Genomic DNA, 144,179 nt, shown 5'->3' with positions numbered 1-144,179 from the left:
ATCGCGTAGTCTCTGAATGAAATTACCCGAAACCTTTGACAACGTGTCTGGCGGAATGGCTTCACATGCAGATGAGATGTACTGCTTCAGCTGTTCAATTGTTTCTGGATTCTGGCGGTACTCCTGGTCTTTCAAGTGTCCCCACAGAAAGAAGTCACAGGGGTTCATGTCTGGCGAATAGGGAGGCCAATCCACGCCGCCTCCTGTATGTTTCAGATAGCCCAAAGCAATCACACGATCATCGAAATATTCATTCAGGAAATTAAAGACGTCGGCCGTGCGATGTGGCCGGGCACCATCTTGCATAAACCACGAGGTGTTCGCAGTGTCGTCTAAGGCAGTTTGTACCGCCACAAATTCACGAAGAATGTCCAGATAGCGTGATGCAGTAATCGTTTCGGATCTGAAAAATGGGCCAATGATTCCTTTGGAAGAAATGGCGGCCCAGACCAGTACTTTTTGAGGATGCAGGGACGATGGGACTGCAACATGGGGCTTTTCGGTTCCCCATATGCGCCAGTTCTGTTTATTGACGAAGCCGTCCAGGTAAAAATAAGCTTCGTCAGTAAACCAAATGCTGCCCACATGTATATCGCCGTCATCAATCCTGTGCACTATATCGTTAGCGAATGTCTCTCGTGCAGCAATGGTAGCGGCGCTGAGGGGTTGCCGCGTTTGAATTTTGTATGGATAGAGGTGTAAACTCTGGCGCATGAGACGATACGTGGACGCTAGCGTCATTTGGACCGCAGCTGCAACACGGCGAACGGAAACCCGAGGCCGCTGTTGGATCACCTGCTGCACTAGCTGCGCGTTGCCCTCTGTGGTTGCCGTACGCGGTAGCCCTACCTTTCCAGCACGTTCATCCGTCACGTTCCCAGTCCGTTGAAATTTCTCAAACAGATCCTTTATTGGATCGCTTTTCGGTCCTTTGGTTACATTAAACCTCCGTTGAAAACTTCGTCTTGTTGCAACAACACTGTGTTCTAGGCGGTTGAATTCCAACACCAGAAAAATCCTCTGTTCTAAGGAATAAACCATGTTGTCTACAGCACACTTACACGTTGTGAACAGCACACACTTACAGCAGAAAGACGGCGTACAGAATGGCGCACCCACAGACTGCGTTGTCTTCTATATCTTTCACATCACTTGCAGCGCCATCTGTTGTTAAAATTGTAACTACTGTAATTTCGAAAGTTTGTCCGCCTGAAAATGTACTGTTGTCCCAAGCATATTGCAACAAACGGTGTATTTCTACCGCTGCTCGTTTAGTTTTTATTGCCGTTTCAAATATACCGGTCATTTTTGAAACACCCTGTATATACCGATTCTTGCAAGGAAAGGGAGGCTTACGCACAAAGAGAAAAGAAAAAAAAATACACACGCTGTACTTTACAGTACTAACTTACGTCAAAAACTCAATTATCACAGATCCTACTCGAGATTAAGGAACAGTTAACAAATATGCTTAGCTTTGCCCAATATGAAGAGGCAACACCTTTATAGGCGAACATTTAGTTATGAAAAAAACTTAGAAAAAAAAACTGTTCCTAACGAAATGCGTAAAATTGTTCTCTTTTCTTTATAGCGATAAATTCAATAGCGGCAAATGAATTATATTTTTGAGCGTTTAGTCAGAAAATCCTCAACTGCTACAGAGTATTGGTGATTTAATTTGATACAGATTTTTTTAATACTAGTATGATGAGAAAAATTGGTCTCTCTTTCTTTATAATACGATGTAACTAAGATCGTATGGAAATATTTTCTTTTATTATCAAAATTTTTCTCCTTAATTCGGAATTCTGTGAATTTGTTAGCTGGACGCCAATGTATTGCAGCGATAATGCAACCTCTGATTATCTGCGATCACTTTCACTAACTACGGAAATGAATCACACGAACAGATGTTGGCTACTCAAAATTCATTTCCCAATTGAGAACGATTTCAATTCTTTTCCTTTAACTAATTTTCTTTTTACTCAGTCGTTAATTACGCAATTATCACTCCTTCCCCGCTTCAACTACGTTAACGGCAAATTATACGACCAAGTTAATTTTCACCAACCAAAGAAACGAATATTCTTAACTTTTCATTGACCAATCCCAGTTTATTACGTTCCCTGTAGATTTTCTTCGCCTTTAGAGAGATTAACTCATAAATAATGGTGACATTAACTTTCGTAGGAGAAAGATAAATTTCCAAAAACTTTTTCTTTCAGTAAAATTACGTTTATCTATGACGTAATATCAAAATATTTCAGTCAGTGACCAGAAGTGTTACTATCTACTAAAATGAACAATTGGCACAAATTTTAATTTACTCTTCTGCTACGTACGCTGCAGAAGAACTTTCTTTAATTGGTTTTTTGATATTTTGATATTTCAGTACAGTGTGCAAGTGCCAGCAGCAAAACAAGTAATTTCCCCGCAAACGGTAGGGAAGCACAAAAAAAGAAACAAAACTCCTAGTGCCATCGCCTCTTTGGTCCCTGAAAACTATATATATCAATAAACTTCTGTCTCTTCAGACGTTAGCCATTTGCTATCCACTACAGTTCCTTAAATAAAATTTGTCCACTCGCCTTTAATAGTCAGTCTAGTATGTCTCGCTACGTTCAATTTGTTCGATGGTTCCACTTTGGCGGATTTTACTTTAAACAATGGCCAGTGTAACGATCAACTCAAATGCTTGTGGGCAAAGTCAATATTAACAAGCCAAGCAAACCAGGGCGTAATTTGCTAGCACCTATACATTTATCAATACGCACTCGAGTCAGTACGTCACTCGAGGCACCACAAAACCACCCAGATCTCCACAAAATAAAACAGCCCAGTTACCTCTGGGAGTGCTTCTAGCCAACTAGCAGGACGATACGGACAAAATTCGGTTACACTAATAACTACCACCAAACAAGGGTTTGGCTACTACAGTTCCTTCCACGCAAACTGTTAATCATTACTTCCACCCACAAAATACTATTGATCAATAAACATCCATTGTCAGTATTAAACGCAGAGCGGAGTGGGCGCGCGGTTTGAGGCGCCATGCACAGCCTGCGCGACCGCTCCCGCCGCAGGTTCGAGTCCTCCCTCGGGCATGGGTGTGTGTGTGTTTTTCTTAACATAAGTTAGTTTAAACAGTGTGCAAGTCTAGGGACCGATGACATCAGCAGTTTGGTCTCTTAGGAATTCACTCACATTTGAACACACACACACACACACACACACACACACACTAAACAATTCGTAGGAGAAAAGTCTACTAGCGGAACTTATTCGAACAAAGTCGGTCATAAATCGGTCCTGGCAGAAAAAAATTTCGCAGCCACGACAGTCAGTCAATAAATACTCTTGCCATTTGTAATACTCTTGCCATTTTTTTCCTAAGAGCAAAGACTACCAGCGGAACCTACTCGAACAAAGTCGGCCATAAATCGGTCTTGCGAGAAAAAAATCTCTCCACCACGCCAGTAACGTTAATTTCTTCAAAAAATTTGACTTGCCGAAGCTGTAAGTCTGCTTATCAGAAGGTCTGGCCCCACCAGACCAAAAAATAGACCTCAACCATGAAGGATAACTTCTGACACAATCACTTACACCAATAACTACCACCATACGAAGACTTGGTTACTACAGTCCCTTCCACATGAACCATTATTCATTACTTCCACCCGTCTTTTGACGAACTGACTCCCGCGAAGCTCATACGTGGACTGTGAATCATTCTCAGATGCAAGTCATTTGGAACCATCATTACGAATAAATACGTAACGCCACCTCTACTTTTGCCGATGGTTTCATAACTACCGTCGGCCATCGGCGAGCTCGAGCGCTGGACACCTACTCAGCAGTGTCGTTACGTCTTGGTTTCTACAACGACTAATGGCGGCCTTGCTGTTACTTCGGGCATTAATCTCCTTTAGGCATCCAACGAATCATGAATATAGACATTATTACAACAAAAATACACGATGTACACTGAAGCGCCAAAGAAACTGGTATAGGCATGCCTATTCAACACAGAGATGTGTAAACAGGCAGAATACGGTGCTGCGGTAGGCAATGCCTATATAAGAAAACAAGTATCTGGCGCAGTTGTTAGATCCGTTACGGCTGCTACAACGGCAGGTTATCAAGATTTAAGAAGTTTCAACGTGGTGTTATAGTCGGCGCACGAGCGATGGGACACAGCATCTCAGAGACAGCGATAAAGTGGGGATATTCCCGTACGACCATTCCACGAGTGTACCGTGAATATGAGGAATCCGATAAAACATCGACCCTCCAATATCGCTGAGGCCGAAAAAAAAATCCTGCAAGAACGGGACCAACGGCGACTGAAGAGAATCGTTAGATGTGACAGAAGTGCAACCTATCCGCAAATTGCTGCAGATTTCAATGCTGGGCCGTCAACGAGTGTCAGCGTGCGGACCTTTCAACAAAACATCATCGATATGGGCTTTCGGAGCCCAAGGGCCACTAGTGTACCCTCTACGACTGCATGACACAAAGCTTTACTCCTCGCCTCGGGCCGTCAACACCGACACTGGACTGTTGATGACTGGAAACATGTTGCCTGGTCGGACGAGTCTCGTTTCAGATTCTGTCGAGCGGATGGACGTGTGCAGGTATGGAGAGAACCTCTTGAATCTATGGGTCCTGCATGTCAGCGAGGGACTGTTAAAGCTGGTGGAAGCTTTGTAATGCTGTGGGGCGTGTGCAGTTGGAGTGATAAGGGACCCCTGATACGTCTAGATACGACTCTGACAGGTGACATGTATGTAAGCATCCTGTCTGATCACCTGCATCCATTCACGTCCATTGTTCATTCCGACGGACTTGGGCAATGCCAGCAGGACAATGCGACACCCCACACGTCCAGAATTACTACACACTGGCTCCAGGAACACTCTTTTGAGGTTAAACACATCCGCCGCCCACAGAACTCCCCAGACATGAACATTATTGAGCCTATCCTGGATGCGTTGCAACATGCTGTTCAGAAAAGATCTCCAATCTCTCTTACTGATTTATGGACAGCCCTGCAGGATTCATGGTGTCAGTTCCCTCCAGCACTTCTTCAGACATTATTCGAGTCCATGCTACGCCGTATTGCGGCACTTCTGCGTGCTCGCGGAGGCCTTACACGATAATCGGCAGGTGTACCAGTTTCTTTGGCTCTTCAGTGTATATTTTTACATACACAAACCTTGTGTCCAGACTCATATGCACTAGTATACCGAACAAGATTGAAGGCCAACTTACCCTGTGCTCATGACACTGCACGGCATGAAGTCACTAACAGAAAAACGAATCGAATTGGCAAGTCTAGTTAATGCAACGGTGCAGCATTCCCTTGGGCTGTCTCTTGACTGGCATATACGCAGAGCGCGTGTCCGCCGGCAGCTGATTCTGCAGAAGCGAATATGGGGAGGCGGGTCTGGTTTCGCGTCGGCCTCGGCGCCGCAGTGTTTGTCTTTATTTGTCTGCGGCCGCCCTTTTTTCCGCACTCCCCTAGCGGACATGTCGCGACCCGTCGCTCCATCCAGACTAATGCGCGGGCGCCTGCAGCCGCCCGCTTTTTGCCGCGAACAGATCCGCTGTGCGACGACGCGAGGAGACGGCCCCAAAAGACACGTCGCGCGGCGCCTGGAGCGCGTCCAGAGCTCATGACGTGCCTCCGGTGCCCCGTACACCCCATTACTCGCCCCTTCCGCCGCCTACGCCACCCTCCCGTTACGTCCTTGTTGCGGTCTTCAGTCCACGAACTGGTTTGAAGCAGTTCTACTCGTCTTGTGTACAGCCTCTTCATCTCTGGATAACAACTGCAACTGATATCCATTTGAATCTCCTTAAGCCGTTGGCACACGGACCGTGCTGTCGAACGTTAACGTTGAGCGTGCCAAGTTCAACGTGCTGTTGAATGCACAGGAACGATGCGAGTTGTGCATACGGTACGTGGGCCCCAACGTGGTTTACGCGATCGCAACGCAGTCCAGCGGCAGTTGAGGGATGTTTCTAGTTCGTAAATCACACTGTTTACTGAACGGGCGCGCGTAAAATTCCCACGTTAGCTCTATTAAAACGCAAATTTCCTCCATCGTCCACGAAAAGGAAAGTACCATGTCCAATCAATAAGGACACAAACTTATAAAAGTTCCATTACAAACAGCGCGGTACAAATTTGGAATACTTCTCCGCATAAGATAAACATTATTTCATCATTCAAATGGTTCAAAAGGCTCTGAGCACTATGGGACTTAACTGCTGTGGTCATCAATCCCCTAGAACTTAGAACTAGTTAAACCTAACTAACCTAAGGACATCACACACATCCATGTCCGAGGCAGGAACCTGCGACCGTAGCGGTCGCGCATTTCAACATTCCCACATTTTAGTAAAACCCCAATGTCAGTCTTACTTGATCTCTGTTCCTACTCAGTAGCAGAATCTTTGCAACATGTGAATTACGAAGCGTAAAAGAAAAAGGAGCAAAATATCGTTATACAAGTAGCGCAAGCTGTCCTGCAGATTAGGCCAATAGAACAAAGTCACGCCTCAAAAAAAGGTGAACTTATATTTACATAACATCAAATATTATAGTATATACTTATATTAAACTAATAATGAAGTATCAGAACCTAATAAAAACGCGAATGCTTGAGAAAAAAATTTGGAAGTGTTAATACGCGAACCACTGCCCCAATAAACATTTCAAGTCCAGACAGTGAGGCTACCCATAACGCTTTTTTTCTGTTTAATCTCATTTTTGTTCGTTTTTGTTCGTTTTTGTTCGTTGCATCTGCTCGGGGCGGACGTCGTATGACATCCGTTTCAGTTCGTTGTTGATCGATTAACTCAGTTTTTTTATTACAGAGGGCAGCCAACCCTCTTTTTTCATTTATTTATTTATTTTTGCATTTTGTTCGTTATTGATCGTTGTGTTTGGTCGTTGCGGACGTCGCAAGACATCCTGTTCAAGTTCGGTGGGTGATCCTTCCACTCAGTTTTTTATTACAGAGGCCAACCGGCTCTCTGACCGAACACGCTGAGCTACCGTGCCGGCTATTACACTAAACCTACAAACACACGCTGTGACTCTAATCATATTGTCTTACTCCTTGCTGATATCCTTACTCGTAGATATGTTACTAATTGAAATTTAATTATAACAAATTGTACCAAGAACAATGCGTTTTGGGTGGATCTTCAGTGTGTCGCTGCCTTCAAATAGCCTACTCTCATAGTACGCAAGTTACAATAATTCTTTTGCCACGAATACGATGTTTCTCATTATTTTATTGGAACGAATCACACAGTTAACAACGGGTTTTCCAGTGATTCTCAATTTGCTGGTGCTCAGATACGGCATATATACATATAGGCTTGAAACGAATGCCAATATGGCGTCTCACAACTCTGTACTGAAGGGAGACGGCGTGCATGTGACGTAGGTGGCGTTGTGCCATCTCACTGGTCAACGCTCAGACGCACGCTTAGAATATCTGACGTGCCAGATATTACTCTGCACGTTCTTAAAGACTCCCAAAGGTGCTTTTCCACGCTATGGCGTCAGAAACTCGGCACGATCAACGCTCAACGTTCGGATGCACGGTCCGTGTGCCGACGGCTTTACTGTACTCATCCCTTGGCCGCCCTCTGCAAAATAGATTTTTCTTTCATGCCTCAGGATGTGTCCTTTCCACCAGTCCCTCCTTTCAGTCAATTTCTACCATAAATTTCTTTTTTCAGTAATTTTATTCAGCATCTCCCCATTAGTTACCTGATCCTCCAATCTAATTTCCAGCACTTCTGTGGAAACACATTTCATAAGCATCTATCCTCTCATCGTCTATGAAATTTTTATCATTTACATTTAACTTACGTAGAAAGATACACTCCTTACAAATAAGTTTAGTTTTTCTAAATTGGTGCTTCACCGTTGCTATACTCAGAGGTAACAGAAGTCACGCGATACTTCCTAATATCGTGTCGCACCTCCGTTTGGCTGGCATAGTGCAGCAGCTCGACATGACATGGACCTCAACAAGTCGGCGAAGATCCCTTTAGAAATACTGAACCGTACTGTCTCTATAGCCGTCTGTAATTGCAAAACTTTTGCCACGCAGGATTTTATGCACGAAATGACCTTTCGATTAGTCCGCAGCTCGTGGTCGTGCGGTAGCGTTCTCGCTTCTCACGCCCGGGTTCGATTCCCGGCGGGGTCAGGGATTTTCTCTGCCTCGTGATGACTGGGTGTTGTGTGATGTCCTTAGGTTAGTTAGGTTTAGATAGTTCTAAGTTCTAGGGGACTGACGACCATGGATGTTAAGTCCCATAGTGCTCAGAGCCACTTTTGACCTTTCGATTACATTCCATACATATTCTATGGGATTCAAGTCGGGCGATCTGGATGGACAAATCACTAGCTCGAACTGTTCATAATGTTCTGACGTGATACATTGTCATCCATAAAAATTCCATCGTTGCTGCTGGTAAACCTTTCGGGGTATAAGATCGTGGTCCACGAAACACTTCAGTTCCCAACGTTTCGTCAAGAACTGCGCTGGACATCCTCAGAGGCGTTGCTCTTCCGTTGAGCCTTGCCGACTGAAGAGCAACGCGTCTGTAGATGTCTACTGCAGTTCTGGACGAAACGTTAGGAGAGTTTCGTGGACCACGACCACCAGCAGCAATGTCGTCCGGTCATAAAAGCCTTCATTCTGTCAATTCTATCACTGTTTGGGAACGTAAACTCTATGAATGGCTACAAATTGTCACCAAGTAGTCCAGCATGACCATTTCCAGTTAATGAAAGGTCCGGTTGGACGAGGGGACCCAATGCGTTCCAGATGAACACAGCCCACATCATTATGGAGCCGCCACCAGCTTGCAAAGCGCCTTATTGGCAATTTGTGTCCATGGCTTCGTGGGGTCGGTGCCACACTCTAACTCTACCATCAGCTCTTACAAACTGAAGTCGGGACTCATCTGACCAGTCCACGGTTTTCCACTTGTCTGGTGTCCAGCCGATATGGTCACGAACCTAGCAGAGACGCTGCACCCAATGTCGCGCTGTCGGCAAAGACATTAACTTCGATTGTCTGCTGACATAGCCCATGAACTCCAAACGTCGGCGACTTTCCTAAAGGACAGGTTCATCGTGCGTTCCACGCTGATTTCTGCAGTTATTTCAAGCATCGTTGCTTGTCTTTTAGCACAGAAAACTCTACGACAACGCCGCTGCTCTCGGTCGTTGTCCGTGGTGAGAGGTAACGCCTGAAATCTGGTATCCTCGGCAAGCTGTTGTCACTGTGAATCTCGGAATACTAGATTCCCTAACGATTACCGGAGTGGGATGTCCCATGTGTCTAGCTCCAATTACCTTCCAGGGTGCAAAGTCTGTTAATTTCCGTCAGGGGCCATAATCACGTCGGAAGCCTTTGCATGTGAATCATATGAGAATACATGACAGCTCCACCGATGTTCTGCCCTTTTATACCTTGTGTACACATAATACCGCCATCTGTATATTTGCTTATCGCTATTCCACAACTTCTGTCACTTCATTGTATGTCTCATTGAAAGGCGAATCTATATCCACACCATCAGCTGCTGTCAAAAACCTTAGCAAGTTACTAGTAGTCGGCCGCTGTGACCAAGCAGTTCAGTTAGGTTTAAGTAGTTCTAAGTCTAGGGGACTCATGACCTCAGATGTTAAGTCCCATAGTGCTCAGAGCCATTTGAACCATTTGAAGATGCTAGTAATTATAGTCTATGTACGGACCATCTTCTACATAGCTAGGCACCAGAGTTGTTATTATGTGTTTCAACACGTTTTTGCTATATGAACACAAGTGTTCTTCCACTGCGACATTCTGCAGAAAACAAAATACCATAATTAATATTTGACCTCTACCAGAGGGTATCCATGTGTAAAACTAAATCAGTCACAGTTTAAGAAGGTTTTTGACATGATTAGATGTATTAGATATATACAATCATTTAGGTAAGATCGTGGTCAGGCTAGTCAGTAGAAAAATGTATTTGACAACAAACTAAAACGTATACACATATCACGTATTGTCAGAAGAAACTTGCCAATTGTTTAATTTATATTAGATGTTAACAAAAATACGTTTTTCAAAAAAGCTTTTCTTGCTATTGCCAGCATGTGATTTATATCCTCTTCACTTCGGCCATCGCCGCTTGTTTCGATGTCCAAACACTGAGACTTGCCTAATTCTCTCAGGACCGGCAGATTTAATTTCACAAGACTCCATTACCCTTGTTTTCTTTTGTTGATGTTCATCTTACAAAATCGTTTGAAGACACTATCCGTTCCTTTTAACTGCTCTTCCAAGTCCTTTGCCGTCTCTAGCAGGATTGCTGTCATTGACAAACCTTAAAGTTTTAATTTCTTCACCGTAAACTTCGATTCCCTTTCCTAATTTCTGCGTAATTTTGTTTTACTGCTTTCCTGTTCAGGCTGAATAAGCTCAAGGCTATGGTACAACCTCGTCTCGCTCCTTTCCCATCTACCTTTAACTTCATGTAGTTTTTCTCCATTACCTTCAGAATTTCGAAGAGTGTACTCCAGTCAACGTCGTCAGCAGCTCCTCCAAATCTATAAATGATACAAATGTTACAGGCTGCCTCTTTTCTAAGATTAATTTCTTTTAAGATTAATCATAGAGTCAGTATTGACATGAATGTTGCCACAGGTTTCTGGAATCCCCCCCACCCGCTCAGAGTTACCAAGACTGATAAAAAAAAAAATCATCTCTCAGCAAAAAAGAGAGCACAGTATTTTATGAAATTTAGAAAACACACCAGTAGCTGTAGTTTTTATCCTTGTAAGAAGGCAGTTGGTGGAACGTTGCCCAGTGGCTACGGGCAGTACATCACGTGACGCTCCGCAATTGCGTCATTCAGTCGCGTCTGTCTGTAGCATATGCTTCGGGGTGCGCGTAGAACATATACCGTCAATTTGCAAGTTGGTTTAGGTATGTTGAAGGTACTTACACGGAACCCTTTGAGTACGAGTTCGCAAAAGGCCAGTGATGTTTACGGCATTCGGCGCCCCACATATTGTGTACCATGCAACCATAATATTGGCTGCTAATAGCATCAGGGCTGGACTGGAGGTATCCAACGGCCCAATGGTGAGCACAGGAGGAGGCTACGTATTGTAATTGAACCGCTTAATCGACCAGTAATTCACAACAGTGCTACAGGGCTAGTGCCGTCTCCAGTGAAAAGAAGTGAAGGACAATCGTTCTCCTAGGAGCGGGCACTAGACATGATTACGTACATAGAAGATCATCCGCATTTCGAATAAGTTCGCAGCACTATGACCGTGTAGTGCATGAGAAAAACTACAGATATTCAAGGGAGGGCAAGGCGCACTTGTTACAAAAACTGGTGTTTGTTTCGAGGATGCTCGATACAATTTACAGAATGTGCATGACAGTGACGTAATACGGTATGCCCATCAAATTGCGCGCTATGTAGATTATGGTTGTTTCAAGGGAAGCAGTGGATGGTTGTATAACTTCAACCAATGCTTCGGAACTGGAAGACGTAAGATAACGAAATTTCAAACACAGTGTCAACTTGACGATGCACAGCAAACTTGGGAATCGGTCCGAACATTTGTGAATTAGATAAACAAAATTATTCCATCGTAAGGAATTTGTGTACAACACCGATCAATCGGGATTTGAGGAGGAAATGCGTATGAGAGGAATCCTGTAAATTAGAGATACCAAGAGAGTCGTATCAAGGTCAACTAACATCAATGCCTTAACGCATTCACATACAATTATGCCGACTGTACTCTGGATGGTACTTTGGCTGGATAGTTATTTATAGCGCTGCGAGAAGTTGGGCGTGCTCTGCCCCCTACGATTTTTTCTCGTGTGCGTGATCTTACACGGGCAGTGGAGAATATTTACGTCACGGCCAGCAAGAGCAGGAAAATAGGCATAAGAGAACTACAACTATGGCATGAGCACTGCTTTTGGCCGATAACTGATCAAAATAACTTGCTTTTATTTTATACTGGTCTGCATATAAAAATCATACTCCATTAGAGCAAACTACCATTCCTGAAAAGGGCGCAACATTGCAGTTCATACCACCTGGAAGCACTTGACAAATCCAGCCTCTGGATGTATGGTTTTTTCTGTGCCTATAAAACATGTTGTCACTCCATCTGCATTGTAATTGTGTCAGAGACAGCAAAGGACTTGGAAGAGCAGTTGAACGAAATGGGCAGTGTCTTGAAAGGAGGGGTAAAGACGAACATCAACAAAAGCAAAACGAGGATAATGGAACGTAGTCGAATTAAGTCGGGTGATGCTGGGGGAATTAGATTAGGAAATGAGACACTTAAAGTAGTAAAGGAGTTTTGCTATTCGAGGAGCAAAATAACTGATGATGGTCGAAGTAGAAAGGATATAAAATGTAGACTGGCGATGGCAAGGAAAGCGTTTCTGAAAAAGAAAAATTTGTTAACATCGAGTATAGATTTAAATGTCAGGAAGTCGTTTCTAAAAGTATTTGTATGGAGAGTAGCCATGTATGGATGTGAAACGTGGACGATAAATAGTTTAGACAAGAAGAGAATAGAAGCTTTCGAGATGTGGAGATACAGAAGAATGCTGAAGATTAGATGGGTAGATCACATAACTAATGAGGAGGTATTGAATAGAATTGGGGAGAAGAGGAGTTTGTGGTACAACTTGACTAGAAGAAGGAATCGGTTGGTAGGACATGTTCTGAGACATTGAGGGATCACCAATTTAGTATTGGAGGGCAGCGTGGAAGGTAAAAATCGTAGAGGGAGACCAAGAGATGAATACACTAAGCAGATTCAGAAGGATGTAGGCTGCAGTAGGTACTGGGAGACGAAGAGGCTTGCACAGGATAGAGTAGCATTGAGAACTGCATCAAACCAGTCTCAGGACTGAAGACCACAACAACAACAACATCTGCAGCTACGCCTTAAAGGATTTCCAGTTTTACGATAAGCTCCATGACTGTTTCGCATTCGGCTGCATGTCATCACATTTCATCAATTCTCATCACCCCGTTACGCCAATATGATTCTATATGCATTCTTTATGAGCGCGTACCTAACTAAAGGTCCAGCACGGTTTGTAACTCACAAGGAGGTCGCCTTCGTTCTCTATGGTGCAAAAATTTGTGGTCACTGTGGTGCGTCATTTTTCATTCGAAGTTCATGGTACAAATTAATGGTTTGTTTTGAACGTTTCTTGAATGTCGACGTTGTTCATTTTGTGAAGTGTAGTACATACATCTCATAGAAAGTTGATCTCCGCATCTCACGGACTTTCATTTTCTGTCGCCTCCTGCTGCACACGGTGAATCGTTAGCAGCTAACGTTTTTCTTGCCATAGTTGTTAACACAATACTTCTAAATGAGCCTTACTAGTGACTGAACTTGCTCGCCCGGCTAACTGCTTGGTCTAACGCGCTGCTTCCAGAGCGGGAAGGCGTGCCGGTCCCCAGCACGAATCCTCCCGGTGGATTAGCGTCGAGGTCCGGTGTGCCGGTTGGTTCCCCTTATTCCGCCTCAGTTACACTATGTCGGCGATTGTTGCGCAAACACTTATCTCCACGTACGCGTACACCATAATTACTCTACCACGCAAACATTGGGGTTACACGAATGAAAATTTTCACTCTACAGCTGAGTGTGCGCTGATATGAAACTTCCTGACAGATTAAAACTGTGTGCGGGACCGAGATTCGAACTCGGGACCTTTGCCTTTCACGGGCGAGTGCTCTACCGACTGAGCTGCCCAAGCACGACTCACGCCCCGTCCTCACAGGAGACGAGGTACTGGCGGAATTAAAGCCGATATGAAACTTCCTGGCAGATTAAAACTGTGTGCCGGACCGAGATTCGAACTCGGGACCTTTGCCTTTCGCGGGCAAGTGCTCTACCGACTGAGCTACCCAAGCACGACTCACGCCCCGTCCTCACAGGAGACGAGATACTGGCGGAATTAAAGTTGTGAGGACGGGGCGTGAGTCGTGCTTGGGTAGCTCAGTCGGTAGAGCACTTGCCCGCGAAAGGCAAAGGTCCCGAGTTCGAGTCTCGGTGCGGCACACAGTTTTAAGCTGCCAGGAAGTTTCATTGGGGTTACACTCGTCTGGTCTGAGACGTTCCAGAGAGGAGGGGGGGGGGGGGCACTGGGGGCCGAACTGCACAATAACCCTTTGCCCGGTGTGGGGCGGCGTGCGGTGGGCTGTGGCCTGTTATGGGGTTGTGAACCACTGAGGGCTACGTCGGAATGACGCCTCTCCGTCGTTTGTAGGTCCCCAGTTCAACATACAGACCGAAAACTGAACCTGATTCCTTGTTAACCACTGTAGTGTTGCAGGTGGCATGAAGTTTACACGTCAACCAACAGCAATAGTTTTGCGAGCATATGAATCGTTGTAGGGAGAGTCAGAAACAGAAACAAGTGGCTCAGTCTAGCGCTTACCCAGTGTTACTAGTTACCAGGTTAGACAACAGCTGGAACTTGGGGGGGGGGGGGGGCGCGGAGCAGAGGCCGGCAGCCCACTTGTTACGCTACAGAGTATGCTCCGCCCCTGTCTGCGCACAACTCATCGGGCACTCGCCTTATCATTTGCACATAACAGTGGCAAATGTATCTCTTTATCGTGCTGCCAGTCTCGAGCGACAAGTTCACCAGGCTACGAAACACCTTAGAGTCTTTATGTATAGTCTGTTATGGTTCGCGATGTTTTGGATTCGATCGAGCATGTATTATCGAGTAGTCAGTGGATCGATTGACTCTAGTGGAGAATTTTAAGGAACGATGTTAGGTGGAGGGTTAATGGATATAAAATATGAAATCATACGTAATCACGAGAAAGTTGTGAGTGCGAGTTTCAAGTGTCCCGACTGGTTAAAGTTAACAATGGTGTGTTAATAATGAGAAACAGTACTTGTCTTGTGTGTAGTTTCATCCAATGTTTCGAGATTTTTGTGGAGCAAATTTCAGAAAGACAAGAACCAGGCTCATAACAGTATTGTAAAAGTAATGGCAAGTGCCAGTGCACAGAATGAAGCTGTTTGGAGAAGGAATTATCTCTATACAGTGTAGTGTGCGTCGATATGGAACTTCGTAGTATATTAAAACTGTGTGCCGGACTGCGACCCTAAATTGGGAACTTTGCCCATCGCGGGTAAACAGTGACTACAATTTCAAATGTTCAAATGTGTGTGAAATCTTACGGGACTTAACTGCTAAGGTCCCTAAGCTTACACACTACTTAACCTAAATTATCCTACGGACAAACACACACACCCATGCCCGAGGGAGGACTCGAACCTCCGCCGGGACCAGCCGCCCAGCACTACAATACTACAATTTCATTGTATTCGTGAACTTCCAGCATGCTGGAATAATTGCAGGTCAACAACTTCTGTTAATCAGTACAACGAAAAACCAGCCAGATTTGCAAATTTCGCTATTTTCGGGTCGGGACCCATTTCCAAGTCATCGTCACAGATAGTCAAAATGGTATTTCCCTTATTATTAAAACCGTTATATACGTATCATGAAGTGCATATGAACAGTTACAGCCCATACAGATTCGTCTGAATTATTGAGGATAGACCATTTCCATTCTGTTACTTGTCCGGATTGAAATGAATAATAATCATACTTTATTTAAATCGGACGTGGGAATTTGATGGGTATTTAGCACACGGCCACAGTTCTTAACTTGTCCTTCTTTACTGGTATGGCAGTTTCTCCGCTCACCAGCTACTCCTCCCCCTCCGCCCTCGAAACACACATGCACACACACACAAGAAAAAAATCCGATTGCGACTGCTTATGTCCATTGAAATGCAGTATAGGACACGTAGAGAGTGGCAGATTTGCTTATAAATTTCATTGTTTCAAAAGTGATTTACGTACAAAATTATAGATGTATCATAATGTGGACGTCATAAAACAGCTTATCTCGAATAGTCAACAACTGCTCAAATAATTCTCTACTGTCGACAGTCGTCAGAAACTATCGAAGAACAATGTGTACATGTCGCCTGAGTAATTACTTGAAATGCCTTACGTTCATATCTAATTATCAGTTCCACAGTGATCAATCATTATTACCTTTACATCAAGTTGATGCCAGAACATGTAATGTGGATCACTGTGGCATTGATAGTGCAATTTAAACGTAGTAACCTCCAAATACGACGCAGGTGACATGTACACCTTATTGCTCGACAGTGACATTCCGTGACAATAGAGATATATTCGAGCAGGAGTTTCCTTTCCAAAATAAGCCGTTTGGTGACATCAGCCACACATATTCAACCTGGAATATTGTTCTCATCTTATATTCAAAACAGAGAAATTTAACAACACATTTGGCTTTACGTGTTTCTAACTTCAAACAGATGGCTCATTTTCGAGGTCACGATGGGCGATACACAGGCCCAACGAAAGCGTTGTAACCCCGGCGCCTGAACTCCTGTAAGAAGCGCTCATGAGATCCATCTGACTACATTTCTAAATAAAAAACATCTCATTTAGTAGCAGCAGAGTAGGCGATACAAAGATGAAGATATTGAATTCTTGCAGAATCTTCTGACCGAAATTCTACAAGAATGTAGCCGTACCAGTACCTAAGAACTATTAACGAAGACTCTCTGACTTCGACGTCTAAACAAAGTCCTTGAGTAAGAGCAGAGTTTTCCAGACGTCTGCGTTGCTCAGGCTACATTGGAAACAAAAAAGAATGTTCTACGATTCATAATGATGCAGAATGGATTATAAGACTTAGGAGGACCTGCCACGAAACATGCTGAACCTTAATAATATAAATGGCAGAGTCCAACAATGAAAAGTTGTTTATCACCTTAAATATCCCAATCTGACTGTCTCTCTCTCTTTCTCACTCTTACTCTCTCTCGGTGTTTTGTAGTTACTGTTTCATAGTTTACTTACAGGCCTTTAAAAAAGGATGTGCAAAGGCTCGGACGAAACCTGCTCCAGGGCCGACGCTGGATCTCAATGATCCTGGTTATATACACATATGGTGAGGTTACGTTTTGCAGCCTCAGCGTAATAAAAATATTCACATAACAACTGATGGTATTCCAGCACGATTTTTCATAAAATAGTTTAGAAATGTGGAGCAACGCGTATCAAAATCAACAGTATAATCTCGTAGTCTGCGAGCACACTATAATTCGTTGGTAAAGCAATGAGAGCGTCAAACATATTTCAAAATCAACAATGTAATCGCATAGTCTGCGAAAACATCAAAATCCTGTGGGCAGAGCATTGTGGGTTGCTAACCGCTTGTCAATTCGTTTGTTAATACCGAAATTTCACTGCCTCACATCGGCACAGTCATCAGGGGAAGCAAACAAAACCAAAATTACAGGTATTGAATGAGTCTAAGATGTAATGGCAAGAGGTCTTTTGAAAACAAACCATATTCCAATGGAATTATTCAAGTCTATGCAGCAACGTGTTCAAGTTTGTTGAAATGGCAGAAACGTCTATAGTGAGTTACAGAAGCTAATAAAGAGCATCAGTTCACACAACAAAAATAAGTTGTGGCATTTTAATGGCGAAGACTACAAAGAGACGACTCATCAGTGGGAAACTTTGGGTGCAATAGACTGTAGTGCATTGGGTAAACAGAGCAGTGTTTTCTGAAAATGAAAATTTACCATTTTTGACATATAAAACATCGTCTTTCATTACGAAAACAATTGAAATGTAGACCGTTTCTCATCGACGAATGGAGAGATGCTTACTAGGACTTGAAAGGAGTGACAGGACAAAAAACAAACTGATCAGAGAATTAACTGGAGGAAATGAAATAACGTAAGAGAGTCTGTCTGGGGCTGGTGCAGGGCTTCCTAATTGACGCCGTTTCGGCAACTTGCGCGTCAATGAAGGTTACATGAGATAAAATAATTACAACGTGAACACCCAGTACCCGAGCAAAGAAAATCTCTGACCCAGCCACGAACGCGGCACCCAATGATCTAGAGACAGCAACACTGACTACTAGACCACGAATTGCGGACAGAGCACGAGGGTAAGTGTATTTATGATTGGAATGAAAATAGAATGACAGTGAGCGGGACATGGGCGTCCTCATAAAACAGGTACGCCTCACGCCCGAGATTCAAGTAACAATGAACTAACTAAAAAAAGAACAGATAACAGTAACGTTAAAAACATGTAGTTACCTGTTTACAAGAGATGCAGGAAGTGGTGGCCACGGGCATCCAGGCGTAGCTGACTTCGTTTGAAGACGTTATCCGCAACACGCCGTAAGTCTTCAAGAGTGATGTTAATTTCTCTAGTAATCTTCTGTTGACAGAGGACCATCAGCACTCATTTTGCTTTTTAGCGTGCCCCACAAATAAAAATCATATCATTTTAAGTCCGGGGGCCAGAGGTCACTACTGACATGCCTGTCTTCAGGGAACACTTTGGTGATGTGGGGCATAGTTTGGCTGGATGTGTGAGCGGATGCTCCATCTTGTTGGAATACTGCATACAGCTTCTCTGCTTCTGTTAATTGTGCATGAAAGAGTCAAAGATCTCTAGGTATCTGGCATTGTTCAGCGTGTAATTGAAAAACATGGGGCCAATAACGTGCACACTGGCAATGCACCCCAACACCGATTATCTTTGAGTGGAGAGGTTTTCATGCAGAATATGTGGGTAATCCTGAGACCACAATCTACAATTCTGGGAGTTTACATAACCTGTGAAATGAAGCCAGGCCTCATCCGACATGAAGAAAAGCAAAGGGTCCAGATAACCGTTAGTAATTGATGTTAACAGACAGGTACAATAGTGGACTCTTTTCTCCTGATACGTTTCAACTCGTGCACCACACTTACACGATAGGCTTTTAATATCTTTTGGTATTCAATGACACGATATACGAGACACACCAACTAGCTACGATAACCTGCTTACCAGCTTGTGGGGACTTCTCATAACTTTCGTGCGAATTCTGTCTATTGTTACAGGGTCCTCATTGTTGGTCGCCTATTTCTCTGCTCATTCTAAACGGATCCTATAGCCGTCTATTTCTTGTACAGATATTGAATAGTGCTGGTTGTGGAGAGTTTCCTCCCAGCACACTTCGCAGTCCATTTCGTGTAAACACAGCCCACTCCATTATGGAGCCACCACCAATTTGCACAGTGCCTTCTTGACTACCTGGGTCCATGGCTTCATGCCACTCCAGAACCGTACCATCATCTCTTACCAACTGAAATCGGGACTAACCTGACCACACCATGGTTTATCAGTCGTCTAGGGTCCAACCGAAACCCTCATGGACCCAGGATAGTCGCTGCAGGCGATGTCGGGCTGTTAGCAAATACACTAGCGTCGGTCGCCTGCTGCCATAGCCCATGGACTCCAAATGTCGGCGACTTTCCAAAAAGGATAGGTTCGCCGTCGTCATACGTTCATTTCTGCAGTTATTTCACGCAGCGTTGCTTGTCTGTTAGCACCCACAACTCTACGCAAAAAATTCTGCTCTCGGTCGTTAAGCGGAGGCCGTCGGCCACTGCGTTGTCCGTGATAAGAGGTAATGCGTGAAATTTGATATTTTCGGCACAATCTTGACACTGTGGATGGCAGAATACCGAATTCCCTATTTCCGAAATTGAGTGTCCCGTCCATCTGGTTCCAACTACCATTCTGCGTGCAAAGTCTGTTAAGTCGTTGTGTGATGCCATAATCACGTCGGAAACCTTTTGACATGAATCACCTGATTACGAATGATGGTTTCACCTCCACACTGCCCTTTTACACCTTGTGCATGCGATACTACCAACATATGTATATGTGCTTATCGCTATTCCATCACTTTTGGCATCTCAGTGTAATTAGTACTTTACGGTACTTACCCATGAAAAATAATTTTTCCTACTTTGAACATTAGTATCAATAAGTAAGCGCCAATGCTTTTACTTGTAAATACGAGGGTGAGTCAAATGAAAACCTTAAATGTTTTTTAAATATTATTTATTGTGCAGAAGTGGTACAGAGCTGTGTCACTTTTCAACAGTCATCACGAGGCAGAGAAAATCACTGACCCCGCCGGGAATCGAACCCGGGAACCCGAGCGCGTGAAGCGAGAACGCTACCGCACGACCACGAGCTGCGGACCCCAAATAGCAAAACTCCTTTACTACTTTCAGTGTCTCGTTTCCTAATCTAATTCCCTCAGCATCACCCTTCTTAATTCGACTACATTCCATTATCCTCGTTTTGCTTTTGTTGATGTTCATCTTATACACTCCTTTCAAGACACTGTCCATTCCATTCAACTGCTCTTCCAAGTCCTTTGCTGTCTCTGACAGAATTACAATGTCATCGGCGAAACTCAAAGTTTTTATTTCTTCTCCATGGATTTTAATACCTACTCCAAACTTTTCTCTTGTTTCCTTTACTGCTTACTCAATATACAGATTGAATAGCATCGGGGAGAGGCTACAACCCTGTCTCACTCCCTTCCCAACCGCTGCTTCCCTTTCATGTCCCTCGACTCTTACAACTGCCATCTGGTTTCTGTACAAATTGTAAATAGCCTTTCGCTCCCTGTGTTTTACCCCTGTCACCTTCAGAATTTGAAAGAGAGTATTCCAGTACCCCATCGATAATTTTACTGCCGCTGTGTACGATGATCGTCAGTGGAGGAAGTCGTAATCCGTTGTTGTGGAGAGCGTGCAGTGAAGCCTTTTGGGAGGACCGCGCGACGCCCCCTTCACGGTCGTGGATGCCCACTGGTCGTGGGAAGCAGCGTCGCAGTGTCGTCTTATCTGGCGCCGCCGGCGCTGTGCTGGGCGTCTGTTCCTAATTTCGCGTCGCCAGCAGACTCGGCGCCAGTCGAGTTACGCGACTGTCGCCGCTAGACAGGGCGGCCACTGTGAACTGGGAGGTGCCGGGAGACACCAGTGCTAGCCTCAGGCAGGGGTTCTGTGGCGCCAGAGCAAGTCACGCAGATATCCGATAATTAGTCACGTTTCTAGCATTTGTAGACCTAGAGAAAGCTTTTGACAACGTTGACTGGAATATTCTCTTTCAAATTCTGAAGGTGACAGGGGTAACATGTAGGGAGCGAAATGCTATTTACAATTTGTATAGAAACCAAATGGCAGTTATAAGAGTTGAGGGGCATGAAAGGGAAGCAGTGGTTGGGAAGGAAGTGAGACAGGGTTGTAGCCTCTCCCCGATGTTATTCAGTCAGTATATTGAACAAGCAGTGAAGGAAACGAAAGAAAAATTCGGAGTAGGTATTAAAATCCATGGAGAAGAAATAAAAACTTTGAGGTTCGCCGATGACATCGTAATTCTGCCAGAGACAGCAAAGGACTTGGAAGAGCAGTTGAACGGAATGGATAGTGTCTTGAAAGGAGGATATAAGATGAACATTAACAAAAGCAAAACGAGGATAATGGAATGCAGCCAAATTAAGTCGGGTGATGCTGAGGGTATTAGATTAGGAAATGAGTCACTTAAAGTAGTAAAGGAGTTTTGCTATTTGGGGAGCAAAATAACTGATGATGGTCGAAGTAGAAAGGATGTAAAATGTAGACTGGCAATGGCAAGGAAAGCGTTTCTGAAGAAGAAAAATTTGTTAACATCGAGTATAGGTTTAAATGTCAGGAAGTCGTTTCTGAAAGTATTTGTATGGAGTGTAGCCATGTATGGAAGTGAAACATGGATGATAAATAGTTTAGACAAGAAGAGAATAGAAGCTTTCGAAATGTGGTGCTATAGAAGAATACTGAAGGTTAGATGGGTATATCACATAACTAATGAGGAGGTGCTGAATAGGATTGGGGAGAAGATAAGTTTGTGGCACAACTTGACTAGAAGAAGGGATCGGTTGGTAGGACATGTTCTGAGGCATCAAGGGATCACCAATTTAGTATTGGAGGGCAGCGTGGAGGGTAAAAATCGTAGAGGGAGACCAAGAGATGAATACACCAAGCAGATTCAGAAGCATGTAGGTTGCAGTAGCTACTGGGAGATGAAGAAGCTTGCACAGGATAGAGCAGCATGAAGAGCTGCATCAAACCAGTCTCAGGACTGAAGACCGCAACAACAACAGTCACAGTTCACCGGCCCTGGTTACCCTTGTTGGAATTGCCCTAGAAAAACGAGTAGTAAGAAATCATACTGCATCGTCTAGAGTGAAGTTTCCGTCGTAAGTACACTCTAAGACAAAAAAAGACGCACCAAGAAGGAGTTGTCCGAATGGTACGGAAGTCGATAGATGTGACGCACATGGACAGACAAACGAATGATTACAATTTTAGAAAAATTATATGACGTATCAAAGAAAAAATGGAAATGAGCGTTTGGCGTTATTGGCCGGTAGGCCCCTTACTGGGCAGGTCCAGCCATCTTGGTGCAGGTCTTATTACAGTCGACGCCACATTGAGCGACCTGCGCGCTGGATGGGGATAAACCGATGATAACACAATACCCAGTCCCTGAGCGGAGAAAATACCCAACCCAGCTGGGAATCGAACCCGGGCCCCTTAGGACAGCAGTCCGTCACGCTGACCATTCAGCTACCGGGGCGCACATTTATTCAGCAGAAAGGGCTTCACAGATTGGGCAAATCAATAACGTGTTTGACGTGTTGGTCCACGTCTGGACAGTATGCAAGCCGTTATTCGCTTGGCATTGGTTGACAGAGTTGTTCGATGTCCTCCTAAGGGATATCGTGCTTTGACTGATAGAATTGTTAGACGTCCTACTTGCGATATCGTGCCAAATTGTGTCCAACTGGCGCGTTAGACTGTCAGTACCCCGTGCTGTTTGGAGGACCCCGCCGATAATGCTCCAAGCATGCTCAGTTGGGAGAGATCGGCAATCTCGATGGCCAAAGTAAGTTGGTCATACGGGCTCAGTTCGTAGCGCTGTTCACCACTGAAGCTAATTCTATCCCAGTTAATGAGATTCCAGACCGAAGATGTGTGTGGAGACGCCGCGGACTGCACTGGTATGCAAACCTGACTGTCGCTAGCCATAAGGCCTGACAACCAGTAGTGCTGGTCCAGGGTACCATTTCAATTTATAGCAAGACCCCTTTGGCTGTCATTCGCGCCACCTTCACAATAAAGGGGTATGTCGACGATATTTTACGCCCATTTTGTTACAATTCATGGCAAGCCTACTTGGGCGTACATTTCAGCAAGAGAACGGCCATCCGCACATGGCGAGTGTTTGTACTGCTTGTCTTCGTGCTTACGAATTCTTGCCTTGGCCAGCAGGTTGCCTCGATCTGTTCCCAGTTGAGAACGTTTGTAGCATTATGGACAGGGCGCTCCTACCAGTCCGGAATTTTGACGATCTAACGCGCCATTTTATCATTCCATCCACTCTATCAATCAATACAAACCCAATAAAAGTTCGCGTAAGGCTAGAGGTGGACCAACGTGTCACTGACTCGCTCAATCTGTTTGTACATGTATATCACGCTATAGATACAGCAATAAGGAATAGCGCAGTAGCCAGTACAATTGAAGAGGAATGGACATCTCTAAAAAGGGCCATCACAGAAGTTGGGAAGGAATACATAAGTACAAAGAAGGTAGCTGCGAAGAAACCATGGGTAACAGAAGAAATACTTCAGTTGATTGATGAAAGGAGGAAGTAAAAACATGTTCCGGGAAAATCAGGAATACAGAAATACAAGTCGCTGAGGAATGAAATAAATGGGAAGTGCAGGGAAGCTAAGACGAAATGGCTGCAGGAAAAATGTGAAGACATCGAAAAAGATATGATTGTCGAAAGGACAGACTCAGCATACAGGAAAGTCAAAACAACCTTTGGTGACATTAAAAGCAACGGTGGTAACATTAAGAGTGCAACGGGAATTCCACTGTTAAATGCAGAGGAGAGAGCAGATAGGTGGAAAGAATACATTGAAAGCCTCTATGAGGGTGAAGATTTGTCTGATGTGATAGAAGAAGAAACAGGAGTCGATTTAGAAGAGATAGGGGATCCAGTATTAGAATCGGAATTTAAAAGAGCTTTGGAGGACTTACGGTCAAATAACGCAGAAGGGATAGATAACATTCCATCAGAATTTCTAAAATCATTGGGGGAAGTGGCAACAAAACGACTATTCACGTTGGTGTGTAGAATATATGAGTCTGGCGATATACCATCTGACTTTCGGAAAAGCATCATCCACACAATTCCGAAGACGGCAAGAGCTGACGAGTGCGAGAATTATCGCACAATCAGCTTAACTCTGACGTTACGGCTAATAATGAAAGCAAGGCTAAAGAAAAATCGAGACACTTTCATAGGATTTGTCGACCTGGAAAAAGCGTTCGACAATATAAAATGGTGCAAGCTGTTCGAGATTCTGAAAAAGTAGGGGTAAGCTATAGGGAGAGACGGGTCATATACAATATGTACAACAACCAAGAGGGAATAATAAGAGTGGACGACCAAGAACGAAGTGCTCGTATTAAGAAGGGTGTAAGACAAAGGCTGTAGCTTTCGCCCCAACTCTTCAATCTGTACATCGAGGAAGCAATGATGGAAATAAAAGAAAGGTTCAGGAGTGGAATTAAAATACAAGGTGAAAGGATATCAATGATACGATTCGCTGATGACATTGCTATCCTGAGTGAAAGTGAAGAAGAATTAAATGATCTGCTGAACGGAATGAACAGTGTAATGAGTACACAGTATGGTTTGAGAGTAAATCGGAGAAAGACGAAGGTAATGAGAAGTAGTAGAAATGAGAACAGCGAGAAACTTAACATCAGGATTGATGGTCACGAAGTCATTGAAGTTAGGGAATTCTGCTACCTAGGCAGTAAAATAACCAATGACGGACGGAGCAAGGAGGACATCAAAAGCAGACTCGCTATGGCAAAAAAGGCATTTCTGGCCAAGAGAAGTCTACTAATATCAAATACCGGCCTTAAGTTGAAGAAGAAATTTCTGAGGATGTACGTCTGGAGTACAGCATTGTATGGTAGTGAAACATGGACTGTGGGAAAACCGGAACAGAAGAGAATCGAAGCATTTGCGATGTGGTGCTATAGACGAATGTTGAAAATTAGGTGGACTGATAAGGTAAGGAATGAGGAGGTTCTACGCAGAATCGGAGAGGAAAGGAATATGTGGAAAACACTGATAAGGAGAAGGGACAGGATGATAGGACATCTGCTAAGACATGAGGGAATGACTTCCATGGTTCTAGAGGGGGCTGTAGAGGGCAAAAACTGTAGAGGAAGACAGAGATTGGAATACGTCAAGCAAATAATTGAGGACGTAGGTTGCAAGTGCTACTCTGAGATGAAGAGGTTAGCACAGGAAAGGAATTCGTGGCGCGCCGCATCAAACCAGTCAGTAGACTGATGACCAAAAAAAATCACATCTACCGATTTCTGTTCCGTTCGGATAATTCCTTCGTGGTGCGTCTTTTTTTCAGTGTTCCTCATATATTTTGTGTTGTTCTTAACTCTGAAAATCTATTATCGGTATGGAAATTAAAAAAATGTAGGCATTTCATGTCTGTAATAGTTTCCATGAGTGTGAAATCTAACCGAGTTCAAATGGCTCTGAGCACTATGGGACTTAACTGCTGAGCTCACCAGCCCCCTAGAACTTAGAACTAATTAAACCTAACTAACCTAAGGACATCACACACATCCATGCCAGAGGCAGGATTCGAACCTGCGACCGTAGCGGTGGCGCAGTTCCAGACTGTAGAGCCTCGAACCGCTCGGCCACACCGGCCGGCTCTAACCGTGTTCATTTGAAATGGAATCAATAGAGCATACACTAATAACGTAAATCCTCAGATCCGCAAGTCCCGTAATATGCTCATATTGCGGTCACTTGTTGTCCAGGGTTGCAAGTTCAGGGCTTCACCTTTCGATGTGAGTGCTTTCTAACTTTCTGAATAACAAAAAAAAAGTTTATATATTATTGTGCAGCATGAAATCAGTAATACGAGTGCGATGCACTAAATATCTCGCTGCATTAGTGTTGTCACGTTTGCACTAGGCAAAAACAATACAACATCACCTTGATAGCCTGTACATCTGTAGCTGTCGAAGACACTGCCTGCTGCACCCATTGACATAGTATCAATTCGAAATTAGAATTATACATTAATACCTTCAGCTGCTGACGGGCGTTGATATATATCAACGAGGACAGGTGAAAATTTGTGCCCCAACCGAGATTCGAAATCGGGATCTCCTGCTTACATGGCAAACGCTATATTCACGTGAGCTACGGAGGGCACAGAGGATAGCGCGACTGGAGGGACTATCTCGCTTACGCCTCCCGCGAGACCCACATTCTCACCTTATATGTCTACACACCTTTCCATACTTAAAATTTGTGCCAAATCTGAATGGTTGCCTGCCTCTACCTCGGATCTCAAGTGATATAAATAGGAACAAAACTCATTAGCTTATAATGTTCTAAGTATTTCTGCTCCCAGTCAATGCAGTGGCAGCTGGCGACAGCGCGTCTTTGAAAGGCGAGCTTTCCCAATGCGAGCTAGCTGAACATTCACATCGGTCGAGGAAACATACTCTGCCTCTCGCTAGTATAATGGAGAAGTGTCAACATTGTAGAATAGTTTGGCAACTACGTGATTGTCGATTTACTTCCTGGTTTCGTTCAGAATTACCTTGGTAAATTCACTCGATGTTTTCTTGTCATTTGATTAAATATTCTGGATTTTTCTCGCTTAAGGGATGACAAGGAGGCAGCAAATTCATGGTTTTGGGACCAGGAAGCTCGTTCCAACAGGAACTGCGGCTTACTTCGCCGTTTAAGCTGCGAATTCTCTGTTTTAGCCATCATTGGGGGGAGGAGAGAGGGCTGTTTGACAACGCTGTGTGCTAGCTTAGCGTTAGTTTTCGGTTATAATCTCCCTGGAGACAAGGTTTTTGCTTTTACTATGAAGGAGCCACTAACAGTCAGACCGACAATAAGTAGAGAAATCCTTTGACAACTTCTCCCCCATAAGTTTTGACGCTACCTTTGGTCTATACCCTGTAGATCTAAAGCTGAAAAAATTGCTGAACTACACATTTATTAGTGCCTGCTTTTTCTGCCTCTGTCAATCTTATTGTCATAATTGTGGCTCTGAATGGTTTGTTAAGTGGATTTTCTTCTGTATCTAACCCTGCTTCTATGTTCACATACTTTCGTGGTAGTCCTGTAATGATGCTTCAGTATGATTGTGGATTGCACATAGTGACAGACTACTTCTAAACCGACAGTGCGTATTATCCTTCTAATTCGTGACAGTGTGGGGTACTTTGTTTCATTAAAAGTCTCCACATTATCCAAAACAGTGTGGCAGTGTTCGAATAGTTTCTAGACTTAACGTCTGTAGACAATATGTCGATATCACTTCGCCTCGTTGCGTGCTGATTTAACAGACAGTAGAGCTGTGAAGTTTTGCGTAACAATGAGTAGAGGTGTCTCGCAAAATCCGTCACTGGCTGTACATTGCATTAACAAGTACTTACTTCTCGTTTTTCTAGTTAGAACTTCTCGAAACCTGCCCTTTCAGTCCTGAAGACGATTTTGGTGATAAAGAATCACCTTGGTAGTAGAATGAAATTCTCACTCTACAGCTGTGAGGACGGAGCGTGAGTCATGCTTGGGTATCTCAGTTGGTAGAGCACTTGCCCGCGAAAGACAAAGGTCCCGAGTTCGAGTCTCGGTTCGGCACACAGTTTTAATCTGCCAGGAAGTTTCGTATCAGCGCACACTCCGCCGTAGAGTGAAAATTTCATTCTAGAAACAACCCCCAGGCTGTGGCTAAGCCATGTCTCCGCAACATCCTTTCTTTCAGGAATGCCAGTTCTGCAAGGTTCGCAGGAGAGCTTCTGTAAAGTTTGGAAGGTAGGAGACGAGGTACTGGCGGAATTAAAGCTGTGAGGACGGGGCGTGAGTCGTGCTTGGGTAGCTCAGTTGGAAGAGCGCTTGCCCGCGAAATGCAAAGGTCCCGAGCTCGAGTCTCGGTCCGGCACACAGTTTTAATCTGCCAGGAAGTTTCGTATCAGCGCACACTCCGCTGTAGAGTGAAAATTTCATTCTAGAAACAACCCTCAGGCTGTGGCTAAGCCATGTCTCCGCAACATCCTTTCTTTCAGGAATGCCAGTTCTGCAAGGTTCGCAGGAGAGCTTCTGTAAAGTTTGGAAGGTAGGAGACGAGGTACTGGCGGAATTAAAGCTGTGAGGACGGGGCGTGAGTCGTGCTTGGGTAGCTCAGTTGGAAGAGCACTTGCCCGCGAAATGCAAAGGTCCTGAGTTCGAGTCTCGGTCCGGCACACAGTTTTAATCTGCCAGGAAGTTTCAAGAATAATCTTGTCTCACACCTCTTTCAATTTCCTATTCCTCACTAATCTCATGAAGTCTACTGGAAGGTATAATATTGGCAAGTACGAGTGTTAGACGCAAATAGGTAAACACCGTGAGAACTGCATGTTTGAACAAAAAGCAGATGCTAGCCAAGTCTGCAGACGGTGCTTTTACATTTGACCACGAACGGCACCTTCCGCAGCGACCTCAAATCCGATGCAAGTGCCAGATGCAGTCAGAACAGAGTTCTGCATAGTTGCGAGTGCATTATATCGCAGCTAAGTGAATTCGAACGTGGGTGCAAATTGTTGGTGCTTCCATAATTAAGGTAGCCACAGTGTTTCGGGTTACCTGAGGCATTGTACTGAAGATCTTTACCACATATAAGGAAAAAGGAAATACATCTTTGACTAAGACACAACACAGAAGAAAGAGTGCAGTGAGTTAGGATGACAGATGGTCATTGAAGAGGATAGTGATGAAAAATAAGAGGACGACAGCTTGAAAAGTCACTGCAGAACTGAATGTCGCATTTGAAAACCTTGTCAGCACTATAGAAGTGCAAATGGATTTCCATACATAGGGACTTGTACGGCGAGCTGGAATTCCAAAACCATTCACCAGTGATGCAAGTGCTATAAAAGGAAAACGTGGTGCCGAAGCAACAAAACCAGGACTATGGAATAATGTACCGACTTGTAAGGCAAGCTGTTGTAACACGACCTTGTTATCCTGGACGCTGGCACTGGGACGGAGTTAACATCCGAACTGGTTCCACACACGTTCTGTCGGAGAGTTCTGGGGATCTTGCTGGGCATGGAAATATCTCAACATCCTGCAGACAGATCACAGGCACTCGTGCCACGTGTAGAGAAGCACTGACCTGCTGAAAAATGACACCTACATACTGTCGCACGAAACACTTAAGATCGCAGGATGTCCAAGACATGCCGTTGTGCCGTTGTGCTCCCTCAACACATAAGAACAGTAGGACTTTTCCCCAGACAACAGCCATACTTGCAAAGAATGGTTACATGAAGTAGTGCAGAACTGCACTTCATCACTGAACACAATGCAGCTCCATTCATCAGCAGCCCTCTCTTCCCAGTCAAGTGGTCACTCCAAAAACTGCCATTTGTGTTGTAGTGTTAATAGCAGACTGCACCTGGTAATTCTCTAGTCAGGCTACTGATAGTCTCCAACCAATGGTGAGGTAATGTTGCAGGGAGTCCGTTGCTTGTTTCGGGATGGCATGTGCAGACGTAAAGGGGTTATGAAGTGGTTAGTTCAAAATATGGTGATCCTACCTTTTGGTAGTCAGATATGGTCAACTGGAACCTTGATGACGAATTCCTATTCAGTGAAATGTCTGGGTAGTCACAGCCAAATGCCTCCCAAATCTGCATACTACACAATTTGAGCACCTGGCCAAATGAGGAACTACAATAAGGCCCATTTCAAACTCTTTGCGGTGCTCATAATACTGTATCATATGAGTACAGGGCATGCGCGTCGTTCACAATAACTACTCAAAATCTAATTGTTTTCACGCCCCTTACATGTCATACCAGCCTAGTAACAAAACTAACGCACTCTAGAAGCCGTCACAGAGACCAACAATTTACATACCCACCACTGGTGTGTAGGTGTACAGAGTGACACTGATATTCAACCATGTTTTCTGGGTGCTGTTTTCAACAGGTAATGTAGTCGTCTGATAACATTTACTTTTCTGTGATTTGTCATGTAAGCAACATTTATGTTTCTAGAGTTCATGTGGAGGATCTCAGGCCCTGTTGTTCAGGGTCAATTGCCAGTTTACACCCCGCATCAGAATCTTGTTTGTGTAATTGTCTAATTTGTTTTGATCGACTGATGAGTTCACCACACCGATGAACGACATCATTATCTGCATGTGGGCTGCCCAGAGCGTCTCCTAAATCGTTTATATAGATTAACAATAGCAGACTGATTATAACACCTCCCTGGGTAATCACAGTGTCACAGACATTCAGTATGCAATTCTGAAGTTCAGTTTTTCACTTTACTCCAGCTTTAATTGTATCTAATGAAACCTATCATCCGAAAGTGCCTTTTCTTTCTTTGTACGTCTAATATCTTTACGCAACCCGGTCTTTACTTACAGTCATGACTTTATAAGGAATTAGTTATCTCTCGAGATTTCATATATTTACATTTTACTTTAAATTTGTGGCAACATGTCCTTGTCATCAGGTAATGTATCCCATCTGGCCATAATTGACATTATTACTATTTCTGATTCATCTCTTGATATGCGCAAACATTTACGACATCTAGAATATGGTGTGTATCGAACATGTTTTTGTCTTCTTCATATTATTCTCCCGATATTTTTGTGCTTAATTCTTATATCCTCTTGGAAAAAATATCTAAACAGTAGTTTTTTTAGTTTAGGATATTGTCACATTGCTAACATAAACTCTTTGAAACTCTAGTCTATTTTTAAGATACCTCCCACCATTTTCTATTTTTCAGCTCGTTTTGCTCTTGCAACATCTTCTGCAGTTTGTGGTAGCACCTCACTTCTTTCATTGGTATGTCTATACGACCTTCATTTTATAATATATTTAACTTGTTCGTTAATTTTTTATGCTACACTTCACTATTCTTAAATAAATTCTCATAAAGTGTACTTTACACTTACTGCTTGATTACTTTTATTTCCGTCCTAGCTTTCTATCTGTTTTTATTTGTACTGCACATAGTATATATTTTCTTATAGTTCTCACCACAGTTCAATATTTTACCACTTGAAACATAGCAAACTAAAAATTTCACAAAAACCACCCAGAAATGCAATTGGATGACTAAACTGATTTGCTTTCTTGATCAGTTCTGAATGAAGTCAAAATTGCTGAAGTAAAAATTACTTGAGCTCTTCCCATCTGCAGTTGTCATGTGATGTTCAGTTAAATACTTCATACAAAGAGCACCATGCTTAAAATAGTTTGAGATGGACTGAAAAAAAATTTACTTCCTGCTGACTGGTAAATACTATCCCAATTACTCTATGACATGGTGTGTTTTTACCAGCAATCTATGTTCAGTATTGCTCTATCAGTATCTAATTTACTTCCTTTGTTATACACCACAAACTCTATTTAGTGGGCACTAGCCGAGAAACCCAGCATTGCCCAGGTATTTATTTATTCCAGTCTTATATTAGTCCCTCTCCACCCCTTCCTCTCTCTGCCCATTTCCACTTGCCCACTCACCCTGCCCATCTCATCCTTTCCCCTGACTCTATCCACTTCCCCTCACCTTATCCAGCTCCTCCTCCCCTCTCTCTCTTTATCTACTTCTCCTCCCTCCTCTACCCATTCCCCTGCCCTGCCCACTAGCTCCACCCCTCCCTCTCTCTGTGCATCTCCACCACTCCCCCCCCCCACTCTGCATCCATCTTCTCCTGCCCCTCTCTGTCAATCTGCTCCTTCCCTCCATCTGTCTCCTCCTTCCACTCTAGTTCCAACTCTTCCTCCCTCTCTTTGTCAATCTCTTCTCCCCATTCACCTCCTTCTCTTCCCTCTCTCCGTCCATCTCCTCATACCTCCCACTATTATTTAGCGACCTTGTTGATTTTACATGTGGAATTTCGTGGGAAGCGATTTTTTTAAATTTATTTATGGCTAGTTTTGAGTTTAATTTCCTGTAATATGTGTTAACGACATACACTCAATCACTTGAAAATGGGATAAACGGCCGAAACCTGGGTCGTAATTTAATGAACAACAACACAGTCAAAAGGCTGTGTGTTCATTTAAAAATTATTGTATGACTGTTGCTTAACAACGTCAACAACTGTTACCTCCCTCTCCTTTCTCTCCCCACGTTATCCCTCTCACCCCAACAAGAGTATGGTTGTTCTTACCCCTAATGTATCTCTATCCAGACTTTAACTAATATGTATACCAAATTAGACTAAAATTATTTCAGGGGTTTCGGACAATCTTTGCATCCTTCGCTTTGCTTGGATAAGAACATTTCAGATATACGAGGTGATGAAAAAGTAACTAGAATTAAGTTCGCGGTCTTGATACATCTAATTATTAATTTTTTTGATCTTGTTGTCACACATATTCCTGATATATGTTTTGACATCAGGCGTTTTGAGCATGTAGGTTACTGTTGACAGTCGAAAAAGTTATACTTTTTTCGAGTGGTGGGTTAATTTTAACTTTCGAGAAAGATGGATCAAAGAATTAGTATTAAACATTACTTGAAAATGGAATGAAGTGCAGCACCGCAATCGTAATGTTGCCTGTCTCTTTTGGCCAATATACTACGAGTAAGACAAGAGCTTAAGAGTAGTATAAACGTTTCAAAGAGGGTCGAGAAGATGTTGAAGGCGACGATCGCCCTAGCACATCAGTTAATGACGACAGTGTGGAAGAAATAAACAAAATGGTGCTGGAAATTCGCCGAATCACCATCAGAGATGTTGGTGATCATGTCGAAATATCCTTTGGCTCATGCCAAGCAATTTTTTCACTTGTTTTTGGCATGAAACGTATGGCAGCAACGTTTGTTCAGAAATTGTTGGATTTCGACCGAAAACGACGTCGGTTAGACATTGCTCAGGAATTACTGAATGAAGTCAACAACGATCCACAGCTTTTAAAAATAGCCCCCTGCCAACGGTTTCTATTCCCGAAGCTGGAGAGAACCATCAATGGAGGTGGTTTTGTCAGAGATACAAACAGGTTCGCTAGAAGGAGGTCGACTCCTTAACGAAAATTGACTTCCAGTAGTGCATCCAAGATCGGAAAAAGTGCAGACATAGGTGTATTATATCTGAAGGGAATGCAGATGTTTATGAATAAAAATTCTTTAACAAAAACAACAATTCCCGTTATTTTTTTTATCACACCTCGTACTTCACACATATTAAAAATATTTCACGAGTATTTGTACACATACTTCACCTATGTGTCTAGCGAATTTCGCCCTGCAGTTTAAATTTCACGCAGCTTCATGTTGTGCATTCAGCGGCATATCTATAGATATATACCGTCTGCAAAATGGTTGCTAGTAATGAAACAATAAATTAAAACGTCAAGCATGATGCGGCAGTTACGCACGAATTCAGTGTTTATGTCATCACACCTCTTGAACTGTGTGTCATAAAATGATACACTACTGGCCATTAAAATTGCTGCACCACGAAGATGATGTGCTACAGACGCGAAATTTAACCGACAGGAAGAAGATGCAGTGATATGCAAATGATTAGCTTTTCAGAGCATTCACACAAGGTTGGCGCCAATGGCGACACCTACAACGTGCTAACATGAGGAAAGTTTCCAACCGATTTCTCATAGACAAACAGCAGTTGACCGGCGTTGCCTGGTGAAAAGTTGCTGTGATGCCTCCTGTAAGGAGGAGAAATGTGTACCATCACGTTTCCGACTTTGATAAAGGTTGGATTGTAGCCTATCGCCATTGCGGTTTATCGTATCGCGACATTGATGCTCGCGTGGGTCGAGATCCAATGACTGATAGCAGAATATAGAATCGGTGGGTTCAGGAGGGTAATACGGAACGCCGTGCTGGATCCCAACGGCCTCGTATCACTAGCAGTCGAGATGACAGGCATCTTATCCGCATGGCTGTAACGGATCGTGCAGCCACGTCTCGATCACTGAGTCAACAGATGGGGACGTTTGCAAGACAACAACCATCTGCACGAACAGTTCAACGACGTTTGCAGCAGCATGGACTATCAGCTCAGAGATCATGGCTGCGGTTATCCTTGACGCTGCATCACAGACAGGAGCGCCTGCGATGGTGTATTCAACGACGAACCTGGGTGCACGAATGGAAAAACGTCATTTTTTCGGATGAATCCAGGTTCTGTTTACAGCATCCGTGTTTGGCGACATCGCGGTGAACGCACATTGTAAGCGTGTATTGCCGGCCGAAGTGGCCGCGCGGTTCTGGCGCTGCAGTCGGGAACCGCGAGACCGCTACGGTCGCAGGTTCGAATCCTGCCTCGGGCATGGATGTGTGTGATGTCCTTAGGTTAGTTAGGTTTAACTAGTTCTAAGTTCTAGGGGACTAATGACCTCAGCAGTTGAGTCCCATAGTGCTCAGAGCCATTTGAACCATTTTTTTAAGCGTGTATTCGTCATCGCCATACTGGCGTATCACCCGGCGTGAGGGTATGGGGTGCCGTTGGTTATACGTCTTTTGTCACCTCTTGTCCGCTTGACAGCACTTTGGACAGTGGATGTGTTACGATCTATGGCTCTAACTTTCATTCGATCCCTGCGAAACCCTACATTTCAGCAGGATAATGCACGACCGCATGTTGCAGGTCCTGTTCGGGCCTTTCTAGATACAGAAAATGTTCGACTGCTGCCCTGGCCAGCACATTCTCCAGATATCTCACCAATTGAAAACGTCTGGTCAATGGCGGCCGAGCAACTGTATCGTCACAATACGCCAGTCACTACTCTTGATGAACTATGGTATCGTGTTGAAGCTGGATGGGCAGCAGTACACGCCATCCAAGCTCTGTTTGACCCAATGCCCAGGCGTATCAAGGCCGTTATTACGGCCAGAAGTGGTTGTTCTGGGTACTGATTTCTCAGGATCTATGCACCCAAATTGCGTGAAAATGTAATCACATGTCAGTTCTACTATAATATATTTGTCCAATGAATACCCATTTATCATCATCATTTCTTCTTGGTGTAGTAATTTTAATGGCCATTAGTGTTTATTTTTCTTGGTACATTCAGCAGCATATGTAGAAGCTGTTCGCGCAGTGTACTAGAAGTAGTTAGTAGCAAAGAGCTAAAAATTAAAATGTCATGTATGATGTGGTAGTTCTTCACGCATTCAGTATTTATGGCGTCATATTTCCTGAACTGAGTGTTGTCGACTTCGTAACTTTTCTGGTATATTTCATTGTACATATGAATATTCCACATGCTGGTAACTTGTTTTATGTGAATACCGTCTACAAAATACGTCACGAATACATTTAGTATCAAAGAAGAAATAAATTAAAACGTAATGCTTCGTGTAGCAGTTTTACCGAGTGAAAAGCGAAAATGTAGTAAGTAATAAAATTTTTCATCATTTTTTTGGAGGTGGTCAGCGAGAAGAAGTTTCGTAGGGGTTTGAAGTTATGTGTGAAGTTTGTTTAAAAGTCTCTCAATTACTGAATAAGTATGGGTACTTTCGCATCATGGGCTACACTGTTTTTTCATCCCCACACCTTTGACACATGGGTGAGTTGTTACCTCACAGAGATTCTTTGCAGACAGGAAGTGACGTGCGTACCAAATTTAGTTGAAATCGGTCCAGTGGCTTAGGCCTAACCTATCGATTATAAAAATATCAGATATAAGTGAAAGTGTGTTATATTGTGTAACAATTACAATGTTAAAATAAGATCCCACGTTCAAACCAGTTAAAATAATCTCTTCTGTGATGATCTTTGTGTGATTCCTAAAACCAGACAAATTCATTTAATTAACACTTGTTTCCCTTGGATGCATCTGAAAATCTCGATCTGATAGAAAATGTAATTCTTGTCGTGAATGCATGTTTACTGCCACCTTAGTTGTTCTGGAAAATATTTATGAGACATCTATGCTGAAAGGCCAGCGCAAATTCCATGCACCATGTATCCTGCTGTTTTGGTCAGGAACAACAATACTTCCAGAATGAGATTTTCACTCTGCAGCGGAGTGCGCGCTGATATGAAACTTTCTGGCAGATTAAAACTGTGTGCCAGACCGAGACTAGAACTCGGGACCTTTGCCTTTCGCGGGCAAGTGCTCTACCAACTGAGCTACCCAACCACTACTCACGCTCCGTCCTCACAACTTTACTTCTGCCAGTACCTCGTCTCCTACCTTCCAAACTGTACAGAAGCTCTCCTGTGAACCCTGCAGAACTAGCACTCCTGAAAGAAGGGATATTGCGGAGACATGGCTTAGCCACAGCCTGGGGGATGTTTCCAGAATGAGATTTTCACTCTGCAGCGGAGTGTGCGCTGATATGAAACTTCCTGGCAGATTAAAACTGCACTGCACTTGCCCACGAAAGGCAAAGGTCCCGAGTTCGAGTCTCGGTCCGGCACACAGTTTTAATCTGCCAGGAAGTTTCATATCAGCACAAACTCTGCTGCAGAGTGAAAATCTCATTCTGGAAACATCTCCCAGGCTGTGGCTAAGCCATGTATCCGCAATATCCTTTCTTTCAGGAGTGCTAGTTCTGCAGGGTTCGCAGGAGAGCTTCTGTAAAATTTGGAAGGTAGGAGACGAGGTACTGGCAGAAGTAAAGTTGTGAGGACGGGACGTGAGTCGTGCTTGGGTAGTTCAGTTGGTAGAGCAGTTGCCCGCGAAAGGCAAAGGTCCCGAGTTCTAGTCTAGGTCCGGCACAATTTTAATCTGCCAGGAAGTTTCAACAATACTTGGATTTCATTGTAAGATCAATTAAAAAGACTGAAAACAATACTGTATACAATAATGATTCCCTTATTCTAGTACCCTTACATTAACTATTTGAGTGTAAAATTTTCAAAACTTCAATAAATCTTTTACATAAACAGCCTTTTTTATTAGTAACAATTTCTTCAATTGTTAGTTTACGTTAACCATTTGTTTCTTAGACAAGTTAGAATGTAATATCAATGCACATCAGCTTACAAATTGTTTATGTTTCAAGTTGCATCTGTGTTAATACGAAAGTGAAAATGTTATGCAGTATATGGAATTAGTGGTGTGTTATCTCCAACAGACTACATATCTTACACTACGAACGCTCTTACCGTCTACTCAGCTATTTTGTATCAGCGATTTTCTGATGCCTTTTTTTGCCTTCATGAAGTAGTACTTCAGGATACTAGCAATATTTACAACAAACTTGCGTTATTTTGTATAATTTCGGAAGTGAATTTAATAACAGAAACAGATAGTACCTTGCTGAGACGACGACTACTACTACAATATTTCCCAGCAGTCAGTAATTGTCCATTAAATGCGAGGATTGACTGAAAAGAATGCCTCCACCTTCGTAAGTCTCCAACAGTTGGCAGCATTCGTAGGCGGCAGGTACTGGCTTGTTCCGTAGCCTCTGCTTTACAGCTCCAGTTGGCGGGAAGCCTTAGCATTGAATGGTTGTGCTGTTACAGTGTAAAGCAGTGAACCCTGCGCAGACGGTCGGTCAGTGCGATTTAAGCAACGTGCTGTCATTGAATTCTTGACAGCAGAAGGCATCAGCTCAAAGGAGATTCATCAGAGAATGAAAGCAGTTTAAGGTGATTGTGTTGATGTGACTCGCCCAGAAAAAGAAATCCAAGATGCAGCCCTCAGCTGGAAAAATCATGGCCACAGTGTTCTGGGACGCAGATGGTGTCATCCATGTTGATTTTCTTGATCATGGAACAACAATAGTTCAGAGTTATAACAATGTACGCTTCCGCGGCCGGTGCCATAGTGATTAAAATTCTTCTGGGTATTATGCCACGTCATAGCTAAAAACTAACAATAACAAACTAAAACCGACGTTTCGGCCGAATTGCAACGGCCTTCCTCAATAATTCAGTGTTAATTCACAATGCTGCTAACTCTGAAACGACGGCTAACAAGGGTCTGAAAGGAAAAGGGAAATGTTTTCTCGCAGTATGACAATGCCAAACCACACACTTCATTTGCCATCACAGCAGAACTTCAGAGACATACGGCATCCTCCATACAGTCCAGATTTAGCACCCTCTGACTTCCATCTGATCCCGATAATGAAAGGCGATCTGCGGGGACATCATTATGCTTCGGATGAAAACGTTAAGAGAGCTGTGAGACTGTGTTTGCGGAAACAATGTCGACTTCTCCCGTGACGGCTTCAGAAAATTTGTTCATCGTCGATAGAAATTTATCCAATTGGCTGGTGATTATGTGCAAAAGTGAATATTGGCAATTAAAGATCACATTCTAAGCATTATTTCTGCGTTTGATTTATTGAAGTATTCCCATCCAGACCCAATTAACGAAGGTGGAGGCATTACTTTTCATTCAACCCTCGTATACTACTTTCTTCGTAGTGTCAATTTTTTCCTGGGATGTCTTCTGCATCTACTGTCACTTTCCTGTTTGTATCAATGTGGTAAGTCTGGTTAAATGTAGGAATATATGCACAGAGTCTCCCAACACATTACTGTCAAAGATAATACGCGGAGTATACGATGTGTTTAACTGTCCCCCTGTGATAAGGAACCAGTGGTTGGAAATAAATAGTTCAGGTAGCACATCTAGATTGAGCAATATACCTGAGGCATATGTTTATAAACTTTAATATTTTGTAACTGCCTACAGAACTCAAACTGTTGGTGCTACCTAGGAAAATAATATGTACTTGGCTGAAATATGCCCACAGTGAAGTTTATCAGTGTTGACGACTTACCAGAGGTGAAGCATTTCTCCTCATAAGAAGCCATAGACATACATTTAATGTGTAGTGCAGGCAGGTATATAGGTAAATACTTTACTACAGGCATCATCCTATATGGATTTATCACCACGGATAGACACATACAAGTCAATCACGACACAAAGAACTGGCAAAGTTCTAAACAATGCATTTATTTTCCTGAGATAGAATGAATGGTGTTGGATCATTTGGGAATGTAGTAGATACTCATTAACTTGCCCATGAAAGACAAAGTGGAGCAGATACACATTTGTCATTAACAAGACAAGAAATGGGGACAAATACCTTGAAACCAAAGTGCAAGTCTTTCACTAGATTTTCCAGTGCCATAGTGTAGTACCAAGACTTCTACCAACTGTATTGATAAAATGTGACCACTTCTAACCGTGGTAGTGTTTCAAATTTCTGTAATGGCTATGGTAGTAATGAAGGAAAATCAATATGCTATATTCTAAGATCATCAGCAATCACTATTACCTTGCCAGCTAAGTTGTACTGTATCAATTAATAGGACCTTATTTGAAGCCACTTCATTACCATGTTACACCACTCCACTTTCGATATTAATCTCCATGGCATATATACTTCTGAATACAGAATTAAAAGTGGAGATTATTCAAACTTGGCGAGCGAAGTCACTGGATCTCACTCATGCCATGTATATACGGCTTTAGGAAGTAGTGTGTGTTTGAAATCCCAATAGAAACCAAAGAGGAACTGATTGACACCAGATAGGCTGCCTCTTGCTGCCCAACAGGTGTGCATATTTGATGAGCACAGAAAATAAACTGTGTTGTATTGTAATGCATATATTGTGACTAGGAGTGATGACTGAAGCTAGCTCGTCTCAAAGTGTAAATTGCTAATTTTGACTGAGCTTAATTTCCATATCCAACAACTAGACTGAAATCCCAACATAGTTTACACTTTTCTCTGATGAGTACAATTTTGGCCTTAAAAAGAGACTGCATTTAATGGAAATTTTATGTATCACAGAAATGCTACACAATGCCATATAAGTGTGGAATGCAAGTCTGAGAAGTAACATACATTTAGCCTCACCAAGAGCACTGAATTTTACTCATTCTACAGTACCTCCGTACAACTCAAAATCTTATCAAAAAGCAGTGATAACTAAGGAGAGCATCAGTCACTGAAGACAAGTAATTGTGTTATTGAATGTTGTATTACCTTGCCTTTCTCCAGGCTGTTACACATCTTGCTCATATTATATTGTAATGGTCATAAAAATATCAATCGCAGAACAGAAATTTAGGAAACTGTTCGCAGACACTCTGGCTTAGCCAAACATTTTATTCTACTTATTGATGCGCCTCTTGTTTTAATTTTGTGTTCTTTTTTCCCTGATAATAAGAAACAATTATAACTGCTTAAAACTGGTTCAGAATTCATCAGTCAATTACTTTCGCACATCCTTTTTTTCCTATCATGTGGATTCTGCATGTGATATGCAGCATTTTGATAGTATTGTCTATGCCATTTTTCTCATGGAATATTAGTGAATTGTTATTTTAATATCATCCCACTTGTGTGAAAAAATATGATAAGAGCAGCATAAAGCATCCTTGTTTTTCCTTTTCTACAAGTAATTACGAAATTAACGTAACTTCAAGCTGCATATACCTGAAGCACTCTATGATGATACAACCAACAGTAGATATTTCTGTAAACTATTTTGCCCATTGTGTTCATTTTTTTTTCTATAATTTATGTTTGGTCGACATAGCTATTAGCTCATTAGGCTATTTAATACAGTCTGTCCTACACTTCCTTTCATAACTGGGAAGTGAAAATATTTGTTTGAAATTGTGTACCTACACAGTTACAGTTACTTTAATTTCTCTCTCTTGACATCTGGTGCTACCTTCATTGACCCCAGAACGTGGTCTGTGCAGAACAACTCAACTATTTCAAGTAATATATGGTACTTGAGGTTTCGGTTGGTAATAAAAAGAAGATTTTATAAATGGGATGGTGTGTGTACCATATATTTTTATAAACAATCTACCATACAAAATGTACATGTTATTTCAACTAATATGTATATATGAAGTATGATACATGGGCTGTTTTACAAAAATGCTGTAAGGTAAACTTTTTACACTATTTTATTATATATATGCAAAAATATTGCTAATTTTCTTTTCATAAATTATCTTTCTATGCATAATATATTTCAGTGAGGTTGTACAAAATATTCACATAACAAAAAGCACAGAAGGATCATTTAACAAAGCACTCAAATCATATAAATCAAAATAAACAAACAAACTTGTAATAAATATTTTAATTGTACAAAAAATGACAAAAGCTGTCTTAAATTGTATACAGAACATATATAACTGACTTAGAATTACGAATTGAGGTTCAAGAACCTAAGTTTTACAGCTCGAAAGCCTTAACAGAAAAAGAGTCAATGGAAAAGCAACAGTGCAAGACTGGCATACATCAGGTCAGCAGTAAAATAACTTAACGGTACTTTTGTGCATATCCGCAACTTCTGCCTTTAGTAGATGACCTCACCAAAAACATAAATGGTTTATATATATATATATATTTATAAATCACATAACAATAATATAAAAACATAGGATTATAATGTACAAAAGGTGAGCAAAATACTGGGTATGACCCACTTTACAAAGGCTGCGAACTCAAACACAGAAACGTCATCTCATATTACTAATAACGCATTTTCTTCTCTTTCCTTTAAACAATTGTGACAACGTTTGCAGGTCAATGCCTAATTGCTCTGCTATCACAAGTAATTCAGCTCATGTTAAGAAACAATTTTCTCCTCTCTTCTTTTGGCAAACTCAACATGACAATGAAGCTTTTACTTTTCTACTGACAAGCCAGTTCACTGGACTTGTTTTCTATATGCACACATTTAAAAATGTGTTGAGAGGAACACGCGGTAATATGCAGGCTATATACTCCATCAAGAATTTTTTCATATACAACTAGAGAATTGGAAAGATGTTCCATTTAAAAAGAAATAGCACACATATTAAGATAACAGGTCAACAGGTATATACACCACATATCGTGTGTCATCATTATTAAAATACTTGTTCCACACAAAGATGAGAAAGTTCCATCAATTAAACTTTGTGCTTTTATATCTGCCTAGCTGTCTATCATACAAGTGACTATAGTTATATGTTAAAAACATGATACATAAGCATATAAGAGATTTCCCACATATGTATACCTATGATGGGGAGTTACAAAAATCATATTTGAAAACACAGGAACATTTTTACAACTTCAAAAAAATCAAGTACACAGATAACCGAAAGTCCCACCTATTTATTATTCAGATACATAACCGTACTACATACATTCTTCTCTAATTATAGGTTGTTATTTGAAAGAAGAAAATATCAAAACCATGTTAACTTAAACAGTAAATCAAATATATATATATATAGAGTCAAGGTGGCTAGTGTATCAGGAACTATCCACCACAAAGCTCTTATATACTATGCAATCTTCCAATATTGAATACACACATTCATACAAGAAAAACTCCTGACTGTGCTTTCTCAATTTTGTACACCCTCTTTTTACCTAGTTAAGTACCAATATTTTCATTTACTGTTCTGCCAATTTCAAGCGCAACATGAACACAAACAGTCCATGTATGATAACGATGCTAGACTGATGAACTTATTAACGATAATGACTTATAATGACGTATCATGATATGTGAGTATAGTTCCTGTGAACACTGAAGGTGTTCATCCGTACGGTGCACTTCCAGTTAGGCCTTATTCTTATCATACATGAGGACAAATTTCCACAAATCACCTTTTCTTTCTAGCATCTGCTTAACCTCTTTCAATTTTCACCAGTCTGAACAACAAGAAGAAAACAGATTGGTCACCCGAGACAGGTTATCACAGCCAGATAGTAGTTTTCCTCAGAGCACGTGTATTTGAGTATGGCCTTAATATTGCCTGTGGAGCAGGTCTGCAGGCTCTAACAAGGAGTAAAGACAGCAGCCAGTACCGGAACTAGACTCGATCGACATGATACACGCTTTCATAGAGATCAATGTGGACTAAGTGAAACGTACACCGAAGGGTGCAGCCAAACACATACATCAAGGTTTAAGCTTTTGTAGACGTACGTACATTACAGACAGACGCCGACACGGCGGCTACGAGGAACTCTCGACACTCGAATGCGACATACGAAGCTTTACCCTTGAGCAATGTGTTACCGTTTACAGTCATAGTGCATAAAGACATTAAATTTACAACAAATGGGCTAGTTTAGTTCTTCCATTACAACAGTGGAAATAACAAACAAATCCCACCATCCAGGGTATCCATACGTACGGAGTTCGCGCAGCAAGCTCACGGAGTTCAGCGTATTGTAAGCTCAAGCACAAATGTTGTAAACAGAAAAAACTGATCTATTAGATTACACTTTGTACATTAAGAATGAATACACTCTGTCGTCCAATATTAGAATTCGTATATAAAAGTAATGTTCCTAAACTAAAAAATTAGAGATGTGCCATAACATATGCACAAAGCAGTCTACTAAGAGAAAATAATATCGGTAAAAAAGCTTAAAACCTGACGTACGTGCAGAGCTTCGCGTTACACGAATACCGTACACGTACGGTACGTAATAAACCGGCGCACAAAATGTAGGCTCGACGTCGACCGGAGAACGAAATAGAAACGACAAATGCGGGCCGGCAAAAGGACGTCCCGCGCCCGCGCAACAGGGAGGGTCGGTCGCGCCTACATTTTACGCATTACAGAAAGGTCGAGTGAAGGTGAGGACGAGCGTCGGTGGCGTGCCTCTGCATCGTCTAAGTAGTGGCCCACACTCCGGGAGGGCAGTGGCGACGACGGCGGCAGCGAAGGCCGACAGCTCAGCAGTAGCTGTTGTCGACCCACTCGGTGACGCCAAAGTCGGACAGCATGTCCGTCATGTCGGGCGTGCACGAGAACTCGAGGTGCGAGCCCGAGCTGGAGCTGGTCGTGTCGAAGGAATCCAGGTCGTTGGTGAAAACGTTACTAAAAGTGTCCAGGTCGACCCTGAAGTCGGGCGAGATCTGTAAGAGGTCCGTGAGCGAGTCCAGATCGGCGAGGCTCGGGTTCTCGACGGCGCTGTGCTGCTGCAGTTGCTGCTGCTGCTGTTGCTGCTGGTGGTGGTAGTGGTGACTGTGAGACGAGGGCGCGACGTCGGCCACGTCGGGCACGGCCGGGTCACAGGACACGTCAATGGGCTCCTCCTTGATGGTTATCTCCTCGTACTCCATGGGCTCCATTTTGACGGGAGCCAGCAGGGACTTTATGTCTGGCACGACGGCCGGGGACGGCGCCGCGAGGACCAGAGAGGGCAGGCGTGCCACCGCCACGGGCGTCACAAACTTCGTGTCCAGGACGGCGACGGATGTCGTCGACGACGCCTCGTCGTACAGCGACGCGCTCTCTGGCGAGTCGGGGGTGTCGCAGGAGGGACTGGACGGCACTTTGGCGGCAGCGTTGGGCGGCTGCGGGGCGTACTGCAGCAGTGGTGGTGACGGCGGCTGCTGCTGCTGTTGCTGCTGCTGCTGCTGTTGTTGCCGGGCGGCGCGCACCTCTTTGGCCTTGCGGTCGATGGCCAGCTTCACCTTGAGTGCGCTACTGCCGCTGCTGCGACTCAGAGGCGGCAGGATCCTCACTCCGCCCCTGGATGCCGCTCCCGATAGGCCCTCCAGACCGTTGTTGTTGGAATCGTTCCTCTGGGTGGGCACCGACGTCGCAGTCGACGTCACCCCAGCGGCAGCCGCGGCTGCTCCCGTCACCGCCACAGACGTCGCGGCGCACACTGCGGCAGCGCTCTTCTTGCTTTTCTTGGAGGGCGACGCGCTCTTGGGAGGCGGCTTCACGGCCTTCTTGCGCGGCCGGTACTTGTAGTCCGGGTATTCCTTCATGTGCAGCTGGCGCAGCCGTTCTGCCTCGTCGATGAAGGGTTGCCGCTCCTCCTCTGAGAGCATCTTCCAGCGGCGGCCCAGCCGCTTCGAAATCTCCGCGTTGTGCATGTCTGGCTGCTGCTCGCAGATCTTGCGCCGCTCGATCTGTGACCACACCATGAAGGCATTCATGGGTCGCTTGATGTGGTTCGGGTTGTTCTTTTTGGTCTGCAACAATAAAAATAAGGAACACATAAATAAATGCTCCCAACAAGAGGGGCTTGTTTTATTATTTAAATACATTTCTGCTATTAACACCATGACTAATAATATACACATATATTATATACCGGGTGATCAAAAAGTCGGTATAAATTTGAAATCTGAATAAACCACGGAATAATGTAGATAGAGACATACAAATTGACACAAATGCGTGGAATGACATGGGGTTTTATTACAACCAAAAAATTACAGAAGTTCAAAAAATGTCCGACAGATGGCGCTTCATGTGCTCAGAATAGCAATAATTAGCATAACAAAGTAAGACAAAGCAAAGATGACGTCCTTTACAGAAAATGCTCAATATGTCCACCATCATTCCTCAACAATAGCTGTAGTCAAGGAATAATGTTGTGAACAGCACTGTAAAGCATGTCCGGAGTTATGGTGAGACATTGGCGCCGGATGTTGTCTTCCAGCATCCCTAGAGATGTCGGTTGACCACGATGCACTTGCGACTTCAGGTAACCCCAAAGCCAATAATCTCACGGACTGAGGTCTGGGGACCTGTGAGGCTAAGCATGACGAAAGTGGCCGCTGAGCACACGATCATCACTAACGACGCGCGCAAGAGATCTTTCACGCGTCTAGGAATATGGGGTGGAGCGCCATCCCGCATTTTGGTTCTAATAAAAGCCCATGTCATTCCAAGCATGTGTGTCAATTTCTACCTCTCTATCTACATTATTCCGTGGTTTATTAAGTTTTCAAATTTATACTGACTTTTTCATCACCCGGTATATATATGTAAAAATCATTCGTGAAATGTGTGCTGTGTGACAGAACTTTGAAGTGCTTTAAATGTTCTACGATCCAACGTGACAATGGTTCCAAGGATAATTTTTTTTAAGCGACAGTCAACACCAGACATGTATCATAGAAAAAGTATTACACAGTGCTATATTGTAAATTCGTACTTACATATTATAAATTCGTAATTATTCCGACCGTTTTCGGTCTTGACCATCATCCATAAGCTATATGAACGCGGTATGAAGAAAACAAATGTAAAAATGTACTAAGTCACTAAACCAATCTTTAATTGGTCATAGCGAAAGAAAAGTTTCACTGTTTATCTTTCGTAAGTACCAAATTACGTCTACTTTATTGCATGTGCTTTTGAATTCGTACGTTGTTTACATTTTGTTTTCTTCGTTTCACGTTGGTATAGTTCCAAAAGAACGGTCGACGACTGAAAACCGTCGTAATAAAAATCAATTTACAATAGAGCACTGTGTCGAACGGTACTACCACTTACAGTAGTCCTAGCGCGCAAATGTTTTTTATGTGTGTGTGTGTATGTGTGTGTGTGTGTGTGTGTGTGTGTGTGTGTCCTGATCTGCTACCAATTTCGATTATAAACAAACATCCTGGGGCACGTGGACGATCTCCTTATCCCGTGTGAGAGAATCGTCAGTACTGGACAATCTGTTTTAAACTAGTTACCTATGAGGTCAATAATCTGCTTCAAAGAAACTTAGTTCTCGGTATTAACATTTGTTATGAAACCAATGTAAATTATGCTTTGCATCCAATTGAAGGACATTCATTTAACGTTTGTTGCTTTAGCAAATAATTCGAAACAGAACGGTATCATTGTTATCTAAGAGGGAAGTGATTCGCTTAACAGCTGTCAAAAATATTTATAACTGCTACAGAGCACCGTTTGTTACTAAACGATCATCGAATGAAAAATTGTTATATTTAGTAGAGTTAAATTTAATTACTTGCTCCACCATATGCGCAATGAATGTCTGCGCACGTCTTGCGGGATTATTACGAAGTTTTCAGGTAAAGAAAATAGTGGTGAATGTTAAACGAGGCAAAGATTAAAAAACATGCACTCCCGTTGCTTTCCCTGTATTGTCTTAGGGAAAAAAATGCATGAACGACAATCACCAGGGAACACCAGTGCAGAAAAACACTAATCTTTGCCTGACAAGCAATTTGAGGAAAAATTCTCTTATTACCAATGGGACTGCGCAACACCCAGTTCACTTCCTTATTCATTACAGACATCCGCTTAAGAGCTGCGGCTACACCAGTGCAAATGGAGCACACGCTCAATATGCATGCGGTGGCGAAACGACGCGGCCTTCAGAAGTTCCAGAGTGACTCCCTCGCCGCCTGAGTATTCAAATGTGCGTACCGCGACCTGTGCTCTTGCTTCATTAGCATCCCATTGCGTAAGACAAAACATGACCTAATTCCATGACCCAATTATTCACAGGCTTATGAAAATGTAATGAGTAGTGTATGCACGTCCTATCCCATCCCAGCAAGTAATGCGTCTCGCGTACCAGACGTGCCCGATCCCCCCCCCCCCCCCCCCCAGCCCGATTGCTATACGACTTACGTAACGAGGTATGGCAGAGTACAGGACAGGCGTAGTAGCAGCTTGTCACACTTGAGCAGCCGATGTGGCTTCGCGGGATGGGCAGTAAATAAAAAAAAAATTAAAAAAAAAAAGTTGCCAGGCGAAAATCATAACATTCCCATCTAGCTGACAAGTGTGAGCCATGCCGTAGGAAAGATGTTGCCTTTCATTGATATCCTCGATACGCTATCAACTGGTGTTCCATTTCCTGTTCTATTCCTAAGGATCGTAGAACGCAACCACGCTCGCAACACATGCGTGTACTGGCAGGAACAACTGCTCCAGGCGGAAACGCGAAATTTTGCTACCTGCGATCAACACGTACTGTAGTGTCGTAATATAACGGAGGTTAAATACGATCAACAGATCGTATGTCAACAACAAAACCACAGCCAATCAACGCATCCACACAGTATAGTAACAATAGCCCCGTAATATATGTAATATTCCGCCTTTTGCGACTATAAAAGTGTTATTTACGGTCATGCGTGTTTCGCTTTATTTCAAACTATCTTCAGTGCTCAGATTTTTTGCTTCCTACTGCATTGCTGACAATGTTCCACACGCTCTATTTTTAGAACACTATATATATATATATATATATATATATATATATATATATATATATTCTTCCTAAATGTCTCCTGTCTTGGGGTTAATACTGGAGAACTTCACAAGGAAAGCTCTTCTCTAGAATCCTAGTAACACGTTCTCAACTATTTTGATACCCAAACGTCTCCCTGTGGTTTGAGACCATCTACTCAAAATGTTCACCTTATGCAATTCACTGCCAGCCTGAGGATGGCAAATCAGAAATTACTTCTGTGACCTTGTAAAATGACCGGCAACGTGTTTTCCTTCTGTTGTTCAATGTTTCAGCTTATTTACTACAATTGAACAAGCAGCCTGTGGTCGAATGGTCGACTTGAGGCCGCAAGTGGCGGAGCACGTTTCGACAGCGCTCATAGCGCATTTCGCTGACCGCGAACTTGTTTTGCTCTCCCAGATTTATTGCGAGGCGTGTGTCAGTCGCTGAAACCTCGCCGCAGCGCTTAGTCAAGCGCAGGCTAAGGTCGCTCACCAAGCGAACGCCGATCGCCGGATAGCTATCGCAATTCCGAAAGGCCCAGGCGGGGAGATAATGCGAGATACAGACACGCAGACCAAAGTGTCAATTTCCGATAGTTTTTCCCCACGGAAAATAAACGCACCAATGACTCGCTGCCCGCGTGATCACGCAATTTCAGCTCTCGCAGCAGATTTGTGTGTAAACTGATTGCAGCACGTCACGTCGGCTGACACGTCAAACGTCACGCTATAAATGTTTTCTCCTCGTATGAGCGATACCCCTGTTTCGTCAGACTACTACAGACGTGACAGTGATTAAAAATCAAATAACTAAATGTTAGGGTCACAGGTGCTTCTGCAACAGCCTAGCTTAGTTTCAATACACACACACACACACACACACACACACACACACACACACACACACGATTCTTGAACGACACAGTGACTAAGTAAACACTGCTCGTGACAGTCAAGAGAAGACGCAAGTTCATAGTCACTAACCATCTACGAAAAGCCTTGATTATGTATACTAATGTGCTGCATCTTTTAATACTGTCTCTTCATAGGGGAATAAAAGTAGTACTGCACAACTCTGCAGCATGTGATGACGGAAATTAACACACAGCTAAGGGTGATAGAAAATCATGATTCTTGCTCGTAAACCGCCAAAGGAACTAATGGCACAACTTGACCAAAAGAAGTTATCAGTTAATAGGGCTCATCCTGAGGTATCAAGTAATTATCAGTTTGGCAATGGAGGGAAGTGTGAGCGTGAGTGTGTGTGTGTGTGGGGGGGGGGGAGGTTTATTAAGATAAGAAGAGCTCTGGGCAGGGTAGACCAGCGTGGGGAGCTGTATTAAATCAGTCTTCGGAATGAAGACCCCAACACCACCACAAAACAGCTACCGTACAGGAAATGCAGTGGAAGGGAAAGGTTTTCCCTGCAAGACTCCAGTTGAGGTATCATTTTCGATAATTATTTCTCGTCACTAATGCAACTACCTTCCAGATTGATCTTTGCACTCTAGATAGGAGCGTGTGCTATGTTCAAACTACCCGTAAGTTTAAAAGTACCTATCGGTCGGGAGTGGAATTCAGAACCTTACATTACATACGCACTGCTCGTAATAACTCAGCTATTCAAGTACGATCGTATTTTGCCAACTTTACAGACGCCTTCGTTTACATGTTTCTGGATGGTAGTCCAAGAAATACGCAGGGAGCATGGTTTCGAAAGTGGATAAGAGGAACTGGCAGAGCTGCGATGGCGAGTCGAGACTGAATAAGTCAGTCGGTAATGGCACTGCTTGGGAAAGACCCGGTTCAAGGTTTGAGGTTTGAGTCCTGGTCATGCACGACTGTCTTTCTCTTTTGCGCATTTCTAAAATTACATCGCTTTTTTTATAGGCCTGACAGTATGGAGGCCAACAGAATATAATCTTCACTCCAATGCTCTATTCTAAGAGGAAATGAAGGTAAGGGTTTTAATTCCGTCGACAAGGTGGCCACTGGTGATGTGGCGCGGGCTCTGATTTGGTAACATCCAGGCGTTCTCCTTCAGCGATTCTGCGAAATCATGGAAAAACCTACATTTGGATGGCTTGACGGTGGCTTTGAACCGCTATCCTATTTAAGGGCACACAGTAATTTTGCATCGTAGAGAAGTCACTCGTTACAGACTGAGTACGAGTCTTACTGTGCTAGCCTGGGAAAACAACGGGTCTCTTGTAATAGATTTGAGCTCGAGAAGCGTCAAGAACATCGCTCGTCTTCGCTCGTCTGTGTCGAACACAACCGATGCTTCTCGCTGAAGTGCATACATAGTCCAGGTCGATAAGAGGACACCACCCCAGAATTGATCGAGCAGAACCATGTTGCTACTATTTTGTCCTGTATCTGCTGTGTTGCAACGTGACGCTGAAGGGTACTCGACGCCTCTGCCTTCGGCCTTGCCGAGGCGGCAAACTGCCAGTGGGTTCGCCGAAAAAACCTCCCGCGCGCCAGCATTTTCTAATTTACCCTCAGTCCGCCGGCCGAGCTCCATCTAAACTGCGATGTGGTGTCAGCTCACAAGGCCAAGCACATTCTGCCTGACAGCCGGCAGTGGCGCCTCGGGATAAACTCCTCTCCAGAGACCCAGCCCCAAAATGGTGGGACGCTTTATTTTCGGCGTATTTTAAATAAACGCGATAGCGTTAACAGCTGGCGTGACGCTGCGGGCTTTCATAAATCTGCGGAGTGGTTAGGCCCTCGCGAAAAACAGAAACACTACTCCGGGCGTGACATCATTCTGTTCTAGTATTCTCTCACAAGTCGGTTAGGTCGCAGTCGTTTATCTCACTAGCGTTGTAGTTGACCCTAACACACCAGCAGGCCACCAGAGTTAACGAACAGTCGAACGCCCCGTAGTCCAGACTGTACTCCTATTAAAATAGCTCTGTGATTCACATTTCACCGAGTCGAATAGTAGGTAGCCGGCCGCTAACCAATCCCAGTTCTCTCTCGAGCGCCGTGGCTGGCTCTGTTGCCCATTTTGAAGGTACGCGCAGCGCCTTGTGAGGTGTGGCTGGCTGCACGCTGGCAACAATGCCCCGGTACTGCGATCCATCAATCAGAAAGCAATTTTGATCGGAGTGTGTAAGCTGACGTCGTCGGGGCATGTTCTGCTCTCTTACCGAACATGCAACGAAATATGTGACATCTGGAAAAAAAACCGGTAAAAAATTGAGCGCACTGGATTACATCCAGCGAATGGCCATTGCAGACCACCTAAACAGAAAAAAACCTGTGGATCAAGGCCATATATAAAATGCCTTATGGCTATTCAGTTGGGGAAATCTGTAGATATTCTAATGTGATAATGCGCAACCGATTTACACTGGAAAAAAAAGTTAGTTCCAATTGTGGCCACCATGTGCAAATCTGCTGCTGTGAATGCAAGGAAGACGTATAGAAATGTCTCCATATATAGCGTATTAGGTCAAACAGTGAGAAAGGTACAACGTTGATTTCATTATTAGCCACCACGTACACTATTTGTTCAACATGAGCACTGGAGACGGCGACGAGATGCTGTGCAACGTCCAGATTTGCATGTGGTGTCCAAAACTGGAACTGAGTGTTTTTCCAGCGTGAATCAGTTCCTCATTAATGTATAAGAATACCTATTAAGTTTGACTACTACACCATAACTGCACCCACACTGGACCTCCGTCAGTAGCTGCATTTTCGTAACAGCCACCTGCTACATGCTCCACAAATTTTAATTGCCTATGTTCATAGCTCTATGTTTCTTACTATTACAACCATTCGTTCAGTTAAAAGCTCATACTCTACTGGCAAATACATAAAGTGGATGCCTCAATAACTGAGCACCTTCAGCAAGCGGCAGTGAAGACAATTTTTACAAGAGACATCCGTCACTAAAAATCCAGCCTCCACGGAATTATCTTCACCTTAACGATAAGGAAAATGCAACGCTTCATCCAAACGTATTAAAATAATATGGTGGGTCAAACACTTAGCGCAACTTCTAGGTAGATAAGAAAGAAAAATTTCCACTGGGGCTGCTAAACTGGAATGTATACTCCATCTACGCGAATCACTGACAAGCGTGCAATGTATGTGCACACATCCTTACACAAGCACACTTCCAAAACACCATCGAAACGTACGTTCCAAATCTTGTCCACCTGCGGTTGAACCTGCCATGTTTAAATATACAATGGGATTTTAGACGTATGCTTATGACATGGATGTCTGTAACCACTGGATAGGTTTCTGTGCAGAACAGAGCATTTATTAAAATGTCAAGCACAAATAGTGCTGATATTCATCGAATTTGCCGAGACTGATGTGCGACGAGACAAAGCTACTTCGCACATTCCTTTCCATTTTTTCTAAAATGCTGATAGATTTATGCTCGTTGTAATTCTACTACGGATGCACAATTCCTTCTCAAAACATTGTCCTAAGTGAACGAAGAATAAACTTGGTAAGAGCGGTCATGTTTCAGCAAGGCGGCTGTGTTGAAAACCCGCGTCGTTACGGCGAATGTCACCAAAGAAAGAAAAAGCTGTCGTGACGGTGCGTTTCGTAAGGGACGAAATCTGCTAGGAGGCGAGAAGCTCGCACAAGCCACTGCAGCGTCTGGGGAGGTGGGTTTCGCAGGTGAGCAAGTGTCGCGGCAGGAGCGGTCGCCGAAATTTCATAGCGAGACGAGCGTCTGCGACGACCTTGGCCGCGACTTGACCTCAATAGAGGTCCTCAGCAGCGCCACCAGCACCAGACGGACGCCCACGTCTTCCGCTGCTCACGCAAAACGCCCGTCTGCAGAACCGGCCCGTTGCCACCCGCTCCCACGCGCCAAGTGTACGACCACCGCACAAGGCAAGCACTAACGACTACCCAGTTAGCAGAGGAAATCTCCACCTGGCGAAAATTGGTGCCTTCGCAAAAGGCTACAGCCCATTTCTTTCCCCAGCATTCTCGAATCCGAGTTTGTGCTCCGCCTCTAACGACCCCGTCGTCGATGGTAAGTGAAGCAGTTGCCTTCAATAGGGATGGTCTCTCTTTTGAATGTGAAATCTTCTAGAATGTTATCCCGCAACATGCTCCTCTTCGCTTTAGACGCTTCGACCATACTGCAGTCATCTGCTTCGGGATTTTCTCGTATAAACGGTAAGCTCTGTTTACTCCTTTCCTACGAGATGTAGGATATTCACGATACGAAATATGAACGTCCCTTGACTGCATGTAGTTATTCCAACAGCGACCACAAACGATCTGTTCAAGTCACTATCGAGCCGTATACGTAAATAATTTTGAGCACCAGAACCATGTCCCTTTGACTGACTTCCAGGTATGCAAGTTCGAAGTTGACGTCACTTCGGCGGTGGCGTGTCACCGTATCTTTCGTGAATGTAAAAATAAGGAACCACAGGTCGCGTATAATTTATTTATTTATTTGTCTAGTTTCGTTCATGAGACGCGGTATTCTCCGATACTGACAGCGTGGCAACACGCTGTAGGTTTGAAGTATAGCTTAGCACCATCGTCAACGCAACCCTAGTTAACTTTGCCGGCCGGTGTGGCCGAGCGGTTCTAGGCGCTACAGTCTGGAAACGCGCGACCGCTACGGTCGCAGGTTCGAATCCTGCCACGGGCATGGATGTGTGTGGTGTCCTTAGGTTAGTTAGGTTTCAGTAGTTCAAAGTTCTAGGGGACCGATGACCTCAGAAGTTAAGTCCCATAGTGCTCAGACCATTTTTGAACCTAGTTAACCTTCAATCATCATATCATGTCTAATTTACCCTTATTTTCGTTGTTTCAGGCCATTTCATATCTCCGCTCCATACAGAAGCAAGTTCTTCGCCACAATGTGGAATATTCTTTTTTCTTAATGTCCTGCCGAGTATCATTATGTCCCACAGCTGCGCTGGAACTAATATCGTTGGCGCATGTACCGGAGTTACCTATCATTGATCAAAGATATTTATATCTTTAGCAGGATTTTACTTTTCCTTCCCCCTTGTCAATTTTCACGAAGTACTATCCCACACACATATACTCCGCCTTGTCTAGATTTACTGCCAGATCCCATTTGCTGTTAAAGCTATCTCAGTATGTTTTCCATATGCTCTTCACCTTGCCTGGTTTTTCAGTTAATTACAACCGTTGCAGCTCTCCCTACAGGCAGCACTTGTGTTTGCCAAGGTTGGATGTAACGTGTTTAGTGCAAGTGAAAATGATGAGTGCTTGTAGTATATGGTGAAATGTTGTGTTTGTATGGATCTCTCAATGCCATCTAAGGGGTCGCCGAAGGTGAACCATTCGACGGATGGATCGACATCAACAAGGTCCTCCTGAATGTAGTAATTTAACGAGAGAGAGAGAGAGAGAGAGAGAGAGAGAGAGAGAGAGAGAGAGAGAGAGATTTGGAAGGGAACAAAGGATACTGGTGGAGAATCCTGTAATCAGGAAGTTAACGACCCACGATTTCTCCTCTCTAACCACTGCCGGCCAAGTACTGGTGATGAAAACATTCATCCACCACCAGGAATGGAACAGATAAGTGAATCGGGCGCCAGTGCATGTAACTGACCTCCGCTGCGAAGGAGGGCACACACGCGATAAATCAACTGGTTGCTGTTTTACTTATCTGTCCCAAAACATGCTGATATAGCGAATTTTTACCAAGACGACAGCTATGGCACAAATGTAAGCGAAAGGGCGGATGCATACGCAGGCGTCGTCACGTTCCAGCCCGTCGGAGAGAGAGACAGAGAGAGAGAGCGAAAGAGAACGCGCATGCTGTGTTTGTGACGTCATCTGCGCGGGCAGCGCCACAAGCAGCAAGTGATCGCCGTCAGCGACGGAGCTGCATATTTCGCCTGATTCGCCACTGGCATCATCTAATGGTTCTGAGCACTATGGGACTCAACTGCTGAGGTCATTAGTCCCCTAGAACTTAGAACTAGTTAAACCTAACTAACCTAAGGACATCACAAACATCCATGCCCGAGGCAGGATTCGAACCTGCGACCGTAGCGGGCTTGAGGTTCCAGACTGCAGCGCCTTTAACCGCACGGCCACTTCGGCCGGCGGCATCATCTGCTTCTGCGCCTTCACCCCGTATATCTCTCTGTTCTACTTACTGTTTGCCGCGGTAATTCGATAGTTCGGAGTAGCGATCGCAGTCACAATGGTACCATGTATCACGCACCCTAAAGCTTTCGTGAAAAGACACACGAAGCTAGTCTCTAAGCGCATCGCAATCATACAGAAAACATGAGTTCGTGTCGCAAGATAGTTTACACGCGGTATGAGCAGTAAAATTTGTTGGGTTCAGTTGTCGCCGATCACAATGATGAAAGAACGAGACAATCACAAAATCGAAAAGTCGACATCCCGAAACTAAGACAATGGGAGAAACAAGTTTAACTTCAGTCTTACGTCTCAGTAGTACCACCCTTGTCGAAGGCTATTGTTTTCGCCTACAGCCGTTAGTTCTTCTCAGTTTATAGCTGGCAACAACAGCGCTGTGAGAAAACGAATTAACTCCAGAGGAGAAATTGGTCCCCATTTAACGGGATGGGCCAATGGATGAGTGCGTATTTTCTTAGTGCTGTTCGACAGGCCGGTATGGAACTTACCTTTCTTATCATGTGAACATTATGACAGCCGCAGAGCAGTTTCGATTCGGTACTGAAGACGTGGTCTCTTTTATTAGAACCGATAGTAGTGAAGTGCTGTGGTTTTCAAGAACATCTTTAAAGTCTGCCGAGTGCCCCAGCTAAACATACCGGGTGATCCAAAAGTCAGTATAAATTTGAAAACTTAATAAACCACGGAATAATGTAGATAGAGAGGTAAAAATTGACACACATGCTTGGAATGACATCGGGTTTTATTAGGAAAAAAAAAAGTATTGCTAGACGCGTGAAAGATCTCTTGCGCGCGTAGTTTGGTGGTGATCGTGTGCTCAGCCGCCACTTTCGTCATGCTTGGCCTCCCAGGGCCCCAGACCTCAGTCCGTGCGATTATTGGCTTTGGGGTTACCTGAAGTCTCAAGTGCATAAGTGATCGACCGACATCTCTAGGGATGCCGAAAGACAACATCCGGCGCCAATGCCTCACCATAACTCCGGACACGCTTTACAGTACTGTTCACAACATTATACCTCGGCTACAGCTATTGTTGAGGAATGATGGTGGACATATTAAGCATTTCCTGTAAAGAACATCACATTTGCTTTGTCTTACTTTGTTATGCTAATTATTGCTATTCTGATCAGACGAAGCGCCATCTGTCGGACATTGTTTGAAAGTTTGTATTTTTTTTGGTTCTAATAAAACCCCATGTCATTCCAAGTATGTGTGTCAATTTGAACCACTCTATCTACATTATTCCGTGATTTATTCAGTTTTCAAATTTATACCGACTTTTTGATCACCCGGTATTTTCAAGGGCTGGTTGTCTTAGTTGCTAGCGAACCTGTCGGGTTGTGTGGTTGTGGTTGATGAAAACTTTTCGTTTCAAATGTTTAGTACAGAGCTACGTTGGACATCATCAGACGTTGAGCCCGGTTCCGCCTGGTCTTCCCGACACACTTGTCGAGCCCCAACGGAACCAGGAACACCTCTGAAGACGTCCACCGCAGCTCTGGACGAAACGTTGTGAACAAAACAGTTCAACACAACATGACCGTACAACTCGAGAGAGTCATCATCAGCGCTTCACTTAACGTTTAGCAAGCGAATCCGTAGATCGTCAGAGACTCTAGGGAGTACTGAAAATCTGGCACTGACCTACCTAGGACCTGTGATGCGCTGGAGGTGGATGTGTCAATGTGATATTTGCCCTGCAGAAACGCACCCTATGCCACTTGATCCGTATTCTGCAGTGCCGTGGAAGCCACGAGAAGGCCAGTGCACGAGCAGAGCTGCGCCTGCCTCGCGCTGATGGTCGTATTCTGTTATCTCCCCATCTGTTTAACTGCATTACGCCGGCGCGGTTTTAGGGCCCCTGACTCAACTTTATATAGCAGGAAGTAAAAATTTACAACCGCGCCGACGGAGACGGCGTTCTGCAGGAGTCCGCATCGGCTGTTGCAGACACGGGGGCGTCTCAACAGCGTGTTCCAGAAACACCGCGATGTCGATCTGCGGGCCGAAACGAGCGAGAAGATACACACGCGCGCGCGCGAGCTTTCGATAAACATCGCAGGCAACGCCTGCGACAGTGCAAAGTAAAGCGTGACTAGGCGTTTTTCCTTTGGCTATGTCAACGTCGCACACCTGGCATTGGCTCCGGAAAACTTCCCGTGCTCGACAGTAAATTTGAATCTACGCAGCACTGAGACTCAAAACAGTGAACAACATTCACCTAGTTTAGACTGCTACACCTGACAGGACCGTTTGCAGTTAAGACATCCAAATACACACATCTCCCAGTCCAAAAAGGCCGCGGAAAGGGCGAATGGTACCAACCTACCGCCTTCTCATCCCCAGCCAATGGGCGTCTTTGGATGCTGATATGGGAGGGCATGTAGTCAGCACACCGCTCTTACAGGCGTTATCAGTTTTCGTGACCGGAGCTCCTGCTTCTCAGACAAGTAGCTCCTCAATTAGCCTCTCAAGAGCTGAGAGCACCCCCCTTGCCAACAACGTTCGGCAAACCCAGCCAAGTGTTAGCCAAGCCCAACAGAGCTTACCTTCGATGATCTGACGGGAACCGGTCTTACCACTGTGGCAAGGCCCTTGGCACCCAGATAGAGAGCACATCACAAACTATTGGCACGATACATGAGGTAACTGTTTCTCAAACAACAAATTCGACGATCGTTAAGATATTCATGTCCGCTTTGCAAATTTTGGTCCCCTCAGGATTCGCTTTTCTCATCGTGTATATTCTTCGTGGGAAACAGACCACATCAATATAGCGCAATTTCTGTAATGTTGTGCCAGGACAAGTGAGGAGCTGCATTATGATAGACACAAGTCTGAAAGGAGAAACTTCTGTGAGTCAAAGTGGCTGGATTAGTTATTTCAAGGTGAGAGTCCGTCATGAAGTGATCTGGCGTACTGAAACGCACTATAGTTGTAAATACCTATCAGGCATAGACAATGTACATGAATACAACAGAACACCTTATCATGACGCCCCGGCAAGAAACTTTTACTTCACTTCCTTTCTATCTGGGACGGGCAAGGAACGAAGAGAGTTTAACATGGTCATTCGCAAAGGGCAAGCCAACTGCAACTGTCTTTCTCAACGAAACTACGTCGCTCGGCAGAAACACCATAATCACAACGACGGTAGTGTGACTAATTCCGCACCTTCCGAACGCGGATACCAACACCTTGAACACAGTGGATTTCAAGCGAAGAAGAAATGTGACGTTTACGCTTCCCAAATTCTATCACCAAACGCCAAGCGGCTGAATCTGAGTAGCACCTACGGAAACAGCTGAGGAAGAAAGTAACTATGACCTTGGTCGTTACTCCACCAACACTTCCGCCTTAAGAGTAAGCCACTTACAAGAAAGGACTTTTTGTTTTCTAGGGCTTGAAAGCGGCCGTGTTCTCTTACGAGATACGACGAATGGCATTTGCCTTCAGTAATTTAAGGAAACCACAGAATACTGCGTGGCCGGTCAGAGAACGGAACCGCCTTTCCACCGAATGCTAATCCAAAGTCTTACAACTGCGCCATATCTCTTGTATAGCCACTGGAGGATTTACTCTGGTAAAGACGAAAAAGGTTCTAAAAATAAAGTGAGGATGAAATGGCACAACTCTAGTGACCTCATATAAAGCATAGCTCGGGGGATTAAACTAGCCGATGTGGGGCAAGAAACAAACCGCACACGGCAGAAAGGCTGTCTAAATATTTTTGAATGCAAGAAACGCGGACAACGAAAAAGCAGCTGACAGAAGCAGCTGCTTACAGCTACAAGCTATTAAATATGATTGATGGTGCATGCTGCGGTGATGAATTTATGAGGTTTTTATCGCTTCGTATCAACATTTGTTTCCTGGCTATAGTTGGTGGCGTAATGGTCTGTTCGCTGGCCTGAGACACACATGCCGAGGTTCCAGTCTGATTTATATGAACGCCGTAACGCAGTTCCCCGTGAATTTCGGCGCCAGGCCAGAACACGTACGTCAAGTGGCCATGGTTGCCGATCCAGACGGACTGCCCCTCCCTGCGTTAGACCAATCGTGATGTGATTCTGCGGTAAGGTCCGGAATCACTCACCTGCTAAAGTGAGCGCCAATGACGTCCCCGAACGCCAAGGCCGCTACGCTTCGTTACGTCACAGAAACGGCCAGCCGGGTTCCTTGTTATAAAGATACACGAATATGGTCGGTGCCTTCTACATGTATCTATATTATGCAAGACACTATTCACTTCTGGGTCCGCTCGATACCATCGAAGAAGTGTGACATCAGGCTTGAGAACAGTAAACAGTTGCAGTTGAACGAATGACGGAGACCGAGCTATGCGATGGGCTGGTCATGACACTGCATTGGGAATCTCCAAATCCACGCAGGACAGTCCAAATGAATGTTTTCCGCAGTTCAGCAACGTCATTCCAGCCAAGGATCCTCCTGAGCAGGTCACAACCCATTCCTGTCTCATCCTTGTTCAAACCCAGCTTGGATTCCGTCTCTCACACGCAAATCTGACCCTCCTTCCTTCAGACGATGGGAAGGAAAAGCTATAAAATCTGTCATATAGGTCTGTCTTGTGCACGATTGTTCAAGATAGACGGGGTCTCATTATGTGAATACACGGTTATTCGACAACATTATAGCGGCTACGTCTTCAAAACTCCCTGTCAGCCTGTGCTACTTCACAATCAGTTACACTAGTCGACAAAATGTAAAATATTTCGAGAGTTTATACCATAAAAATGAATCGCAGCCGCCACTGTGAACTTTATAGAGAAGCACAGGCATATAGTTGTTAGCTTCGTATGCTGTCTGTGAACGCTGCACTGGGTGTAAAACAGGCACAGCCTGAAACCAGTGGCTGGATTCGACAGAGAGAGCTGAGACGAGAAGAATGGGGACATGCCTGACTGTAAAACATGAGGTGTCGTTCACTTGTCAAAGAGTGATGACACGTGAACTGCTGCCAGTAATTTCCCAATTGCTGCGCCGCACGTTATCTCTAAGACGGTAAACAGCAATCTGGCTTAAGTCGAGTCAGTCTATCTTCCTCTTCCCCCTCAACCGGCCACGATGCGTCCTGTTTCGTAAAGCTGTCAGCATACGGACTGTGCATTCGAACTACGAGTTCGTAGCGTCATGGCGTGTAAAAAGTAACATTCTCGATGTGTGCCAGTGAGACTGAAGGAATACACGTACGTCACATGCCGTCTTCTCTCTTCAGTGCAAAGTCGCGAGAAGCCATATTGGCTTTCTATATATATATATATATATATATATATATATATATAAAAAACAGCAGGTTGAGAATCTCTCGAGAGCCCGTCGTTAAGTGTGTTATTTGTTGTAATAGAATGTCAGGTATTACTGTAACTTGCGAATCATGAAAGTACGCCGTTTCAAGGCAACGGCACATTGAAGATCCATCAAAAACGCATTGTTCTTTGAACAATTGTTATAATCAAATGTTAATTGATTAACATATCTATGATTAAAGTTCTCAGGACATGGCAAGAGGCAAAATTTGGTAGTAAATCTTTCACAGTCGGTGTACTCTAATGTTTGAGATTATGTGTTTCTGGTTCGCATCTCACTGAAGTCAAATATTTTTTCCACTAGCCTTCGCGTTTTCTAATAGGTTCTGATACTTTCTTATTAGTTTAGCAGAAGTATAGTTTGTAATATTCGAGATGTTATATAAATGCAAAGTACGCCTTTCTGAGCAGTAAGTCTGTTCCACTGCCGCGCGGGATTAGCCGAGCGGTCTTGGGCGCTGCAAAAAAACGGCTCTGAGCACTATGGGACTTAACATCTGTGGGCATCAGTCCCCTAGAACTTAGAACTACTTAAACCTAACTAACCTAAGGACATCACACACATCCATGCCCGAGGCAGGATTCGAACCTGCGACCGTAGCAGTCGCGCGGTTCCGGACTGCGCGCCTAGAACCGCACGACCACCGCGGTTGGGCGCTGCAGTCATGGACTGTGCGGCTGGTCCTGGCGGAGGTTCGAGCCCTCCCTCTGACAGGTGTGTGTGTGTGTGTGTGTGTGTGTGTGTGTGTGTGTTTGTCCTTAGGATAATTTAGGTTAAGTAGTGTGTAAGCGTAGGGACTAATGACCTTAGCAGTTAAGTCCCATAAGATTTAACACACATTTGAACATTTTTTTCGTTTCCACTGGGTTAATCAACAAGACAGCTTGCTCTACATGCAGTAAGATAGTTTGCACTTTTTTTGTTTTTCACATCTAGGGATTCTGCTACTGAAAAGTAACAGTGATAAATTAGGAACGACTTTAGGGTTTTACTGAAAAGTAGAACGATGAAATACTTTCTATCTTATGTGGAGAACTATTGTAAATTTGTAAAGCACTATTTGTAATAGAACTTACTGACTGCACATGATAAATTCCTTTCTGCCCTATAACACGTTCATCGATACTGAAACTTTTATTTTGTATACTGAACGCATAACATGGCGAGCATATTTTGAACAAGGCAGGATATGAGCGTTGTAACTGGGCTAACGCAGACATTTTACGCCCGTCCATTTCCTAAACAATGAGATCTGAGAACCAGATACAGCCGAAATCAGCCGCTGGAGCACGCTGCGATCGCACGTACCACGGCCGCGGCACACGAACCGCATGCGCATGTTGCATCGTTTCTGAGCGTTCAGCAACACGGTCCGCCTTTGACGATGGCTTACGCCAGCGAGACCAGTACGTTCAGGACGCAGAGTCCTTGATGAACAGCTGGAACGCCAAACTGATGACCGAGCCTGCAAGATGACGCAGCGGCACCGGCCGCAGCGGCGGTATTAGGAAAGCTGAACAGCGAACTTCCATTTCCGGCAGGCGACGCCCGCTGACTGTGCCGCCGCGGTCGCTGGCCAACTTTCGGACCCGTGGCAACAGCGAGTTACCCACGCACTTCGCAAAGCGGATCCATCGCCTAAGCGCCCAGCCTCTGGCCTATTTCGCATCTTTTTTTCTCTCATTTCCTTGTAGCGGCAAAAACAAAACATACTTAAATGAGTTGTCATAAATTTGTAATGAGCTGTCATAAATTTCTGGAGTCTAGCTCCGGTTACCAGCCGCGTCATCAGTTTGCTCGCGACGCTTTGCAAAAATAATCTCGATACGTTCGCCAAGGTCAGCGCGGACGTGTAGCCGGCGCTCCGGACCGACGACACTGGACGATTTATGGACGCTTATGAAGCACGACATCTTGTCAAAGCATTCGCGCTGACGAAATGGGGCCACCAAACTTTTAGCAAGCTACTGAAAGCAGCAGTTTCGTGTAGACATTATCTACTGTTATCAGCACGTCAGAGGATAGCGCAAAGTGAACGACCGGGGCGTGTAGACGCGGCTCGTATTGGACGACACGGCATTCTCGGCATTTGTCAAGACTGTAAGTTGAAAGGCCTAAAGTTCACTCCCAGGTTAGTCCTAGTTCCTTTTTTTTTGTTTTAGCTTAGGCCCTTACTAAACAGTAAAGTAACTGGCAATAAATGACCTTTTTTAAAATATCTGACTGCGTACTGTGATGCTGACCCGCGTCTTAAACTTTTATAGTGGACTGGTCAAAGACCTTTGACAGCATAACACAGCTCACATCGCTTTTTTCACCTCCAGCAAAAAGCAATCATTGTCAGAGACGCCAACGGCCCTCGTGGTTCAGCGACAGCATTTAACTAAAGCCCCTCCCGGAAAATTGGTTGCTTATGCTAAGTCCTAGATAGGGACAGACATATCCTCTCAATGAACCACTTCTAGTTGAGGCGCTGCAATGGGTCGAAGGCAGTTTTACTTTTTATCCCCCCCCTCCAGGCATTCCTGTTGCAGGTTGCTCATTTTATTCCATTTCAGTCCACGCCAATGCTGAAGACTCTTCTACCGAGGGCCTCTTAACATCAAAGCGTGTATGATAATAGAACATTCTCCTCCTCTTAACACACTAACCGCAGTACTAAACTAACAAAAGAAGACAAAAATATGCAACTGAAACTGTAAAATATATTCCCGTTACTCGTGATTGTCACTGATGAGTACATCATTACAGCGATATTTGGCAAGTCAAGATGGAGACTGTAGTACGATGCGTTCAACCTGAATTCATCCTTCCATGCCAACCGAACGTGGTAGTGCAGAGTTTAGTCCACTGGATTCTCATTCGGAAGGACGACAGTTAAAACCTGCATCTGGCCATCCTTATTTAGGTTTTCTGTGGTTTTCCTAAATCGCTCCACGCAAATGCCGGGATGGTTCCTTTCTAAGGGCACGGCAGACTTACTTTCCAATCCTTTCCTAGCCCGATGACCCTCCACCAAACCAACCAACCAAACAACTTCCCATGTCATCACGTGGAAGTCATTTAACAACCGATTTTTGGCCTGTCTTTGCGGTCTGTTTCTATCGCTACTGTGTGAAGCTGAAGTTGGAGTTTTATGCCCCACCACCGGAATTACTGATTTAAAACATCCAGCTCGAATGTTTTGTCTATAGCTGAATGAATCGAACGTATATACGATAATCGATGACGGAGAAGCCGAAAGTCTTGGCGCTTTGGTCAACGTATGGCTACAAGAAAAACCGACCAGGTCCTTCTGGTAACCAGTCTCAGACAAACACGACCATCTTCAGTGCCATTTGAATAACGCGTGGACCGCAGTGGCTGATTGGTACGTTTTGGTAACTACAGAATCTCCCGAGTAGCGGCTCCATATGTCACTATGTGATCTGATGAAGGTAATGGTCGACTGAAACGGTTTGCCAAAATAAAAAAATATTAGTAACCGTCTAGATTGTTTCTATCACTGCTAAGAAAATGGGTGTCATTCCAACACGTCTTAAAGAAATCGTCAGCGTAAGACATTTTACCGCAGTGTAACAGTCACGCTTGTTCTGTGCCAGTCCAATCTCTCATAGCTTCCTAAACAAATTTTTTACGAAGACCTATCCAGCCATATAATATTAATGGAACAGAATAAGCTTATAGCAATGATTTTGATAGCGCCTCAACTCCGTAGCTATGGTCCAGAGGATTTTTCTTTTTTTTCCCGAAGTTTATCTCAAGGCCTTATACAATCCTTTCTAACGGGTTGCGTATCAGATCTGTCAACTGTAAAAGGGTGTGTGTGTGTGTGTGTGTGTGTGTGTGTGTGTGTGTGTGTGTGTGTGTGTGTGTGGCGAGCGCGGCATTATGTGATGTAGTTCAAAAAATGTTCAAATGTGAAATCTTATGGACTTCACTGCTAAGGTCATCAGTCCCTAAGCTTACACACAACTTAACCTAAATTATCCTAAGGACAAACACACACAACCATGCCCGACGGAGGACTCGAACCTCCACCGGGATCAGTTGCACAGTCCATGACTGCAGCGCCTTGGACGGCTCGGCTCATCCCGCGCGGCTGTGATGTAGTCTTATGTTGTTTTATAATTGTAGGTTTCTGATGTTGATGACTATGACGTTGATGAAGATGTGTGACAGAGGAGGGCCTTGTTGGCACAGAGCCAACCCTACAATGGCACTAGGGGGAAGGGGGGCATCGACTTAACGACTCCATCCGACGGATCGATCACCAGCAGTTTCACATATCCTCACTCCACACGAAACTGCGGAAGGGTTTGTGATCTGAATCTGACCATTGGCTGAAAGTCTGATGATAATTATTTTCAAGCACTCCTCGTAGGTCATGTGATGAGGATGAAAATTTTTTCACTGCCACAATTCGAACGGGGTACCTACGACTCGTGTGCCGATGCACTCTGGTGCCTCAGTTACCTCGGTTGGTTGCGGCATCGTCGTCTGTAGTCCAGTGACGGAATTGTCTTTCAACAGCAACCATTTAATGCAGTGGTTAGTATCTAACGTAGGATGAAATAGGATTCCATTCCGTGCACTATAGAAGTTAAAAAATTTTGATGGAGCAGTAGTATAGAGTCACCTATATCGGATATAAAATGCGGCAGAATGCGAAGGAAATTACTCCACCACGCGCGGGAGGAGAGTGAGTAAACCCACTGAGAGAGTATGGCACGGTGAAGCCGCAGCGTGCATCCGCCCAGCCATTACCTCACCCGGATTTCTAGTTTCTTCTGCTGAAGCACGCTTTCACCAACATAACGAAGGCGTGTTCCGCTGCGCGATATGATGCTAACTGCCAAGTCGCGCTAACTGTTTTCGCCCACCGCCCAGGTCTAAGTCAGCAACCCGGACTTGCGATTCAATCCTACGAACTGCGAATTATTGGACAGGTAAGGAATTGGCTTCCACGGACTGTGAACGCAGTATCACAAACTTACAACACACAGGAAAAGCTAATGAAGACGCACAGCGTTCTTCAGCACAGACTTAAATACTGTGGTGGTCGACGGAGGCTTTATAGCTAGAAAGAGTGCTTCTTACACTGTATCAGAATTTCACTTCATTTTCCTTTCATTTTCATGTTCTAGTGGGTACTGATTATTATTAGATTTAGTGAAAGCTTCTGACAATACAACGCAGTTTTGAAGATAACCGATATGAAACGCTGGGGATGAGATATTACTTACAACGTGAAGCAGTAGTGGAATAAGGAGTGAGGCAGGGTTTTAGCGTATATACGGTGTTACAGAATCTAAATACTGGGCTAGTCTAAAGATAGACAAGCAGAAATTTGCAAAGGTAAAGTTCAGGGAGAAGAAATCAAATTTTTTGAGGTTTACGGATGACATTTTGTTACAGAGGGCTAGGGACTCGAAACAGAGGTTGAATGGAATGTATACTGTCTGGGAAAGTGGTTACAAGATGAACATAACAAGAGTAAAAGAAGAAAAATGGAATGCAGTGGAATTAAAATAGGAAACGAGACTCTAGAAAGAAGTACATCATTTTCGCTACAGCCGATACTTTCGTCTTGTGAGTATCAGCAACTGGATAATTCTCATTTATTGTTCCGTCTCAGCTGCACATTTTTAATTTAATCACGTGTTTCGATCACTCAGAATGATTTTCAGATCTAAATAGTTGCGTCAGTAACCCTTCTTATCTACTCAGAACCACATATCAGAAACGGTTTTCTGACGCAACTACTTAGATCTGAATATAATTCTGAGTGATCGAGACATGTGATCTAATTAAAAATGTGCGACTAAGACGGAACAATAAAAGAGAATTATCTTCGAAGCACATCCATCACTTCTGCTGTTATGGAAGGAAACAAAACTGGTGCCGGGCGAAGTAGTGCGGCTACAAAAAATAAATGCAGACTGATGTTAGTGAAAAAGAGGAAATTATGAACATTTAATATCGATTTAAGTGTTAGGAAGTCTTCTCAAGGTATCTGTCGAGAGTCTATTCCTGACGGAAGTGAAACGTGAACGATAACCAACTACCACAAAGAATAAAGACTTAAAATGTGATGCGATGGAAGAATACTGAAGATTACATGGGTAGCCAGAGTAACTATGGGCGAGGCGCTGAATCGATTGGGGAAAGAATAAATGTGTGGCAGGACCAAGAGAAGGGATCGGTTTGAAGGGGACAACCTGAGGTGTCAAGAAATATTATTCAATTTGGTAATGGAGGGGTGGTGTGGTTGTAAGAAATGTAAAGGGAGGCAGTAATAAGGTTCCCATGGATGTAGGTTACAGAAGTTATTCAGAGCTGAAGAGACTTGCACAGTACAGGCCCCACAACAGTCTTCAGACTGAAAACCACAACGATTCTCTTCACAATTAATAATTTTTTCATAATGCTGGGCTACAGTCATAATATATTTCTTTAAAGTCAGTACCGCAATTAGACTTGTTTATTTACAGTGTTACATTTACACACTCATGATTTCGGCTTGAAAATGCCATTATCAAGTCTTATACATTGCCTAAGACGGAGCACATTGATAATGGCACTTTGAAGCCGAAATTATGAGTGTGTAAGTGTAAACGTAACACTGTAAATAAACAACAGTCTAATGGCGGTACTGACTTTAAAGAAATCTCTTCACAATGATGGGAGCAATGTCAGTCGCAAACAGTAATAAGTTTCGAGAACAGCACAAGGGAGGCAGGAACAGTTGTATCGTGGTCCTCTGCAATTTGCCTGGGTAACATCAGCAGGGTTATAATAAGGCGTGCGTATTCACATAGAGATTTGGACAGACATTCCTAGAGAAATTGGTCAGAAAACGAATCGGACAGCCGGGGCGAAATATGGCGGATGTCAGCGGCTCGGGCGGCAGGTGTTGGCACGGACCTCTTGGCGGCCAGGTGGGCCCCTTCGTCCCCCCAGCCCCCCCGACGACCTTGGCAGGTACACGCAAGGGCGCGCGTGACGTCGGATGCAACCCGTCAGCCGTGGAGAGCAGGCCGGGTAGCAACGGGTAAATGCCAGCTCTTTTTTCCATCTGGTTAACTCTTCACATCTCTCCGCCCTCTAGTACCACCAACATATACTTTTGACATGTTTGTTAGAGTCGCCATTTTCCGCAACAGAAATAAAAACACACACTTACGAAACAAACCTCATTTCGTGTCCCAGTATCAGTATTTAATACGGTAGACTACGTTTCGCGTTTTGAATGAAATGGTTTTTGTGTGGCTGTCCTCTAATAGCGCACAGCTGTGTCAGTACAAGTCACCAATCCGCCATTAAAAGTTTTTTTTATGTAAAGAATTGCACTTAATGTCGTTCCACGTGATGATTTCCGTTTTCTCTCATGCTCTCACAGGTTGAAAAGTCAGGTTTCACTTCATTTACGAACATCTGACACATTTTCGCGTCTAAATTATTCAGTTTCAGGGTTCCGCATCTCAATCGGTAAAAAAGGAACCCTTATACGGTCATTTCGTTGTTCGTCTGTTAAGATCCTTTTTTGCCACAGACGGGCAGATATACTCGTATCAAGGTGAAATTTTTGTGAAATACTAATGTCTACGGTCCTTTGGCAGTGTAAAAAAAATTTGGCTTCTATGTCGTGCAGTCAAAAAGTAAGGCTGTTAATGTCACATATATTGATACTCGCAAACTCACTCATCAAAAGATATATATATATATATATATATAGTGCGGAACCATCAGACTGCTAGTCCTACTAGCATTTGTCCAGTTTTTACACTTTTCCAGACCTTGTTTAGCGAGTACTGTGTAACAGCTTCAGTCATGGCCTTGCAGTAAATCAGTTTACGTAACTTTGCACAAGTGATCACAAGAGAGGAAGAAATCGTCAGCGCCGAGGAAGTTTCCAAATATATGCAAAATGAAAACTGTATAATATTCCAAAAGATTCACTGAAGCTGCCTTTCATGTAAAAGGCAAAGCGCGTCTGAGGAACTCCATGACGAAAGAGGCGTCGTGTTTATGAACAATTCTAAGTTTCCAGAATGAGATATTCACTCTGCAGCGGAGTGTGCGTTGATATGAAACTTCCTGGCAGATTAAAACTGTGTGCCCGACCGAGACTCGAACTCGGGACCTTTGCCTTTCGCGGGCAAGTGCCCTACCAACTGAGCTACCGAAGCAGTAAAGCTGTGAGTACCGGGCGTTAGAGTCGTGCTTCGGTAGCTCAGTTGGTAGAGCACTTGCCCGTGAAAGGAAAAGGTCCCGAGTTCCGGTCTCGGTCGGGCACACAGTTTTTATCTGCCAGGAAGTTTCATATCAGCGCACACTCCGCTGCAGAGTGAAAATCTCATTCTGGAAACATCCCCCAGGCTGTGGCTAAGCCATGTCTCCGCAATATCCTTTCTTTCAGGAGTGCTAGTTCTGCAAGGTTCGCAGGAGAGCTTCTGTAAAGTTTGGAAGGTAGGAGACGAGGTACTGGCAGAAGTAAAGCTGTGAGTACCGGGCGTGAGTCGTGCTTGGGTAACTCAGTTGGTAGAGCACTTACTTGCCCGCGAAAGGCAAAGGTCCCAAGTTCGAGTCTCGGTCGGGCACACAGTTTTAATCTGCCAGGAAGTTTCAATTCTAAGTTTAGTGCCATACTTTTTTTTTTGTTTCCCCCCCCCCCCCCCCCCCCAGCGCGTGAGCACATTTTTCTTTACTTAGTATTGTGTTTGCTGATTCGAGGCATGTTGCCACTGGGTGATAGGTCCGCAAGTGTTCAGTGTTGAAGAAATCGGATTAATAACAAGGTGTGTGGCTTGAGAATGGACCCTGCAGGAATGTGAGAGGGGCGAAGTACGAAAAAAATCGTTTAATTCGCTCAGTTTCTGTTGTTGCACTTAATGCAGTCATGGACCATCATCCGTTTGACGGCGTCCGCTTCCTATAATGGAAACAAATAAATTAGAGGTTGAAGGAAGTAAAGACATACTATTTTCGGCTGTATCCAAAGCTGCAACAGCAGTAAGTGAATTACTCTCAACGTGTAGCGTCCTCTTCCTTACAATGACTCCGGCTACAAATGCAATGACACCACATGACACGCAAAACATTGGAAAACATCCTGACCCGTGGAGGAGGTGCCTGGCATCCATGTGTCCTCGGTGGGGTGATCCTCAAACCATTCCGCCATGCTTCTCGAGTGAAGATTTCTCTTGGTGTAGATTCATGACCTCTTCAGGTCACTCTAGGCAAACAAAAGGATACACGTGATCGAGTTTGCCTGTGAGACAAGGTTGACCGATGTATCAAGACCCGATTTGACTATGTACAACACCCTTCTAGCACCTCATACAGTTTTCGAGATGCTCGTAGTCCGCCATCGACGAACGCAAAAGTGCACCGTGGCCTGTTAGTCTACGTGACTTTTTCCAACCTTCTGATGCCCAATGGCGGTGTCGCTCGGTCTATGCTCTGTGACGAAGGCACAAGTAGTCGTGCACTGGCCGTGGTTTCGATGGAATGGCCATTCACCACCGGTTGATGTACAACATTAAACTGACGCGCCTATCCTTAAACAATCCACAACCGATGGTAAACCTTCCACAGTATCGTGCTGTCAACAGCAGCTGACTCTGTCGCATGAACTGAAGTACTCTAAGTACTCTCTGAAGACGGTGGCATGTCAAAAGCCCACAAGATCCAGGCCAGTCGAAAATATTTTTGTTGTTGCTGTAAGTCCGAAAAATAGTATGATCAAGCTCTTCACACTTCTCTCTCTCTCTCTCTCTCTCTCTCTCTCTCTCTCTCTCTCCGTGCCTTGGAAAGCCAAGCGGAACCGACCGGCCACCGTGTCATCCTCAACACTGCAAAGCCTCTTCATCTCTGTATCTTCAACCTCCATCCGTTTGAACCAGTTTAAATTGCTCAAGCTTCCTTCTCCCTCTCTACAGTGGTAAGCCCCACCCCCCTTCCTTCCTTCCAACGCCAAACTGATGACTGCTTGAAGCCTTAGGATGTGAGCTGTCAATCGATCCCTTGTTTTAGTAAACATAAAATATTAGAAGTTTCAGTAACAACTTTTGATGTTCTTTATGTATTTTCTGAATCATTTAAGAGCTCTGAAGGGCTGTCTCCAGAAAAAAAACCTAGTAGTGACTTCACATTGGTCGGCCGGTGTGGCCGAGTGGTTATAGGCGCTACAGTCCGAAAAACGCGCGACCGCTAAGGTCGCAGGTTGGAATCCTGCCTCGGGCATGGATGTGTGTGATATCCTTACGTTAGTTGGGTTTAAGTACTTCTAAGTTCTACGGGACTGACGACCTTAGAAGTTCAGTCCCATAGTGCTCAGAGCCATTTGAACAGTTTATTGAGCTTCACATTGAAACTGTTGTCTCGCTATTGACAACCAAGCAAAGGCAGTTCAGACAAAAATAATTTTTGACTTTCTACCGTGCAGAGTACGTGCAACCACATACTACTGCAGGGAGATGGGGCAGCAAATGACGCAGCGTCACGTCCGACTTTGATTCTGGCGTCGACAGAGTACAGCTGCTGGTGGATGTGCGGCGTATCAGCTACGGTCGCTCTCTAGAGCGCGCGCATATCTCTCTCTCTCTCTCTCTCTCTCTCTCTCTCTCTCTCTCTCCGGCAGCTCGCCAGCCTCTCTGCGGGCGGCGCGCTGAGGCGAGAACTCGCGGAACCAGACCTTGATGTCACAGTGTAATTGCAGCCGGCACAGGCTTTACGTAACGCGGGAGCAACGACTGGTGCGGCGGTTGGTTCGCTCGCCGGCTAGCTCGGTCCGTCGGTCGGTCGCGGCCCTTCTGTAATTACGGGCTCGCGCCAGCCGCCCGCAGGGCTCGCTGCCCGCCCTTGACGCGCAGTGCCATGCCCTACCCGCCAGGCTGGGGTGCGGGTGCCACAGATAACCTGCCCTGCCCGCAGTCACGTAATCCCGCACTGCCCACCACGCTCCGCCGCGCCTCGCGGTGCTTGCTTTACCGTCGGGGCCGGCAGAACACAGCTCCTATTATTATTAGCATTCCGTCTTCAAGCCACGAGTGGCTTACCGGGACCATCCGACCGCCGTGTCATCCTCAATGGAGGATGCGGATACGAGGGGCTTGGGGTCAGAACACCGCTCTCCCTGTCGTTATGAAGATATTCTTGACCCAAGCCGCTACTATTCGGTCGAGTAGCTCCTGAATTGGCATCACGAGGCTTAGTGCACCCCGAAAAAAATGTCAACAGCGCATGGCGGCCTAGATGGTCACCCATTCAAGTGCCGACCACGCCCGACAGCGCTTAACTGCGGTAATCTCACGGGAACCGGTGGAGCCACTGCGGCAAGACCGTTGCCAGAACACAGCTCCTGGAGTATTTTTTTTTCCAAGGAATTTTCACTTCACAACTTTGTAGTGTTTCCAAAAACATTGTACATGGCAAGGAAGTTATGTTTCCAAAAAGATTTTGGGTAGAAAAAAGAATTTTACAAGCCCAGAAACTTCGCAGGAGAATATAATTGCGTAAGCTTCCGCGGCCAGAGTCAGTCGACATAAATAAAAGTTTTCTGGGTTTGGTACCGCATCATAATGTAAAAACTACTGCTGTTATTGAAAAACCAACGTTTCGGCCAGAAGATGGCCGCTGCAATCGTTCACAGGAGAAGTTCGGATATCAAGTATTTTAGCGTGAATATTCTTGGTAAGACCAATAAAACGAAAATTATGTAAAATAGCTTGTCAAGAGCAAGCACTGACCGCATTACGTAAAGTTTCGCGTTCGACTCCCATTCCAGCACAGTTTTAATATAGTGAAAATTTAATTTTCTATTTTGTTTTTGATGGCGTTCGATGTCAACCTAAAACCTCTTTCTCAGTCAGATTATGAACGAGAATAGATACAGAGCAGTCTCAAATTGCCGTCATGCGGTATTCAGTTTAAGAATATTTATTGGCAAAGATACCAAAACGTGAGGATTAATCTCTACAGTAGCGACCAAGTACGGCTGTTGTTCATCGATGGAAGTTTTTTTGTACAACAAATGTTCAAATGTGTGTGAAATCCTATGGGACTCAACTGCTTAGGTCATCAGTCGCTAAGCTTACACACTACTTAACCTAAATTATCCTAAAGACAAATACACACACCCACGCCCAAGGGAGGACTCGAACCTCCGCCGGGACCAGTACATGACTGAAACGCCTCAGACCGCTCGGCTAATCCCGCGCGGCTCTATACAACAAGGCGAATAATAAAGATCAGTTAAAACGGTAGCATAGATCAATCTAGCAGCATTAGACTATTTAGAAACCTGAGCAAAGTTTGACTTTAACCTCTGCCGATCGTATTCCTGCTTAAAAATATAGACTTCAGCTGTCGTTTTATTGGCGACGTATCTTTTCGACAGCACAAATTTGACACGGTGAGATGTTAGCACTAAATTCACAGCAGACAGCTCCTGTTAACGTTCGTACATGGCTGAGTGAATTCGCCCGAATGATCACGTACAATAAAATTAAAAACACTTCGCTAAAACACGAGGACATCAAAATTTGCATGAAATGTTTACACGCTGTCTATAGAAGGGGACCGGAAAATGGCTGGAGGGTAGGGTAGCGCTGTCTCTCTATACAACCCCTCCGTAATGCGCTTTCATTCAGAGGGCGTTCAGCAGAGCTTCATCTGGTAATAAAAGGAGACAGCGTTTTATTTTCATTAGCCGTGCTTGTTTATCAAAAGCCTCGGTGTGCGCTTCTCCCTCTCTCTCTCTGTCCTAGGCCAAATCCTGTGTGATCCGCTACAGGCCGGAGCACGGCTTACATTAAACCCCTCTGGCTTCTGTGCGCCAGACCAGCGCGGCGCGGGCCACAGAAGTCGTGGTGGGCAAATGTCCGCGTGTGGAAAGGGCGTGGTGCGGGGTGGGGCGAACTCTGGCCATAAGCTCAGAGTGCCGCCACCAACATCAAATGAAGCCGAGTAATTCATCCCATCCCTGCCAGAGGGCGCAGGCTTCCAGAACGGCAAACGCTGTAGTATCGAATACATGCTGCATGTGTGTTTCGCAAATCAAAACGAGAGGTTTCTGCATTTCTGTATTCTGTAGCTTCAGGAAGACTAGAGAAAATCTGCAGATAATACGTCCAAATCCCACGCTAGAGTGGTACACTTTTCACCGTCTGTTCGTCTAACCCCAGCAATTTCGAAAGACGGGAGAGGGGAGAGGGAGGGAGGGAGGGGGCGGGAGACGGAGCCACGATAATGCAGGAAAATTACGGGAAAAAATAATACGTTCTTGTGCATCTGAACGCGACTGGAAACTATCAGCAGAACTATAAGATAGAAACTTCAGGGCACTAGAAGACTGGAAAATTTCCGTGCCGAACATAACCTTTTTCACTGGCCTTCCGTAGTACCGATGCCTCTAAGCTCCGCGAGGGAGCACCACGGAGTACTTTTCTTTTGTGCCCGCGCAACTGTCCATCGCATGAGTACGTGGCATTACGTGTACAGGCCGCAAATGCGGCCCCCACCACAGACATCTGTCACTGACAAAGTAATTTTAATCGAAGTACAGCATTACATAAATTGTGCAGACATAGTGCTTATGAAGTCCCATTCTGCTATATGTGCTTTCGATGGGTGTGAAGCTGTGCTGGCCTTACTGGTAAACACGAGTTCTGTGCTTTATTTCATGAACGATACAGGTCTGTCCCTTTTCAAGAGTTTGGTTCAGCAGAAATATGAAATAGCGCTGAAATGCACATAGCTGTACTAAAAAGAAGTTATTTTCCTCAGTAACTTGGTAACAATAATGCAACGAACAAAATTAAAGTAAAATAAGAAACGTAACCTAATTAAGCTTGCAGGATAAAAAATTTGTCACCCCGTTTTGCGCACACACATGAATCGTTACGCCTTCACAGATGGCGCAGGGTTCGAGTTACGTGCTCAAACGCTCAAGGCAGTAGCGATCTGTGAGGCATTTGTGTTTCAAGCGGAAACTGTACGTAAACACTGGTAAATCTGACGATGTGATGGAGTGGCAAAATCCAACAATCGTATTTGGCTATGCCCACGGCCGTACGATGTGAGAAGCTGCTGGATTTGTTGTTGTTTCGCGGCAGACTGTTGAACGTGCTTACAAACGAGAGGTTTAACAGATGTGGCCACGTAACACGACGTCAGAACTGCGGTCGGAAAAAAATCCTGACATAGAGGGACCCGAGACGCGTTTAGCTACTTGTAAATCACAATCGCTCCTAGACCCAGCCGACATTGCTGCAGGCTATGAATGTAGGTCCATCCAAACATGTCAGGAGGAGAAGACTGCGACAGAAACTGCTTGTAAAGTTCATCGAGCTGGAAGAATATGTTGTTATTTCTCTGAACACTTCCTCGCCGCCGGTCGTTGTGGCCGAGCGGTTCTAGGCGCTTCAGTCCGGAACCGCGCTGCTGCTACGGTCGCAGGTTCGAATCCTGCCTCGGGCATCGATGTGTGTGTTGTCCATAGGTTAGTTAGGCTAAGTAGTTGTAAGTCTAGGGGACTGCTGACCTCAGATGTAAGTCCTATAGCGCTTATAGCCATTTGAACCATTTTGAACTTGCTCGCACTACTACATCTCGACTTGCAGCAAGATCACCCGTGGGACGTGTTGGGTGTCTCTTGTTGTAAACCCTGTACAGGACTGTTTATGAACAAGTGGTAGCGTTGCCATTTCTCGAAGGGCTCTACTTTTTCTTCAACTTACGACTGCGATTTTATTCAAGTAACGCTCTCTAGTTACCAACTGTATGTTTCTGCACACAAACTTTTTCCAACTGAATTACATATGGTTTTCGGTTTTTCTTTTTCATCCCTTGAGGACAGTAAGGACACAGTAAAATGTTAAAGCTAGAAGGGCACGTCACGCCAGCTGAAGCAAAACCCTAATTTACAAGAAAATGCTGCTGGTAAACCTTCCGGTTAGAGGTTGTGGTCCATTTAAATCTTCTGTTCCTAATGTTTCGTCCGGAACTGCGCTGAACATCTCCACGCGCGTTGCTCCTCCTATGAGTTTTGTGGTATCGATAGTAACGATGCCACATAGTTTCAAAGGTTGGCACTACCAAGAGACACAGACGACAGCGCCCTCTAGCCGGTGTCGAGGTCTACGAGCTCTGCGACTGCTTCAGCCCATTTCATCAGGTGCAGCCAGCCAGGACACTTCGCTTCAGCTTCGCACCTCATTCCAAGTTATGTATTCTTATTGCTTGAGTAAAGGGGATATAAATTCATACACCAGTACCGACGTGTTTTACCCTTTCCTGATCCAACCCACGACCGCCGTCCAGGCGGGATACAAAAAGTTTGCCGAAGATGTCCATCGCAGTTCTGGACGAAGTCCATCGCAGTTCTGGACGAAGTCCATCGCAGTTCTGGACGAAAAGTTGGGAACACATGAGTTTCATGGAGGGCGACCTTATATCCCGAAAGGTTTGCCAGTAGCAATATCACCCGGTCGTGAAAGCCTTCGTTCTATCACTAGAAAAATTACTTTTAATTGAGCAGGAACCAGGTGTGTACGAAAAAAAAAAAACAACAAAACTGGCAAATGGAGCGTTTAATTTCAGTGAACACCTTACTTCTGAAGATATCGAAATATAGCACGGTGGAAACGTAGCAAGCGAGTTGGCTAAAAGACAAGGACCGAGGCTGGAGAAGCAAATGGACGCTGACAGACCTTTTAAACGAGTCTATTACAGTAAAGCGACAAGGGGGGATGCACGTGTGCTGTTAGCGGCAGGGCGTCGCTCGCGATTGGGCCGTACCTCGCGACCGCCGAGTCGTGCCACCAATAAACACGATTAGCGGCCGTGTGCCGCGGCAAGGTCAACCACCTCGCCTGTCAACAGCGTTCCCGGCTCCGGCGCAGCAAGCTAGCTGCCTGCTCGTGTCCTGCCCCAAATAAACACCGCAGCCGCTTCACACAGCCGCGGCGACTGAATAATCCACCATTGTTCCGAGACATAAAATACACAAGTCGTAGCTCCCCGAAATCACAGGCAATATCTTTAAGTCTGAGCAAGTAACTTGGAGACGTGACAAAGTTGAAGGATGTGTGTTTTTTACGGCCCCAATGAAGACACAAGAGGCGAAGCGGAGCAAAAATTAATTTGGCTTCGTTCGGAGCTGTAAATGAGCCTGTCCTCTTGGAAGGACTCTTCTCCCAGGCATTAGTTTGAATGCAATAGGAAAATCACGTGACGGATGACCAGACGGGGGATTCCAACCCCTGTGCGCCCGCATGCGGGTCGCTTGTCTCGACCACTGCGTCACCTGACTTTGGGGGCGGGAGGGGGGGGGGGTGAGGGGGGGGGGGGGGAATCCGTGATCCCTGAGGTGATATGAATTCAGAAATCCCTGAGTTGATGTGAAAGTAATTAAGCAGTTACAGGTTCGAATCCCATGGCTTGGCTACGTATTCGTATGGGACCGTCACTGGGGAATAACTTATCATTTGCCAAATACTAAAGCTCAATGCAAGAGCTGCTCATATGGTTGGAGGAGGGCAGTGTGACTCCCGTAGATAACGAGGTCACTAGAGACGGAGCACAAGCTCCGATTAGGGAAGAATGGGGAAGGAAATCGGGCGTATCCTTTCAGAGGAACCAAACCAGCGTTTGCCTGAAACGATTTAGAGAAATCGCGGATAATCTTAATCAGGGCGGCCGGACGGGGTTTGATCCGTCGTCTTCAGGGTTGCCAGGATATTGTGCTAACCACTGCGCCACGTCGCTGTGTCACGTAGCTGGGTTCGCGAAGCAGTTATCAGCAAATCAACTATCATAATGAAATCAGAACATCTGTTATTCGCTTGATGTGTTTCTAATATGCCGTTAAGCAGTCCGACAAACTTTATTTTGTATTTTCTTACAAATGTCCAGTTATATTTATGCTTCCGATATTTTTTAACTTTCTACGATAACTGCGTATGATGGGTAGCATGTACAAGGCGCTGCATTTACACGTGCAAGGTATGTATAAATGCGAAACCGTTCATGCACATATTCGTATTATCGCATACTTTACTCTCTGTACGCAGTTTAAAAGCCCCCATCGATCGTGTAGGTAAGAACTATTACAAAATGGTTCAAATGGCTCTGAGCGCTATGGGACTTAACAGCCCCTAGAACTTAGAACTACTTAAACCTAACTAACCTAAGGACATCACACACATCCATGCCCGAGGCAGCATACGAACCTGCGACTGTAGCGGTCACGCGGTTCCAGAGAACTGTTACACAATAGGTACGCATATGGGGAGGTGCTGTCTTGTTCTTTATGAAAGCCGAAGTTTTCGTGTATACACACAGGATTGGTTGAAGCTGTACCATTTCAGCATCATTCCACGCATCGAATTTGACACCTCCCATATGTGACAAGCATCCAACAGATTTTTCGTACGTTTGATAAAAAATAAAGCAACTATTACAATTATTCTACCACTACCGCTTGAGCTTTGTCTCGCAGTTACGCAGGGTGAGCCGTCGTAAATCGGATTTGGCATGTTAATCTGTAAGGGGTGGCAGGATGCCCTTCCTGCCGCCACTCAGTACCCCCGGGATGGAAATAGTGTACCCCAAATGTCTGCATCTAGTGTAATCCATGGAATAAAGCGAAAGTGTTCAGATGTCTGCGAGCCGTGGAACTGAGGCGGAACATGGGGACCAGCCCAGTATTCACCTAGCAGGATGTGGAAAACCGCCTAAAAACCACATCCAGGCTGGCCGGCACACCGGCCCTCGTCGTTAATCCGCCGGGTGAATTCGATCCGGGCCCGGCACGCCTACCTGAGTCCAGGAAGTAGCGCATTAGTGCTCTCGGCTACCCTGGCGGGTTGCAAAGCAACTATTACAATTATAATCAGGTCATAACGAATGTCAGCGTACAAGATACTAAGATATTAGGATGGGCGAAGTATTCAAAATAACGCAATTCAGGAAGAAATTCCCAATCGTTTGGCGGTTGAGCTATCCGTTCCAAATCAGGATACCAGACATTTTCAGAAGCATAAACTAACCGCTTGTTTTCAAAATTTCGCAACCGTTCAACGAGAGATCTACTAACTCTACAATGACAGTACTAAAGGAAAAACACTGCATGATATATCGTAATTGGGGAGGGGGGGGGGGGGGGGGGGGAGTCTTCCCGCCGATGGAAGAAACAACCCTCGTTCCCCGCTATTTTTTTTTTCTTCTTAGTTTTCAAACGCTGTCGAGAGCTCTGAAAGTGCTCTGTTATGTATCTGCTTATCACCTCATAATCTAAACGATATCAACGGACAGAATTAGCTTAACACGTCCTGTATCTACCTCGATGAGCGATTTATCGTGGTCGATTCTTCATCTAATCGCATCAGATCATTGCACTTAAGACTCTCTCCAGAAATTTCACTTCCAATCGCTGATATGACTTCGTATCGCACATCAAACTGCTTCATTACGCGTGAGTCTACAAACTTGTATGCTTTTAAAACAAATTTATTATCGTATAACTTCTGTGAGTGACATTACCTTGTACGGGGGTGTGCTGAAAAGTAGTGCCTCCAAATGTTTACGTGAAAACCGAAAGCTTCTCAAATAAAACAAAAGTTATTGATACGCGCTATCTTTACCCTTCATGGCTATATATTTATTTCCCAATATAGTCATCCTGGCGATGAACGCATTTCTCCCAACGAGCGACCAGTTTGTTGATCGCGTCACTGCGGAATGTCTGACTCTGTTAACGAATTCAGGATGTTAAAAACCTCTGTGTAATTTAAAAAGCTTTTGGAGTTTTCACATAAACAATTCGGAGGCATTACTTTTCAATAAGCCCTCGCCTAAACGTAAGTCCAAATTTGGCCGCATGTAATATCTAACACAAAACGAAAAGTTTGAACTAAACACTGATGAAGAGAAGTAATTAATTTCTGGTATACGGCGGCACAGAAGACGATAACCAACAGTATTTTCTCAGATGGAATCGCAATAGCTCGCTTCGGTGAAGATAAAAAATTACCCAACTTCGCGATCAGACCCAACGCGGGCCTAGACTAACCGAGACTGATATCCCACCCGTTCTAGGCTTGGGAGTCGCTACTTCTCATTCATGTAGCTCCTTAGTTGGTCTCACTACGCAGCGAGGAGCTCGTTCCGAACCTCCCATCACAGATCCTTTGCAGTACCGGGAACTGGATGCTCCACATGGCAGTCAAGACGGGTTAATGACTCGACTGAGGAGGCATGGCTGGTGGGAGGAACCGTTCATGGTCAGCATTATTTATGGAGGGAACTGATAAAATAGTGACGAGTAATGAGGCTTCTATGCAAGCCCTTACAAATGTTTGAAGTAGTACACAATTTTCTCCCGATGTCTAGGTCCAGATAACCTATTCTTGGTACCGGTCTGATTATATTCTAGCAACAATTGATACACATCGTCGAAGTAACATCTGAGGTCTGGCAAAGTGACACTAAAAACTTTTTTTTCCTTCACGAGTAGTTCTATGCCTTGCTACCGTACATCACGCAGCCGTTGATGGGGCAGTCAGTTCGAACGTATATTCACAGGGAAAGAACGATGATTAGCTCATGAGTCACGTGTCGCGCTCGCTAACACCATCACAGCTCGAGGCAAGCATTCCAGTCGTTTAACTTGGGGAAGAGGTGTTGCCGCATCATCTGCAGTCTTTGATCTCTGCGTTCAGCCAATTACGCCACGTCGGCAGCACCATTTAGACGGAATTCCTGGTGATATATTTTCGCCCTTGTCTGCAGGCTGACGCAAGTTGAAAGCTGTACATTTAGTGCCACCCTGATTTCCTAACTTTCTGAGGAAAGGGTCCACAGCTTCTGTAAGAAGTTTGAGCGTTGTCTTATTTGATTGTGGCTGTGTACATAGGATAGAATCACTACAGTTTCGGGATTATTCCGTTTTCAGTCAATCGATTTTTGTCTCTGCACTGAAATTTCTTAAATGTGATTTTCTCCAAAATCTTAGTCGTATGGTATAGCCAGTCTATAAACTGAAGAGCGGGCAAGTGATTACCCACAATGTCTACTGAACTACGACACAAGCAGCAACTACAGACTGTTCCACAAAATTTTAATTGCCCATCCGCTGCACACATTTTAAACTTGAGGGCGCCTCAGGCCTTAAGATACGCCCGGGAATGTGTATTCTGCACTTATTGAAGTTAACAACATACGGAATACAGAAATTAGTAACTAACGCAAAAGACCCGCATTTACAGAACCTAAGTGACATCACTTGCCAAGAAACTGATTCTGTGTCATCTCATACCGCGAGTCAGGCGTTCTTCAGGGAACGGCTACTTTCCTCCGCCACAAGCACTGCTGAACAATTCAGCTAGATGGATGTGTACGGAAATCGGCAGTTGAGGAGGATCATTCCAGCATTTACTTGAGTAAGGAACATGGCGTCCAGTGTGTCTGTTTAACCCGCGCTGTGGAAACGGTGCGTCACAAACATCCTCTACAAGGCTGTCATGTCCTCTGTGTTCCCCCTACGTCATGTATGAGATGAAGCTCAAGCTTCTGTTACATTCACAATCTTGATCGTCAAGAGCGCCATTACTACATAACAGAAGGTTAACGAAATGTACAGTAGAGTGTTACACAGTACGATGGATAGTGTTCATTCGGGGCGATTGACGAGGATTTGAACCCAAGTCCTCATGAAAGTGAGTCCAATGCCGTAAACGCTCAGCCCATTTCACGCAGTATGTTCCAAGGCCGTTGTTTCCGCGTGAACGCACGAATGCTCAGAACACACACACACACACACACACACACACACACACACACACAGACGCGCGCGCAGTGCGTGCTGGCAGCCTGCGGACGAGCGCGCTAATTAAAACTCCGCCTACCTGTGGCGACGGCAGCAGCTGTGAGCGAGAGTGAGAGTCTGCGTGGAGGAAGCGGAGGTGGGAGGAGGAAGAGGAGGCAGTGGCACGTGCAGCCACTCCACGTGTTGCCGGGGCACACGTGCTGCCGCCGGGATATGGCGCTGCCCGCGCCTGGACGGGCTTTTCTTTTAATACCTCGGCGCGCCAGCACCTGTTGGCCGCATTTGATGGCCACGCCGCGGCCGTTCCGACTACACAGTTACGCACTGTTTCTCCAGTTACCAGGGAGTCTCCTCAGGCCGCGAGCAACAGCAACATATGTACTGTTTAAGCAGCCAGTATACGCTCCTTTCTATCCGTTCTTTTGTCAAACAAGCCCGAACACAAATTTTGTCAATGTAACTTTATTTTTGAAGCAGACGCTGTTCGGGTGCACATAAAAGTGTCGGCGGCTCCTCTGCTGTATGCTGCTGCTGGAAACTCGTTTCCGTTGGCCGTAGCCAATGAGAATCGCTGAGTCTAATGACTTGTTTCGGCGGAGATACGAATTGCTTACCTTCGTTTTCGACATGGATAGCGCGATAATGGCGACAACTGATCTGGCTATTAGTACACATTGCAAACTTTGTTACTGGCTTTCATGTGTATTGCTGTTTCTCGGCATACGACATAATTTTTTGGGGTATTGTTTCGTACTCTAATGTTGGCTGTGAGTTGGCAAAGCCAACAAATGTGGGATTAAGGTGGTTTAGTAGCGGACTGATCTGTAGCGTAAACCTATGAAAAACTTTGTGGGGTATTTTCGAAATGCCCCGATTTTCGAGGTTTTGGCTAGACAGGGACTTAAGGGAACAGTTTGAATTTTGTAGGATAGCCTGTTTTATATGAAAACATTCTACGCAACGTACTCCGTTATGCCGCCACATCTCATACCCCACATCATGACGACGTCACCGAACAGTTTTCTCACTGTTTCCGCCATCTTCTTTAATCATGTGACTCACGATTCGTCGTTCCACTACCCATCATTCACCGCGCAAACAGATCGCTCCTTGTACTGCCTTGTACGGTGCATTTGGCCAGTCAGAATAGGCCTAACGCCTAATCCATGAGTGTTGTTTATTTATTAATTATTATCTTTATTAACACTACAAAATTCAGCGCCAAGGTAATATAAAAATCACGATTATGCGCGATTAAAAACGTGAGCTGTGAAAGGAATTTTCTGATATTTCCGTGTGTATTGTGTAATACCACATAGTTCAATCTACATACGGAAGAAGCCATGACGGATATGAAACGACGGATCAAGTGTGGGATTAAAATTCAAGGTGAAACTATATCACTGATAAGACCCGCTGATGAAGAAGAATTACAGGATCTACTAAATGGAATGAACAGTCTATTGAGTACAGGATATGTTAGGACAGGGTAAGTCGAAGAAAGGTGAAAGAAGTGATAAATAGCAGAAGTGGGAACAGCGAGAAACTTAACAGTAATATTGGGGATCACGAACTAGACGAAGTTCCAGATTTCCGCTATCTAGGCAGCAAAAAACCATGATGGACGTAGCAAGGAGGGCGTAAACGGAACAGCACTGGTAAAAAGGGTATTCCTCGCCAAGAGAAGTCTACTGGCGTCAAACATAGGCCTTAATCTGAGGAAGCAATTTCTGACGACTTCCATTTGGCGCACAGCATTGTATTTGGTAGCGAATGACGACTGTGGGGAAAACCGGAACGGAATACGGCAGGATCAGCTAGGAAAGGAATATATGGAAAACAATGACAAGAATAACGGCCAGGATGATAGTACACCTGTTAACACATCACGGATTAGCTTCCACGGTACTAGAGGGACCTACAGAGGGAAAACTGTAGAGGAAGACACGAGACGAACACGTCCAGCAAATAATTGATGACGTAGCTTGCAAGTGCCAAGTGCGACTCTGATATGAAAAGGTTCGCACAGGAGAGGAATTAATGGCAAGCCCTATCAAACCAGTCAAAAAGAGTGTTACCTACGTGTTGTGCTGTAATGGCACTCGTAACGATCAAGACTGTGAATTTAACAGAAGCTCGAGTTTTAACTCAAGCATGACACAGGTTTTAACACCGAGAATATAAAGTCCTGTGGAGGATGTTTCTGGTGCGCGGTTTCCACAGCGCAAGATAAACACAGCGACACTGGATGCCATGTTCCACACTCGCTGCCCACGTTCGTTACGGCCTACCTCCGCTCGCAAACGGCCATGGTGCGGCGCGTCAGCGACCAGATACAGATCTCGGTCCGTAATGGCGCCGCCTTCGACACTAAGGCGGCAGCAGCCTAGGCGCAATTTCCCGCTGACCTTGCCGAATTAGCACTCATTAAGCACAGGTGTGTTCCGGCAGCTGTAAATAAGAGCCGGAATTATATAACAATTTAAGGACGCGCCAACGTCGAGAGCGGCGGCGGGTAACGACGAAGTCACGTTGGTGGTTACAAATAAATAGCTGCAGCTGCCGCGCAGTACGTTTGGTGACTTGCGACTAATCGTAACTGGCACTGCTCCCCGACCGTTGCGAGCATCTAGTAGCTGGCGGCGGGGCCTCAACCGGCGGGAGAGATATTCGACACCCGGTCGCCGCTCCACCAGATAACCTTGGAAGCCTTTCCAGGCGTTGGTACTGCGGTATGGCCTTCGCGTAGCGGTACACCGATCGGGAGTGGGAAATATCAAATGTTAGCCGCACCGAGGCGCTATATCCCAAGCTAAAAACGGCCGCGCCATCCCGGGTAGACGTACCCTGAGCGTCCGGGTGGTCTGTTGGGGCCACGCAGATAGCGGCTGCTCTTATCTAGGAATAGCGCCCGCGCTTATCTAGGAATAGACCAAAAGTGTTTGGCTTCTGGCGCCGGACCAAGCCGCCGCCGCCGCCCACGCCGTCTCTTCGGCTGCGGCGCACGCGCTGACGGCAGCTCCTTCGACCAGCAGGCAGGCAATAACTGCGTCCCAAAGCCATCTGTCATTCGGCCGCGCCGACGACACGCAACTGGCTGCAAGTCTTACCTGTATCAAGACACATGTCACTGATACGTTTAAGAACATAACTCACTTGTCAACTAGCCAATCATTCTACAGAGCAGGCGGAGTATTTAAGGCACTGGACTCTGCATTCCGTCCGGTCAATCAGTTTTGAATTTTCGGAGCTTCCCCAAAACTAAATAAAACAGACGCAGAGTTCGTTCCTTTAAGAGGACAAGGCCCACTTCTGCGGACAAAGCACAGTCCGGCAGAATTTTTATTTTTGTTTCGTCCGAATTACACCATCATCTGATCTAAATATTTCTGAGAGATCACTAGCAATGACCGACAATTAGACGACACACGTCGCCATAAATGAGTCCCAAAGCCGAAAATTCCAATACGAGGCATCTCGATTGCGCTTTGAACCTAAGATTATAGAACCAGATGGTTCAAATGCCTCTGAGCACTATGGGACCTAACATCTGAGGTCATCAGTCAAATGGTTCAAATGGCTCTGAGCACTTTGCGACTTAACTTCTGAGGTCATCAGTCGCCTAGAACTTAGAACTAATTAAACACAACTAACCTAAGGACATCACACACATCCATGCCCGAGGCAGGATTCGAACCTAGCATCAGCGCTGTGAGACGTCTTATTTCGCTACTGAATTTTTTGCATTGTAATTTTTAACTATTACAGAATCTCCAAACATCGAAGAAGAGTTCCGGGTGGTTGGTTCTGTCTCTTTGATTTTATTTATGGTTAAGCAGCAATAATTTTAACCTTTTTCCCTCATTATTAGATCTGTTATTGACTACTATTGTAGCTTATACATAACTACTAGTGTTTTAATTCACCACAAAGCTTACTCATCCAAGAAAAATATTTATTACGGGTCCACACATCGTAATCACATGTTCTGACCCCAAAGCTCTCAAAGGTCGTACAATATCACTAAGTAGCAGGTTCCTTACATAACAATGTTCTTGCACACCTTTTGACAGTCTTCTTCCGAACCCATCTGTGTGCTGCAATGATTATGCTACACAAACGTATCTCCAACGTTCCAGCAGAGCCTTTTAGTGAGGAGGCACTATTACGCAATTTCTAATTAATGTCAATAATATATTACGTCGTGGAGACAGATAAGCAAACACAACGCCAATGCCACAATTTAGATACCGCAACACCGCTCCGATAATGCTGTTACGTATTGGCACTGCCGTACAGCGCAAAAAAATGAAAAATATTTCCCAGAATGTGATTTTCACTCTGCAGCGGAGTGTGCGCTGATATGAAACTTCCTGGCAGTTTAAAACTGTGTGCCCGACCGAGACTCGAACTCGGGACCTCTGCCTTTCGCGGGCAAGTGCTCTACCATCTGAGCTACCAAGCACGACTCACGCCCGGTACTCACAGCCTTACTTCTGCCAGAACCTTGGAAGGTAGGAGACGAGGTACTGGCAGAAGTAAGGCTGTGAGTACCGGGCGTGAGTCGTGCTTCGGTAGCTCAGATGGTAGAGTACTTGCCCGCCAAAGGAAAAGGTCCCGAGTTCGAGTCTCGGTCGGGCACACAGTTTTAATCTGCCAGGAAGTTTCGAAAAATATTTTACTGAGCGGCAGAATTTGAGACGAGGTAAAGGATACATATCACACAAAAAGAAATCCAAACATATTTCCTTTGAGTCCGTGTTACTGGGTAAAGCAAGGCAACTTGCAAGTACATGTACGGTGTGTGTGTGTGTGTGTGTGTGTGTGTGTGTGTGTGTGTCAAAAAGGTGACACTGTGCGAGGCAATCGAACCAAGTCTAGCACGATGTGGGTTGAGTGATTTTGATTTATTCATGCATCTGATTTTCTGCACTGCTACAAATTTATTACTTGCAGTCATTACACACCTAAAAAAACTAGCCAAATATAACTCTAGTACTTTGTACCCCAGCATAGTAATGTTAATTTACAACTGTCACCAAAGAAATTTTGCTTCCTTTCAATAACATCTACGAGCTATATAAAAATGAGTTATTTATGTCTTTAGGAGAGAGATAACAGCGAGACATCATATTCATGCGCATGCCTTAGAATAACATTGGTGACTACGTCGGTATCGCAGCTTGCTCGTTACTATTACGAATAACAAAACGAACCTGATTCCGTAACCGTCGCACAGTTACAGCGAGAAGCGTGAAAGGTTAGCCTTTCGCAAGCGCACAGGAAACCCTTCACCGTGAACTTATGCGGTGAATCACGGGATGGAATCGCGCGTTACCATTACCAATAGAATAATTCGTGAGGATGTCAAAAATAAAGGGAAGGAGACCTTCAGTTTAGGGCACAAGTCGCATACTGCCATGGAGGCCCCAATACCTGTAAGTTAATGGCCCTGCCACTGACCACGCAACATTCGGTAAAGATGGTCCACGAACGGTTTTTTGTAATTACGCGACTAATGACTCAAATATCCTACGACCGAATGAGGACTGGGCTCAAGACTTTGGATTTGTGGGTTGATGCTTGCCCATCGAATCTGTTAAACTGATGGACAATATTGTTAACAACCCACAAAGAATCACACAAAATATCTAGCTGAACAATATTCTGAGGGAGATTGCTGGAGGAATAACTCATGAGCAATAGAAAACATTTGCGTAATGGTTCAAATGGCTCTGAGCACTATGGGACTCAACATCTGAGGTCATCAGTCCCCTAGAACTTAGAACTACTCAAACCTAATTAACCCAAGGACATCACACACATCCATGCCCCAGGCAGGACTCGAACCTGCGGTCGCCTAGAACCGCTCGGCAACACCGACCGGCATTTGCATAATATTTTGCAGTGAATACATAATGTGTTGTGGGGCGATCACCCTGTTGTAGAAATAATTCAGAAGCCAAGATCGCTTAAATACTGTTTACTGGATAACCGGTTTCGACACACTAAAGGTGCCATCATCGGATCTGAATGTAGATTAAAATTTATAAATCATTTGGATATAACGTACACAGGAGGCAGACCAGCTGATATTAAATCATTGTCACAGAGATAAAAATTAAGAATACAACTGCTCTCATGGTCATTCTATTCCATCAGATAAAACTATTTGACACATGACCGCAGCTCGCCTAACAACGGTCGGCATCACAATGTCATTGATACTTCTCTGCCGGCCGGTGTGGCCGTGCGGTTCTAGGCGCTTCAGTCTGGAACCGCGTGACCGCTACGGTCGCAGGTTCGAATCCTGCCTCGGGCATGGATGTGTGTGATGTCCTTAGGTTAGTTAGGTTTAAGTAGTTCGAAGTTCTAGGGGACTGATGACCAGAGATGTTAAGTCTCATAGTGCTCAGAGCCATTTATGTTAGAAATGCTTATGTTGAACCCCAGTACTCTGTTAAAACAATTTGATATGGTGTGATGTAAAAACAAATTTCATTAGGAGAGACAAACAGCGGGGTATTTTTTCATATTCGGATGAAAGGGTCGTTAGATTGGCTAGTGGTTTCAGAATTGAAATTTTGCACTCTGCCTTACACCATGGACTAATGCCCATACAAAATCACCAATTATAAAAGGCTCGAGCACCGCCCGTCGGAACAGTCGCGACATGGGTGACCCTGTGGCAGGATATCAGGATGTGCTGGTGTGTGTTTGTGTGTGTGGGGAGGGGGGGGGAGGTGATAAATGTTGCGTCCCGGCGGTAATGTTATGACAGTGGATGAGCTGGCGGGCAGAACGGCCGGTTCGCCACAGGGTGCGCTATCGGCCAGAGCCGTGTCTATTCTGGGGACCCACGGGCAGAGTGCGGCCAAGGCGCTGTGCTTAAAGAACACGCACGCGCAACGGACCGTCAGCTTTAACTCCAGAGGCGAAGCGGCGCAGGCAACCGCGCGCCGAAAACATCGGAAACTGTTGAGCGCGCCGCGCAGGGAATAGCAAACACCCCCGCAATATCCCGCTACACGCAGATCGGCACGCAACTTATTCTTCGCCGTAAACGTCTTACTTGGAAAGGCGGCTGTGTGTCACGCGGAGGATCGGAAAAAGGAGACGGGTGAGGGCGGAAGGGGGAGAGTGGGGGGGGGGGTTGCGAGAGGGAAAAGCAAGCAAAGGGCGTGGCGACTGTGTGGGAGGAAGAGGACCGGGGCGTCGGAAGTTGTGAGTTTCCTTTGGCGCCTGCCTGTATACAGTAAGGGAGGGGCGCTCATGAAATGCAATGCGGGTTCGCGAGATTGGTTGGAACGGCAGCCCTAAGGTCTGCTGGTACAACACGCTGCTTTTTCCTCGCCCTTCCAACGGCCGGCAGGTAGCACGCCAAAGGTTCTTTCGTCTGAGAAGCAGCCCTTGGAACTTCCTCAAGTGAGACGCTGGTGGAGCGTTCTTTATTTCAAACCCCAGACACAGCAAACGTGACCAAAGTCGCTCGAACAAGTCTCGACAATGACAATCTCTTTGTTATGCCCTAGCACTGCCGGGGACAGGCACAGGAAAACTCCACAACGCGTGGGTCTGGCAAATTACCTTGTAACACAGGGTGAGCAACTTTCCAGAATAAAATAGTTCTACTTGGAGTACTCTCTTTCAAATTCTAAAGGTGGCAGGCGTAAAATACAGGGAGCGAAAGGCTATTTACAATTTATACAGAATCCAGATGGCAGTTATAAAGGTCGAGGGGCATGAAAGGGAAGCAGTGGTCGGGAAGGGAGTGAGACAGGGTTGTAGCCTCTCCCCGATGTTATTCAATCTGTATAATGAGCAAGTAGTAAAGGAAACAAAAAAAAAAATTCGGAGTAGGAATTAAAATCCACGGAGAAGAAATAAAAACTTTGAGGTTCGCCGATGACATTGTAATTCTGTCAGAGACAGCAAAGGACTTGGAAGAGAAGTGGAACGGAATGGACGGTGTATTGGAAGGAGGATATAAGATGAACATCAACAAAAGCAAAACGAGAATAATGGAATGTAGTCGAATTAAATCGGGTGATGCTGCGGGAATTAGATTAGGAAATGAGACGCTTAAAGTAGTAAATGAGGTTTGCTATTTGGGGAGGAATATAACTGATGTGGTCGAGGATATAAAATGTAGACTGGCAATGGCAAGGAAAGCGTTTCTGAAGAAGAAAAATTTGTTTACATCGAGTATAGATGTGTCAGGAAGTCGTTTCTGAAAGTATCTGTATGGAGCGCAGCCATGTATGAAAGTGAAACATGGACGATAACTAGTCTGGACTAGAAGAGTATAGAAGCTTTCGAAATGTGGTGCTACAGAAGAATGCTGAAGATTAGATGGGTAGATCACATAACTAATGAGGAGGTACTGAGTAGAATTGGGGAGAAGAAGAGTCTGTGGAACAACTTGACAAGAAGAATGGACCGGTTGGTAAAACATGTTCTGAGGCATCAAGGGATCACAAATTTAGCATTGGAGGGCAGCGTGGAGGGTAAAAATCGTAGAGGGAGACCAAGAGATGAATACACTAAGCAGATTCAGAAGGATGTAGGTTGCAGTAAGTGCTGGGAGGTGAAGAAGCTTGCACAGGATAGAGTAACATGGAGAGCTTCATCAAATCAGTCTCAGGAATGAAGACCATAACAACAACATATCATTCGGACTTCGAGATCATCGAATAGTTGTGGATTACATGATTTTTAAGGATTTTCGATGTGTTACGTCCGCATGGTTTGGCGAACATTATTCTAATGTGAGAATAGCCTGTCGAGTTACACCGTAATTAACGGAAGAACTGAGGTCAGTTCAGACAGAGAACAAGCTCGCAGAAGACAAGAATCTGGAAGAAAACCATCTGGTCACTGTCATTATGCAATTGAAAGAAACTTACATTCCCATCGTTTCAATTCCCTCTCACGCCTTCTTTTACCCAACCCATGAGAACAGGCCGGGTTCTATAGTACAGCCATCATTTCCAGCTTATTCTAAGCGCAGATATTTATTTCCATCCCCTGGCCGAAGCAAGGACAGCTGTTCGAGATCATAAACATAGCACAGGCTCTTTCATTTCAAATCACAGAGCGTTGAGAGCGAGGTTAGGGGTCCTTCCTCCAAAATTCAGTAACGAGTGTTGTAAACTTCTCTAGAACACTATCTTCCAAACAGTACTCGCCACTGGAACCAGTGAAAACATTATGAAATCACAAAAGAAGGAAATTCACTCTTCTTTAAAAACCGAGCAGTGAATTTCGTGTAAAACGGTACGTGCGGAAGGGTGTCAAAAGCAAGAAACCGGATACGTTATAAAAAGAAAGTGCATCAAACAGATTAGGCACCGAGAGAAGTACGAATAGAGTGGGTTGTTTCATAGCATATGATGGCGAGAGATGCATTTGACGATGGAATGGAAGTGATGGGATCAGGAGCAAAAAATTGCCGGATGATAAGATGAATAGAAAGAGAAGTCTTCGATGATGCTGGTTTGTGGGGCGCTCAACATCGTTGTCAGCAGCGCCCGTACAAGTTCCCAATCTTTCCATTTCCAATCTCGCCACTTCCGCTGATGATAACAACACAAGCACCCAGTGCAGTGCGAAGCTTACAGTGGGCACGGTCCTAATGGATATCATATGCCATCCTCTTCGGAGACCTGAGACCAATTCAGCCCGAAGGTTTTTAGCGTTTCCAATTGCGCAGCATGCACTTATTGCACATACAGAACTGACAGAGCAATGGGTGTTTCGCTCACCTTGATTGGACCATTCAAATGAATGCTGCAATGGTATTCTCAAGACATCCACAACCGAATCACACACAAAACTGTGCTCGATTTATCGCTATCTACAAATCGCCATCGCCCACTCGTAACGAGTCTCTCAACATTACGTTAAGTGCCTGAAAAGTTGGGTAGACCAGCTGCAGAGACAACCGACAGAGGCGGGATCCAGTCGTGACGCGCGAACCGTCGTATCAGCCGCTGCCATGTTGCACAGGAAATTCCCACATATTTCCTGCCGCTGTCCCACTAACATTCCGCGACACCACGCGGTCTCCAGGAAGAGAGCTTTGCTTCTCAGTCGCTGTCCAACACATTTGCGTCCAACGGTCCCTCTCGTGGCAGAGAAGGGAGAGTGTACCCATCACCTATGGGCAAATCGTTACATCATATTTTTCCGGCATAGGAAGTCCATTGTTACACTTTGATTTTATTTACTTATAAATCCTCCACTACGACTGCTTTCGGGATTGCAGCCCAATTCTCATGTGATGCTAGTTTGTTAAAGTTGCTGGCTACTGACGAGATAGTACAATGTTTGATTTCCTTTGACCAACAAAGATTTCTACCGTGGTGAGAAAATCTGTACCGGGGTCCACTTAAATCGTTTGAAGCCAAATTAAATCGTTTGAAGCCAAATGAGAGAATGCTTGATGAAATATGAAAAGAGGCCAGCGAGTTGCCATCAAATTGGTGGGCATGCACCAGGCACCTAGCAGGTTCTGTGAAATAGTATAAAATTTGGATACGTGACTTGCTGCGTACCGTTTCACATTGCCTCGCCGCTGTCTAGGACAATACCCCATCGCTGAAACGGCGAATACCGTCCGAAATATCGGAATCGTCATTCAGTCCATCTGCTGCTGGGATAATGACTGACTATTCTTACGGTGTTATTTGCCTATAGAAATGTCGAACTGAAATCTCGATTTGTGGACGCTTTGGGGGTGAACAAGGCACTGAGAAAAGCACAAAACCTAGGAAAAAAGTATATCTTCAAATTATATGTATGTTAGTAATGGCAGCTTTGAGGTTACAAGAGAAGCATTATACTCTTTATGAAATAAGATCATGGTGTCAGCGACGAAAGTGTAGGAACAGAGCCAATGGCGATTTATTTTCTTATCTGACAGAGGGCTATAGCTCCGTCGGTAATGACATAGATTTAGATTAACTCCCATTATTGATTTGGTTCCAGGAACAATCATTAGGGTTTGCCGCCTTGAAGGTAACAACGCCATTAGAATTAGAGACGGAGCAGAAGGTTTGAAGATGCAAGGAGGGGGGTGAGGGGGGGGGCGGAGGGATTGGCTGGCTCTGAGCACTATGGGACTCTACTGCCATGGTCATCAGTCCCCTAGAACTTATAACTACTTAAACCTAACTAACCTAAGGACATCACACACATCCATGCCCGAGGCAGGATTCGAACCTGCGACGTAGCAGTTGCGCGGCTCCGGACTGGAGCGCCTAGAACCGCATGGCCACCGCGGCCGGCGCCGGAGGGTTTCACGTCCCATTGACGATGAAATTAGTAGATGCAAGGAGTGGATGAGGGGGGGCGGAGGGACTGACGTCCCATAAGTCATTAGTAGCGAACAAGCTCGGTTTGAGAAAGGATGGAGACGTCATCGTTCCTGACTTGTTCAAACAAAATCATCCCTGCAGGTACCTGTGGGAAAACCCAAATCTAAGCAGTTGGACGTGGATTCGTTCAGCAGCCTGGTCGAAGATTTGGAGGACGATCCTACAGACTGCATGTCGAAGAACCTGAACCAACGCGGCGTGTCTCCTAGAAAATATCTGTTGAACGCGACGAGCAATATAAGAGAACTATCTTGGGATTTTGCATCCACTGAACACGGGTCGAAACTGTATGGAGTAGAAATTCCCTTTATTTTGTTTCACTACAGCACAGTTCAGTCAATGAAGGAGTTTATAAATGAGTGCGTAGGTTCAACCCATTAGAATGGACGTATTTGGCTCAGTGGCCAGAAACTCCCCAATTTATACATGTATTTGTGTAATCGTTGGAGATCGACCAAATTATAAGACTTCTCTGTCCAACGTATGACAACTGTATCTAGTTACAACAACCGTATTAGATACGGTTGTCATTTCACTGACTGTGAAGTCTGATAAAGCTGGAATAAAAATTATTCTGATTGTCAGATTACAGTGGCGCGAGGAAATACTGTCAGTGGGTAGCCTGTCCTGCTTCGCCGGAAACTTTTAATTTAAAAAAAGGAAAAATGATTTAGCGTAGTAGCTGTATGACACTTTATTAAAATTGTCAATACAACAAACCATCTGCGGAGACAAAAACTGGTGGTAATTACACGTGTGTCTTATCACAAAGGTTGGTTTGTTGTTTCATCGTAACTGCCAGGCTTTAATGAAGTGAAGAAACTACTGAGTCAAATCATTAATTCTCAGAAACATTTAAAAGCTGTAGTTCATGGTAGCCATGAAATAAAATGCATTTCTAAGTTATCTGGAAAACAGGGACAATATCGAGCACTTGGCGCTCGACAAAGAACTGCGACTGCCTGGCCCCTAGTAGACTTCGCATCGCTGGAACGTTGACCACAAAGTTACTACAACCTAGTAGCATTACACTAGGCACATTAAAAACGTGAACTGAAGCGTTGCTAGAGTCAGACCCACGTGCGACCGTTCTGGCCGTCGTACTTACGCACTGATTAGCAAGTCGCATCACAGTCGAAACAGTTGCATAATAGAAACCAAGTAAATGCACGTTTTACTCCATTCACTGACAGCCATATATGCAATTCACACAATTAGGGGAGGGGAGCGGATGGGGGGGGGGGGGAGATTGGCTACATGCGTTACTGCAACAAAAATTTTGTTTTGCACATACTTGATCTTCGAAAAACAGTGTACATCTACATTTATACTCAGCAAGCAACCAAACGGTGTGTGGCAGAGGGCACTTTACGTGCCACTGTCATTACCTCCCTTTTCTGTTCCAGTCGCGTATGGTTCGCGGGAAGAACGACTGCCAGAAAGCCTCCGTGCGCGCTCGAATCTCTCTAATTTTACATTCGTGATCTCCTCGGGAGATATAAGTAGGGGGAAGCAATATATTCGATATCTCATCCAGAAACGCATCCTCTCGAAACCTGAACAGCAAGCTACACCGCGATGCAGAGCGCCTCTCTAGAAGTGTCTGCCACTTGAGTTTGCTAAACATCTCCGTAACGCTATTACGCTTACCAAATAACCCTGTGACGAAACGCGCCGTTCTTCTTTGGATCTTCCCTATCTCCTCTGTCAACCCGACCTGGTACGGATCCCACACTGATGAGCAATACTCAAGTATAGGTCGAACGAGTGTTTTGTAAGCCACCTCCTTTGTTGATGGACTACATTTTCTACGGACTCTCCCAATGAATCTCAACCTGGCACCAGCCTTACCAACAATTTATTTTATATGATCATTCCACTTCAAATCGTTCCGCACGCATAGTCCCAGATATTTTACAGAAGTAACTGCTACCAGTGTATGTTCCGCTATCATATAATCATACAATAACAATGTATTCGCAATACATTACATTTGTAAGTCACTACAGTAGTTGACAAGCCAACAGCAATTAACTTTCTGCTGTCCTGGAATTTCCTCCACGTCTGGTCGACGAACTGATGACATTCTCGGCGTTATCTGCTGACGGAGACGCCGGCCGCACAGAACAAACACGCGTGCAGGAAACTTTCCCACGGTCGCCTTCTCGGAGTCGTACACCATAAGAGGTCGTCAACAAGACAAATCTGTCAGCGGCCTCGCAGAGACCAGAGGCGTGGAAATGTTTACGCGTCGAAGCGTGCTCTGCACCAACAAGGGCTGCGGCGGCCCGATGAATACTCATGAGGGGGGAGGAATCTGCAAGGCGTGCTTAGCCGGCCGCGACCCGCGGAAATGCCTTTCCCAGCTCCCACCGTACCGCACGCCGGGTCCGGTTTCTCGGCGGAGCAGCATTCACGGACCGGAACAGATAAACGGACCCCGCACTCTAACTGCGAATAAAGGTCGATTCACACTAGACGTCAACGGAACGGAACGTCAGACGTCACCGTGAAAATCGTGGAAGGTTCATACGACGCAGAACGTCAAACAAGACGTCGATTCGCTTTGGCCCATATTACATTATACAAGTTCCTTGACGAATATATTCCTTTGTTTCGCTCCTACATAGCGAAGGACGTCAGAAACAATCTTATTTTTCTCCTCCAATGGAGACGACTTTTTCACTTAAAAACGTCATTCTACCAAATTGCTTCCTCAGTTTTGTTATTCTGGTATCCGGTCTCTCTTGTGGAAGAACGCCACAGTGTAAAAATATCCGAGTCGTCATGGAACATCTGTGATGCGACACGAAAACAAAGCAACATAATGAAATAAAACTAAGATGACGCGAAAGCACGAAATACACTACTATATCATATGCGAGCGCGGTGAAATAGCGTGACTTCCGATGTTAACGGACGGCACCTGCAACCGGACCTCTTCCCACTTTCTTCGAGAGAAACCTCGATCTTGAGGATCTGTGTGAATGTTGTCATTTGGAATGTACTGTCGAATGTTTCGACGTTTCGTTCCGCCGTGTCAAGTATGAATCCATATTGCGCCCTTTAGTAGGACGAGAGTCGTCAGGAGCCACACATTACCGCTTGTAAGGTGCAGGTTTTTCTTTACTTCAGTGTTTATAAAATCAGTAGCAACCACACACAATTTAATCTTCGTTTGCTTTACGGAGAAAGCACTGTAACAGGTTTCGAAATTACATATTCATCCACAGACGGCTTTCATGTGTGTATCAACAGGCGTGGTAATCTGGTTTATATGATACGTATGACAATGATCGTTGCTGCACGAACACTAATGTCAAAAATGGTTCAAATGGCTCTGAGCACTATAGGACTTAACATCTGAGGTCATCAGTCCCCTAGAACTTAGAACTACGTAAACCTAAATAACCTAAGGACATCACACACATCCATGCCCGAGGCAGGATTCGAACCTGCGACTGTAGCGGTCGCGCGGTTCCAGACTCTAGCGCCTAGAACCGCTCGGCCACCCCAGCCGGCTACTAACGTCAGAATGTAACTTACGAGAAATGACGTTTGGAGTATCTCTTTTCACTGTAATTCTCCGACGGACAGCTTTCACACAGTTCATGACGTTTCCGCGTTGACTCACAGTGGTTATTATTCGCTTGTTGGGCAAAAAAACAAATGCACGTGTGCTGACGCACCTGAGATGAAAACCGTGGCTAGAGGCGTACGAGGGGCAAATACGTTTCGATATAGACATACAATCACAAAGACTGCTTTGTACGTAACCATTATCGGATTCCATCGAAATGCACGGGGCGTCTAAATATGGAGCAATTCTGTTAACGAATGGAGAAGTACTGAATCGAACTGGGGAGAAAAGTGGCACAACTTGACTAATTGCAGTGATTGATGGGACACTGCCTCCCGAGGCATCAAAGAATCTTCAATATGGTAACGTAGCGAGGTGTTCAAACGTATGTAGGGCGAAATAGTTGTACAAAGATGATGAAACTTGCACAGGACAGACTCGAGTGCATAACTGCATCAAACAGTCTTCAGGATTCAGTCAACAGAATCGATATCCAAAACGAATTCAACAAGAATCTTCAGTTCTTCGGGACAGTGCGACAATCAGTCAAGACCACTGTCGGACGCTACATACAGGCAGAGGCGGTCAGACATGCCGCGTCTGCGCCACACACGGCTGGTATGAGAACTGGCCAGCGGCCAGCCGGAGGAATGGAGACGCATCGCAGGGCCCCCGCCCGTGACGCAGAGTTTGTGTACGGGAGAGCTGGAGTGCGCGCCCGTGTTTATGTGCTCGGCCCGTTATCTGTGGCGCCGCGGGTATCAACTGTTTGCCCGAGTCGGACGGTCCGATGTCAGCGGCAGAAGGCTCCCAGGCGACCACGACACGCAACACTGCGGCCGCTGGGCATTCTGGGAACGCCACTCGTGGCCAGCCGGCTACGCGAAACTCGGCAAGTTACGGCATGGACGGCAGCAGTAAGAGCGCTTGCCCTCAGTCCGACGACGCGTGTGAAGCAGCTGTCCACGATAATGTATCACGTCCTCTCTGGACAACTACAGTACCTACACTTCCCACCTCTAAGAACTACCGGACACTGAGAAGTCATACAATTTTAGTTATTACCACGAAAAAACAATGTTACGTAATTAATTTTCTGTTTGAAGGTTGTCTGAAGTCCTCGTACAAATGACATACCATCGCTACAGTTTTGCGACACGGCGCTTAAGGATCCAAAACAAAATTCCGCGGCCGCGCGGGATAGCCGCGCGGACCTTGACAAGACGCCCTAGACCAGTCGGAGGTTCGAGTCCTCCCTCGGGCGTGGGGTCCCGTAAGATCTTACCACAAATTTCCAATTTTCCAAAATTCCGCAGCACATTTCAACTGGAGCATCGTGCGATAATTCGCTTCGTACAATAGCGGGAATGTTCCAGCTGTTTCAACCAGGGATATGTAGCAGCACTATATACGAGAATTATGAAGTTATTCACACACAGACAGCTTGAGAAGACTGCTTCGAATACACTGATTGCCTTCCCCCTCCCCTACCAGCAATGGCCGAGTTAAAGACTTCAGTCAAGTGTAGCAACAAACTTACCGTAATATACGACACAAGTTAGTAGTTGTTGCGTTAATAATCGCTATGGAATTGCTCTGGGCGTTACTACTATTCCTCGGAGTAAAGGATGTCCTTTTACTCATTTATGCCAGGACTACTGAGCGCCAGGAATCTAGCGGACTCATACTGATTTCTGTTCTTCCAGCACTTTTTTTTCAGATTCTTTCGATAAAGATTACAGGATGGACATTACAGCTGCTGTATATCGATGAACTGTCGGATCGATAAGTGTATTACTTTCAAATATTGTTCTCTGTGGTAGATCTGAAGTATATTTCTTTTTAAAACAAGGTGAAAAATGATTTTATAAACTCGTAGTCCACAGGACTGCAATTTGTATTTATTTTTTATTTTTTAAATATAGCATGAAGGACTCGCAAGTTGTCCGCCAATGCAAATTTGAAACTTTGAGCGGAGTGCCTGTGGCAGTTTGGACGCCAACGGGAATCGAACTCGAGGTACGCCACTGATAAACGTGTGCTCTAGCCGGGCCAGCCTCAACACATTGCAGGTGAAGCGCTGGTGCAGTCTCCGGGCCGTTACTATCACGACTGCTGACGTCACATCGTATAACGCCGCCATTTAGCTGTTACCGAGCGCGCAGTCGAATTCTCACCGCTCAACGGTCGAGGAGGCTTCGCAGGCACCTGCACGGTGGATGGCCATGCCCCATTTTACAACAGAACATTGGCCGTCGGGAGCTCGCCTCGTTACAGCAGTTCATCATTCACTGCACTGTAAATAATGCCTTAGCTAAAAGTGTATTTCATAACCTTTTGGAAGAGGATGAGTCGCCAATTTGACACCATAGCAGCAACTATAAACTACTGAAAAAAATCGTTATCACATTTGACCATCAAACGTACAAACTGTCGAGTTTTTTGCTGGTGATGTCATGTCCACTGTTCGCTTCTGATCAACTGCAGCTCGTGCTGTAGTCTAGTGGGAAGCGTTGCTGCCTCTAGATCACGAGGTCCAGAGTTCGATTCTCCGTCAGGTCGAGGACTTAAACCGCACGGGAACTGGGTGCTATTATCATTTCATCTTGGGTCTCCGGCCAATAACGGCGTACGATCATTCCATTTCAACTGCCGCCATCGTTGACCAAAGTCTCAGTTCAGCAGTCGCACCGCTAAGTTCATCACAAAACAAGATTTCGTGTTACACAGTACCTCCTAGTTCTCAAAACAAAATGGCGTTGGAAATAACAGGGTGTCGAGTATAGACTCCTGATGAAATCACACGTGTGCTAGTAGCAATGGTCCTACAGTAAATGCGCCAAGGAAATCAAAAAAACTCTTTTGGCAGAGGTGGAGTCTGAGAATGGCGCTAATGTACCGCCGAAAATAGTTGCGTGATGGAACACGGACATTCTCAAAGATACTGCTCTGGTGGTACTTATTCTCACACGAAAATATTTTGTTGCCGCCCTCCAACAGAGCGAGGAACATTATGACAGAATGAGAAATCAAGAGCTCGCACGGAAAGTTTTAGGTGTTCCTATTTCCGAAGTGTTGGTCGAGAGTGGAACGGTAGAGAAATAGTCTGCTTGTGGTTCGATGAATACTCTTTGCCACGCATTGCAGACTAAGAAATGTGGTATTCACAACTAAATGGTTATTTCTGTAAGAAATAAGACACTTCAAAGCGATTTTCTATCACCACGGACACGCAAGTGTGCAGTGGCTGCTTACTGCAAGACAGATGCGAACTACTTTTTATCGGTCTGTGGTGTACGCATGTTTAACGTAGACAGTGCCTTCAGAGTTTCGGTGATGTGAATACCAGCCACAGAACGAGGTGGTGAAATGTGGAGGCGGAAGACGGCAGAGTTGTGGCGGTACCGTCGCACGAGCGTTCCGCAGGATAAGGGGGGAACAATACGACGAGGCAGCGTGGAACGGAACAAGGCAACACAAGCCCGCGGCAGGGGTCTCGTGTGTCGCGGCATCTCGTGGCGTACCGGGACCTGGCTGGCACAGCGATATATGCAGCCGCACGCGCGTCCTGGTAGCGGGCGCACATCGGAGATCCCTGCGATACGCCGTGTAGTATTCTCGTGTGCCGGCCGCCGGTAGAATGCGCCACGCGATGGCTGTAGTCGCTGCGCTGAACTGGCGACCTTGTACGGTGGCTGCATTCGCCACACACAGCAACTCGGCTGTTCTTGTGTCCGTCCGAAGGGCAGACCAACTGGCACTGAAGATATGGTACAGGTGCTCACGTCGCTTCTGCGCCTAATGTACACGCACTCCGAATCCCATGCTGTGTTTTACGGGAAGGTATCGTTGAGAAACTATAGGAAGGAACAAGATAGCTTAGACAACACTTCTAGATGGTCTTATATATGACAGCTTGCTCTAAATGTAGAAAAATGTACAAGACCATAACGTCCGAAAACAGAAGCAGTCGTGTACTGCTTCATACAGTCAAGTCGATTAAAAATGGTTCAAATGGCTCTGAGCACTCTGGGACTTAACATCTGAGGTCATCAGTCCCCTAGAACTTAGAACTACTTAAACCTAACTAACCTAAGGACATCACACACATCCATACCCGAGGCAGGATTCGAACCTGCGACCGTAGCGGTCGTGCGGTTCCAGACTGAAGCGCCTAGAACCGCTCGGCCACACCGTCCGGCAAAGTCGATTAATTTCTAGGTATACGTATACAGTATATGCAAACTGAACCAACGAATAAAAATTTGTACGAAGACTGGAATTCGAACCCGGGTCTCAAGCTCATTAAGCAGATGTCAAGCTCATTAAGCAGATGTGCTAACCACTACACACGCTACCGTTCCGCTGTCGCTTTGCACGACTGCAACCACTTCCCTACCACACCTCCATCCTGTGTCCAAATTCCCCTTCACGCGTCAGCCGAAGTGGTATTCCCACTAAACGTGAAGAGCATAGCAAGTGCAAAGTTGAAAAGCAGTGATGATGATGAAGTCCCATACTCCGTGACGGAGCGTAGGGGAACGATGCGGGAGACCCGCATCGCCGTACTAGGCAAGTTCCTAGCGGAGGTAGTTTGCCATTGCCTTCCTCTGGCCGTAATGGGGATGAATGATGAAGACGACACAAGTACACCCAGTCATCTCGATGCAGGAAAAATCCCTGACCCTGCCGGGAATCGAACCCGAGACCCCGTGCTCGGGAAGCGAGAAGGCTACCGCGAGACCACTAGCAGTACGAAATGGAATGGGAACGAACGGTCGATAGTAGCGAAGACGAACGGAGAACATCAGTTTATTGGGAGAATATTAGGAAAGTGTGGGTCATCAGCAAATAAATCGCGTATAGTACGATCCATTCTTGAGTACTGCTCAAGTGTTAGGGATGCCCACCATGTCGGATTGCAACATCGCATCAGTTGAGACGCGGGCTAGTAGATTTGTTACCGGTAGGTTCAATCAGCATGCAAGTATTACGGAGATGTTCCGTGAACTCAAGTCGGAATCCCTGGAGGGAAGACGACCAACTTTTCGAGGAGTACTTCTGAGAAAATTTAGAGCTGATTGCAGAACCATTCTATTACCACAAACGGTCATTTCGCCTGTGGATCACGAAGATAAGAAACATTCAGGCTCGTACAGTGGCATATAGACAGTCGTTTTACTCTCGTTCATCTGTGAGCAGATCAGGAAAGAAGATTCCTAGTTGAGGTGCTAGGTACCCTGCGCCACGCACCATACGGTGGCTTTCTATGTATGTACATTTAGACGCACAGCCCACTGACACAGTTGTATTTAATCTCTGAAGAAAATTTCTCACTGCCATATCTGAATATTCAAACAAATTCTAAATACGTTGATGAGTAATTTCTCTGAAGACAAAAAGTACCCTGGAACGAATGGATGTATTGTAATTCATCATTACGAAAGTAAGGTGCCAGATCGTCATTTATTCGAAGAATCAACATGTAACACTAACGAGGGAACCTCCCCATCGCACCCCCCCTCAGATTTAGTTATAAGTTGGCACAGTGGATAGGCCTTGAAAAACTGAACACAGATCAAACGAGAAAATAGGAAGAAGTTGTGTGGAACTATGAAAAAAATTAGTAAAATATACAAACTGAGTGGTCCATGCGAAGATAGGCAACATCAAGGACAATAAGAGTCAACAAGCGCCATGGTCCCGTGGTTAACGAGAGCAGCTACGGAACGAGAGGTCCTAGGTTCAAGTCTTCCCTCGAGTGCAAAGTTTAATTTTTTATTTTCAGTTTATGTGACAAACTCTTGTGTTTTCATCACTTTTTTGGGAGTGATTATCACATCCACAAGAAAACCTAAATCGGGCAAGGGAGAAGAATCTTTTTACCCATTCGCTAAGTGTACAAGTTAGGTGGGTCGACAACATATTCCTGCCATGTGACGCACATGCCGTCAACAGTGTCGAATAGAATGTATCAGATGTGTTTTCCTGTGTAGGAATCGGTTGACCTATGACCTTGCGGTCAAATGTTTCCGGTTCCCATTGGAAGGCACGTCCTTTCATCTACTAATCGCACGGTTTTGCGGTGCGGTCGCAAAACACAGACACTAAACTTATTACAGTGAACAGAGACGTCAATGAACGAACGGACAGATCATAAATTTGCGAAAATAAAGAAAGTAAAATTTTCAGTCGAGGGAAGACTTGAACCAAGGACCTCTCGTTTTGCAGCTACTCACGCCAACCACGGCGCTCGTGATCTCACATTCTCCTTGATGTTGCCTATCTTGCGCATGGACTACTCAGTTTGTATATTTTACTAATTTTTTTCATAGTTCCACACAACTTCTTCCTGTTTTCTCGATTGATCTGTGTTCAGTTTTTCAAGGCCTATCCACTGTGCCAACTTATAACTAAATCTGAGGGGGGTGCGATGGGGAGGTTCCCTTGTAAGTTCCTTCAAAGCTTGTTCTACAACAATGTAAAATACAGCATTGTAAATAAAGCACAGTAATACGCCGTATTGGGAACGCTTGCTACACGACGTAGGTTGCAGCTTACTCAAAGGAATAATCCTGACATGTCACCTAATTAAAAAAACTGAAAACTCTAGGGCTCTATGGCTCGACTGGCATATTATCAGAGTTATTCGCTCGGCATACTTCACAATTACTTCTCCAACATTAGTACCTAAATTTACCTACGGAACATTTAAACAGAAAATATCGCCATCCCTCTTTCAAAAATTCCCGTGGATATTCTTGGGATATCCGTTTATCCATTTATGACTTGCGACAGGAAACTGCAACGGTTGGTAGAACGGGATCAGCCTTTGAACCTATGGGCTCTGAATATATGTCCTGGTTAAGGCTCTCCATCGTCTCGTTCACAACCTATAGCGATCTCAGTATTGGAAGAAAGAATGAAGATCAGTGCTGTACGTCCCCAAGGTTCAGTAAATCTACTTGTGTTTTCTGCGAATAACTGACGTGCGTTGCAGTTGGGTACAATTTACTAAAAGTTTCTTTTCGTCTGTTTCAAGGATGGAGCGTGGGAAGAATAAACTATACGTAAATCGCTGTGCGACGTGAAAAATATTAACAGTTTCTGAGCTGAAAAATTGTTGTAGAAGTTTCCCGCAAAGGTTCTCGCAAGATGAAACTTGAACAATACTGTAATATCGGCAGCCTAACTGCTTGGCAAGCAATGTCATTTACAAGGAAACTTGAGAAAGATGCGGAAGGAAATTAGTCGCGTGGTTTCCAGAGGAACCACCGCGGCACACATCATAATGAATTTACGACAATTGCGGAATAATTTAAATTAAATGACTGGTCCGCAAATCCAAACCAGTCCCTCCCGAATTCAGTCTCAAGCGCTTTTAACCAGCACGCCGTTCCTAGCGGTCATTAAACGACTACCACACACCAGATATTTAGGAAACATGCTATATCATTACACGGTGCGAAACTAGGAAAAGCAATCACGAGGAGATTACTGGATTATCTGCGTACAAGATGCTGATCGCGAAACAGGAATATTATGTTTCAACGTTATAGTTCCCGCTATGGCTGAGTGATACAGTTCAAGGTGAAGATATAACATAGGCTGCAGCGTAGGTCTGTGACTCTCACAAGTACCTTCGGCCAACTTTCTCCAGTAGTGCGAAACACGCGTGATAACTTGGCATACTGTTGCGAATTAGAGAGTATTCGTGAGGCACATTCACAAAGAAGAATTTACAGTTGTAGGAATCGGTCATAATACACTGGAAAGCCAAATGAATTATAGATAGTAGATGCCACTAGGCACTGATTTATATCAGTGGGGCAAGTTGAAAATTTGTGCTTGACCGGGATTCGAACTCGAGTCTCTTGCTTGCTAGGCAGATGCGCTGACCACAACGCCATCTGGACACAGCGGCCAGCACAACCACACGGACTACCCTAGCACGCCTCCAGTCGTACCCGAATTCTCAACTTATTACACACGCTACTGATGTAGTGCCCCTTCTCATTAGCCTCATTACACGCGGGATCTTGCCGATTTCCGTTAAGATTTCGAGCTTTGTCGTTGGTCGTCACTGCCTTTGTTACTTTATTATATGCGTGGTGTCTCCGCTATGGTGACTTGCGCGGAAATAGGATAGTTTCGTGTAAAGAGTGTGTGTGTGTGTGTGTGTGTGTGTGTGTGTGTGTGTGTGTGAGAGAGAGAGAGAGAGAGAGAGAGAGAAAGGATTTTTCTGGTGGTATTACCCTGCTTTGCTTCTTTGATGGACAGTGCAGTCCCGCAAATACAGTAACAGAAAAATAACATCTGGCACGGCGGACAGGCGCGAGCTTTCACATCCTTCCTTGAAGAAAGCCGCCATTCGGAAGGAAACAGGACAGGGGCCTGCACTCCATCCGTCAAACGCCCCAGACCCTCGCCGCTATTGTCTGGCCAGCGCAGCACCTAACTGTACCGCTTACTTCTGCCTGTAAAGCAAGGAGTGGCAAGGAGCTTAGTCGGGTCAGGCATTGTCAAGCCCTAAGGCCCTTTTGGCTATTCAATGGACGGCTGAGGGCTCTCCTGTCGAACTCGAGGCCATCGGGGGATTTCCACAGCACCAGTCAGGGCATCGCTTTTCTTCGAAATTCGCTTGTTACCACTTCTTACTCGAATTCCTTTTGAACGTCAACGTCTCACTGCGCCGCCATCCTATGGTATTCGAGTACGAGACTGCCCTCTCTCTGACTGCGAGCGTAGTTTATTAGTGTTGCAAAGGAAATATTGATTTGAAACTGAAGTCGCTTAGACTGACTGGGTAAATCTGTTGGTATACGGGGTGTTGTGGACTGGCAAGACAGCCAATCCACTAGGAGGAAGCCGAAAGGCAAGCGTTTAAGCTCACGCAGGCTGGCGTGAGGTCTGGAACAGGTAAAGTAATTGAGACTAGCAAAAAAAGTACGTATCTTCTGGAATCCTTAAGTTTAATCCATAAATGGTGAACATCGCTCTTGACGGTACATGTTTTACAGCATCAATAGTAACTGGTAATGGCGCCTTGCTAGGTCGTAGCAAATGACGTAGCTGAAGGCTATGCTAACTATCGTCTCGGCAAATGAGAGCGTAATTTGTCAGTGAACCATCGCTAGCAAAGTCGGCTGTACAACTGGGGCGAGTGCTAGGAAGTCTCTCTAGACCTGGCGCGTGGCGGCGCTCGGTCTGCAATCACTGATAGTAGCGACACGCGGGTCCGACGTATACTAACGGACCGCGGCCGATTTAAAGGCTACCACCCAGCAAGTGTGGTGTCTGGCGGTGACACCACACGGGGTATGCGAAGTCTTGGGTCTGGGAGGATAGTAGGGCTCAGGCTGAATTTTGGATGGATTTAATCTGCGAACGGGTAGGATTACGAATTTTCGGGCGATTCAGAAGTAATAATAATAGTAGTAGTAGTAGTAGTAGTAGTATTCTAATCATAAGCCGATAATGCATAAACACAATGTTGTTGCTTTCTGTTAAAACCGACTGCCAGAAATAAATCTAAAGAGCGAACTGGTGTGTATGCAAATTATGTTTAAAAATTATACATAAAGAGAAATAATATATATGGAAGAAAATTTGTGTAATGGTTTAAATGCCCTGATGTCGTTAAAACTGACTTCGAGAAAGAAAATTAAGTAACACACTTTCACAGCATAGCTCTTTCGTCTAGCATTTGGATTGGGTTGATTTGGTGGAAGAGACCAAACAGCGAGGTCATCGATCTCGTCAGATTAGGGAAGCATGGGGAACGAAGTCGGCCGTGCCCTATCGATGGAACCATCCCGGCATTTGCCTGAAGCGATTTAATAAAATCACGGAAAACCTGAATCAGGATGGTCGGACGCGAGATTAAATCGTCGTTCTCCCGAATGTGAGTCCAGAGTGCTTCTAGCAGTGTTTCAATAGAAAACCTATAGAGCGTAGTTTAAAAACATATATAGCCTATGCCCGTCTGAGCGTTTTTTAGAGTACTGTGCAAAATTTGAAGTAAATCGACCAAGAACTTTTGTCTATGGCCATCAAAATTTTGTTAGTGTGTAGTGTGTGCGGAAATTTTAAGTAAATAGGCAAAGAACTTTTGCGAAATTTTTGCTGACAATGTTTCTTCCTATATCTTAAATTTAGGTCGTTTTTATCCTTGCTCAATTTCTGCTCTCTATTCTTGAGCCAACGAACGCGATCTCGGGAAGCATAAAAGCGATTGGAGAGGTTGAGAAATTCAGCACAGAAACCTGCTTTAATTGCGAGTAAGTGACGAGAGATGCACCAGTTATATCAGACATATATGATGCCATTCATCTAAGTGAGCTGTTCCAGTAAAAAAAAAAAGCGAGGAAAAAATTAAAACTTGGTAAACGAAGAGTAGACTTCTTAGACCTCAGAAACGCTGTCTAAATAGGTAAATAATATGACTATCTCTGCTAGAAGTACCATTGTATCGTCTCTTCGCCTATTCACCAATTATACGGCAGAAAGAAAAACAGAAAGAGCGAGAGAGAAACCAGATATCCCACGTAAGCTGTAGCAGTGTAGCTAAGCAGCGGACTTTTACTACGGCATCGTCAAATTTCAATATACGTCAATGTCTCTGACGATTATTCTAAACAACCACAATTTTAGTCATGCCTTCTTGGCACTGTTGCAAAATGAAAATGAACAAAAATAGTTTCAATGTAGTTCCCCGGAACTTGTGCACAAAAAGTTGTCCGCAATTTGTAGGTCGGCTTCAGACAAAACAGACCACCTTCTGCATCCTTGCCTTCCATTGAATCACCCGACCAATTACTGAGGAACTTACAGTTCAATGTTGAAACTGAACAGTTACTTGGTTTTTCCACAGCGCACCGTCAGGGTTTGCGAGTAATGGTCCGCAGAAAACGATAGCAATAACACGTATATGACTGATAATAAGATGCGTACATTTACTTTTAATACGTTCCAGTGCGCAAATCACAATAGAACTGGATGAGAGGTCTCAAAAATTACCCTAACCTCTTCAAAAAACACCTGATAAGGTGTGTTTTGGCACCATGCTGTCATCTTCGGGAGCGCCGAACAAAAGAAAAAACTCCCTGCTTTCGAGAAGTATGTATCTCTCAGCACTTTTTCCAATATTCGCGCAATGTAACTTTACACACTGTGTGAGGTAAGCTGGACACGTACAAGTATGTAGTTCCCTCATATTCGCTTCAAGCAGCTCCTGTGCGACGTGTCAGTGTAGTAGTAACGTGACGCTACGTATTCACAGAAATGTGATGGTGGTTTTTTTCCTTAAATAATTCGTATGCTGCAGCTGAAACGCACCCTTCCGCAATTTCGTGTAATAAATGTGGCTACAGCACATACCTGGAAAAGAATATGCCAGGAACTAAGTGTGGTGCGAACACTCCGGTTTGGGATCGGGACGGTCATAAATCATTTCGTCACAAGCAATACCGAAGAAAACATAGCATCATTTAATCCAGAAATCAACCACATCGAAGGGGAGTAAACTGTGCCACTTTATAAATTTGCCCGCGGATGGAATTTGTTGATGCTTTCGTTGGTATTGCGAGGTTTATAAAGTAACACTTCTCAGCCGCAACTACGTTTTTCTTCCGGTTATTAATTGGCACCAAACGTTTCTGCAGCATGCTGTCATCATCAGGTGTATAGAATGATTCGCGATGACTAACTTGACACACTGCGGGGGAGATGCTGGAAGTGGAGGAGTAAGCAGAATCATTTGCGGTCGGTCATCAGCATTTCCTGTACAGTCTATCAAGTCATAGTGAGCGTATAGCGCAGATTCCCGTGAAGTGTGAATATTTCATGGACCTGACGATGGGAGCACGATGCTGCAACGCGCGGCCCGGTAAATATTGGGAGATTGGACGTGATTCCGGCTGAGGAGGTGGTGAATTACCTGACCCATTTATAAAATAAGCCCTGAAGTTTCGTATATCAATGTTGCTCGTGGCTCAACACCAAACGGGATGCGAGAAGTGAGAAGCGTTGAACGCTACAGCTGCGCTGTGTGGTGACAGATGGGCGAACAAACGAACAGGCGCGACAATGCGAGCTGCGAGCGCTCAGCTGGCCGTGGCTGTGTGTGTGTGTGTGTGTGTGTGTGCCAGCTGAGCTGCACTTTCTTTTTTATGCCGGCCGCGCAGACAGCCGGGCGCCGCAGTCGATTCGCCAAGGGTTTTCGCAACAGAGGCAGCAACGGCGGCGGTGCCAGTCACGCTGCTACGGTAACGGTGAAGCCGCAGATGCGACGCGATGACGAGCGCGACGATGCCGAGAAGTGGCGGGTGAATGAGCTAGCGGGGAAAACCGACGGGGCCCACAGGGGGTACTGCACGCTTCTCCCAAGGTCGAACTGGGCGCTCCGGTACGTGTGTGAGAACTCGTGCACCGCTAACTTACGTAATCTTCAGAACCATCCAAGGTTCCTGCTCGACTTTTGTCTAGATCACTTACTTTATTTATTCACATTATTTCATGACATGTTTCAGCTAGACATTATCAGACACTGTGTTTTACACAAAAGAATAACAAGTGTTGCACCGACGGTTAGCAATAGTAAAAACTCACCCACCAAACCTAGAACTTGCGCCGATGTGAGGCAACTGCTAACTCGATTCGAAACATCATGCGAATAAAAGCGCTCGCAGAGAAGCGATTCTTAATCACGAGCACATAAAATGAACAGTGCGAAAGTGTTATGTTGGGCGTGCCTGAAAATAAAGAGTATGTTGCCCACACTCGTAATATCTACTTTTTCATGTTAGTTAATGAACGTAACCAGACAAGAATGCAAGGAAGGTTAAAGTTAACGTCTTGTCAACGACGAGATCATTTGAGATGAACCACAAGCTGGGGCTGGAGGAAGAACTATCTTGGCATCTGCGTTAAGCAATTTGCGGAAGGTACAGAAAACCTAAACCCGCGCCGGCCGATGTGACCGAGCGGTTCCAGCCGCTTCAGTCCGGAACCCCGCTACTGCTACGGTTGCAGGTTCGAATCCTGCTGCCTCGGGCATGGATGTGTGTGATGTCCTTAGGTTGGTTAGGTTTAAGTAGTTCTAAGACAAGGGGGCGTCAGATGTTAAGTCCCGTAGCCATTTGAACCTAACTACGACTGGATGTTATGTACTCGCAGTTTACGCCGACCTGCAGAGGAAAAAAACTATCATTATAATAAAATAGGGGAAATCAGAGCTCGCACGCAAATATATTTGCGTCCGTTTTTCTCCGCGCTGATTAGCGGAATAGCCATGTAGATGTAGGCTGCGTATACGGAGAAACATCAGCTGTATAATCGAATAACTACAATGAAAACGCTTGCCGAACAAGGACTCGAAAGCGGATTTCAAGTGTTGCGCGAGCGCTCGCCATAACCACTTTGGCTATCTGCGCCCGACCCACAGCTAAACCCAAAATTCCATTTGTCATCATTTAGGCGTCACAACCAGCACCCGTACACTAACTGTGATTCCCGCACAGGGGGGTGACATTTTTATAGCGAGACACTGCCTAGTGTCGGCGCTTAAATACGGTATTGCAGTACCTGTCTTTTTAAGGATTACGATGCATTCCTTCGGAGATGCAAGCATCATCGAACTTTTAAACACCACACACACTGCAGTATCTTATATAAATTTGATTCGCCAGATAGAGATCTGCACCATTGTCCTACAGAATTCGACTCCAATGTTGCCCCAATCCGCTACCTAGCTCACTGACAACACAAGCAGTTTTCCGAGTATCGTAGAACGCCCGCAGAAAACTCAACCATCTGGTGCAATGTGGGCAGGTTTTTCTTTTTTTTCTTGTTTTCTTTTTTTTCCACTGAGGTGCTTACGTTCTATTGCAAAGCTGTTCATGACTTTCACGGCCGCGTCGTTAACATAAAGGTATGACGAAGCAGGGTCCTTTACCTGCATTAGTATTTACAGTTAACATTGCACAAAGTGGGGTGAAAAATGGTCGAAAAACAAATTTAAAGAACTTCAACAAAGTCATAGTTCTGATACCGTGAGACGCACATTTGTGTTAGGCATCTGATATAGCATGAGCAAAATACAGTCTGTATTTCAGCAGAATCTACTTGGTATGGGCAGCTCATCATTAGTACATAAGTGAAACTACGTTCAGAATAAGCGAATTACTTATGGTGGGAACAAGACCGTTTAGAAACGACCTATTAGCGACAACAGTTCTGAAGGTTATAATTTCCTACTTATTTTTTTACGAAAAATAAATTTTAATTGTATAAAATACCAATTATTCCTAATTAATCCCCAAATATAGCCAATCAGATCGTTTCAATCCATGCAATTACAGTAACAAAGTGAGGTAGAATATGATGGAACATGGCACAATCTCGGACACTGAACTCCAGAACGGCGGAAGGTCAGTGAGAAAATACCAATAGTGAAAACGATATTTAACGTAATCCGGTCTATTACGATTACGAAAAGATTCGAAAGCAGGAGGTCACACAACGTGGCGGCGATCTGGCCTACGATCATATCGCACACGTGGCAGATGAGACAGAACATTACAACGAAAAATATTGCATGACCATTTTACGAGATTTTTTTTTTTACAAACGCAGCTGTTATGTTAGTTGAACACTGCGACTGATATGAATAAAGGTTTCCAGAAATAACAGTCAAAATGATGCTTCAATTTTTATTTGCGGTAATCGGTTGCAAATCGCCTAACGTCTCAACGTCTGATGATGTGGCCCTTGGTGATTCGAAACTAGTCATGGTAAACAAAAATTGAAGCTTCACTGACGGCGGGTGGTTGCAGTTAATTCTGGAAAGCGATGGAAAAGAAAATCTGAACAAGTCAAATACATAACCTTAAAGGCCAAATAGTACACTGCAAGTTGGTATATGGATGAAAATTTTATGAAGTACCGAAGACATAATGAGATGAGGATGCAATTTTTATTATTTGAAGAAAATTCGTGAATGTCTAAATGGATGAAGACCAAGAAACCTCTACATTGTACTATGCCTTTAAATTGGCGTTCAAACCAAGTTCATAGATTAAAATGACCAGTCGATACGAGGAAATTCGCAGAATTACTTGCAATCTCTTTTATTATGTATTAATGCAAAAGAATGGTCTAATCATCCCATGGTTTTCGCATTCCAGTGCCCCCTAAGCGGGTATCAAATTTCCAGTGCTGGTCCTTGGTATGGCAGGCCACAATCATCGCAGCCTACAGCGTGCCCCTGCTACTTATGCAACCCACCAGAATGGAAACCTAACAACACATCCAGGCGACTCTCCTCTCCCCGTAACAGTGGACTCCACTACTGGAACACAACTTTACTCAATACACGCCAATATCTATTACAACTGCTACGTTCTATGAATAATCACTCGTGGCTATCAACCATCGTGCCCGACAATGGAGACTATTTCGATTAGCGCTGGTGACAATCTGGAGTTCCATGTTTATTACTTAAATCTACCCGATCTCCTTTTTATCACGACCGAAAGTGCATTTCTGTGCTATTATCAATTCCTGGTTACATCTACAGCCGAGGCCAATTTTCGACGATGATGTGTGTGAAATTGTCCTGAACAATGTGTGTATCGAACAGAATACATAAACTTTTGTTCCCGAAGTACTGGCAGTGGAGTTGGAAATACGGTACTATGCTGAGGAAAATCTCGGCAGCAATGAGCAAAGGTATAACGGACCAGCGGTGTGATGTAGTCGACTGCATTCAAAGATCACTGAGCTCTCCATTTAACGTATATAATGTGGTACATACCTTCAATTACGAATACGACTGCTTTGACCAGAAGGTTTCAAGCGAGTACATCCACTGAGCGATGACTGATAAGAGCAAGAACACCACTGACACGAGTTCGAATCCCGGTTACATCTACAAGTTCCCTTCGTCAAAGTGAGTTGTGACAATGTACATGTGAGGTAAATACATTCTTCTCTCGTTGTTTCATTTTCGACGGGGTAATAATTATAAACGATGCGTTGCACTCTCAGAAGTCGTCCCGATGTGCATGTCTTCCTAATTGGGACGCACACTTATAATTAGATAAGTCTCTCTAGACGTCGTCTTCGATAGTGATAGCACACACTGAAGTCTTATTTTCTCCTTTGGCTTGTGCCTTTGTTCCGCATGGCCACAGGGTCGGCACGCTTAAGAGAGAAATTGGCGTGGTTAGTTCAAGGGGTGGCCGGATGTCCTTCCTATCACCACCCCAAAATAATGATGATTATGAAAGGATGAGGACAACACAGACACCTGTTCCCCGGGCAGAGAGAATCCCCAACTCGGCCGGTAACTGAACCCGGGATCCCATGATCCACAGGCAGCACTAGACCAAGAGCTGCGGACATACGGAATGATGTTCATTTCGCTTAGATCGTAATATATGGCCAGTGTGTCGCGTTCAGTGGTTAAGGTCCGCGTCGTTTCAGGCACCAGATATACTATTTGTTACAGATATACTTCCACATTTCTGATTACAACGATCCTTACGAATAAAATTAGGCCTAATTATAATAGCTCAAGGGTAATGAAATGACGAACGACGTTAGGTATGTTATTACATTGCTAAAAAAAACTTCGTTGATCTTTTAGGGAAGCCTGTATCCAATGTAACTTCGGAGAAAGTCTTTCATATTTTTTATTTTTATTTTTTTGAAATCTTTGACGGGGCGTCACACCTTAATAAAATGTAGTTGTGATGTCCTCGCTTTTGTAAGAGATCTGTCTAAGAAATATCTTCGACAAATCTTTACATGGTTGTTTTTCGTCCCGTCGACGGCGGAGTTGCTGCCCTAAAGCTGCAGTCCTAGCCTCACGACGTCACTGACAAAACGCTTCCTACTGGATATACTGTAGTTTACTGTTAAGCACGAGCGGTTGTACAATTGTCTGTTCCTGTAACATACTTACAAAAAACTAGTGAAAGCTAGTTTTTCGCATACAGCTACACCGTACATGCTGCTCTGCGGAAAGCGATCGAGATGGACAAGAGAGACTAAATACACCACAGAACCTCGCAATAATAATTGGACACAACAGATAATACGAAATTAATAGCAAGAGTTTTTCCTGAGGCCGAGCTCACCAGATACTTCGCGAAGGTTGGGATTAATATTCGTTGAGCACAATTTGTTTCAAGTAATCAACGTAAGTAACTGACAAGTCCTGATTGTCGGGCGCGGATTTGAACCACTTCCCTTCCGAATAATAGCCGGCCGGAGTGGTCGAGCGGTTCTAAGCGCTACAGTCTGGAACCGCGCGAGCGCTACGGTCGCAGGTTCGAATCCTGCCTCGGGCATGGATGTGTGTGATATCCTTAGGTTAGTTAGGTTTAAGTAGTTCTAAGTTCTAGGGGACGCTACGGTCGCAGGTTCGAATCCTGCCTCGGGCATGGATATGTGTGATGTCCTTAGGTTAGTTAGGTTTAAGTAGTTCTAAGGGGCTGATGACCTCAGATGTTAAGTCCCATAGTAATAAGTCCGCCGGCCGCGGTGGCCGTGCGGTTCTGGCGCTGCAGTCCGGAACCGCGGGACTGCTACGGTCGCAGGTTCGAATCCTGCTTCGGGCATGGGTATGTGTGATGTCCTTAGGTTAGCTAGGTTTAAGTAGTTCTAAGTTCTAGGGGACTTATGACCTAAGATGTTGAGTCCCAGACTGCTCAGAGCCATTTTTTGAATAATAAGTCCAGTGGTTTTACCTGTCAGCTACCTCGATCGCTGACACTGTGTGTGTGTGTGTGTGTGTGTGTGTGTGTGTGTGTAGACTGAAAACCTGTTTGTTGGACCTGTCTTCTTTGAACCGTAATGTGCTTCACCCAAGTTCCTTTTCTTCAGGAGCCGATCAGCAGAAACGCTCCACAGTGAGATACGTCAGGAATTTTTCAATTTTTGCCTTGTGCATTTCATACCAAGACTCGCTTGGACAAGACTGTCCGGACAATCAGAGCGCGGCACAGGTACGGACCGCAAATGAGTCATTTTCAGTTGGCAACGGTCGCGCGAAACGGGAAAAAAAGTCGTTAACGCACGCTGCTGCGGGGTACACTAAGCAGCTCACAGGTCCAATCGTTGGGAAGGCTGTAGAAGCAGATAACGTTCGCGACGTAACGGACACTGTCACGTTCAGGCTGTGCGGGCTTTTCACTGCAGCACTTCAACGTTATCAACTACAGCAGCGAGCGGATAAGTTCTCCACGGGCGAAAACTTATTTGGCAGCACGCGCAGTACCTCCTAACATAACGTCAAAACGTTATTAACGCATACACGAACTAACGAAAGAGACAATGCAGTAACATACTCGGAGACACACTCGTCATGCAAGAAATAATTTTTAGAGTTTATGGTGTACGAGGTACTTACGGAGGACCCTACTTACATGTAATAATGTTACTCCATGATCTACCACTTTGGATCACCTAACGTTGTGTATAAATGAGAAAGGAAAGTACGTCAGTACCTGAAGGTATGAACTCAAGTCTTCCAATCGCGTCGTGACTTAAATTTCGGCAACTTTTTACACAGTGCATTTTGATAGTTTGAACAGTGTGTTTTAGCAACTTAGTGGCCTTGATATCACCTACAGCTGCTACAAACGGTTTCGATTTGTTCTTCCGCGGCACGAGAGTTCTAGCGGCAGCATACAGCACAACGTGAAGAAAAGTGATAAAACTGCAGACCTCGCTGGGCGTAAGACAAGTACCATGACTAACTGTAGACTGTTGCCCTCTCGTGACTGTACCGTAAGCGTATCATTACAATTATATATAAATAGTTCACACAACGCTAACACGTAAAATGTCTTAAACACCTAAGATTCGCAATTATCGCTTCGGAGAGAGATTATATATCCAAGTACGAGGAATGCAATCTGTTCACCTTTACTTTAAATTCATCGCTGTTTTTCTGGCAGTCGGTACTAGACAGCTGAAATGTTACAAAAGGATGTATTTTTTCACTAACCGTCTAAAATAGTAAATGAATTATCAAATTATTAGATAACGCGTAGGTTACTGTATACGTAGATCTTCGACAGAATAATTACGACTCCGCCAGCTAACTGAACCTGTATGGAAGACGAATCTGATATCAGACTTAGAATTAACTTTGAAATTGTTTGCCTTGGATTTGTGCTTTCGCTGTGAGAGGCAAACGCTTTTGCAGTCTTCTATAAACGCTTCTTATTCACTGTCGTCGGTTTCGACCGAACGACCATAACAACGTAATGGTGCTTGGGAAGCGCCTTATGAAACAATTCCGAACATATGCAGTGTCACTATTTTATATGAATTTCTTATCTACTTTTAGTTGAATAATGACACGCAATGTCACCTACGAACAATTTACAGTGAAGACGCCTAATGGTTCCTAAAACGTCACGGAAATGATCTGATTTCACAATTAGCATAAGCGATACTACAACTTCACTCAAGAATCTGAGAACCTAAACTCCTACGGAGAACGCGACATTAAATGGTAGGCCAATACGCTAAAACGGCTGATTTCTGCGCCATAGCAGGCCGGTGTGACCGAGCGGTACTAGGCGCTTCAGTCTGGAACCGAGCGAGTGCTACGGTCACAGGTTCGAATCCTGCCTCGGGCACGGATGTGTGTGATGTCTTAGGTTAGTTAGGTTTAAGTATTTCTAAGTTTTACAGGGCTGATGACCTCAGAGTGCTCAGAGCCATCTGAACAATTTTTTCTGCGCCTTGAAGTTTAGGTCATTTACCAGTGAAGTCCGCAGTGTGCTACAAGGATGTGGCTACGAACAATTTATTCCTACATCACAAACGAGTGTTTATAAAATTTTTTTTACTCGCTTAACTGAAAACGTCACGATACACCGGCTGTGCATTGAACATTTTAGCAACGTGCACTATACCAAACGCGCCGAATTTCAGATTTGTCTGTAACACACCGACGCATCGAAACCGTATTTTCGTTGCACTCATATTTAATCAAGATTACCAACAATGCAACCTTATTGGCACGGATTGTAGCGCGAAAATGATCAAGAACGCGAGATGGGCGAATGGTAACGGCGACATTCAGAACGTAGTCGGCAACGATGTGACTTGCATCGTAATCTTGCGTACCGCTTTTTGTAACTTTCTTGGTTCACGACAGAAACGTGTCGGAAGAAGTTGGCGGGCTGCAGCGTCACGTTTACCATCGATACTTTTCGGTGTGGTTCAAGAGAGCGAGTATTCTGCGTCTCTTACGACTCTCTACAAGACCATACTTAGTTTCTCACGAGCCTACCGATCCTGAGGATGGACAGCGAAGAGGGCTCACGAAATAACGAGACAGTAAATGGAGAAATGCGCTCATGAGGTTTCAACCTAGCGCGAGTTCGCCGCTTAGATTGACCGCCAGAGCTGCGCAAAGCCGCTGGACGAACTATACGCGGCCGTTCGCCAGTAGTTGGCCGCGTCCTCTGCCTCTTTAGGCGCCCTCGTCGGATTATATACGAGACGTGCAAGGTGAGGTCCGGCGCGACTTGGCGCCGAGTCTTTCGGCCTTCAGCGCGGCCCTTCCTCATCAGCGCTCTCTAAATTCGGCGCCCGCGAAGAACCTCTCTCTCTCACACACACACCCACACACACACACACACAGAGAGAGAGAGAGAGAGAGAGAGAGAGAGAGAGAGAGAGAGAGCCCGCTTCTGTAATCTTAACTCTGTCCACGCCTGGCGGATGTGTACGCGCACTGGGACGCGGAAGTCTTAAGACCCTAAAGTCCTTGGCCGACGTCCGCCAAGGCCCGAGAGAACGCGCGCGCAACCACACAAGCGCGGGACTTTGGCGTGCACTTTCACTACAGCGCGCGAACAGACATTGAAGCAAACGGAGTGGATCAAAATATCATAGGACACATACGATTCTTGTGGCACGGTCGCCAGAGGCTGAAGTGTCAAGAGTGTGCCTCCCTCCTCACCTTCCATCACAGTCTTTAATAAAAGTTTTGGTGGAAAGTATTCCCAGTACATGGAACCATTCATAAGAAAAACTGACTTGCGTTTTTATACAGTATACATCGGGTAAACGCGAAAGTAACGTCATGTTAGCGCTAGTTATACGAACCAGAACTGCAAAATAAATTCGGATAATCAATGTTGGTAACAAGTCCCAAATGAGTGTTCTACCTGTACATGTAAACACATACCCGAAAAACGCGTGGGAGCGACACTACGTAACTTCTTCCGTCACCACGTCTATCGCGAACAGAGTTCGGACGCTAAACGTAAGAAAAACTTCCTCACCAGGTGAACGACATGCAAATTGGTCTGCGGCATCTGAGAAACAATTGCTTGCCTAATAACTGGCGAGTTACCAAGTAAACCTAACGCAGACGACGAACGTATATCGTCTTCGTACGAACTAACGACGAAAAATCTACACTACGCTAAACCCGGAATTTGGATGATAAAAAGTCACAAGAGATGATACATGTTTTCGCAATCCTAAGCCATTTTGCACGCATTTCTTGTTGTATACGACTAGTACTAGGTATCTCACGAACCACTCATAATATCAAACGGGAAACGGATGAAAATTCGTCAGCAGACGAGCGATACACCCACCCGCCTTTGACAACATCAGTGAAAACAGTTCACGAAAGTGAAGTATAGATCAATCAAATAAGATTCGGAACATGTGCTAAACAAATCCGAAATCCGCACTTTGAAACAATGAAATTGTTCGCGACGTATCACATGATCGAAATGACGCTAAACATGAAAAAATTACAACTAGATGCACAAGAGATTTAATAATTTATGGGGTTTTCCACTGTTAAGCAAGACTTGTCAGCACGACGGAAATGTACAGTGCACACAACGTAACTTTTCAACACGGACTGAACGAGGTATTCAATCATTGTTCTACCTAGACCAGTTTAGAATGGTGAGGTCGGATGCCCACCGTTGACATGTCCAAACCAACTATGATTGCCGAACTACAGATGTTTTTGGTGATAGAAGTGTTTACAGAATCCTATTTCACTCAGTTCATGAGTCTGACAAAATACCAAGCTAAAATGAGCAAAATATTTCTCTCGTTACTTCTTGAAATCTACGACGTCGGAGCTGTCAGGCGACTCACATTTGAACGTTACGTCGCGTCAGCGCTGCGTCAAGTTTTTCGCGCGCTGTCTTCGCGGTTCGGCGATGATTCAATGAGTCTGCAACGTCCACGGCGAAAAAGTACGAAGGTGGGGAGAAACTGGCTATATCAGGGACTAAAGCAGCTTTCCGAACTTCCTGACGACTCTAGGACACATCAGTGACAGACAGTTCCTCGTTTCCCAACAAAGCACCTGTGAACTACTTTAGATTGAAAATAAGGTTCCACAAAGTTAGCGAAGTACCACAGTACCTTCAGTGTGACTGCGTGTCGACGCGTTATTCAGCGTTCCTATTTGCTTTGGACGAGAACAACGAATTTTACGCCATAGCAGAGAAGTTTCGCGAAGAGCAAATGCTTTTACTGTATTTGTAACTAAATCCTACCTTACAGAAATTATGTTCCTTGTTGTCGACGCCAATTGGATCCATCAGACATGTAACCTACCGTCTCACCTCTCGAGTTTTGACAATTTAAACCACATTCGAATCGTAAAGATACATAGCGTGACGAACAACAGGCTAAACAGGGATTTTCTCCGAACGAATACGCATTTCCAAAAATTAATCCAATCACTTTTCTTCTTCGCGACGTAGTTTTTTAGTTTCCAATCAAATCTACTACACGCACATCGGTGCAATGCCAGTTCCCAAGAGAGAAAGCAAGAACTTAATAAGTGACGAAAATGGTGCCGAACACCGCGAAAATTAAATGCTTCAACTCAACAATGATCCGCAATCTTTCAGAAGACCAACAGAGAGATTACAAGCACTAAACCGCCAAGACAAAAATCGCCTACGATTAGCGAATCTTCATTGTTGACCACTACTGTAATCGTCTTTGAAAATGTAAGTCTATACCCACAAAACGCATTGGTTCTGTTGTAAACACACCACTACGAACACTGCCGTTTCAAGAAGCAATCACCTCCGCCTCAACAATACGCACCCGCAACCATCGAAAATCGGCTTTAGCAACTAAAATGATGGTGGACCCAGCGGTACATAAAATGTTAAACTTTTGGTGCCATTGACTTAACTCACCTGGGTGGCATCTGTGTACGGTGTGGAAGAGTCCTTGTTGACAAGCTGGGACCCGAACATAGGTAATCCACTCGACGTGGGACTGTTGGAGCGACTGGTATCGCTCTGCTGTTGGGGCACCATGGTGCTCGCAACAGGCAGCCGAAGTGGGCGCCTCTCAACACAAAACACTAGGGGCCAGAAAATGAGGCCTGCTCCTCGCCAGTTCCGAGGAGTCTGAATAATTTCCCCGATGATGGGTTACCTACGTGCTGGCAGTATTCAAACTCAAATTAATAAAAAAAAAAATAAAACAACAACTCCGGAGCCCTCGACTTCACGCGACACTTGGACTATGGAGCAATCACGCTAGCGGGGTTCGCCCGTCAAACTCCTGGCCACACGCACTCATCTATACCACCTTCCAACCTCTCCGTAGTCAGTATGCACTGTGACTGGCGCTCCCGCCGCGTGCAATTGTTGATATCTGGCTTGTAGCTTCGAAGCAGCCTGTGACGTAGGCAGCGAGCGCCCACCAATGGGAGGGCGGGAGGTGGAGTCTATCTGGCGCCGCAACGACGCGAGGCAGTAAGAATAAAGCTCCACAATTCGCTTGGCTTGTGGATTCTCCAAGTTTAACCATTAATAGGAGCAAGATATATGTGTCCAACTAACACTGAATTTGATCATTTGTAACTCTTTTGGATTTAGTGTAATCTAACACTCCGTAATTGTCTTTTATATGAATCAAAAGAATTTCAAAACTTGCATTTCCGGCGAAAAACCTATTACTTCGCTTTATAAAGGTGACTAATATCTTAAAATAATCTTGCGCGATAAAAAAAATCCACTCTAAGATGGAGTTAGTCACATTAGTACAAGTTCAGCGCGCTGCGGAGAGATCCTCACTCGGCGACGGCCACAGCTGAACTGCGGCTTTATTCCACACGGCGGCGATACCCGTAGCGGCGCCGAGTCTCCGCTGCTCTCTAGCTAGGTGGCAGCACCATACAAGCGTTTGAAGTTCCACTAGAGGCTATGAGCGTGAAAGAGAAGAACTGCAGTACGGGGCGAGCCGCCAGCGAGTGAGGAGTGGCTGCGCTGGCTCCGGGGAAATTTGCTTTCTACAAGTTTCGCGGGAATCTTTCTGCAGTACACAATATTTTTGCTTTACTCATAAACATTTCTGGGACACTGTAAACGCCTGTTTGCGAGGTAGAATGTTTTCAAAGTGTGTTTGTAATGAGTATTGAGCAAATTAGCTAATTACTCGGTGTTAATTTCTTTGTGAGAGACTGAAGCGGATAATAATGTTATTAACGCGATCTTATATGAAGAAAAATTAACTGCAGTAGCTCCGCCCTTTTTGTCCAGGAAAATATGCCAGCGTTCTAGTAAACACTCACAAAATAACCCTGTGCCTTAGTAAGAGCGTCTGACTAATGCGATTTAAGATTTTGATCACGCAAGCGACATTACTTCTTGGAGGTAAGAAAATCATGTCTACAGGTTCGCCCCGTTAATAGCATGGGGAGAGTGGCAAATATTAAGTTCAGGTAGCGTGTGAAGATATGCTCTTTGCTTAGATTTATACGTAAACGCTTATTCTCAAAATGTTTCACAATGACATTTCACGTGAACTTCTGTTTCGGTGACGCTAGGAATATAAAATTTGCTGTAATCCGAACTGTTCACAGGCGCTCTACTAGTCTGTGATGGCAGCTGACAGTATTTTACACGTCACTACAGGAGTCCAGTAGTAAAAATTATTACTTCAGTGTGAGAGTACAGAGGTTCTCTTTTGAGCTGTTCAACAGAATAAATACTTATTTCGAAGGCAAAGGCAAATTGTCCCCGATAAATAACGCCTTATAAAGAAGTGTACTTCTTTTGTCTTTGATTACGTAACCAGAGTAAACGATAAGCTACCTTCACTACTCAATTTTACGTCTTGTCCAATGCGTGAAATTTAGGTGGTTCACTCTCGCCACGAATTTCTTACATTGACTTGGAATACACGAGAAAACTCCCAATTACACACTTTCCTTTTAGGCAAGTTAGGTACCAATTTTGCTTCTGTTGAAATAAAGTTTATAGATTTTTCGTAACAGAGAAAGTTCAGTCAAACTGCCTCACAAGAAAAGATTTACGAGTAAATTTTGCTCCAAAAGGATTTCGAAAAAAAAATGACGATAGAGTACTTGGCGCAGGAAACTACGATAAGCATTGTGAGAGCTTTTGGAACCATAGAAAAACACACAATTTCATGCCTGTTTACTAACAGCGGATGAACACATTTCATTTTATTAACAACATACAGCTTTACTTGCACAGTGGGTTGATAAAAATCACGCGCTGTGGATCAAAACGCCCTGTCTGCGTAAATCCTCTGTTTTTTAAAAAAATAAACTACAGTAGTGAAACATTTTGTACGACCATTATAAAGTTATTCACGTGTAACAATATTATGATGTGTTCAAGATTTTGTAACAACGCTGGTATCATTCAGTTGGATGCACTTCCGCCACCAAGACGTTGATAAATTGTTCTTGGTGCCGAGCTTCAAGATAATTTACGTCTGATATTGTACAACGTATGTTTCATACCGAACAGCAATCCAGGAAACAAAAAAATCACCAATATTTCTCGGTAGTACATACGAAGAGTGAATTACAGAATCTCTGCCGTAAGATTAAAATTAAAGTCTTCAAAACTCGTGAAGGGGAAAAAATTATAAAACCTACATGTAGCAGTTTTAGCGTAACATGAAACTATGTTTTCGTTCACAGATTTTCGGAACATGTCCAAAATTTGGATCATGAGCTGAGGTTATTAAAGCCGCTCTGTATTCTTTCGTCATTATCTCCAACACTTAAAATTCACACCAATACGTTTTCTTTTAAGTCACTTGAAAACCACGTTGTAGGTAACGCATGCATTTCTGACAAACAGATTTATTGTATTGCGCATACCACAACCACTGCTAGACACTTACGCTACCTCATGTGTTACCCTATAACGTGATTTACAAGTGACTTAAAAGAAAACGTATTGGCGCACATGCACTCAGTCTCCTTTTTCAAAATGAATCTTTATTCATAGTTATCCCAGACCTTCTGCTTGTGCTAATTATCTTTCATTATGATGATCATTATTAGTAATTACATTACAAGTGCTTGAAAAAGCTGCTAACAATGTGAATAACGAAGTTGTCTTCCCACTGCAAGGCTGCAAATTCGTCCACAATCAATAACTGTCTTATTCCAATCCGTGTATAAAAATGCCTACATCGTTCTCAGCGAAGTTGTGTAACTTTTCATATCCGAAGTTTTTGCGTAACTTCATCCACGATAGCAAACTTCCACAACAGAACACAATTATATTGCTCCAACTACGTCAAGCTTATTATAAAAATAAATAAATAATTCTAAGTGAAAACCGTTGCCACTTGTAGCTGCTACAGGATACATCGTTGTCCACTTTTACGTATCATGTATAAGACTGGTGGGATGCAGATGTCTGGAAGTGTCCTCCGTGCATTTGGTTCAAACCTAGACGCAGAAATATTCACAGGAATCAGTTTTAGTTTCTTATGTAGTTCTTGACTGTTATCTATCAAAGGACGTAAGCGTCTGTGCAAGAGAGTGGGGGGGGGGGGGGGGGGGGTTGGCGGGAGGGGGGCAGATGCCACTTCCCCACCTGGAATATGGTGCACAGAGTATTTTGTTCATCACAGAATTCTCACACGCTTCTACAAGTGATTTCCTGTGATTGCTCTAAGCCTCTTGTTCAGACAGCGCGAAATAATACGTATTTATATATATATAAAAAGGCAATATTAGAGGTTTGGCCTTCCCCGTCCTGCTCCACCTTTGGATAAATTTCTGTGGACGTCCGTGCCGCAGGTGATTTAGTTTTAATTTTATGCAATGTGTAAAGAAAATCGGACTCCTGATTCTATGCAACTTCCGACTCTTATCTCATACATCCCCTCTTTGAATTTTTTGACTTTTACGTTTACAGTACGAAGGAGCTATGACCATGTATCTGTAATTCTAACGTTGAACATTCTGCGTTTGTGCGGCAGATTATTCCGCTGCTGAGTATCCTTGCACAGTAGACTGCACAAAAAAATGGTTCAAATGGCTCTGAGCACTATGGGACTCAACACCTATTGTCATCAGTCCCCTAGAGCTTAGAACTAGTTAAACCTAACTAACCTAAGGACATCACACAACACCGAGTCATCACGAGGCAGAGAAAATCCCTGACCCCGACGGGAATCGAACCCGGGAACGGGGAGCGAGAACGCTACCGCACGACCACGAGCTGCGGACTAGACTGCACAAGGTAGTGACAAGCGCAACAGATAATGTGTGTGTGTCATACTGAAGGTGTTGGTTTTGCGCTTGTTTCTGTGATGCTTCTTTTCATTACATGTTTCTCGTGGGTTGCAAATCATTCCTCAGCAACTGCTTGTAATTAGTTCTATACTCCTACAGGGAAACGGCGGGAGACCGTCTTGAGTTTAGTCTCTGGATACATGCTATAGTATGCTCATTAAGTTTGTGCCTATCTAGAAACACGGACAACCGGTGATACTCGAAATACGTCAGCCGAATGACATTATTTCCATATAAAGAGTTGCCCGCGCTACAGCTGGATTGAGCAATGACTTAAAAATAATGTAGTTACTTTCGTTCAGACTTCGAAAAGGAGGACAGGTGAGTAATATGTTCTGTGTTGGAGTTATCCGCGCAGTACTGAGCGACACGTTGATGAAGCTGATTGTGCATTATCACCTTAAGTCACGCTCCACTGTAACATGTCGTGTCCTTGTATTGCTTCATTTATTTATATAGTCGCACTTGCATATATAACCACAAGCACGAAAAAAGTTCTATTAGTCTCCACGAAAATTGGTTATCGCCGTGCACGAACCGTAATTTTGTGTACAAAAGGCAATTGAAGGAAGCAGAAAGTGGGTAACTAGACACAGAAACACGAATACGTTTCTTCACTTCTTATATTTGTTGTCGTACCTAAACAATGATAATACATAGTTTCTGCCCGTACGTTGTGTTTCAGAAACATATTCTCTTCTGCAGCTTATCAACATAAATATCAAGGTACTCTGTCAACACGTGGCTATCGTAATTCCTAAGAAATAAAACTTATGATGTGTTTCACGTACTTTACTATCTTCTCACTGTGGAATTACGGAACTGTATATCAGTCTCAAGTAATCCACATTTGCATCATATACTTTGCTAGCACTGCGATTAGGATTTCTGTTTGTACACCTTCGACACTAAGACTTGACTGTGGAAAAAACAGGAGCAAAAAATAAGCAAATATATTTGTTTAATTACCTCGAAGATTGATGTCTTTTTCCACTAACACCAGAGCTTGCTGAGTAAGTGATTAATTCCGTAGTATTTACTAAGTTAATTACCACTGCAGTAGCTCACTTCACAGATAACAGTAAAATACGTAATTTCGTCACATCGCCTGCGAGCCTAAAGATGGGAGCAGGTATTTTGTTAAGTGTCATCTTCCACAGCTGCCGTTATTGGCGAGATATGGACTTAAGAACGGCAACGACCACTACATGGAATGACGCAAACAAGCAAAGCGGGCTTCAATCCGAAACATGGTGTGAATACCGCAATGCCGTATTAGTTATGGTACAAGCGGAAGTGCTAGGTCCACCTCTTTCCCTAGCGTTCCTTGAACCGACCAACAAAATACGAGTTTGCCAAATACCAGACCAGCTCTGTAACTGGATTGAAGAGTTCGTAGGAAACAGGATGTCATTCTTACTGCGGACAAATCTTCGCACATAAAAGTTACGTTGGGTGTGATTCCAAGGGAGACTTATAGGAGTATTACTGTATATATGACCAAGTGAGTGAGGCTGTTCGCTGATGTTACTGTTGCATACAGAGACTTTGTAGCGCTAGAAATAGTATCAAAATGCAAAAAGACAGATGGGATTTTCAGTCGACCACCAACAACACAACTGCGAACGATTGCGCACATATAGGCGTAAATATCCATTGTTATGTGATTACACGATTGCAGAACAATCAGTGGAAGCAGCCAAATTCCTTAAGTATTTGAATGTGGACAGAACGATGCAAATTGTAAGACGCCATAAAACGAATTGTAAGAAAGGCGGATGTCAGATTAAGTGAAAGAAGCCTCAAGAAGTGTACTCCATGAAGGAGGTAGCTTACACCGAGGCATGTTTCTCAACAGACTGGCAGTTGTTTTTTTTCTGCGTCATCTGTCTTCTGACTGGTTTAGTGCAGCAGGCCGCTGATACCTCTCTTGTACCAATCTCGTCTACGTTCTCAATAATTTGTTGAATGTACGAATTTCTGTATTCCGCTACAGTTATTATCCTCTGTAGCTCCCATTAGATCCACGGAAGTTCTTCCCTGATAGCTTAACACATACCGTATCATCCTGCCTCTTCCTCTTGTCAGTGTCCGCCATACGCCCGTTTCTTTGCCAATTCTGGTCAGAACCTCTTTATTTCATACCTCATCAGTCCAACAAATTTTTCAGCATCCTTCTAAAGCACCAACTGTCAAACGCTTCGATTCTCTTGTTTTCTGATTTATACACACTCTATGACTCACTACCATACAATGCTGTGCTCAACGTACTTTCTCAGAAGTTTTTTTCTCAAATTAAGGCCTATATTTGATACTGGTAGACTTCTTTTGGCAAAGAATGCCCGCTTCAGGTGTACTGGTTTACTTATGTGCCCTTCTTGCCTCGTACGTCGCGGATTTTGCTTCCAAGACAGTAGAATTCTTTAACTTTGTGTACTTCGTGGTCACCATTTAAAGACAGGTTTATCGTTAGTTTCCTTTCTACTACTGCAAATTAGTCTTTCGTCGGCGTACTCCCAGCCCTTATTATGCATCGTCACCACGTAGGATTACTGAAGGAAGTAGGGAAGACCCTAAGAAGAGCAACGTGTTTCAACTCAGGGCAGCTTTATTAGCGCTAAAGCGATACGGACAAGCTGATTCATCTCCAGTGGCAGACTCCACAGAAGAGGCTGTATGTATCAAGGCTGGTACTGTTAAAACTCTGAGAGCGTACATTCATAGAAGGGTCACCCAGTATATTCCTTCTACGCATATCCAACGGAAGGACCTCGAAGGTAAAATGAAAGACAACTGAACTCTTATGGATACTTGCCAACAGTCATTCATTCGTCACCACTGGAACAGGAAAAACGGGGGGGGGGGGGGGGGGGGGTGTTGACACAAAACATGCTCCACCGCACATCTCAAGTTATTCGCATACACCCTTATTCACGTGCACAAATCATTGCCAGAGATGAATAAAGCAATAACTGACAAGAAAGGCCAAATATTTACCGAACCCGGTCCTCTGACACTAGTCCACCGAGCATTCGGATCAAGACTAGAGCAGTGAATTCCGTAGAAGTGTTCACTCCATGATGTACGCTGAATAACGAATACTGGGGACTCTACTAGCTAGCATTAAGAGCCCCATCTAGAGGAATGAGGAGGACAGGCAGTTATTGGCGTCGCAAATGCCATAGAACTGAGCACAATGACTAGAGGCGATTACAAAATTTTCCATGCAGCGCTCTGGTTTCGTAAGACAGTTACTGCCACTGGCAAAACGTGTTGCGTTGCGCTGTGTGACCACTAGGCGGCTCCGAGGCGGTGTTCTGAGAAGCGTGTTGTGTCCGTACACGCCATCTGATAGCGACACGTGCTCTGGTAACTTCCAGGACGCAACGCTGCCGTTACAGCTTCAGGACCTACGTAAAGGTAATTCTCGTCTTGGATGTGTGTTCGATTGCGCGGAGCACTGCCGAAGGTGAAAATATTGCCCGAACTGCTGGAACAAACACGGCGTGGCAGAATCCGCGTCTACGTATTACTCCGCAAGCCATTGTATAATGCTCGATAGAGGGTACTTCGCACCAGCATTTTCTGTGTTATTCCCTATACTATTTGGCCAGTTAGAAACACCTCTGTGCGCACTCTATAGTTTCTGTTGTCTTATTCACGTGATCCCTGCGCGAGATACAGTACGGAAGTAAGGAAGTTCTCTCAATCTAGCGATCAGGATTCATCCGAGACCTCAAAAACGCTCTTGCTTTATTCGCAGAGACAGCAGACGCAGATAAACACGTAAATTACGTCTTCTTTTTTGACATTATTATGGTAAAGAAACAAGTAAAGAAGTCATCAAGATTGTTTTTAAGACCCAAATGCTTTACTAGGTATGGTCCTTTTGGATATGGTATGTTACTGTCTTCCCCCGGCCTTGAACTGACGCACCCAAACAGTTATAGGAGGATCTATAGTGTTACATGGATACCGATTCACTAAACAACTCTGCATTTTTGTCTCAACCAGAGATGAAAGATGTGATTATGACAGATAAATATCCTAGGATCGTCTGGGTTTCGAAAACGAAACTTTTGCATTCATTATCTAGCACTGTACCACCAAGCCATCGAGTACCAGCGATGAAGTAAAGAAAGCGAAAGGTTGTCTATAACGTACACAAAAAACAGAGGATATCTGGTACACTTTCGTGTGGACTAAAATTTTACTGTCGTATTAGCGCGTGTCTGTTAGACGAACTCTGGAGTAATATCTATGCGCTCTTACAGCGAACCTGCCTTCCATTCGCCTTATCTCTAAAGTGTTCTAAGTACTTCATGTAACCTGTTAGTATTATCGCTCAGTACTTCCCTGATGTGACATTCTCCTGATTTTCGGTACTAGAGGCATACTATAGGAATCTGATATAAGCATTACACTGAGGTGGCTGAAGTCAAGGGACAGGGATATGAACGCATAAAGGTGGTGTTAGTATTGCTTATTCAAGGTATAAAAGGGCGGTGAATTGGCGGAGCTGTCATTTGTGCTCAGATGATGCAAGTGAAAAGGTTTCGGTCGTGATTATAGCTGCACGACGAGAATTAATGACTTTGAACGCAGAATGGTAGTTGGAGCTAGACGTTTGGGACAGTCCAGTTTGAGAATAGTCAGGGAATTCAATATTCTGAGATCTACAGTGTCAAGAGTGCGTCGAAAATACCTAATTCCAGGCAATATCTCTCACCATGGACAACGCAGTAGCCGACAATCTTCACTTTACGACCGAAAGCAGCGAGGTTTCAGCAGAGTTGTCGGTGCTAACAGACAAGCAACAAGCGTGAAGCAACCACAGAAGGAAATTTGGGGTGACACCAGACGTCAGACGCGAGTGCCTTCGCTAACATCACAACATCGCTTGCAACGTCCCTTCTGGGCTCTTTAGCATATCGGTTGTAGCCTAGAAGACTGGAAAACCTTGGACTGGTCAGATGAATCCCGATTGCAGTCGATAAGAGCTGATGGTAGTGTTCGCAGACCCAGTGAAGCCATGGACCGAAGTGGTTAATAAGGCACTGTGCAAGCTGATGGTGGCTCCATAATGGTGTGGGGTGTGTTGATATGGAATGGACTGGGTCCTCTGGATGTTCGGCTATTCAGTTACCATTCGCCGCCATTCATGGACGTCATGTTCCGGAACGTTGTTTTAACGACAGTGCGCCGTGTCACTGGGTCACAATTATTCGCGATTGGTTTCAAGAACGTTCTGGACGGTTCGTGCGAATAGTTTGCCTACCCAGATAGCCCAACATGAATCCCATCGAACATTTGAGATACGTAATCGAGAGATCAGTTCGCGGAGAAAATCCTGCACCGGCAACACTTTCGCAGTTATGGAAGCGTATAGAGACAGCATGGCTCAATATTTTTACCGGTAATTTGTAAGAACTTGTTGCCGGCCAAAAGGAGGTTCGAGACGATATTAAGAGGTGTCCTATGACTTTTGTCACCTCTGTGTATATTGCCTTCTACGGAAATTTCTTCCAAATCTTTTGCAATCCCCTAGTGACACCTCACTATGAAACTTTCTTATAGACAACACCGTGGTCAATGAACTAGCGGATAGATCTGATGAGTCTATCTAATAAATCGCTTATGCGTTTTCGTTCCTACCGAAAAATCGCCGTTCAATATAATGTAACAGTTTCAGTCTGTTACTGAAAAATTCATTAAGCCATTTGCATACGTATGAAGATATTGTGTATGATACTTATTTAGTTACTAATTGACTATGTGGTGCTGTGTAGGACGCCTTTTGGTATTCTAAATTTGTCTGTTCTCCTTCATTTACTTCTTGTATGAACAGAGCAGGATTTTTTTTTCTTTCCGTGTCCGTGTTGGCAGTAAACAGAAGGAACGATGTACTTTCCGTTATCATCCAATAATTTTTTCCGATACTCGCTTGGTAGTCGCAGCAAGACTGATTAGCGAAAGAGCTGCGAGAACCTACCATGTGTCGCTGTGCATTTTGCTTTCATTGTCAGACTCTCCCTACAAATTCCAATTTCCGTATTACATCTCGTGTAACAACTACACTGACGACCACACGTGTCACGCTTTCCTTTCTTTTTTTTTTATCTTTCACTAGAAACCGGATTAAGTTCATAACAGGTATGCACAAGTTTTCCTGCGCTCGGAGATGCAGTGAGGTGGCTCGGAATAGGAAAACAACACAAGGGGATTCGATAAATGTTTTCCAAGTACTCGGATTATACCGCTGACGCTTAACAGCTTAGTGGCACTGAACATCGAGGGTGACTAGTCTAATTATTTTAATCAAGCAAACTACATCGAGTGTCGCGAACACTTAGGCCAAATTAGGCACATTGTAGACGACCTTTAACCGATTACTTTGAGTTATCAAACTTATGGTCGGAAATGAAGATTTCTTTTTAATCCACAACGGCCTGAGAACAACGCAGATACTTTCGGGAATATCATAGGAAGAAAACTGACAACAGTGACACTAGATTTTATCGACTGATTTGTTTCACCGAATGTAGTTTCGGCACTAGAGAAAAAAAATGTGAAATTTGTACAAGAAATCCTCGCTGCCGCCTGACGACGGTCTTAAGCGCTGAATACGTTTGTTAATCACACTTTCCTTTTTTAAAAAAAATAGTGAGGCTGGCTGTAGTTTTCTTCCTCGTCAGTATTTAGGTTCTTATGAACATAAAACACCTAACCTGTATAGCAAAATGAATGGTTGCCTTGCATTTTGCTACGCCACTCAAATATCCCTGTTGTCCGTTTTACATTGAGTAAACCATCTAAAATCCTACGTAACAGTTCGACCTGCGTTTCTGCGGGAGCTGCATGCTTCAACGGCTATTTTTATGTAACTTCATGGACACGTCACAATTTATTTATTTATTTATTTATTTTTTTTTGTTTTGACTGAGTCTTCTGACTGGTTTGATGTGGCCCGCCAAGAATTCCTTTCCTGTACCAACCCGCTAATCTCAGAGTAGCACATGCAACCTACGTCCTCCATTATCTGCTGGATGTATTTCAATCTCTGTCTTCCTCTACAGTTTCTACTCTCTACAGCTCACTTTAGACCGTGGAACTTATTCCCTGAAGTCTTAAAGGATGTCCTACCATCTTGTCCCTCCTCCTTGTCGGTGTTTTCCACCATATTCCTTTCCTCGTCGATTCTTCACAGAACCACCTTATTCACTACTTTATCAGTCCATCTAATTTTCAGTGTAGTTCTGTAGCACCACATCTCAAATGCTTCGATCCTCTTCTGTTCTGGCTTTCCTACAGTCCATGTTCCACTTTGTTCCAAACGTACAGTCTTAGGAATTTGACCTATGTTTGATACTAAGCCAAGAATGCTCTTTTTGCCGGTGCTAGTATGGTTTTATGTCCTCCTTGTTCCGTCCCTGATAGGCTGTTTAGTTCCCTAGGTAGCAGAGTTTCTTAACTTCATCTAATTCGTGACCCTAAATCCTGATGTTGAGTTTCTCGCTGTTCTCATTCCTGCTTTTTCTCAAAGCTTTCGTCTTCCTTCGTTTCATTCTCAATCTATATTCTGCACTATTACATATATCCTGTGATTATTCTTCACTTTCACTGAGGATAGCAATGATTATGCAATATTAAAGTGCCATCAGCAATGTCGATGGTGCTTCTAACGAAGATATGTCTCCTGAAATGCTTCTGCGAAGTTTTCAATGTGGGAGACAAATACTGCCAGCAGTTGTGGCCGAGCGGTTCTAGGCGCTTCAGTTGGAACCGTGCGACCGGCCTCGGCCTCGGGCATGGATGTGTGTGATGTCCTTAGGTAGGTTAGGTTTAAGTAGTTCTAAGTTCTAGGGGACTGATGACCTCAGATGTTGTCCCATAGTGCTCAGAGCCATTTGAACCATTTGAAGACAAATACTGCCACAAGCAATGCTGTGAGGGCGGTTCGTGGGTCTTAACTGGAGCTCATTTGGTAAGAACAACATTGTCCACGAAAGTTCTGGGTTCGACTCATGACTGACATACAGTTTTAAGGCGATTCACATTTGAAGGAACGTTGCGTAACGTCAAAAGTTCCACACTGCATTTCAAATGGTGGCATTCACACAGGCCATCAAAGGTGAGGAGATTCGTGTCATGTCACCATCAAGGCTTGTCGGTGAGACAGTTTTGACATGGTGGTGGTGGTGGTGGTGGTGGTGGTGGTGGAGGTGGAGGTGGAAGAAGAAGAGGAGGAGGAGGAGGAGGAGGAGGAGGAGGAGGAGGAGGAGCGAAGTGTGCCGTCGGCTGCTAACATCGGAAGTTAACCTATTTTCGCCGTGCTCACTCAATGTATCCCATCCTTTTGTCTCCCCACTGAGTGTTCTTCCATAAGCAAGGCCAGACGTCTGAATGTGAAAAATGATTTAGGTTTTACAACAGAATGGAGCTGACACGTAAACTGTTTATAAATAGGAACATAAATTGATGAAGCAATTTATTAAGTGAAAAAGTCAGCTCCATTGAAGCAGAAAAATGCAGCTGTTTGTGACGTTATTTTCTACGTTGGAAAAAAGAACATAATGGGTAACATGTTCCCTTATAAACACTGCCCGCATCTCGTGGTCGTGCGGTAGCGTTCTCGCTTCCCACGCCCGGGTTCCCGGGTTCGATTCCCGGCGGGGTCAGGGATTTTCTCTGCCTCGTGATGGCTGGGTGTTGTGTGATGTCCTTAGGTTAGTTAGGTTTAAGTAGTTCTAAGTTCTAGGGGACTGATGACCATAGATGTTAAGTCCCATAGTGCTCAGAGCCATTTGAACCTTATAAACACTGTTTGCTGTATTTGTGCTTATAGCTTTCCGCTAGCAAATTTCGATGTTTGGAATGTTTCACCTCTCAGTAATTTACCATAGAAAATTCATCACGAACATCAGTTATTAAGTATGCTTTGGCTAATAATATACTTCATCATTGTTAGTTCCTCAAGTTCGATACCACGGATGGTATCTCGTAACCTCAGATTTACCGCTCGGTGCCAGGCTAACAGAACTGACGTCAAGTCCGGTGTGAATACACGTCGATGTTGAAGTGACGTGGCGTCCCATTCCGTTGACGTCTAGTGTGAATCGGCCTTTAATCTGTCATGAAACAGCATACACACTGCTGCAGAAAGAAAGATTAATTCTGGTTACCTTTAGGAGTATAAATTTTTATCCAGGGCACTGAAAAATTTAGCGAGAATAATGAAAGGAATTCTATGTAAAACGGTTTTCTTTCGGTGTTTTAAGTCAGTGTGTTCTCGATGTATTCCACGAAACTAGTTTTCGCCAAGCTCTAGTGGTTTCAGTCATGCCACGAGATTTTATTTGAGTTGAGAGAGTTGTTATACAGGTCTCGAAAGGGACTTTTTGTCGGTATGATGTTCTCGAAGTACTCCACGAAATTAGTTTTCGCCAAGCTCTGGTGGTTTCAGTCACGCCTCGAGATTTTATTTTAGTCGACAGAGTTGTTATGCAGTTCTCAAAAGGGATTTTTTCTCGAACGTAATTTACAATGCGGTTTGTGTACGTTCACAAACGAGCTTGCACATTACACGGAATGTGCTCCTCAACTTGATTTGCGACCGTAGCTCTTCCCAGCGCAGCTATCGACTGTAACAGCGTTAAACCAGTTAAACATTACGCGGAAAAGCGCTTCGGCTCGGCAATATATGATGTGGTAACACTTACTTTTTAACATTGTACCGACATTGCAAGTATTTCACTGCGTCTATTAAAACGAATATTTGTACCCTTCTTCATACGTTAGCGATGCTGGTCTCTCTGTAATATACATTACATTGAATTGCGAGGAAATCAGCCAGTGGCGCAGATCTTGCAATTCATTCCTTCGTATTCCTTGGCACGTTCACAAAATCGAACACACCAAATTCATTTCTGAATGACGAACGGCCTTATTTATACATAATTTGAAATATTTCAGAATCTCTAAGAAAACATGAAGGCGAATATATAGAAGTGACAGATGTTGATTTAGTCTGTGTCTTCGATCGTCAGGTGTCCATCTTACTACTGTCGGAAGGCTTTTACCACCAGTGTCTTTTACCAACATTTTATTACAACAAATTGTGCTAAGAAAAGGTCGACACTGCCAATTTTCTTGTTTACAGTAAAAACTACGCCGGTTTTGAAAAATCTTCAATGCGCCGAGCCGGCCGCAGTGGCCGAGCAGTTCTAGGCGCTTCAGTCTGGAACCGCGCGACCGCTACGGTCGCAGGTTCGAATCCTGCTTCGGGCACGGATGTAATTGATGTCCTTAGGTTAGTTAGGTTTAAGTAGTTCTAAGTTCTAGGGGACTGATGACCTCAGATGTTAAGTCCCATAGTGCTCAGAGCCATTTTCAATGCTCCGATGTCTTGAAATATCATGCTTTCATACCGAGTAAGTTAAAGTGCGAAAAGCCTTATCCGCCGATGTAGTTTCCCGCCATTTTATTATGAAAAATCACTCCAAAAACGAAGCGTTTTAGAGACATCGTCAAAGTGCAGGTGCTTTGGAACATCATATATGCGTAACACGTGAAGCCTTTCTCACACGAGATGCAAAAGCTGACGTAAATGTGGAGCTGTACGAGATTTGTGACGTCAGTTCCTGTTATTTCATGTTGAGGAATCACTACGGCTGGCCGGCCGAAGTGGCTGAGCGGTTAAAGGCGCTACAGTCTGGAACCGCACGATCGCTACGGTCGCAGGTTCGAATCCTGCCTTGGGCATGGATGTGTGTGATGTCCTTAGGTTAGTTAGGTTTAAGTAGTTCTAAGTTCTAGGGGACTTATGACCACAGCAGTTGAGGCCCATAGTGCTCAGAGCCATTTGAACCACTACGGCTGATGGAACAAGAAATAAACTCTACGGTATTTCGGCAACGTGTAACGAAACGTTTGACGAATAAAAAGCAGGGCCTCACACTACGTTGCAAGCAGAACTTGGGAGACACCACATGGTATTTCGTCGTTTTCAGTTGAAATCCATATTTGGTATTTTTTTTACATCCATAGTATATGGCGTTTCAAGGCAATAGCGCATTGAGAATTTGTCGAAAACGCGTCGTTCAAGGTATCATTAGTTGTATTAATGTAATAAAACACGTCATACTGCTGGTTAAAGGACTTTCGTATTTGTTTATTTTCGTATTATAAATTGAGAATTTAGAACGTCTGTACTTCAAGAAAACAGTACATTAAATGTTCATCAAAAACAGTGTTGGTAACACTTTTGTAACTGAGTGTCATTTAATAAGACATCAGGAGATCGTAAAATACATGGTCTTACGTTATACACGTTCCGCGTAGTGTAGTGGATAGAAGCTCTGAGTTACAAAGTAATATGTGGCTGGCTGTCTCATGTTCTACCAAAAATAAATGAATAAAAATAAAAGACAAAGAAATTATTCAACTACGCTTTTTCTAAAACTTTCTGGCACTTACTTATCAATTTAATAGAAGCATGTTTTGTAATATTCAGTTTCGTGTAAATATAAGAGAGCTCTCTCTTGTGAGTATGCCAAGAAATATCGACAATGAATTGGGAAATTGCTTTCTACATCACTGCCCAATCAGATCGCAATTTATTTATTTATTCAAGCACAAAACGTTCCAGGTTGTGGAATACATTATTCCTTCAGAAATATTGTTTGCGTCTGTGTGCATGCACACAGACGCAAACACGCTTACATGAAGTACAGGAAATGTAACAGTAATATTGCAACAAGTAATTTGTTTGGCTTTATCTAAAAGAGTGTTTGCACTACTTCCAGTAGGATATTTTGTACTTCGTTCTTTCAACTCAAAAATATATTCTAGGAATTCTGCTACTGAACAGAAACAGTGATCAAGTAAGAATTAGCTTATAGGCTCACTAAAAAGTGAAAATGATTAATTATTTTTTATCATTTGTGGAAGAATATTGCAAATTTGTATTACACTATTTGTAATGAAAATTTTATATGCTTATGTTGGTACTGATTGGACATGAAACTTTCCTTTTTGCCTGATAAAATGTTCATGGATATTGAAAAAATGGTTCAAATGGCTCTAAGCACTATGGTACTTAACATCTGAGGCCATCAGTCCCCTAGACTTAGACCTACTTAAACCTATCTAACCTAAGGACACACACACATCCATGCCCGAGGCAGGATTCGAACCTGCGACCGTAGCAGCTGCGCCTAGAACCGCTCGGCCACAGCGGCAGGCTGGATATTATAATTTTTGTTTATGTACGAGGTATATACGAAAAGTAAAGAGACTGCCAACACTGTGAGCGATCTGGCAACACTGTGTTGTTCTGCTTGTGTAGACCGGTGAGTTCACCTCTTCCATATGCTTAGTCCGAGTTTCATCTCCGTACAGCCAGCACGTGATTTTTGTGAGCGCCACGGTGAAGTTGTGTTTCAATTGTGTGTTACGAAAATGGAACAGCGGTATTTAGAGTAATGTTATGCAATCAAGTTTTGTGTGAAATATGGGGAATCGGCGAGTGTTACCTTTGAAAAACTGAAACAGGCCTATGGGGAACATTTCGCATCAACAGCGCAAGTTTTCCGCGGCACGATTTTTGGAAGGCCGAGAACACACCTAAGATGAACCTCGCTCAGGGAGACTTCAGAAACTGACGGAAACGTCGAACCTGTACGTGCTCTTGTGAGATAAGGCCGGCGTTTAATAATAGTGATGATGGTTGACCTGTTAAACTTTTACCGCACATCAAAGTTTGAACCAATTTGTTCACATGCGAAAGGTTTGTGCTAGAATGGCGTCGTAAAACCTCACAACTGAGCAGAAGGTCAATCAAAGAAACGTGGTACATTGATCTCCTCGTGAGGGATGACCACGAATGGTTCAGTCGTGTGTTCACAGATAACAAATCCGGATTTCTCAGCACGATCCTGATACAATGCGGCAAAGTGAGGAGTAGCAAACAGACGTCTCCTCGACCGATAAAAGGTCGTATGAGGGATTCAAAGATCAAAAGAATGCTGATTTGCTGTTTTGACACTAGGGGTACCGCACATACAGATTATGTTCCTCTGAGACAAACTGTCGAACAAGTGTTTTACAAAGATGTTCTTGGAAGACACAGGAAAAGTGTGAACAGAGTGAGGCCGAACACTGCAGACAGGTGGATGCTGCAGCTTGACGAAGCCCCGTATCACACGGCCAATTCCATCACGAAATTTTTACCTCCAAAGGTATTCCTATTGTTCCTCAGTACCCCCATGAACCTGATCAGAATCCTTGGACTTTTTCCTTTTCCTGAAATCATTTTGGGACTCTGGAGAACATCCAAAAGAATGTGACACACATGTTAAAGGCCCTACTCGTTGAAGCCTTTCAGCGCTGCTACCAAGAATGGGAACAACTCGGCCACTGTATAGAAGCCGAAGGGAACTGCTTTGAAGGCGGCAATATTGTTGTTTGAAAATAAAATAAAAACTTTGGTAACAGAGATATCAGTCTCATTACTTTTCTCACACGCCTCGTATGCTACAAACCGAACAATTTCACTAGCCTAAAAATAAGTGAGCAAATGTTTGCTTTAATACAGCTAACGGGGGAATTTTAGGGCCGTTTATTTTTGTAAAGAAACTGTGTGAATTGCGAGCCAGATACAGACGGAATTGCCGCTGGAGAGCGCTGCAGTCGCAGATCATGAACCAGTTTGAATTACAAAATCCACTAGATGCAACCTTCAGCTGCAAAGGATGAAATTAAATATAACGTCTCTTACCTCACTCTCCAAGCTCCTTTCTACAGTGTGGAAAACTTACGTGTCTACGGGCTGACAGTTATTGAACTATATGAAAAAAAACGTAAATTAGTTACAAATTATATCGTGCACACACTTTATGCAACATGTAAACGTCACTATAGATATTCGGATTTAGGTTACGACGTGTTCGATATGCCTGCAATCATTGGCGATGATTTGCCGCAGACGAATAGCGGAATTCTGCATGACCCGCTGAAGTGTCACACGTCGATGCTGTCGATGACCTCCTGAATGGCTGTTTTCAGCTCAGCAATGGTTTTGGGGTTATTGCTGTACTTGTCTTTAATTAAGCCCAATAAAAATAGAGCCGCATGTGTTCAGATCCGGAGAATATGGCGGCCAAAAGATGCCCATGCCAGCGGCCCCTGGGAACCCCGGAGCCAGAATGCTGTCCCCAAAGTGCTTATCCAGGACATCAATCGCACTCCCGCTCAATGGGGTCGAGCTCCGTCTTGAATGACGTCTTGTCGAAATCAGGGTTACTTTGGATGGACCTTCACGTACCTTTCGATAATCGCCGTGCCATCAAGGAATATCGCACAGATTATTCCGTGACTGGAAATTGCGCACCACACGTTCACCCGTTGAGGGTGAAGAGACTTCTCGACCACGAAATGCGGATTTTCAGTCCCCCAAATACTCCAGTTTTGCTTATTAACGAACTCATCCAAATGAATGTGGGCTTCGTCGGTAAACCAAACCATACCTACCATGCTAATTCCCGTCATGCCCCGCGGTCTAAGGTGCAGTTTGTATGTCCCAAAGCAAACTGTTCAGAAGTTACGACGACTTTATTTCATATTTATTTAAAGTCAGTACCGCCATTAGATTGTTGTTTATTTACAGTGTTACATTTACACTTACACAATCATGATTTCGGCTTCAAAGTGCCATTATCAAGTGTTTTAAGTGTTATACAGTGCCTAAGATGACATACTGAAATCATGATTGTGTAAATGTAACACTGTAAATGATTTGATCCCTTATAAATGGTTCTGAAAGCCTGCGACTGTGAAAACAATAGGTTTGTTTATAAATAACTCATCTGCTACCAGTCACGAGTTTCTTTTTTTCATTTTCCGCACGACGCGTTTCGGGAAATGATTTCTATTTTCAAGTGCGTTTTTTGTGTTTGTTATGTCATTCCTATGTGATGTTGTCGATGTGTGAGATTGTGCTTAATTTTGTTGACTAAGCTTCCTTATGGTCCATTTGTGCAGAGTCAGTCTCTCTCTCTCTCTCTCTCTCTCTCTCTCTCTCACACACACACACACACACACACACACACACACGCACTGAACATCACACACAACTTGTATGCATGGGGGCTTAATTAAAAAGAAATAAATGCAATAATGCAATAACTTTAGTTGCTGTGTGTCTGGTTACGAAGTCTCGTAACCGGTTGGCCCTGACTAGTATTAGTACGCAATCTGACTGCATAAAATAACAATAAAGAATGAAAGGAAATTTCCGTTAACACAACTGATTAATTAAGTTGGTTGGTTGGTTGTTTTGGGGAAGGAGACCGAACAGCGAGGTCATCGGTCTCATCGGATTAGGGAAGGACGGGTAAGGAAGTCGGCCGTGCCCTTTGAAAGGGACCATCCCGGCATTTGCCTGGAGCGTTTAGGGAAATCACGGAAAACCTAAATCAGGATGGCCGGACGCGATTAATTACGTCCGCTGTAACTATAAAAGCTACGAAACAACAAAGCACAAGTGTAACTGTTCTGTGTGTGGTAGTGTGATTCAGCGTACATGTATCTGGCACGGTTCTTCCTCAATACGACGAGATATTTAAACACCATTTACAATGAACTAATTGAAAAACCCAGAAATACTATAATTGCACATAGAAACCAGAATTACAAGTCTAATACATGAACACGAGCCAGATGCTTTGTTGACTGAACCTGTGAGCAAGAGGCATTGTCATTAAAGAAATGTGAAATAATTTTTTTATCTCAATATATATTGACGAAAAATACACCGTGATCATTGCAACATCATCTATATATACATTACACCAACCGAACAGCATCTACTTTCTCTCCCAACAGAATAACAACTGCACTCGACATCCTCTGAACTAGTAAAGCTCTCGACATCCTCTCAACAAGTACTGCCCACGGCAACCTCTGAACTACTACTGCACCAGTGGAGGCGGCGGAATAATAATCTTTGGCGCAATCTCTGGCGCTGTGACTCAGTGTGGCCACCTTTCAATCTTTAAAAGTGTACAACAAGTTGTGTGTGATGCTCAGTGTGTGAGACTCTGCACAAATGGACCATAAGGAAACAAAGTCAACAGAAATGAAACAGAATCTCTCACATCGACATCATCACATAGGAATGACATAAACACAAAAAACGCACTTGAAAATGGGGATCATTTTCCGAAACGCGTCGTGCGGAAAATAAAATAAAGAAAATCGTGACTGTTAGCAGATGAGTTATTTATAAACAAACCTAACACTGTAAATAAACAACAGTCTAATGGCGGTACTGACTTTAAAGAAATATATTATGACTGTGGCCCCGCATTATGAAAAAGTTATTTATTTCATATAGTTCAATAATTTGTCACCCTGTACTTTTGTCTTTACGTGTGGGAATGCTCCGCCACGTTAAATTCCACGTTGTGACGTCGGGAAAATTTGTCCACGTTCGCTTTCACGTGTCGTGTGGTAACGGCTTCACAGCCGCGCGGCACAGATCGGTTACACAGCATTGGGCATCGGCTAAAGCGGCTCCCGCGATCGCGTTATCTAGAGGCTGCAGTGGCGGGCGAGCCACTCCCTGCCTCCCAACTGTACCCCCGTCGACCGTTGAGTCGTAATGAGCGCTGGCTGCGTTTTCCCTCTGCTTCGCCTCCCTTCCCTCCCCGCCCCCTCCCTCGGCTGATCCTCGTGATAAATAACGCGCGCGTCCCTAGCTCGCCTGCTCGCTCCCTCCCCCTTCCTCCCACCCTCCGGGTCGCAACCCGGCTCCGGGTTCTCACGCTGTCGCCTCGCAGCTGACATCTGCCGCTCCCGCTATTACTAGTTCTAATAATACCACTAGTCCATCACGTCAAGTCACAACTGAAACAGTTACGCAATCAACACAGCACACTACTGTCACGACGTTGTTACGAACTCGAACGACTGTTTCCACGCTTTGTTACGTCCGTTATACTCCAGAGCGAACGAATAGAAATGAGCGAGCATAAGGCAACGAGCATTCGCTCTTGTGTAAATGGCGTTCGGTCGCGCTCGGTTCGCACACGCAGGTGCTCGTTCGTGTTCCGCAGGTTTTCGGTGTTCTAGCAAACCATCAAAGGAAGGTGGTGTACTCTCCGATTCTGCGATCACTGCACTTAACTGCTGTTTAGCTAGAGAATGTCTTTTGTTATAGTCTTTAGTTGCGCAAACGATGGAGTAGCCAGAAGAGAATTGAACATTGCTAACAGGAGAATATAAACGTCATAGGATCACGTGAACCCGACAGGTACAGAGGGTAAAACGTGGAAGAAAAATAAATGCGCTTTTGAAAGAAAGACATTCCGGTCGTACTGGAGACGTCACTGAAATGTTCAAATGCTTGTGCCGAAAATTGTTTTCTGCCACATCACACTCATTGTAGTTCACTCCAGCTGTTGAGATGAAACACATCAGTCTGGTTCTATAAATAATTAAGGTAAACTACTGCGTCGCTCTTCCCATCTGAAGAGGTTCGTGACGGCCGAAACCTACAATTTCTTTTCGAAATTGTGTGCGACTGTGCCATAAAATAAACGATTTTCCAAACAAAAAATTACGTCTTGTAGAAGATCGTCGAAGCTCTCCAAGGACCAACAAGGGGAAGACGATAAATTCATTATTTGCTCTCAAGACGGGCGAACGATTTGAAGAGGCTCAAGTTTTTCTATTTATTAAAAATGTACAGCCGTTCCTTGAAAGTAACATACGAATTCGCATTATTATGTAGATTAACGTAAAATTAAAAAATATATATATATATATATACAAAAAGGCTCATTCTCGCGCCTTTCTTTCCCGGTAGCTGAAATTACATCACGGTTGTATCACATACTTATTTTAGAACTTTGACCATAAATATAATAGACTGGCCCTGACGTCATTTTCGTGGCTACAACATCTCTGGGCTGAAGTCACGTGAATGTTGGCAAAACATGGTTGTTTCGTGTTGCGCTTATGGCTGTACTCAGCGTTTTGTCGGGGAAATGGCATTACATTTCACGTGTAAGTGTTTCTATGATAGTGCAGATGCGTTTACTGAAATCTGCTGAAGTGACTTTTATATGTTTTTTATACTTGAAATAGAGTATCAGGTAAATTAAAGTGTTGAAAGTGATGCCTGTAAAGTCAGACTCATATTACATTTTGGGAAGTATCTGTGATAATTCGGTTACAGAAGTAAGTATAATCGTTTCTCGTTCCTACTCGTAGGTTCCGTAAGGATGAAAACCGAAGGCAGCTTTGGATACAGGCCCTGAAACGGAAAAACTTTAAGCCATTTGCACATACGCGCCTTTGCTCGAAGCACTTCGCGGAGAAGTGTTTTGATAGGTTAGTTATTATTTACAATGTATATCTATAATTTGTATTTACAGTGTCTGTCATTTTTAAACCTAGGCTCCAAAATTATTTTCTGAAACTGCAGAGTCTCACCTTTCATCTAAAATATCATTTTTTTTAAACTGATAGTTTAAACTTTTGTAAAAATAGTGGGAACTGAACCTTTGAAGTGCACCTAAAATTGATACTCTAAAATGGACCTGCTCCTAAAGTAAACAATTTTGACACCTATAGTTGACATAATTCCCATAGCCCATTTTCATTTATAAGTGACTAGAGCTCGAAACGTGGCGAATACAATGTTTAAAGTTTTGACACGAGCCCACTCTTACTGTTTAAAAGAATTTTAACATTTTACTATAATTGATAGTTTATAGTAATTTCGTCCCGCTGCCCACCAGAGTGGCGTTCGATGTATTTGTTAGATTTTATAAATGGTACTTTGAACAAATCCAGGTCAAATGTAGTTCTGGCATAATTTTTCACAAATAAAAAAGTAGTTTTTGTTGGAAGCGTTTGGCAGTCAATTGAGAAATGTGGGGAAAATCCGATACAAACATAGGATGACAGACTGCTGATTTGAAATCCCGCCACGTTTTGCCAACAGTCACGTGGTTTATGTTGGAGCCACACTAGCCCCATAGCTTCTGCCATGGAGGTAAGAATAAGGGGAGATGGCGCTACGTATCCCAGCCGTACTACGTTTTGAAGCCATGACACTCTGCCATGACACTCTGACCAAAACATTGCCAGTGTGCTATAGCGCTGCGTGTATTACAGTCGCTAATTGCACCATATACGCATGTAACATCATCAGATTGGTTGTTTCAAAGTTTTTGTTTAAAATAAAATCTCGTAAAGGCGAAATTCCGCATTTCTTCTGATTAAAAATAGTTTTTAATGTAATATTACGAATAGCTAGCCTTCAATGTAAATGATACAATTTTGTTAATTCAGTAATAAACGTGTATCACAAACTAAATAATAGAAACTGAAAACTAAGTTAGCTATACCCTCCCTCCAAAGCCCCATAAATACATCTTGTTTGTAATATGTACTGGGACATTTCAGTTACGTTACACTACTGGGAAACACTGTTCATTACCACCAATATTTACTGAAGTACGGTACATAGAATGGCAAATCTACACAGTGTCCTGTTTAGGCCTATACTTTACGCCAGTTAATGTAGTGTTAGCTTTTAATTTGGTGCATGATGAAGACAAAGTGAGTTACTCAACACTTCGATTATCGACGATACGCACGTATTATACTGAAACGTGAACTTGAAAACTAAGAATTTAATTCTTTGAATTAACATACCTTTTGCAAATGTTTTGGGTGTGTAGGGAAAACTGATGGTACAGTATTTTCTCGGAGCCTTACTGTTGAAAGGGAAGTTCGGTCTATGTCCTCTTCTCGGAAATGCTGAGAACATATAGTGCTCCATGCCAATTCTTCCTCCTCACGGCATTCTCCCACAGAGCTTTCCGACTTTCATTTTTAGGAAATCTAAAATCATACAGGCGAAAAACGCTATAGTACAAGTACCGATGTAGCACACGTTCATTCACAATAAAGTTGTAAAATCACACTTAACGAGACAACTTACACATGAAATGTTATTCCCTTCGATTTCGCATCACAATCAGAACGATTCGTACATTCCGAACACCACACAAGTCACCATAATAGCACAAAATCCTTCCAAAAGCGAGCGATAAGCCTATGCACACAAGCTTACAGCAGCAATGTTTTGGTCGGATTGAGATGGCTAACCTCGGCTTAACATAGCTTCACAGCTGTGACGT

General features: G+C 44.3%; 1 protein-coding gene across 1 annotated transcript; it reads right to left on the bottom strand.

The window, feature by feature from the left end:
• Window positions 1-40,888: 40,888 nt before the first annotated feature.
• On the bottom strand, window positions 40,889-120,029 carry LOC124797952 (transcription factor Sox-11-A-like). Its single transcript, XM_047261101.1, has 2 exons — window positions 119,585-120,029; window positions 40,889-45,078 (listed from the first exon to the last, which is right to left on the bottom strand). Exons 1-2 carry the CDS (start codon window positions 119,705-119,707, stop codon window positions 43,825-43,827), a joined length of 1,377 nt encoding a protein of 458 aa, XP_047117057.1. The 5' UTR covers window positions 119,708-120,029; the 3' UTR covers window positions 40,889-43,824.
• Window positions 120,030-144,179: the final 24,150 nt, after the last annotated feature.

This window comes from Schistocerca piceifrons, chromosome 5 (assembly GCF_021461385.2).
Source record: "Schistocerca piceifrons isolate TAMUIC-IGC-003096 chromosome 5, iqSchPice1.1, whole genome shotgun sequence".
Lineage (NCBI taxonomy): Eukaryota > Metazoa > Arthropoda > Insecta > Orthoptera > Acrididae > Schistocerca > Schistocerca piceifrons.
The sequence above is the reverse complement of the archived record's forward strand: the minus strand, read 5'-3'. Positions and strand labels throughout refer to the sequence as shown.

Excerpts from the sequence above, each read along its gene's own strand:
- LOC124797952 (XM_047261101.1), bottom strand. The coding sequence starts at position 119,707 with ATGGTGCCCCAACAGCAGAGCGATACCAGTCGCTCCAACAGTCCCACG. Across the intron at positions 45,079-119,584 it reads CGTACACAGATGCCACCCAG|ACCAAAAAGAACAACCCGAA; the intron begins GTGAGTTAAGTC and ends TTATTGTTGCAG.